General features: G+C 40.2%; 2 protein-coding genes across 2 annotated transcripts; one reads left to right on the top strand and one right to left on the bottom strand.

Annotated features, from left to right (window-relative positions):
• Positions 1 to 25,432: 25,432 nt before the first annotated feature.
• HS2ST1 (heparan sulfate 2-O-sulfotransferase 1) lies at positions 25,433 to 113,727 on the bottom strand. The gene is made up of 7 exons (XM_064147952.1): positions 113,393 to 113,727; positions 46,028 to 46,266; positions 38,914 to 38,999; positions 34,910 to 35,048; positions 29,982 to 30,079; positions 28,629 to 28,786; positions 25,433 to 26,266 (listed from the first exon to the last, which is right to left on the bottom strand). Exons 1-7 carry the CDS (start codon positions 113,514 to 113,516, stop codon positions 26,040 to 26,042), a joined length of 1,071 nt encoding a protein of 356 aa, XP_064004022.1. The 5' UTR covers positions 113,517 to 113,727; the 3' UTR covers positions 25,433 to 26,039.
• A 501-nt stretch (positions 113,728 to 114,228) lies between these two features.
• SELENOF (selenoprotein F) lies at positions 114,229 to 139,836 on the top strand. The gene is made up of 5 exons (XM_064147951.1): positions 114,229 to 114,525; positions 117,838 to 118,005; positions 127,477 to 127,540; positions 137,167 to 137,216; positions 139,489 to 139,836. The coding sequence occupies exons 1-5, from the start codon at positions 114,457 to 114,459 to the stop codon at positions 139,618 to 139,620; spliced, it is 483 nt and encodes a 160-aa protein (XP_064004021.1). The 5' UTR covers positions 114,229 to 114,456; the 3' UTR covers positions 139,621 to 139,836.
• Positions 139,837 to 144,179: the final 4,343 nt, after the last annotated feature.

The raw sequence follows: 144,179 nt of genomic DNA, 5'->3' as shown, positions 1-144,179 counted from the left end.
GGAGACTCAGACCCAAGACATGCAGAGAGTGAGCTAGCTCAAGCTCAAGTCTTTGGTTCAGCCACTGAACCCAGACCACTAGACAATTTAAAAACAAAAAAAAGTCCAATCAAACAAAAAAAAAAAAAAAGAAGTTATCTTTGCTATCAAAGACTTATTTGTTTCTCTGTATGTAAAGCTGTTAAATGCAGGTAATGCTGACGCTGTCTCCTGGGATCTCAGCACAGTGCTGCAGGAGAGCAGAGGGCCCTGTGCTCCTCCTGGCAGCTGTAGCACCCAGCACTGGCCTCCATCTGGCACCCGGCACCCACAGATCCTCACCACAGCCAATCTCCTAGCGTCAAACCCCAATTTTCTGCTGTTGTAGTTCAGGATTCAAAAAGATAACATAACATAGTGTTACTACTTCTCAATGAAAACAGAATTAAGCTTGTTAAATCATGGTGAGGAAACAGCAAAGGGAAAGACAGGCAGAGTAAGTGGGACAGAAAACAAGCGCTGCCCCTTTCTCATGCACCTCAGAAAATGGCATTTCTGTAGCTGCTGCAATCTTGACATGTCACAGGGCCACAGCCTTCCCTAACATGATACCCCATGGGCAGCAGCTTCACAAGATTTCTTGGCCTGATCTCAATTTTAACCAAGGAGTTAAGCTTAAAACACACACAGTGCTCATATTTAGAGCTTGTGGATGCTAGGGTATTTCTGTCAGGTGAAACCAGTGAGTTTCCCACATTTCCAGCCTGCCAGGACTTCTTTTTGAGAATAATCTCAGTATTTGACTTCCAAATTGACAGTTCATTGTCTCACACGGGGTATTTCTAGCACCTCCTTCAGCCCCACCTCAGCTCAGGCTCTCACCTGAATCACCACAATCAGAAGAGTGTTCAAGGCTTTGCTGGGCAGCATGACATGAACTGACAAGTCAGCTCAGTTTTCGCTTTTATAGGCTATGCAGGCCAGCCTGCCTGTTCGAGCTGTTTCATTTTGTCTACAGACGAAAATCAAATAACCTGAAATAAAGCCTTGACAGTGAGCTGCTGTGGTACAAGAGAGCACACTTGGCCCTGAGAGCAGAGCACGTGCTTCAATGGGGCTGAGGTCCAAATGGGGCTCCACCTGGGAACGAGGTCCAAATCTTCCTTCTGGAGGTAACTGCTTCCTGCAAAGCATCAGAAGGGACATCTTTGGCAGTTCACAATCTCCTGACATTGCCACTTTATTCCCTTAGGGCACTGAGCCATGCATGGGGCTGCACTTGCTCTACTGAATGCCCTGCAGCCCCACAGAGCCCCACACCTCCAGGACCGTCCATGAGGGACAGACTGTTCTGCCACAGTACTGCTGCCATGGCCAGGGTCTTTGGGAATGAATGTGTTGCTCCTTGCCACTGCTAGAATAAGAGAGGGATAGGAAAAAGCAGGTATTGAATTATAGTTATCTTCCATTTAAAAAATGTTTATCTTTGAAAATACATATCTGTTACTGACGAGCTCTGAAAGCCACTGCTCCAAGCCTGTCAGTAAAACCAAATGTTAAATGGAAAATATTTGCCAGGATTTAAAATTAGACCTACACATTACTTACAGATGTTTCAATGAAAAACACTTGAAACTCAACCACACAGAGTAATAAACCCCACAATAGTGTATTTTTTTATGCTTCAAGTTAATTTTTATTATATAAGTAGCCATATGAAGAAGCCATTGCATACTGCTTAAATTAAATGTGGAGGAATGAAATCAGCAGTATCCCTTTACAGCATATGGTCCAGCAAATCAAATTATAAAGCTTTCCACATCTCATTAACTGCAATGAGTACAGTGAGATTTCTAATAAGTCACTTCTTTTTCATGTGAGAGGTGAGCAGTGACTTATTGTAAGTATTCTCACAGGATGACCCTTGCGCTGAAATTAAGAACTAATCTAAAATGGGAAAGGTCATCTGGTCAAGTCTGATCATAACATTTCCTCGTTATTGTTTTAGTTGGCATTGAAGCACATGCTTTCCCGGTGCACCAGCTGAAAAATGCCTTTGATAATTTCACTGACAGCGAGTAACCCACACAGTGCCATTTAATGAGTTTGGGCTGGATTAGCTGACAATAAAGAATACAATATAAATGCTTTTATAGAATGAATTTTTCAGCAGGAAAATTTCATACGGGCGTACTTAACTAATTTATTTGCATTTACCATTAAGATGTCAGTCCAAGTACTGCTCGGGTGAAAACTCCTGGTCTCCAATTAGACTGCAGTCTGCTGAATCTCAGCCTCCTCTTGGAGGGAACCTGCTCCCTGTGCCCTGCTCGCAGACCACCTGTAGCCGTGGCTTCGGTTGCAGTGGGCACACCAGGGAAAGAACTGCACTCAAACACTCACTTCCTCCTCTGCACAGAAAAACCGAATCATTGTACAATTGCTCATCATGTGGCTTTGCTTTATGTGGATTCCTGATTTAGTGGCAGATCTGATTCAGGAACTGAGGCATTCCTGGCTCCCTGTCTTGGGCTCAGATCTCTAACCTGAATCCAATCTCCCTTCCGCCATCGGTCTGAAATTGTTTGGTATAGGATATGTTGACCATAAAAATAGAGCACAGTGCACAATGAGAGAATCATCTCAAGACGGTGGAAAAGAGAAAGCTCAGCCAGGCCAGCTGAAACACTTAGGAGGAAAATCAACAGGCTGTTTTTAGCAATTACAAAGTTGTTGGCTGATCTGATGTAGCTGGGCAGGAAATTCCATAGTTTTTGGAAACCATTGACAAAAATGTTCTGGCACTTGTGATCTCCCTTTTGTACTTTGAGAAGAGTTAACGCGCTGTGCCCAAGAAGTTCAGCGTGCAAAAGAAAATGGCAGTCTACTTTTCAAACGAAACGTGGAGACGGCTCGTCTTCCACAGTAGAAGAAAAACATTGCAACTTACTCCAAACCTCCTGATGTACCACTCTATTGACTAGGCAGTAGAGGGAATGTGATCATTCCAGCCAGGACGTTTCACTTGGTTATTAACCTCGTGGAAAATTCTGTAGGACTGTAAACCAATCCTCAAAGGATGGATTTTTTACTTGGACTAAAAACACTGCCTTACTTTTGCACAGCCACTACTAAGAAGTCTGAAATCAAGCTACTGTTTAGATTAATTTAATTCCTCCTTAATGTTCATTAAACTGTTATTTTAGGGCACTCCAAGATGAGTTGCTAGAGCTAGTTTTTGGAAAACGCAGTGTTTGAGTGCAAACTCCAGACTTATGTTCACGTCATTTCCTTTGAGCTATTTTAAGCATCTAGCATCAATGTGTTCAGGAGCCTTGAGGTCCTCAGGCCCATGAGCGGAGACTAGCACAAACCTATGCCTGCCCTAGGTCCCTGGAAAAGGGGAACATGGGCTGAAAGCATCTCCACCAGATGGCAGATAGCCACGTTCTTGCCCTGTGCAGAGGCTAAGCCCCAGATAGCAGCAACAAAAAGAACAGAAGGAGAGGGAGGATTGGCACCATGGGGCTGTCCAGTCCCACTGCCTCCTGGCCACATCTGCGGTGCACCAGCTTCACTGTCAGCTTGTGCTTCCCACGTCCTCTATACAACAGCCAAGCTCTCTCTTGTTCTGATTTCCAAAACATTTGGTGAGTTGGGTGGTGTTTTTAAGTTGCAACGGAAAACTCAGGGAGTTGGGAAATTTTAAAAACACAAGTTGGAGTGGTGACACTCAGGCTGCAGAATGCCTGAAAAAACACGGGAATTTTTGGCAGACAACTCTTACATCTCACTAGAATTAACTTTTGACCTCCAGACCTCAGAGAGTCAGAGTTTCAAAAACTGCAGCTTTGCACTGTGTGCACCGAATTACTGCAGTTCTCATGTGCATACAATTAGGCGATTATATGTGCCAAAGTTTACATTAATTAATGCCAGTAATTTAAAGCTACCTGAGTTATTTTGCTGCAGCAAATTAAGCTGAATACAACAATTCACCAAATAAAATCTCTGCCTCTTCCTCGGTGCAATGATTACAGTCCTTGGCACCTCCAGTTCCTTATATGCCACTGCCTTTAGCATCTGCTGGAGATTCACTGCAGAAGGACAGTGTACGACAGCACAGTTGCAGAGCTTTCAGTGAAAAAGGAGCTCATTTAAGAAGGCATTTGCCCCTCTCCACTGAATTCATCAGATGCATTTGATTGTGCCTAGTTAGTACATTTATCTAACTACATATTGACATTCTGGGCATACTGGGAAAAAAAATAAAATTGATGACACACTTGAACACAGCACCCTGCAGCTGTTCTGGAGGGGATTAATTTCCAAAACATGGTGAGCTATTAGTTAACTTGTAGCTCCCACTTCGAGAGTTTGGCCATGCTGGTCTGCACGAAGGTTCAGGGAGCGTGGACATGAGGTCACCCTCTCAGGATCACCACATCCGCAACTGAGTAAAGCATGAAGGTTCAGGGAGTGCGGACATGAGGTCACCCTCTCAGGATCATCAGTGCCACAACTGAGTAAAGCTGTTGCTTTCCAAATGTAGGCAATTGCTATTAGCATTTCCATGCATGTTTTACTTTAAATAGTTGCTGGTTGCTCATCCTTCCCGTAGCTGAAAATTACCTACATACCTAAATGCATACACTTGTTATGTGCCTGCATATATTTATTTTAAAATAGCTATGCATATGTAACACAAAAGTTCTCCAAAGCTTGCTCCTGGAGGGGGGTAATAACACAGAAATATTTAAGATGATTCAACAGTGGACGGCTCAGCAGATGTCTCCAGCATGGTGCAAGACATTAACGTCTGCTGACTCATCATCAGAGTTAATTCCTGCCTGGCTCATGTTCCCGTCATCTCAGCAGCAATTTAGTACTTGGTAAATTTTCTCTCATCAGGAGTAAATGTTATCACAGACTTGTGATTATGTGCTATTTGAAACTCATAGAGCTAAAGCCATGTGTGATAATAAAAGGTAATTGTTTACCTTTGAAGTTGATATCTACGGCCTTTGCTGCACTCTGCAGGAAATTGGGCCAGTCCACGACCGCTCAGGCACCCACACTGTGTCTGACACCCCTCACCAAGGCGTGAAAATGAGGTGGGTGCACGTGCAAGAGTTGAAACAATCCAGCGGCACTTTTATAGACTTGTTGTCCTCTACGGAGTAAAACTGAACACATGAATTCGGTAAGGAAAAAGCTCCCCTCCTAGCTAATGTAATGACGTTTCTGGCTGGTGTGGTGTAACCAAACTTAGCTGGTGGAAGGTTGAGCAACGCAATACCATCTACAGACCCATAAGCATACTTAAGCACAGATGTAGATGTCACAGTACAGGAGTGTATCAGCATGGGGGTGCCCAGTGGCTTGAGTCTAGCCCTAAGTCAGCAGTTCTGCCCTGTTCATGGTGTTCTGCTGTGTGGTACTCGAACACCTTAGGCTACAGTTTCCTGCGCATACAGCCACCGTGTACTGGACTCTGCAGTTATCATCACCTCCATGTTTGAGACAGGCCATGTTAGCATGCTTACGGCTGATGGACACCCAGCATGAGACAGCATTTTTGGCACTGCAAGAGCAATTTTTCCTTCATCAGGCAGAAGCGGGGGTGCAATTTCACATCAGCCTTAGGAAGAGGAACCCCCAGTGCCCAAACCTGGCTTTCCAGTGACTGGCCTGGCCACAGGCAGCCATAAGCTCCCAGCTACCACAAATCCCCTGATCTAAGAAATAGGGAAAGGCGTAAATCTGATACCAGTTGAAAGGATTTAGTGTCTGTAACATATGCTATTAACATGCTGTTAGCTTTCATAACTCATTTTTAGCAGATTATAACTATTCCTAACAGAAATGGCCAGGGAAATGAGAGTTCTCAACATTTTTGCCTGCTTTTCCTTACTTTGCCTTATCCTCTTGAACAATCCATGCTGGAATGCATAAATAAAGACATATGCACATTTGGAGCATGTTCAGATAAATTATCCCACATCTTTTTTTTTTTTTTTCTTTTTTTCTTTTTTTTTTTCTGTTGGAGCTGGGAAGAAGGTATATTGCCTAAATGCTAATGCCTATGGATCTTTAATATTAATGTGATGCTCAAGAGATAATTACTTCTCATGAACTAGAAGAAGTCTGGCCAAAAGGCCTAAACACATCCAAAATTCAGCTGATCTCAGTGAGGCTAATTCTGGTTGAGGTTTTTTTCTCCCTCATTGGACACACTGCCAGATGTAATAGAAATAAACCCCATTGAAACTGGCTGAGGATACATATCATGTTCTGATTGGTAACAGATTTGTAGATTATTGGATGGGGGAGTCAGTTAAAATGCCATTATAGTTCAGGCATAACCCCCCCTCACTATGAAATAAGAGTCTTTCCCAAAGAGAATCCTCAGATGGAAAAATATCTCCTGTCCTGGCATGGGATCCCAGAAGGAATCAAGAGGAAACAACTGCAACTCTGCCCATGGCTGAATGCAAGAAAATGCTGGCACCAATGGGACTTCGTGAAAAAGAAGAAAAGATGAGGTTTGGATTGAACTAAAACTCGGGAGCAGCAGACCTGTGACAGTACGCTTTGTGGGTGACCTATAGGGAACACCGAGATTCAAAGACAGTGAATAAAAGCTGCCTCTATCACTTTACAGAGAGAGAAGCATCTCAGCCTCTTGTATTAAGGCATGGGAAGATGACAGCCCTCACATTCTTGTTCAGCAAAGCAACGCTGAGCCCAGCTACCATATGCATGGTGAGTTGATTTCTGCAGCCTGGCGAACGGCTCCTCACTGTGAGAGTGCCTTCCAGAAAGCTGTCCTGAAAGGAGCTTCCGAGCAGCCCCTATCTGCCCTGGCTCCTCTGTCCTGCTGTGGATGAGTCACGTATGGAGCCGGAAAGGAAAAAAATGCAAACACATGGCAGACAAAATGGCTTTCACAGAAGAGAAAACATTGGGCTGGAGCTGCTGTAGGTGTGCAGCAGAGACTTGGTCCCATGCAGGATGGGCACCTCTTAGTATGCTGCTTTAAACAGTGTCTGCCATGGCACAGGAAGTTACAAACATTTCCTGACTTGCTAAAGCTGTTTGCCAAGGTCAGGCTAAATACCTCAATTTCTCATAGCTGGGTTTTAAATTTACATGGTCCTGTTTGACATAAGAAAGGCAGAAAGAACAGGGAAAAGAGCAGCAAGAGAAAATGAAAGAGAGACCAATCCTGGATATAACAGGAGTGGGAGGAGGTCAGAGGAAAACCCCAGGCTGGAAAGAATACATGAACCTACTTCTAGTACTAAATGCAAATCTACACTTACACTTGAAGGTCACAAATTCATGCTGGTACCAAGACTTCCTAAAAAGCTGTAATGTTTTTTCCTCTAAGCATGGTCAACATAATTATTTTTATCAGTGTAGTCTGGACCTTGCTATGCATTCTTTTCCTATTTGTGAAAACTTTCCCATAAACAAGTATGATGCTCTGTTTTATTAACACAATGTGTTTCCAAAGTCAAAGAAAATACTCATAATTAAAGGTACTCCCAGAGTGGGGCAATGAAGTTCTAAACGCCTGAGAAAATATTTCAACCCATTGGTACTAGCACAGAGTATTATTCAAAACAGAGAGGAATTCTGTAGCTCTTCCACAAACACTTTTCCTATATGCAGCAGAGATCTCAGGTACTTATTCTACAACACATGCATAGATATCTTTCAATTATAAAGGTGCAAGAGAACAGCCAGCCATGGGTTGTTTTGTTGGCATGAGGCAAGACACTCTGCTCAGCTTTTGCATAATGATTCAGCCATGATTTTATGTATTCAATTCTACTTGTATGACTCCTTAAAATTCCCTGCAATATAATTATACTGATGGGAATGCAGAAAGATAATTGCTTTTAGAGAAAAGTTTCTCTTTGTTTCACATTCATCTGGCTTCCATAAATAGGAGACCTTGAAAAGCAGCAATATGCATCCATGTGTCTCTGGCTATTTATTTACAAAGCTAGACCTTGACAAATGTAATTTTTCAATAAAATTAAAAAGGATGCACAATAATTCATTTAGACAAAAAGGCTTGAAAAGGAACGTCACCAGGAGCGTGCCTCATCACTGGAAGTGATCAGCTGATTCCTGAAGAACTGGCAGGTGCTCTCCTTTTGGAAAGCAACAGTGAGGTAGTACTGAGGAGAAGAAAAAAGTAAGCTAGGAATCAGAGCAACTCTTTATTCAGGCGATAATTATACAAATTAGATCCATGAAAGCCAGAGAATGACTGTGCCTTGAACCCTATCTGTCTGCATAGAACAATGAAGAAATTAATAATTAAATCTATTACATATGCTCATAACTCAGCACAAAAGATACTTCGCTAGCTCAAACAATTCTGCATTTTCATTTGAATAAAGCTTTCACAGATTTTTTTTTCTCATTATATATGTATTATATTTTCAATTTAACAGCTTACTTTGTTGCCTTTATGTCTTGAATTAATAAGACCACACTGTAATGCACTAATGGTGAATAGCATTAGCATGCTTTACAGTCATAACTTGGGAGGGGGGGAAAATCCCTAGTTTCCCAGTGGTGAAATCAATTTGCCCATAACTTCCTGTCTCTCATAACCTCTGCTAGCATAGCTTGAAACTTTGTGCTGCTTTTCTTACCCCAAGACTTGTTTATAAGTCCTAGCTGTGGATGGGGCAGGATCTGAAGGTAACACTATTCTGTTAAGTTTACACAAACAGTTCAAGCACAGACCAAAACCTTTCCAGCCAGTTAAAGCAATTAACAGGCCAGATATACTGACCTAATGCTATTTCCTGTGCAAGAAATAATTTAGCCTCTGAAACACAGATGGCTCAGTGAGTTTTGACCCAGAACTATTTTCCTTCAGTTGGGTGGGGGGAATGCAGACACCCGCGGGGCTGGCAGGGGTGCAGAGAAGGGCAGGAGCTGGAGGACCTGCCCTCTTTCCCCTTCCCAGCTGGATTGAAGGACCGGCTGCAGCATCCAAATGTCGAGGGTGTTGGGAAGAGGAGGTGGAGGAGAAAAAACACTGAGAGACTTCAGATGTAAAAATTACTGAGAGTTCCTCCCAAGTCCTGCTTCTTAGACGGCGGCTGACTCCAGGCCCTCGCAGCCTGCAGCCCACGCAGGCTCTGCAAAGGCTGCCAAGTCAAATAACGCTAATTGCATTACAGATTGCGAGCAGAATTCGCTGTTCTTTTCAACTAAGCCGAAGACTTTCCACTTCCATTTTGTTTGGGGAATTTAAGTGGTGTGCGTAGTCCTACCACAGGCCAGGATACAGGGTTAGGAAAGGGGTGACAATCACTCACTCACTCAGAGACCAAAAGCAGATCTGTAAACTTGAAAGAGCAGAGAGAGGAACTGAAGGAGCAAGCTACAGAATGACAGCTGTGGAAATGGCTGCCCTGATGGAGGCTCACTGCCCCTCATATGTGCTGAGCTGTGCAGCCTGATGAGGGTGGACTCTGGACCCTGGCCCAGTGTGGGGAGTAGGAACTCCGATGTGGCTTGCCCACATCACAGAATCATAGAATCAACCAGATTGGAAGAGACCTTTGAGATCATCCAGTCCAACCTATCACCCAGCCCTATCCAATTAACTAGACCATGGCACTAAGTGCCTGCAAGCCTCTCACTACCCAATATGGGACACCCACACTGCTTTGCCCACCACAAGAGGCACCAGTGGGGTCAGCCTGTGTGGGGCACTAGAGCCACAGCACAGCCCTCACTCACCCTCCAGTGGGAACCTGGGGCAAGCAGCACTGAGGCAGATTCCTGGGCACAAGTAGAGGAGACATCCATCTCTGGGGGGCACAACCACAGACAGTGGTGCTTTCTTGTAGCAGTATCCAGAGAGTGATTTTCATCTGTCAGCATCATGGCACAAATTTCCTCCCTATTTCCCAATCCCTTCTGGAGAAAATTTTAAAAGGTATAAAAAACTGCAGCAGGAAGAGCAGATGCCCATATTTAACTTAAAAAACTTTACATCATCCTATTTCCTCAGAAATCAGAATACAGGAAGGCATGTGTCTTGTCTCTTTTTGCTTAGTTGCACATGTCACATTCAAAATCCCTAAGACTACCCACTCTTGAAGTACTTTGCAATTATGAGGATGGCTCCCCTTATCTGGCAGCTCCGAGGAGAAATGAACTCCAATTTTTCGAGTGAAGAGAAATCCTGACAAGCCTCCCATCATTCATTTAATACAGGAAGACTCTAGTCCTCTTGAACACCTCTTCAGGATTGCTAACCTCACTCCATCAGCTGCAATGCAATATACATTTTGCACTGCAGCACCTCTTTCATCGGTGTTCCAGCTGAACAGAGATGTTATACTGTCATGCTTATTTAAGCAGAAGGGTTATCACTGTTCCCTCATACAATACTATATAGCTCAAAGGTGCAATAAGAAGCCAAGAAATACGCCAAACAGGCCTGGGAAAATAAACAACGTCACTTTGCTCCTTTAAAGCATCATCATGACAAATTTACCGGGCGGCTGGTGAGATAAAATGCAGCACTTTAAATACCTAAACTAATCAATAGAGAGAACCAAGTGTGCAATCCATTTTCTGAGAAGGGCAAGCTTTTAAGGTTAATTCTTCATTCATATAAATACAATGCAAGGGTCATTATTTAACTTAAAGCAGCCCTTCGTTATAGTATAATAATTAGGCTCAATTTAGCACTAAAATTAGCCTTCTTACTCAAAATACTGGCCAAGACCGGGAAGGAAGAATAACGGCCGTGCTAAGCCCTGCGGGAGCTCGGTGCCTGGCCCTCGCTGCGAGCAGAAGCACCACCACAGCCGAAGGCCGCTGGAAGGCGGGAACCGGGGAGGACGGCGGTAGGTCCCCCGCCACGTCCGGGCGTCACGACGGGTGCCGCCGGGGCCCGGGCGGTGGCGGCCCCACCGCGCCGTTCCTTGTGCGCCACCTAGTGACGGCTCGGCGGATCCGCAGCGGCCTCGCACCCGGCTGCTGCCTCGGGCCCCACAGTCACTAACCCGTGGTGTTTTTATCTCCCCCCCAAGCCCGGGGGTGTGTACAGAAGCCTCTAAAGGAAAAGGCGCGTTTAGGATTAGGTCGTTCGTGTCCTTTAGCGCTTCTGCCTGCCTTCAGAAGCGAACGGTTCAGCAGGAGCCTCGGGTGTGGGGTAAAAGCAGTGAGTTTGGCCCTGTGAGCTCTCGGCGTTCCTGAGCTTGCGGCCTCGAACTGTTCACAGCCTGATAAAGACTGAGTTCAACAGCTAACAGTTTATCTGTCCCCAGATTCAGCTCTGAACACCACCAGATTAAAGGCCAGGCCCTTAGGCAACAGTTAAGAGCGATAAAAAGCACAAGTGATCTTTCTGATTACCAGTCGTGCCACTGTAACTGCACAATTGCCACTGCCTGAAAAGGGGAGCGGGACAGGCAAGCAGGCTGCACACAGACCCAAGAGCAGGCAGCACCCCAGGTGCCCACACCCTCTCCCTCCCCACATCGCCACCAGAACCCTCTGGCAGCTCAGCAGCCACCGAGCTTCGGCCCCTGGAGTTGGGCAGTCAGACGCTTGCAGAGCAGGGTCTGGGTGAAGTGGGTGAGGACGTGTCCCGCTCAGACACCACATTCACAGAGCTCCCCAGCAGCACAGACCTTCAGCTATTTATCGGTCACATCACAGCTATGTTAGCACTAACAGCTAGAACTTCCTGCATGCCACTGGAGAAGCCACTGGGTCTTGCTATGCCTCAGTCTTTGCCTTTGTAAAACAGAGTACTTGTTTTAACCGTGTAATAGCACCCTAAAAATTCAGTGCTCTCTCCAGAATCCTCCTCTATGAACATCCCCCCTTTTAGAATACACTAGAATCAACCAGGTTGGAGGAGACCTCCAAGATCATCCAGGCCAACCTATCCCCCAGCCCTATCCAGTCAACTAGACCATGGCACTAAGTGCCTCAGCCAGGCTTTTCTGGAACACCTCCAGGGACAATGACTCCAACACCTCCCTGGGCAGCCCATTCCAATGGCAAATCACATTCCATGATTTCTGCCCACTGAGAGGCTCACCTGCCATTCCATCACTTTCTAAGTATTAATTAGAGAAAAAAAAACCCAAAAACAAATGTTTGCAATTAAACAAAGGAGCCTTGACCAAACCTTTCCTTGGAACATTCTCTACTGTGTCAAAAGTGACACCGGGGAGTACCAGCATCACCATCTTCTGCCGTACAGCACCCAGATAGGGACAAATACAAACCATCCACACAGTCCTAGGGCAGAGAGAGGTCTCAGCGCTGCTGGTCTGCCACATCAACGCTATCTGTACACTTTCAAATTCACAAGGAAAAGCATTAGCAACATTTCTGGTCAAAGCAAAGGAGATAGCACGAGTTTAAAACGGCTTTCCTGTGGCTGCACAAGAAATCTGCAGCAAGAGGTTACAAACTGGAGACTTGTGACCCATGGCTCATGCTAGAAGCAGCAAGTGGCCACCCCTTCAGCAGCAGTGGAAGGGCATATTGCACACCCACCCATGATACAAACATGTAGCAATCTTAACGCCTTTCCTCAGCATAACCAGCCAGCAGTGTAGTTGAAACTGGTCTAAAGGGTGGATTAGAACTGAAAAAGTAAACTCCCTCTTAGCATTTGGTCTTGACTTTTGATTGAGCATTCCTTATATCTAGTGAACTGAACTTTAAAAATAAAATAAATTCTTAAATCTATATATTTAAAAATAAAGGTAAACATTGCCAAACAGATCTTTTGCCTGCCATGACAGTGAGCTGCCGCATGCAGCTGTGGTGTGCTCAGTATCCTGAGCACTGGCAGCATCCTGCAGCAGTTGCAGGCAGGAACTGATTTCATTGATTTTTCTGAAAGTAAGTGTATTAGCAGAGATTGCTGCCTGAGAAGACTAAGAAGTCAGAGCAAACACAGGAGACACACAATATCTCTCCCACAAGGAGACCAAAGGAGGTGGCAGAACTGTGGGATGCTGCTGGGCTGGTGGGGTGGGGATCGCTGGGAAGCAGCAGCCCAACAGCAACATGCGCCTGGTGAGCACCGCAGATGTCATGTGCCCTGGATGGAAACATCTTTGTATCCTCATAAAAATGGAAAGGCTTGTTTTGAATACGGGGTGTGGGGGGGAAGGGGGCAAAGAGATGTAGAAACATCCAGGTTCAAACAAAGTTTTATGAGGAGAGTTAGAGTGCACTCAGCCTGTAAAACAAGCTAACAGTAGGGGCAGGCCACCACCTGAAGCACTGTCTGGGCAGAGGTATCTCATGGTGCTATATAATCAGAACATGCTGCAAGTTTTATGAGAGGGATACCACTGTCAACAGGTGATTGAATAGCTTTTCACATTAGGTGCAACAGACAGACCTTGCCAGGGATCAGCAAGGGGAAAGACAGAGACAGCTGCTTACCTTGACATGTTTCTTCCACGAGAGCCAAACTAATTGCACACGTCAAAAGGCAAAGCTAACACATGGCTTTTCTCCACTCCCGATAATGATCAGATAGGGCTCTTCCTGTCTTCTCCAGCAGCCCTTCCTCCAGCATAGCATGCAAAGGAGGGAGAAAATACAGCTTTGAAGGTCAGGTAATGGCCTAATTAAAGCAGAATTCCAACTCCAATGCTAGGGCCTTGCCCTTTTAAAGCAGGGTGCTGGGTCAGGCTGTCAGTTGTGGTTTAGTGCGCTGGTGCTGTTAGCACATCCCCAGCCTTTGGTTTAACATGGGTCATTTGACATGCAGGTTTCTATAACTGCAGCAAGTGCAAAGAGATGTGTGTTCATTTTAAAGTAGTTATTGCCCTGTGAAGGCCACCTATGCCCAGCTCTTCTGGAGACAAGGAGAGCTTGAAGAGGTTGTGAGAGCAGGTCTTCCCTTTAAAAACCAAACCACAGAAGGCATGATCAGGGAAATGATCTTTGAAGCAAGTGGTAAGGCAGAGTTTAAATCTCTTGCTTGCTCAGAGAGCCAAAAAGACTGCAGCAATCCTGTGGGCCTGGAGAGCCCTGGGGGGGCATCACTCTCCCCAGCAGATGAGATCTGCAGCACTCAGACTTGCACAGGCACACATTTATGGCACAACAGTATTTCTTTGTACTATTTCTTTTGACAGCATTCCTGCACAGCAAGGGCACGGGTGTTCTTGGGCATGGTTTTAGTTGAACATAAGGTTGAATATATAGCAAAAAACCAAAGGGGTTTTCTGCATGATCTCAGTCTGATATCCTTGTGGTTTCATTCTGTATGGCAAAATACCTTTGGTGGGTAGGGGAAGATGCTTCTGGCTTTTTTGTTTTAATGATGCAAAAATAACTTGTCTTCATCCTGTTAAACATTAGTAGAGCTTGGGTAAGAGGGATGTTGGTCTGCAAACGCAAATGGGCTGGTTCTATGTAATACAGTGTCCTCTACATCTCCCTGTTCTTCCCACCAGATGCATACTTCAGCACAAGGCTGTCTGAAGCACTCACTAGACAAGACTCTGAAACACCACTGTTCCAAACGGCTACAGATGACTGAAAGGAATGTATCATCATCTCTGATCTTTTTCTTCTTGTTCTTTAAAGTGGTTAATACAGCAGGCAAACAACAACAACAAAAAAAAGGTAATAATGGTATTTCTTTAATCACACAAAGCCTTAGAAGAAAGAATCAGACTTAGGGGGGGAGAAAAGCAGGTGCAATTACTGCACTCTAATCGCCTAATGCTGCCAGCACAGACAGCTGTTCCTGTTCTGACTCTTTTCCAAATGAGTCAAAGGAGTTGGTTCCAACTTTCAGAAAGCTGTTGTATGTTGCTTTATTTCCTACATCTTGGGCTTGGATTCATTTTGGAAGCTCAGAGAACAACATCCTGTACCCTGATATGGCTTCAGCCAGCAACACAAGTTCAAGGGGTTCAGAACACATGACCAGGACTGCAAATACAATGTTCCCCAGATGTCCACACCTGTTCTTTGACCCTTCCTCTTGCCTGGAAGACGACAGGCAAGCACAAAAATTAAATTAAATATGAAGACATAAATTATTATTAAAATGCTAGAGGTTAGTACACATTAATTTGCAGCATTATTCATGCCAAGGTAGAAAGTTATATGAGAAAATTATTAGCAAGGAGACACAGGAGGAGCCCTTGCAGGGCTCAAAAGGTCTCAGTGGAATCCCTGTCTCCACAACATTCTTACATAACTGTGGGCAATTCACTTATACCAACAGCCCTGCTATATTTGCAGGCACCATACTCTTGGCTTAAGAGTGCAATGAAAAGCCCAATCTTGTTGTTATCTCAGCATGAATTAGTATCAAAACACCTCAGCAAGCATACCCACCAGGTCAGGGCCCTGTTCCTGTCTGCTGTACCTGATGGCTGAAGCAACATTCTCACTGCTGGCAGAAAGGGGCAATTCTGGGGTTGGGCCATTCACCTTCCCTGACATGGACCATCCCTGCTGAAGCACCTGTGGCCCCACACTGCAGCTAGATGAGAGATGAGCCTGCACACAGGCAGCAGGAAAGGTGAGAAGATGCATTTTCTCAGGACAGATAAATCCCATCTGTGTATCAGTGCTTTATCTCTGATGCAGAACAAAAGTAACAGATTTGCTAACAAAAACATTGCAAAGGTTAAGAGAAGACTATTCAATATTATGTGCTAATAATCAGATATTATGGCAGCCACATGTCAATACTGCTTACCAATACAGGCTTCCTTTTGATGTGCAGCAGTACTGCTTTATGTGCCAATAAAAATGTTTATGTGCAATAATACTAACACAGCTCTTACACCAAGTTATATACAAAGAACAAGCATCTAAATTGCTCCCAAGTAGGAAAAGAAAGCTCTTACCTGAGGGAGGGACTTTTCTCTAGTGGATAGAGGATGATGATGATGATGATGAGATGCCCAGAGATGGCTAGAAAAACAAGAAGTGGAAGATACAGGAATTTACCCTCCATCTATGTTAGTCTGCTTGCTTCACACGTGCAGGGTGAAACATCTGTCTCTGATGAGTAGCTGTGGGGAAGTTACTTAAACTTCTCAGCTATGCTGTAGGTCATCTGACAGACTGGAAAATCATCCTTCCTAAAAACATACACCAATATTCTGCACAACTAACCTTCCATCTGCCTTTCTTGCTTTTCATTAGACAAGTCTTTGCCAAACAGGCAATTTTGCCCATCACTTGCATATTCTTTACCAAAATCTGAGGTATGAAAAAATGTTGCTAATAAATCTTATTAGCTGATGCATTAACAGCTGAAGCCTAGAGAACAGTATGCAGAACACTAAGAAACTATAAACTGAAACAACATTCAGAGAGCAGAATCCTATCAGTTTCTGAAGTGGTGTGGGTGGAGTTTTGCCTCAGCTTTGGGCAGGTGAGATTTTGGCTTTGTTTCTCGGTTATGTTTCTTGAACATTGTTTTTCAAAGATCTTTTAAGTTTTTTGTTGCTGGCCTGGTTTTTATAGTGGCAACATCACATGAAAAACAGCTATTTATTGCTTGAGGGTTCCCCTGCCCCCACCTGATTTGGGAAGAACAGCAATATGGGGATTTTTTGATTTATATGGAAAGAGGAAACCACCCTGGGCAAAAAGTCTACAGTCAGCAGAAGCAGCACTTTGTCTTCAAAGACTTAGACACAAGGCTCCCAAATGATTAATGTTCCTCTCTCACATTTTTCTTGCAGATGTGATTACAGAAGAGAATATGAAGAGGAAATGCTTTTTAAAAGAATGGTTAGAAATGTATTTCCATAACAAGGAACAACAGAAAAAAAAAAAACAAACCAAAAAACCCAATTTTCTAGGTGGTTTTTAAAGAATAAAAGTCAACAATTACAAATTCAGATGCTAAGCTGCTGATGGATGTTAATATCTTGGCGCCAAACTGAAGATATTCAGTTTTCCTAGATAATCATTGGTAACTGCTCAACTTAGAAAACAAAAAACCCCACAACCCCGATGAAACTGCATATTAACACAAATACCTACATTCAGGCTCTACATTTAAACAACCTGGCAAATAGCATTACCACAACATTTAATTTGCATTGGTTTTAGCTATGGAATATCACAGACTACACAAAATTCACTTAGAGCATCCTGTATGGCTGTAATACCCAGGTCCCTATTTCCTGGTCTTCTGCATTTTCTTTGCAAAGAGATGGTTAAGACTTCCAGCTGTCGATCATTATTTGAATTTGGAGAAACAAAATGAGACTGGCACAGGGGAAGCTACCAATCCAGCTACAGAGAAACACACACACTTTTGGACTTTGAACAGACCTTTTCTCATGCATACGAGAAAACACAGGGAAAAAGAATGAGTTTAAATCAACACATAGAAGCAGAACATAAAATGATGTAATAAGTTTGAACAATCATCTCAATGTCTGTATAAATCATTTCATCAGGGTTTTCCCCTCCTCTCTGTCACAAGGTACATGACTGTCTTGGAAATCACTGTTGTTAAAGGAGCCATAAACTTTAGTATAAGGATCCTTCATTGCAGAAAGCTTTTGAATTTGTTTCCTAGGTACCAGAACTGAGTAAAGCCCAAGCTAGACTGCTCAACAGATGCTCAGAGGCCATTTCAGATACACAAAACTGCTTTTTGAAAGAGATTTAAGTGTCTGCCTGGGCATGCTTTGTTCCCTCTGACAGTATAGTCATGAGGTTTTCAAACCTGGCTTCCAAAACTGTCTTTGAATCTTTTTGGCTCTGTAATTCACTCTCCATTTATCTCATTATGATCAAGTGATGAGAACTGTGACTATATATGTGTAGACACACAAACATACAAATGCATTTAAGAGGACGTTCCTGGATGGGTGATGAGGAACCAAAGTTACACGAGCCAGATGCAAAGCTTTAGTTAATAAAACCTGTTGATTGTATCCTGATTCTCATCTTGTCAGGCCCTTGTCCTGCACAAAGATTTAACAACAAAGAAACCCACACGAGTGACACATCCTTGCTAGATGAAGTGACTGTCGGATATATACAGGGTAAATGAATCCAAACTGTTGCACAGTCGCTAGTATGTGCAAGATAATTCAGGACAATACACAAGCCCTACCTTTGACACACAGGACAGGGACCTCTGTTGCCACCACTCTCAAAGGTGGTCCTGAGTAAACACCAAGCGTGATAAACTCCCTATTGGAGCATGATCTCATATCCTACAACAATACCTGCAAGATAAGGCTTGTCTTTTGGAAGGCTTGTGAAGCAGTGAGACCTATTATGCTATCTCACAAAGCCAGCTGAGAAAAGGGAGAGGCTGAACGCAGATGTCATACACCCTCATATGTTTTTCCATACAGTTGGAGAAAAAAAAATAAGGGCACTGACAAAGAATGTTTGCTGTGGTGGTGGGAGAACTGATGTTTTCCTGTTTTGCTCTGTTTTTAAGAGAATTTTTCCCCTCTCTTTTATCTTAAGGAAAAAAAGAAGAAAAATAGTAACAAAAAAACTCAACACACCAAAACCCTTGTTGAAAAGCTTTGTGGAAAGGCAATGTTTACAGCAAGTTTTGCTAAAAGTAAGTCTCAGGTTTCTAACCATCTCTCCAAAGTAACCTTTAGTATTAACAGATGTCTAGCTGGAATCTGCCTGAGTCAGTGAACTCATTCTGAATGGACACAAACTGAAAAACCAATGAGACTTTTGTTCCACGTGGTCTGAGCATAAGCTGCTTTCTCCTAGGCTTCATGGACTTGACAGAGAGAGTGATTTCCCATTGGAATGGGCTGCCCAGGGAGGTGGTGGAGGCACTGTCCCTTGAGGTCTTCAAGAAAAGACTGGATGAAGCACTTGGTGCCACGGTCTAGTTGACTGGCTAGGGCTGGGCGCTAGGTTGGACTGGATGATCTTGGAGGTCTCTTGCAACCTGGTTGATTCTATGATTCTATGACATCCATCTTTCAATTACAGCTTATTTAATCTTCAAGAAGCAAGGACCTCAAATGCAGAGTGAATGAGCCTCCCAGGCAATGTAATGTTTTTCTCTCTCTGTAGCTTAGCTCTAAGTAGTACTGAAGCAGAGTGCTGGGGTTACAAAAAGGAGACATGATATTTGTCAGCGTACAGGCCTTGCTTATTACAGCAGCAGCACTGATGGTTGCAACTTTTAATTCTTAATTCATTCAAGGGAAAGCACTGAAGATCCAAAGCAGATAAGCAGACCAAAGATAGCCATCATAGCTATTAACTTAAGGAATTACTGCAGTCTCAACAGTGGCTTGTATTTCTGCCTGCACTTTGCCTTCTTCACACACTCTCTTCACAGATGCACATGGACCCTTTCTTACAGCATCTGCTGCTTCATGCAACGTTTGCCCATCTATTCACTCATTGTTACGCACTGCAGTGAAGCAGCCTTGACAAAGCCAGCCTGTAACTGCAGAAGGCTCTAGCAGTTAAGCATTCCTTTTCCCCTTGCCAATTCTCTGAGTCACACAACATTTTGAAAGTTATTAAATCCTAATAAAGGAGATTAAGGATGCCAAATTCTATTCTGTGCTAAAAGTGACTATCAATATTTGTCAAGACAATAATGTCTTCAGGGCCAGAAGACCATTACTCTCTAAACTAATTCTTTCTTTCTTTTTTTTTTCCCTTCTTTGTGTGCGTGTAAAGACAATTCATAATAGTATCCAATAATCGTTGCAACAAAACCAGAGTTCTGCTTGAGTTACAGCACTTAAATTATCATACCAAATAAGGCATGGTTGTCTCTCAAAATATGACAGCATTTTTCCTCGCTATTACTGCATTTATTTTTGTGATACATTGATTTTTAGATGAAAAACAGATGAGTTCCTATCAGTAGCAGCCTGAAACAACACATGTGTGAACACAGCAAGGCAGTGAACCATTGCTTAAAGCACCTGAGGAATGTGATACCTGTATACTTGAAGTATAACCCCAATTCCCATGAATCACCATTTTCATCTCTTTTCTTCCAAGATATGTACCTTTTTTTTTTCGCCTCAGTAGAAAGATGGGCAGTTGGTTTTTTTGTGTGATTATTTTGGCAGTCATGTTTATGATGCGAAGTTATGTAGCATATCTGAGAGTGGATTCAGGACCAGTCTTGTAAACATGCAGAAAATGGGCAGAGAATGTTTATCACAGTATTTTCTACTTTTATGAGGATGCAGTTGGTTATTATGACAAGGTGAAAGGTCTCAAAGCCTTCATTTTTAGGCCACAGGTGTTCTTTGTAAAGTTTGGTTGGTTTTTTTTTTTTTTTAATAAAGAGTATTATTAGTCCTCTAAATTAGCTCTTATTGAAAGTTACCACATCTGTGTTATGTGGTAATGAAGCCAGGGGGAGGTCATAGCAGGGGACTTGTGCTTGAAGAAAACATCTGGACATTGCTTTGACATTCACTAGCAACTTCTTGTATTTTAATAAAAAGTAAGGAAATTATACTGAAATCAAATGCAAGATTTTAACAACAAATAAAATGAAAATACAGGACCTAAAAAAAAAAAATCTGCCTTTGAAGAGAAAACTTTTTCCTTCTTTCACTCCCTTCTCACGAATTCCAATTGATTAATTACCTGTGCAAATGGCAGCATCATTTAACAACAACCCAAAACATTTCTACCGGTATTTAAGACATAGATCTCTACACTACAGTTGTTCTATCATAGGAGAAGTGACTGTCATTTTAAATAAAGCAATTGGTTTTGGTGTTGTGAATGTTCTTTGCTGTCATTTTGTTTACTGCATCATTTCAGAAATAGGTGCAGACCGTATAAAGTTCTGTACCTTCATATAAGCAATTTTTTTCCTCCACTTCCCTCTGGCTGATATAAGCAGAGACCTTTTTTTTTCTGTGCACAATTACACCTAGCACTTCCACTGACTGAAGTAAGGAAAAGCCTACTTGCAATGAAAGAGGTGTTGAAAAGCCAGCAAAATCCTCACGTGGAAGTTGCTGAGTAACTGCATGACAGTTCTTCATCATCAAGGCTGAAACCTAAATATTTAGGAACTATCACATTAAGAAACTTGGCTGGACCAGATGCCTGCAGCTCTGTAGTGCACACAGCTCTGAATGTTTATAGGGCAGTGGTTACGATAGGCATAAGAAATCCTAAACAGAGTGGCTTACCCATGCTCACTATATTTTCTTGTTCTAAGTGCTTGCTTACAAATGCAAATGACAAGTCTATTCTGTGCAAGTTCTTACACCGTAGTCATCCCTGCAGTAACTGAGCAGTCAGGTCTTTTTTCCCCCTCAGGCAGAGAAACAGGCATGTAGCAATGCACCGTTTCACTGCCAGTCTTCTATTCTACAAACACCAGGCTTAGTTCTAAGAACTTTTCATTGACACTTTCAACACGGTGTCAATTTTATTTCATTTCTGGCCAGAAAGTCCAATGCAAATTCTAAAGGCCTGTAAATATATTTGGTTATAGCTATATGAAATTGTTACAGATGAACTACACTCCAGCTTAGCCTTCCCCTTCAAAAATCACAATAGCTGCAAACAGAGTTCACACTGCTGCAGAACAACATCTTCTAGGAAAAAAAGAAGGCATTTAATGTGAATGTGACATGCAAATATTAAGACAGGACACAAGGCTTCTTTTCTTTCCCCTTCCCAATGGGTGTTTTATTTTATAGCATTTGCATTAGGTAATCAACTGAAACACTTCAACAACAGAAAGCTGGCAGCACAGTAAGGAAAAATGGAGATTATTTTTCAAACAGCTGTGACAAAATGGTTTCAAGTTGGAATAGTATTGCACAAAGGATTCAATTTATGGGGGGGGGAGGTTGTGAATGGGAGCGAGCATCTTCAACATGGATTGTGAGGAAAAAAGGCACTATTTAGCTGTGTGTTTGTTTAAAAAGAAAAGAAGTCATGAAGCACAATCCATGTTTTTGAAAATTACATTCAGTACTGCTTTAGAAATGCTCACAAACCTGTCTCTTTTTACAGAAGCTACAGAAAGCTGCTGATGTAAATATCAGACAGTACAAGTGTATGAACATTGATCATTATGCTCCAGAAAAGTCTCAGGAAGAGGACTCTTTCTATAAATACTGCTGCAAAGGTTACATAGTTGCATAGGCTCACAGTAAAGGAGGCACCCATGCAACTAGGCAGCCTTACAGTTTCCTTAATTTCTAGTAGTCATAAAATATGCTCTAATTTTGAAGAGCTAAATTGGCAGTGCACTTGAATCAGGCTTTTCCACTGACTGCTCAAGCAGCACAGTTCAGAGTGTCATACATACACTTTTTTTGTCATATGCAAGTTTAGTAATGCCAGGTAAGCTTAATGGAAAAAAATGTAACAGAAAAACCCCTGAATTTTCCCTGGTATAAAACAGAACTGCTCTGATACCATAAATAAGCAAACCTTATTCCTGGAAAGTAAAAATAGCTAAGGATCTCAGAAAAACTAAGTACCCAGAAAAAGGCATTTCAAACAACCAGGATGGGCTGCTTCTTCCTCTCCTATATTGTGTAGCTACACATTTTCATGGCTGTTTGAAAAGAGAGCCATGATCAGTGTACCATTAATAGAGAGCGCTTGATAGTCAGCTGAGAGCAAGCAGGAATGCATACAGGGTATCGTGCACCAGACTTGTATCTGTAGGTGCACTAACAAAATTTGAGTGAAATGGCTGCAGAATTATTATGGGAAGGAGCTAAAAACACTGTTGCTCTCCTGCTAAAGACTGCCCAGTGTATCACAGGTGCTCCAGGCATGCTGTGCTTATGGCTATACAGTTGCCAGCGCAGCTGGACCTACCATGATGCTGATGTGAAGAGTTTCAACAGGGCTACAGTTTTGCACAAAATCTATGCTTTCGTTTTGTACAAAAAATGTACAGAACAAAACCTACTCTCCACTATATATATACACATACGTATGCCTCATATATATATAGATAGATATATATGAGAGCATTTCAGCACCTTTCAGATGAACTTAGCCCTGCAAAAAGCCTATCCAATTCCTGTGCACACTACAGCGACTTCAGTGAAAAGATCCATGTTCAGGAGGCTGCATAAGTTAACTCATCACACAGCCTGCAGCAAAAAAACCAAAAAAAAGGCAAAATACACAAGATTCATTCTGCTTATATACTGTATAATGATTTTCATCTTGACAATTTGGATCGCTTCCATTTCTGAAGAGAAGATGAAAAAGAGCAGGTTATTAAAAATCCATAAAGCTCCTTTTCCTAAACTGTCGCTTAGGAAATCCAGGTTTGATAGTTCAGAATGCAAAGTAGTTTAAAAAGTTCACAGTTGACTTACTGGTTGCACTAGATACAAAAGTAGACAGTCTCGGTGCCGTCCGTGTTCCACAGACAGCGAGCTCTTCAGAGGATGCCTGGAATGAATATTTCTGCAACTGTAGCTAGCATTTTCAAAAAATATATCCCTAGAATTCTTGTTTGTCTCAAACCTGTCAGTTCACAGCAAAGAACAGAAAGTGATACTGGATTGAATAAAATGTTTTCTTGTATGAACTATGAAAAAATATATTGCTCTTCTAAAAGTAACCCAAAACATTGCATTGTTCTCTTATTTCTGTTACCGAAGACTCAAAAGAAATTCTAAATCCTGGAAGGAAGAAGAAAGGAAATACAACTTTTAAATTGGCTTACAGAATACAAGAGGTTTCTGTATTCTATTAAAAATCAGTAGATTTGCTTCTGTTTTTCTTCTCTCCACATCCATTTCGTTACCTAGATGAGTATCTTGTTTCACTTAGTAAACTCTTCTGCTCTCATAGAGGTGCTCTTCTTAAAATTCTGAAGGGGGAGTCAAGAAGCTAAACTGATCAAAAATATTCTGAAGGAAAACAACAGTGTCAAAAATAATATCCAACATAAAACTATCACTGAATGAATAGGATTTCCTGGGATTATAAATATTGATTGTACCTCCAAAAATTACTGCTTTGTTATGGAAATGTTTAGATATCCATTAGCTACTTCTTGTGTATGACTCCTCAGTTCTTTTCTTTAGCCACGAAACATGTCTTTGTGTATGACCTAACACATTCTATTCCCAAACACGTTGCCATTATTAATGACATCGACAGACAAGAACTAGAACAGGAAATCTTATGCATGGTTCATGCTATATAAATGGTAAGCTATCAGAAGGAACTTCCCTGATTATTTGGGAAGAACAAAGAGAGATCTATTTTTACAATTCAAAGGGGAAAAAATCCAAGAAAACAAGAAAATGCAGTTATGTATTTGATAGTCTCTCATTATCCTCTCTGTAATTGGGCTGTTGCTTTTGGCTGCAGACATCCAGTTCACAGACCATTTTCCATTTCCTTTGTTTTCATTACAAGAACAAGCTGGTTAAAGAAACCCCACTTGGCAATTTTAAACTAAGCTTTCAGCATCATCCCTTAGGAATTTAAAGCTTTACCACCATTCCTTACTTTGTCTCCTCAGTGCCTTCCCCCATTAAACTCCGTGAAAAGCACATTAAGAAAGGCAGGTGTAAGATGTGTAAATACTCAGATCTTTAAGAAAATTCAATAGGAAATAAATTCTTGTAGTTTTCCACTGCCATTTGCTATATTGCAGTGGCCCCAGTCCTCTGTTCTCAGATTTCAATTTACTTCATCCACCAGGTGTTTCACATTGTTAATAATGGCAACTCACACATTTACAATAGTCACATAAGGCAGTTACATAAATACAGTTATGTCAATCAAGGTCACTGCATCTTTCTCAAGCAGACTACACATGACATCCTTCTTCTTTTCCTCTTACCAAAACAAAAGGATGGAGACTACATCTCTATAAAGAGAATCCCTGGACAACATTCTGGTATTGAAGTCAGAGAGGTTACTGAAGTGCATTTCAGCAATGTCCGACAGTTAACCAGGAAGTAGAGGTGCCGTTTTTCACTTCACATATAACAGAACTGGTGCAAAAACCCCACTTTAAACTACTTACTTTAAACCTTTTTGGTCCAAATACATAAAATAAGCAGTATTTACAGCGTTTTGCTCCTTTTGTAAATGCAATGCTTTAAAACACGTTATAAAGCACCTTAGTAAAAATATTCTACAGATAAAAGTATCGAAGTAGTAGGAAAACCCTAACCATACCACAGCTCACTAATGGAGTCATAATATGGATTCACCAATACCTCAGTTTACAATTATTACAAAGAAACCATGGAGAAACTGAATACTGAATTTTTATACCACTGGGTAAGGATCAACCAGAACTGCAGACAATACCAACTTCCTTTGTAGTTTTCCCAATCTGTCAGTGGTGGTGGGGATAAAAAAGACAAAACAGACTCCCCCGCCCCCCACTGCTCTGATTCTGTAACTTTTTTACAGTATTAATGTGGAAATGATGTTTTAACACTAAAGATTAGTTGCAAGTTTTTAATAAAACCACATATATATATAAATATGGGGAATTTCAGCAGCAGCATTTTTCAGCAGAACGTGATTAACCATCCCAATTAATATCATGTGACTCACTGAAACAAAGCACAGATGTCAACCAGTTATTAACACTACTCATACTGCATACAACCAAAATGTTAATGTTGAAAGCTGGGGGAAAAAAAAACAAACAACAAACAAAAACCAAACCTCTTTTGTCTTCACAGAAGTATAAATGAAAATAAATTGCTCTGAAAATTAAGAAGAGCATCAACAAAAGCATTTTTTGTTTGTTTACATTTCCAGCTAGAACTGCTGTGTATTAATTGCTCCCAATTAAAGTGTAGATTTCTTCAGGTAAAGGATATTAACTCCCAATATTAGATAAAAGAAATGAAGACTTTGCTTCTGGATTACCAACATAGTTAGCCACTATCCAACGCCCTGGAGGTGATCCAAAGCCCACTTTTCTCAGATCTAGAAAGAAACGTTTTGGAGGTCTACAACCAATCTAGTTTCCATGGCTGAGGACTAAGATGATGACGTGACCAAAGATTTACGTCCACAAATCTAACAGTATAGTTAGAATCTTAGTTTGATTTAGGGTAAATCTTTTCATAGAAAAAGTTTTGAGCCAGAATATATAATTCTCCATCTTTTTCCCGAACTGCATGTGCTCTGACAAACTGAAATTGCTCCAGTGCAAATTCATAGAACTCATTCTCCATTTTCCAGATTTCAGACTGTTGCAGCTTGGCAATAGTTTCTTTTGTGGGAAGTTTTTTCTCAGTTGTTTTCCTAAGATGAGACTTCTTTCCTAAATGCAAAATGAAAGCAATAACTTCACTGTTAACGTTCAAGTGATTAAAAAATGTTCACAGTCCTTTCATTTACAGAGTTTTATACTCTCAGCTTGTTGATAAACTGCATTAAAAGTGACAGAATTTAGTCCAGAATTTATTAACATAACATGTAGGCTTGGAAAACTGCCGTCTTTCTCACTAAATGTTAATGAATTTTGCATCAGTTCTTTCAACTCTTCCCTCTTACTCTAATAAACCCAGCGAATGAACACTTCATTTAAGGAACAAGATCACTGCACATAATATACTTGGAGCAAGACTGGTCTTTCAAAAATAGTTATTTAGATATTAATCTAGTGTCAAATATGAAGAATTTCTAAAACTGCAGAGTAAGAGACCAAAATGGAATCCTGACATACTTGAGAGGTGGGCCTGTAAAAATCACATGAAGTTCAATGGCCTAGTGCAAGTCCTACATATGGGTTGAGGCAATCCAAAGCACAAAGCCAGGCTGGGTGGCAAGTGGATTGAGAGCAGCTCTGTGGAAAAGGACCTGGGGTGCTGATTGATGAGAAGCTCAGTATGGCCTGCAGACCAAAGGCCAACTCTGTCCTGGGCTGTGTCAAACAAAGCGTGACCTGCAGGTTGAGGGAGGCAGCTTGCACCTTTTATTCTGCTCTTATGAAACCCCACCTGGAATAAAGTCTTCAGCTCTGGGGCCGCTGACATAAAGAAGGGTATGGATCTGCTGGAGCAAGTCCAGAGAAGGCCCATGAAGACAATCATAGGTCTGGAGCACTGCTCCTGTGAAGACAGGCTGAGAAAGCTGAGGTTGTCCAGCCTGGAGAAGAGTCCAGGGAGACTTACAGTATCTCTCCAGTATGTAATGGGGGCCTACCAGAAAGCTGAAGAGGGATATTTAAAAAGTCAGGTAAGATATGATGGCTTTAAACTGAAAGAGGGTAGATTAAATCAGATGTAAGGAAGAAGGTCTTCACTGTGAGGGTGGTGAGGTACTGGCATAGGTTGCCCAAAGACATTGTGGATACCCCATCTCTGGAAGATGTCCATGGCAAGGAGGTTTGGAACTACATGATCTTTACAGTCCCATCCAGCCCAAATCATTCTATGAGTCTATGAAAATGATGACAGCATTTTCCCTAAGAAGTGCTGTCTGATGCTTTTTTACAAACGTGTTAATACTGTACATATCTACATATCAGACCCTTTTCTCCCTCTATTTGCAGACAGAAGCCCTGCTAAGATGGACATTTTCTCCATCCTAAGTTGCATGGCCAGATCCTAGAAACTGAGCCACTAGCTTAATAAATATAATATTGATACATATATTGTATACATAATACTACTATATAGATATAAAACAAATATCTTCTTATAATACTAGGAAGATAAAGATGTACATGGACCTTTACATCCCTTGGGCCTTTTTGCACAGCTAAATGGGTTTCATCAAGGATCGATAATTTCAGCAGGACTTCTGAGGAAATGGGAAGCTATCTCTACCAGTCATTCTAGAATACTGAAGTACCTGCAAGATCTTTCAGAAAGGCTCTGATGAAAATTTGTCACAACGTTTAAAGTGTGATATAGCTACACAACTGCCTTTACCTCAATCTTAAATAGTTACAGTTTGTGTAAGGCAGGAAGAGACTTGGGCTACCTTCAAAAATTTGTACTCAGAGGCTTTTTAATAAAGGAAGCTCAGCCAACTGAGGGACAAGACTGGCAAAGACTCAAAACTATTCATCTAGAATTCATATTAAAAAAAGAATGATAAGAGGATGAAAAAAATCCATGGAAGCCTGTGCTAGTTTGAAGCTAGCTAGAAAGTTTGGGTGAGAAGGATTAGATCACAGGATGTGAAAGGGAAACAGGATGATGTCTACTTCACTCATAGGCTTGCTGAGAGGTACAACAACAAGAATCCAAACACAGATAAAGCATTTCTGCTGGGAGGCTCAGAGGTGCATTTTTTTCTCTCTCTAGCCTCTGTGCCATTTCTCTGATTAGTCCACTTTGCTTCCTACCCCCGTGGACGAACCTCCATTCTTCCTTGGGACTGGGGTAAGGTTGAGAGGGGTAGGGGGAAGGTGAAGGGGTGGTTGGAAGCCCCTCCTGGGGGACTCAGGTTTCTGGGAGGGGAGTTGTGTTTCTGTATTACCTGTTACCTTGTATATTTCTGTATGTAACTGTCTATACTGTAAATATCTGCTTGTATATTCTGCTAAGCTGTAAATATAAGCTTCATTCAAATTTCCAGAGCCAGCTGAGTCTAGTCTGGGTGATTTCCAAAGTGTGTGTGTGTGGGGAACACCCAAACCACTACAAAGCCATAGAAATCAACCATTTCAATACCTGTCCGGTACAGTTCTGTGGCACCCCTGAAGAACCGGGGCAAAGCTGCCTCCAATAACATGATAAAGTCTTCAAGCTCTTCAGTAACTCCCACTAGGAAGTATTCATTAATCAGATTGTATTTGGCTTGTTCCAAAGCCCATCTGCTTCCCACATTCCTAAAATGACAGAGAATAATTACAACAAGTTCTGATGTCATCCAACAATCCTTGGACTCAGGATATTTGTATAGGAAAGGCAAGACTCATTTAAAATCACAACCACTTCTGACTTAAGTTCTCTTTTCAGTTTCTTTAATCTATGCAGTTACCCAAAATTTTACCTTCCTTGAGTTGTTTTGTTTAACAGCACATCCACAAAACCCCCGTGCATATATATATATATATATATATACACATATATGTTTACTCTCTCTATTAACCTAATTTTTGGAGGATTTACATCTTCTCAGTGTCAATACTTGGTCTCCACTTTCACAACAGATACCAGAAATAGTTCTGGTAGGAACACACCTTCCCTTTTTCATCTTACAAACATAACTGGACTAAAAACTCACTGCGCTTAATGGGAGGACTTCCCTACTGAATGACAGGCAGAAATTAAACCAGCATTCTTTCCCTCTTTATATACTACTAGACAGAGATTTAGAGTTCTTAACTTCTCTGCTTCTCCACCTGGCCCAGGTCTAAATAGGTCTGACCAAAGGACACTGAAAGAGGAGTTCCCAAATCTACATTCACTTTGTTTGGATGAAGACTACATTTGACAAAAAATTGCTCTTGTTTTAACTCAGAATCTGGAAAAAACACTTCTGTCTCTTGTTTATTTTTCAAGTTTGCTAAAGAGATTTTTAAGCCTGAGCTGCTGTTATAAAACATGTTCTACTGACAGATGGACACTGTTTGCTTTTGGTTTAGTTTCTAATAAGTTGCATCAACTACTGGATGTCTGGTAAAGGTTTAAGAAGATAAATTTATCCTAATCTTAATTATTTTCTTCTCCCCAGAAACTCTAAGAGCTTGAAGAAAATACCTCCATTCAGAAAGATGGATACTGTAGCCTGATAGAAGAGAAAAATGTCAAGACTCCAAATGCACAAGAACTATATTTAAAATTGAAAACATCTGTTTCCCCTTAAATTACTGCTGATAAAGTATCCTAACATATTGCTTGCTTGAAGAACTGCAAGTCTGTTTCACTAGAGTGCATCTTCAAAAGAAAATACATTACTACAGCTTCACTCTGTCCAGCCCTGCACACTTTCCCCAACTGTGCTAGACACTCAAATTTCCTCATGTTGGTTTTCTGCACAGACATATTTGACTAACAACTTGAACTACATTTATCCCCTACCAGCATTCGGAGCTGTGGCCACAGAAGAATGGAATTTGAAGCCAAAGTTTCTCTGGAGCACAGTCTGAACCTCCAGCTGCCACACATTCGTCAAAGGTCTGAAACAAAGGCAAAATTGAACTAAGCTTTAAAACCCAGTATATCTATCAAACATCTCAACCTACTTAGCTGCTAAATTTAGTAGGGACAGGAAAACACATGATATACTGTGAAAGAAAAAAAAATGTACCTTTTTCAAGTCTTGATTTCACAGTAGTTGGACAGTCATTTATGATTAGAACTAATGAGCAATTTGATCTTACCTGATGCATTTGATATACTTTCAATGTAACCTTGACAAAGGCTACATGTCAAAACAAGCAAAACCAGTCAGTAACTGTTGGTATCACAAAAGAGGTCACTAAAGATATAGCATCAAATGCCACCAGGATATGGAGAAAAGCAGGCTTCCAGGTGACCATCTTGTGGCCTTCCAGTATCTGAAGGGGGCGTACAAAAAAGCTGGGGAGGGGCTTTTTAGGCTATCAGGGAATGACAGGACTAGGGGGAATGGAACAAAGCTGGACATGCGTAGGTTCAGACTGGACGTGAGGAGGAAGTTGTTCAGCATGAGAGTGGTGAGAGCCTGGAATGAGTTGCCCAGGGAGGTGGTTGAGGCCCCATCCTTGGAGGTGTTTTAGGCCAGGCTCGATGAGGCTGTGGGCAGCCTGATCTAGGGTAGGGTGTCCCTGCCCATGGCAGGGGGGTTGGAACTAGATGATCCTTGTAGTCCCTTCTAACCCTGACTAATTCTATGATTCTATGATTCGCGAGATACTGCAGCAGGTAGATCTTCATATGATAGAACAGGGTGCACTTTGTGTTTTAGATCAAATGATGTTCTACTACATTTTAAACATTATGACAAATAATTGCTATTTCAGAAGCTAGTTTGGTTTTTGCAATTAGAAGAAATGAAAGGAAGTTGTTTACTGCATAACTGAATATTCCATGCAGCACCACTCTAAGTGGGTAGACAGCTGTAGCAACACAGTTCCAACTGCAGTTACACAGTTACAATAAGAATTCTATTGGCATTGGAAAAAAATTGTAAGTATTTTATCCAGTCACCATAAAGGAAGTCTTTATATCTGTAATCAAGATGTAAGGTCTGCTTCTATGACAGATGAAACACAAATAACTGCTCAGACAACTTTACAGACTGTTTCTTCTGCATAACTACAAGTTTCTGTTAAAAACAACTATGTAAAAATATGTTTGCTTAATTATTCAGTATTGGAACAAGGACAATGTCCTTTTCTTCTATTTTGAGATGAAGTTCTTGAGCTAATCTGAAAAAATTAGTCATACCAGGCCAAAGCAGCAATTAATCTGTGGTTTCTTGGTCCACGCTCCACTTTGAGTTTAGAATGGCTCATACATGTTACATATCACATACAAATGCAGCTTAACTAGCAAAACAAGACATTTGTATGCTTTCTTCAGCATAGTTCTCTAGAGAAATTCAGCAGTGACGAGTACATAGGTAAATAGGTAGGTAGATAGATAATAGAGAGCATGTAAGTATTTTGCAACATCAACTCACTTAGGAATTAAATTGTTTAAATGCACCTATTAACTTGAGAATGTAGATACTAAACATGAGGCAGCATCTGCCAAAAGAAAGACTTCTTTCCTTATACTTGCAGGTTAATTTTTAGTTAATATACAAAAGCAAGCAAGGAATTTCCTAAGTAAAATGAAATAAGACAGGTCTCCTTCCCCACTTCCTCTTATATACCTACCTTGACTACTCCATCCAGAGTTTTTATTAAAAGAAACAATTGTCTTTACAGACTCTGTTCTTGGAGCCAAGTTACCTGCAACTTTGAAAGCACAGGGACATAGAAAGAAAATTATGAACTTCTCCATATAAATGCTATGGACTGGGAAGGGGTGAGTGTAAAGTAAGTTGAAATTCCTTTCCACTTGATAAAGGAAGAATTGACTTTCATTAGAAAGATTGTATTTTTTTATCTCCCTCTACTTTTCACTTGAAGATCTCTTAGTGGACATACTATAACACGAATTAGAAGAGATCTCACTGTTATGGAAATAACTGACACCATCTATGTAAGTATAGTTTGCTTGGAAACATGATGGAAAAATACTATTACCTGATTTAAATGAAAGAAACCCCAAAACTTAGCATAGAAAACCAATTTCACTTCAAGGGAACTCAAGATGCTTATAGGACAAGTTAGATCTGTATGGCAACAACTACATCTCAGATCTAAAACAAGTGGTGTGACAGTGACAAAATGAAAAAAAAAGGAACAAAAGACAAATAACAAAAATATCCTCAATAGACAAATGTAAAATTATTGATGCAATGCACTGCAAACATAAATAGGAAAGCATTTCAACTTCTTCCAGCAAATCAGAGATTGCACAGTACGGTCTAGCAAGCAGTAACATTAGGGATTTTGACTTAATGTTCCCAATGACTACCTAACAAGGTTGTTCAGGTTTTAATTAAAAAACTAAACCAACACTTTTAAATTTTACTTTTAAAAATAATTATTAAGTCCTACAAACAGCTTGGACTTGGTAGTATGTTCAGCTTCCCGAGTCACTGACCTCCAACAGGAAGGAATTCCACTAGCCAAATCATGCTCCTCAAGAAAAGGAACAGAGTAGATTACAAAAGATGAGATCCTATCTGTTTTTTTAAATCTATCTTTATGATACCACAGCACCAAATCATCTCTGTAGCCACTTCTATGAAGATATATTTTTCAAGCTTAATTTCAATCTGTTCTGCTTGAAGCCTTCCTCTGTCTATGCTGTAGAGGATGCCTGAACAAATTGAAATGCAGCAGCTGAAGATGGCGCCAAAACCTAAGTAATAGAGGAGCAGTTTGTGAAGAAGGGGAAAGAAAAGACCAAAACACAGCGTCTGGATGGTGAGGAGCACACACAACTATTAGACACACTTATTAGTTGTTACTGTGTTTGTAGACTAGGCTGAATTCAGTGTTATTTTTGGTATTTGCACAGTGCTGCACTCCTATTGTCAATGTTACAGAAAAAAATTCATCAGCTTAAGACAATATTGCTGCTGAAAGTTTGAAGTGTTTGGCTTTGTAAATGACAACCCACCCTATTAAAGCGTCCACGTTGATCTAACTATAGTTTTACAAACTATATTTACATACTTAATACCCTACTTTTCTTTCTGATTTAAGAGTAGTCCAAAGAAGCTTGTTCCAACAGATGTCTGATTGCAAACTATGACAGCAGATGTGTGCATTCTTTCTGGAATAAATATATTTGGAGCATAAGTAATGCTCTCATTCTGAAATTGTGTTAGTCATCAAGGCTTGGATATGCTAACCTGAACCACTCTTAAATGGGCTCTGTCAATGGGTCCATGTCCAAGTGGAGGCCAGTGGCAAGCAGAGTCCCTCAGGGATCAGTCGTGGGACCAGTCTTGTTCAACATCTTTGTCGGTGCCATGGACAGAGGCAATTGAGTGCACCCTCAGCAAGTTTGCTGATGACACCAAGATATGTGGTGCAGCAGACAGGCTGGAGGGAAGGGATGCCATCCAGAGGGACCTGGACAGGCTGGAGAGGTGGGCACAAGCCAGCCTCATGCCGTTCAACAAGACCAAGTGCAAGGTCCTGCATCTGGGTCGAGGCAATCCCAAGCACAAATAGAGGCTGGGCAGTGACTGTCTGGAGAGCAGCTCTGAGGAGAGGGACTTGGGGGTGCTGGTGGATGAGAAGCTCAACATGAGCCAGCAGTGTGCACTTGCAGCCCGGAGGGCCAACCAGATCCTGGGCTGCATTAGGAGAAGTGTGGCCAGCAGGGCCAGGGAGGTGATTCTCCCCCTCTACTCTGCTCTGGTGAGACCCCATCTGGAGTACTGCATCCAGTTCTGGAGATCCTATTCCAAGAAGTATGTGGAGATGCTGGAGCATGTCCAGGGAAGGGCCCGAGGATGCTCAGAGGACTGGAGCATCTCTGCTATGAGGACAGACTGAAAGAGTTGGGGCTGTTCAGTCAGGAGGAGGCTCCGAGGTAACCTTCTTGTGGCCTTCCAGTATCTGAAGGGGGCCTACAAAAAAGCTGAGAAGGGACTTTTTAGGCTATCAGGTAGTGACAGGACTAGAGGGAATGGAGCAAATCTGCAGGTGGGGAGATTCAGACTGGACGTGAGGAGGAAGTTGTTCAGCATGAGAGTGGTGAAAGCCAGGGATGGGTTGCCCAGGGAGGTGGTTGAGGCCCCATCCCTGGAGGTGTTTAAGGCCAGGCTGGATGAGACTGCGGCCAGCCTGATCTAGGGTAGGGTGTCCCTGCCCATGGCAGGGGAGTTGGAACTGGATGATGCTTGTGGTCCCTTCCAACCTTGACTGATTCTATGATTCTGAAGCCACCTAAGACAGGTGGAGGAAGCATAGAAACATACGATTTGTGCTCCGTAGTTTTCAAGCAGACACTACACAATTGCAAAGGAACATTTAGATTATTAGAAAGAAAAAAGTGCTGCTAATTATGAAAAAATAAACATTAAAGCCAATGCATCAGCAGTCCTACAGCTTTTGGTGAAAAATGTATTTTTCAGTCTTCAACAAGAAGAGATGTAGATTTTTTTTTACACAGGTTAAGCTTAAATTGACACAACTACAGATACCTTAAAATGTATTTATATTTCCTTTTTTGTTTAATTGCAACACGAAATGAATTTATAAGGTTACAAAGAACATGCTTAGTGTTTCAATCTGCTCCAGGACAGACACAAAGCAGAGAATACAACTTACAAAGCCACTGTCATCACCAAAGCTGGTAAGAGAACTACTCAGCTTTCATGAGGACATACTGTAAAAACTGTGTTCACTCTGACTTCAGTAAGAGCAACAGGCACAAAAAAAAGAGTACTTTACCTTTTTATCCCCCTGCTTTCGCCTCCGTAGCCCTGGTCTGTAATCATCTCCAAAGCGCAGGAAGTAATAATAAGAAACTAGTCGTTCTATAGGATCTCTTATGACATTTATGTAAATTGGTTTCTTTTTAACACCAAATCTAAAGCAAAAGAGGAGAAAATGTATTTTAAAAGCGAAGTCAAAGCTTCTCATACAATATTTAAAAGCCTGTCTGCATTTGTACGACTGAAATCTACACACAAAGATGATGATGGCGAGGGGAAGTTTAATGATCGCTTCCTCTTCTCCTCGTATCCAGTGTGTTACATGGATGTGCAAGTCAGCTACCTTTCAGCTTTCTAGGACTGTGATTTTACTCTTAATTAGAGAAACAATCAAAGCTGAAATATTCTCATGATAGATACCAAAAATGATTATACAACCTTCCTGAGTCTAGAAACACCTTAATTAGCCTAGCAGCCACGTATGTGTTTTTAATAAGCATACGGAAGTTTGATACTGAGTTCCTGCCCTTCTCAACTGTGCTATGCAGTGCTGCAAGTAGCACTCCTGGCAGGTCTCCAGTTGTCAGGAGACATGAACTCTAACAGAAGGAAGACAGAGCTCAGAGCCCACCCATTATTTAGGTTGAATCCATAATGCTATGCTTATTAAATATAAGACTAAGATAGTGTCTATAACCATACCAACTTTTCTATCTAAAGATGTACCATTATTCCTTAGACATTTACCTTAAGTAAACTTTGAATTACTGCAGTACAAAGAAGACACCTGATGAAATGAGTTGGTAAGCTCATAGGGCATGAGATTTCAGCCATGAAAACAGTACTGTGCAAATGCTACTTTTCAATGATCTACATTCAAGCCAGCTTTTACTATACATTTCTCAGTTTTATTGTCTTTTCCATTTGAGACATTACTGTGGCAAATAAATATGGTATCCAAACATTAAAGAGGTTGTACCACAATGGAAATTGCAAGTGTCAAGTGCCTTGAAGCGAAGCTAGGAGCCAGAAAAAATTCTCTTCTGTTCCCATGCAAACTGGGAAAATTCTCTGCACTGCCAGAGGGTCACTCAAAACCTCCTAGCTTGGCTAAAAGAGAGAGCACTCATAGTTCTAAGAAGCAGCACCATTACTGTTCCAGTGGAATTCCATAAATTACAATACTAGATACTGCTCACGAGATCTCTTAAGTTGGAAAGCTGAAGAACAAAAACTCAGAATAATAAGCAGCAGAAAAGTGGAAGTTAGAAGGGCCCCAAACATTAAAAGGCATCACTTGGACAAAGCCTGGCACTACAGACACAGAAATCATTAAAAGCTACAAAAAGACCAACAGATGTCACCAGCAGAGTACCAGTGAAACAGACTGTAGCAGTTAAAGGTGGCATTGCTGACATCTGTCTGTATCCCAGCTCTTACTCCCCAAAATTCACAAAATAAGAGCAAGCTAAACTTTCAACCATTCCAATCCAATGTCTAGACTTTGGACTGCACCCTCTTTTGGTTCTGCTGAAGTGTTTGAGTTATGCATATGTGCTCCCTTCTAAAGGCTCTACTGCAACCACTGTTAGAAAGCAGTTCTGATACAGCAGTTTCAACCAATAACATGTATCTATGAGTTACACTAAGGTGTCGAAGTCCTTGAGAATATTTGTGTTGGATGTGAACAAAAATAGCTTCAGTTAAAGCAACATAAGCCACTTACTACTGTAACTTTAATAATAATAATAATAATAATAATAATAATAATAATAACTATTTGCAATTGCATTGACAAAGAAAAAAGAGGGAATAAAGGTGGATCAGAAATGAAAGACCAATAAACCTCCAAACTTTTATTACTTTAATTTCTGCATAGATAGGTTATGATAACCTGTCCTCAATCCTCTACATCACCAGTTGAATCCAATACTTCAAGCTTCAGCAAATTTAAGAGGTACTGCTGGTACCTGACAGTGGACTTAAGTCTGATGTCTGCATATAAGCAAGCATTGACCTACTAACTACAAGAATGTTGACTACAAGAGTATACCTCACAGTTTGTCTGAGCACAACCAGAGTATTCAAGGTAATAATTTAATAAAGATAATACAACATATGAGAAAAAAAAGCTGCTACAGGGAAAAAATATTTTTCAGGTGAAAAGATAACAAGCACCAAACCACAATGATAACAAGGTCCTGGAGGGAAGACACAGATTAAATTAATATGTAAAATTGCTGAGATGTTTTCTAGATGTAAAATAATTATTTTAATTAAAAAAAAAAAATCCAGTATCCAAATGATTTTCACCTTTATGAAGGTGTAATGTACAAAATGATATTCACCTTTGCTGTTCCAGAAAACTGTTATTCAGTTCAAAGTTTTATTAATGTTGCAGCATTTTAACTTTAAAATGGCACAAAGGAAGCTAATGAAACTTGCTACATTTTGTTCATTGATTTGCAATTAAGACCTCATGTCTGTTACTTTTTGTAAACTTCAAGCATTTACTTGGTGCAATTGGCAATTTTCAGCTACTGATGGAGCTTTTAACATTTTCTATTTTGTAATATATTGTACTGGGAGTCTACGAAAGAGCTGAGGCTGTTCAGTCTGGAGGAGTCTCCAAGGTGACCTTATTATGGCTTTCCAGTATCTGAAGGTGGCCTACAAAAATGCTGGGGAGGGACACATTAGGCCATCAGGGAGTGACAGGGGGTATGGAGCAAAGCTGGAGATGGGTAAGTTCAGACTGGACGTGAGGAGGAAGTTGTTCAGCATGAGAGTGGTGAGAGCCTGGAATGGGTTGCCCAGGGAGGTGGTTGAGGCCTCATCCCTGGAGGTGTTTAAAGCCAGGCTGGATGAGGCTCTGGCCAGGCTGATCTAGGGTAGGCTGTCCCTGCCCATGGCAGGGGAGTTGGAATTAGATGATCCCTGTGGTCCCTTCCAACCCTGACTGATTCTATGATTCTACGAAGCTCTAATATCCCTTTCTTATTCTTCATCATAAAAGGCCAGAATTAAAAATGAATACTTAAAAGCAATGACTAAACAAAGAAGTATTCTTAAATACTTAACCCTCACTTTCATTAAATAAATGTTTTCATGCAGAGGGATGTAACATCACTGAGGACCAGCACAGGAATATAACATTACTGACCACCAGGCAAAGGTAATAGTAGTAGCTACAATTGTTTGTGCAGTTGCATGTGCTGAAAATTCACTTCTAATTTCAAACCATTTTCTGCATGCTCCTAGTGCAAGATGAAGCACTGCCTAGCAAGCTCCTTAAGCAAAACTGACTTTCCAGTTCAAGGAGAGGTTTCATAAGACTGAACTACTGAGGATCACTGCTTTAGATGCAGAAGCAACAATAAGACAAGAAAAGAAACTCATGAAAGTGAGAAAACAGACATGATCTGAATCTTCAGAGTCACTGTGAGGATTTTAACAACATTTTGATAAAAAATAATTTTAGAATTTAACTGTAATAATGAAATAAAATTATTTTAGAATTTAACTCTACAAGGAATTATTTCAATGCTTTTTACAGTGGCTACTACTGGCTTAAATCTCTAAATTTGTAGCATTTTGATAAAATGTGAAGGGATAGTCTGATAGAGAAGAATGATAGAACTTGAGAAGCAAGAGATATTATTGTTAGGTGAAACATATCTGAGAATGGGCATCTTAAACATCCCTGAAAGGGTAGCCAATCCAGTATCTCTAGAACTGCCAGTGTTCAAGAGAAAAGCCAGGATTGCCAGTAAACCGCCAGCTTGTAATTCAGAAAAGGCACACGAAACCTAGAATGCAAGCAGTTTTGAAACGAGAGTCAGCTGCGTCCTATCATACAGAATGACAAAGAGAAAATGGCAAAGCAAACCCAGATACTGATCAGCACCGGCACTTCGGTGTGCTTCAGGCTTCCACCACCAGAGGGCACTAACATTCCAGCTGAGTCCAAGCAACTCCCACTACCAGGGTACTCAACAGATAAATCCAAGGGTAACATACTTTGCAAAGTCCAAATAAGATATATGTCCATGGTAAAATCCTGGTTTCATTTCCTTCCAGGAAGTCACATTCTTCACAAATCGGACCTGCAAAAGTACACAGCAGAAAGTGTTTCTGTACAGTTGGAACATACTAAAGTTTCTCCACACATGGCGATTCCTGCTTTGTAAGTAAAAATTTACAATGCATTAGGAAAAAAAAAAAAAAAGTCTATTTTCAATATTACCAAAGATTTTGTGCCAGCTAAAACAGACTTTTCTGCAAGCATACAAATGACTCACTTTAGATCACCACAATTCAATGATCAGAAAGTAAACCAAAGCAGAGTATAGCAATCAGAAGGGCAAGTCAAGGAAAGCTACCACAAAAACATTAGCAAGACAAACGTTTTAGTTTTGTCAGTCTGTTTTATTTGCAATTTGAAAGGAATGCTGAATTCCCTCGGCAGAAAAGCAGGAATACAAGTACACTTTTCATGGAATTGTTTAAGCTGTATTTAGTCCCTCCAATAAAAGCATACCAGGATTGCGAGCGTGGTCCTAGACCTGTTTTACTGAGATGTAAGAAAGAAATCCAATGTTTCAGCTTGTTCCCCTATCCCAAATTGCAATGCTACAGGATCACAGGGTATTAGAGGTTGGAAAGGACCTCTGGAGATCATCAAGTCCAACACCCCATGCATGAGCAATCCAGAAATTTTACAAATGTGTACCACCTAAATCAGACCTACAGTTTACCATCTGGAATAGTTACATTAAGACTAACCTATCAGTGAAATTCCCACATTAAAATATGAAGTGGCCCTTATACAAGGGCTGATAAAGCAGCTATCAGGAAATTTCACAGAAAAACAGGAAGAGCTTTACATTTCAAAGAAGAAAATAAGATACATGCCCCAAACCAGAAAGTATGATGAAATTAAGTGGGACATGCAAATCCTGATACAGCTTGGCTTTGTGAGATGGACAGGATATTTTAACATCAAAGCATTTAATTCTGAAAGTTATTTCAAAACCAGTGAATTGGATAACAAAGATGATAAATTTGTACTGCCTGAGCTGTCTGACAACGATATGCCATTTCTGAAGCTGAGAACTAGAAGATAGCATCCCCTGCACATCTACAGTATCTTTTCTGTTATATAGTGACATAGATAACCATGGAGATACCAATGCAAGACAAGAGAGGCAAAAAAAGAGGAAAGTTTAAGAGCTCATGACAACACACTTACATTCTGTAAGGTCTAATTGATTGAGAGTGTCCTGAAACTTGGTGTTTGTTATTTATTATAGCAAATCAATTGAGGATTTTAAGAGGCAAGACTGGACTGTTGTCAGTTCTGCGAATGTGCAATACCCACAGTTCAGCATTCAAGAGCTGATAACATTTACTTTACTTTCAAACACTGTCTCTTAGTCTCTTTGGTAAAATAAATGTATATAACTTTTTTGTAATGGCCAGCATTCCTTTTTTCAGTGTACAAGTTACATGACCTGTGGCATTTCACAATTTAAACCATGTACTGCACATGAAAATTGTGGCCAGCATTCCTTTTTTCAGCGTACAAGTTACATGACCTGTGGCATTTCACAATTTAAACCATGTACTGCACATGAAAATTGTGGCCAGCATTCCTTTTTTCAGTGTACAAGTTACATGACCTGTGGCATTTCACAATTTAAACCATGTACTGCACATGAAAATTGCAGCCAGTCGAGCTGGAAAGTACTGCACAACGTTATACAATGGTATTTGATAAATCACACCAGCTTCATCTGGTTTTGTCCACAGCACAAACTGATAATAGATCTGTGAGATGTTGAATCCAGCTGAACTATCTTTGCTGCTGCTGAGGAAAATTACACATTGATGGTACCTTTCAAATATTAATGATGAGGAGAGGCTGAGGGAGCTGGGAGTGTTTAGCCTGGAGAAGAGGAGGTTCAGGGGTGACCTCATTGCTGTCTACAACTACCTGAAGGGAGGCTGTAACCAGGTGGGGGTTGGACTCTTCTCCCAGACAACCAGCAACAGAACAAGGAGACACAGACTCCTTGTTAGGATGGAAGGATGTTAGGAGGATGTTAGATGGATGTTAGTTCTTGACAGAGAGAGTGATTTGCTCTTGGAATAGGCTGCCCAAGGAGGTGGTGGAGTCGCTGTCCCTGAAGGTGTTCAAGAAAAGCCTGGATGAGGCACTTAGTGCCATGATCTATTTGATTGGCTAAGTCTGGATGATGTTGGAGGTCTCTTCCAACTTGGTTGATTCTATGATTCTAAGATATTTTGAGTGGAGAGCCTCAGCTATGAATATATCTCTACCTGGGAAAGCAGTTTCCTAAATGCTTATTACATATTATCTTCTACTCCCTCACTTCCAACCCCCAAAATGTCAGTTGATACAACTCTGCAAACAGACTGGTTATGATGCCCAATGTGTGTAGTGTAGCACGCATTTTAAAGCATACTGATTTCAGTTACCTTTCCATGAACAAGCTTACTGAAATTTAGCAACAGCTAGATTTCATTTTCTAACAGACTAGGACTAGACACAGGGAAACGGTTAAGTGCAAAATCCTAAGGACCAGTTCTGTCTTAGATCTCCATGCCACCATCTAGCATGAAACCTTAGATGTCTGTAATAGTTAAAAAAAAATCCTTTGTTGTCTTTATCTTACAACATTGCCTGCTGAGGAGATATTTTTTATGAACATAGGATGGATGTTCTAGCCTTTTGTTAACTTTAACTCCAGGCAAGCAAAGATAAAGCCAGGAAGGTTTTATAAGAGCTGTGACATTTACATCAACCTTAAGATGGACCAGCATCATGCTTTGCCCCTGAGAACTTCAGCTTTTACACCTAAAGCTAGCCTGCAGGCAAGTGATTTTCTCTTTTTTTTTTTTTCCTCCCCCACAGTTTGCAGCATTCCAAAAACCAGAATTGTTCCAGGTCACTGACAGCCTAATGAGTCTGGATTCACACATTTTACGGCAGAGATGAATATTTCTTGCTGCTTCATACTGTTAAATATGATCAATTTTTACCTTTCTTTTCATGGCTTAGCAGATAACTGCGGCTTTCAAGAGACTGAGCAAACTTCTCCATCTGAAGCCAACTGAAAAAAGTTTGAGGTTACTTTAGAAGTTCGGATAAATGTGAATGGAATTCCTGTGAAGTTGTTTCGCTGGGCTTTTATATAATCGGATACAAAGTTCCTTCACAGCTTTTAGTAACTGAGAAATCAGCTGAGCCTCACTGAATTCAAAAGCCAGATCAAACAGACTTTGGGGGCGTATGATGTCCTGAAAGGTAAGTTAAATGCATCCAATTTCTAGGACAGTAAGAGTTTAAATCAAGTACCAGTGAACCAGAAGGTAAAACAACCCACCAAAACAAAAAAAATAGCCCCAAAATCAAACCAGCACACTTGGGCTCATCAAAAAGCTATGGGAAATCTGTGTGTGCAAAACAAAGTGATGTTGTAAGCTGATTCTATCAATCACTAACTGATTCCATCAATCAGTGTTCTTCTCTACAGTCTGAACACACAGACACACACACACACACGAGCCCAGCCTGGTGTGGACACTTGAGGATTTTCTATCTGTACTATTAAAAAAGGTGTCTCAAGTGTGTCTCCATTAAAGGAAATCTCCAATTCAGGTTTAAAGACCAAGGATGATGGGATGACTTAATCAGAATCTCTGCAGGATGGCACTGGTAGCTTATCTATCCAAACTGTCATACAAGTTAATACATAGTCAAGCTCTTAATCAGAGGGTCAGAAATGCTGGAAACAGGCTAGTGGCACATCTTCACCTGTGTGCCAGAAGAAGCCACAAGAACGTTCAAGACAAGGGCAGCTGAGAAGCTGGTGAAAAACAGAGTTCATCAGTTCAGCCACCATACAGCCAGGACAGGCACACAGGTGAAGATGTGCCAATGGACAGTTCTTTCTCAGAAGGAAAAATGCAATTAGCACAAGTACAGCAGTGGACACTAGTGCTCACTATGCCATCTAACTCCAACAAATTAATTCTTAAACGTTCAGGGCTATGACAGTATTTCCACTTCTAACCAAAGTTGTTGCAGCCTTTTTACTTGGTCTGCTTCTGACAGCCAGTGAAACTTCCACAAGCAGAGGAACAAGTACTACTGAAGTCAACAGAGTGTGCTAACCCCCAAGAGGCCACTGTTTTAAAACATATAAGGAGCAAGATTACTCTTTTGAGAGAAACTGTGGGAGAAAAAAGAACAAGGAACAGTAAGCAAGCAGCTGAGGGAATGAAATGCTGGATAACTGTACCATGGCTTTTCTATGTTCACAGCAGCACAGAGAACATGTTCTCATACCCCTATTCCTAAGAATATCTCAAGAACACATGCTGCAAGACAGAACAGTAATTTCATTTTAGATGGTTTAGATGACAATTTCACCATGTAACAAAAAAGCTAAGGTTTGTGTGGCTGGTATGCCATCCAGCTAGCCATAACAAAGGCATACATTTGTATGGACTAAAAGCATGTATGGGCTCGTATAGACTGGCATGGATTAAAAGCACCAGCACTGAAACATGCAAGCAATAGATAAAATCCAACCAAACAACTACTCTGATTTAACGGAAGCAAGTGGTTTTGTTACAGACCACCAGGTCAGAAGGCAACATGGGCAACACAGCACTCAGCCTGCTGCAAAGAAAGCATCCAACCTGTGGAAAGAGGGGCAGCTCCCAGGATCCTGCTGTCAGAGAAGCTGTAAAAGAAAGGAGGGCTGCTGGGAAAAGTTTCATCTGAAACTAAAATGGATGTGTCAGGGAGCCTTAGTGGATTATTTCAGATCAGATACAGATTATACTTGGAGCGGATTTAAAACAGCGTGGGTTTTGTTTAGTTGGGGTGGCTTTGGTTTGTTTACTTGTTTTCAGATTGCATTCAAGAAGTAAAGGTTTCACATGTGGCAGAGAACTTAATAGTTAGAGATTTACAGTACTCTGGAAAACAAACAACAGAAGTAGTGCACAATAGCTCACTATTTTACAAATTTGCACCAGAGCCAAGACAATCTTTACCTTGCTTAGGGAGATTTGTTTTAACAAACAGTATCACTGATAAAAACATTTTGTCTCTATGATGTGTTAATGTATCTTATTACTGCTGCAAGTACACCTAAGACTATAGTGAGTCTTATACTCTCAGTGAGCTATACTGATGAAGATGGTATGTGAATACTTCATGCAAATCCAAGCCCATAAAAAGAAAGTGTCATTAGCCTCTACTGAGTGTCCCTGCCATTTCCAGCATTGTGTTATGACTCTACGAGGTCTCTTCCAACCTTGGTGATACTGTGATACTGTGACTCAAACCAGCAAGTTGCTATATAGATACACTAAAGACAAATAATTATTTGTACTTCTTTGATGAGCTAGACAATACATGGAGTTACTTGTCAGCATCTCCCAATTAACGGCCACTGAATGGAGAGAAGCATCAATTGTCTAAGTAACATAATTTACCACCTTGGAAAATAGCATAGTACCAAATGAAGGCAGGACTGCCAATATTGTAAACATGCCCAGCAATGATGGATTTTAATTTTTCAGTAGGTAATTAGAAGATGAGGAGGAGTTTCTTTTAGACAAAACCAAACCAGTTAAAAAACAAAATTTGATTTTATTTAAATACAAATATTTAAGTAGAAATCTAATGCAAGGCTTACCATTAACAAGTCTTGTACCTTTTATACCACCAATGACTAACTGTCCTATCCTTGAGAACTGACTGGTACAATTCAGAGACACCTTGACAGAAGCAGAATTTGTAGCTGGAAGTGCAGCACTAAGCATGAGTGACTTGAGCATGGTTTTTAATTAAGATAGGAGCTTGTTAAACCTATTTAAAAGTCACTCTGCTGTTTGTGCACAGGTCTTTAGTACAGAACTATAGGGCTGGCTACCAGACTTAGTAATCCCAGTACAGTACTCATATATGACAGTATCACCTTCATATTTAAGAGAAGATTTTGCAATACCAAAAACCCAACACAAACAAAACTCTGCCACCACAGAACAGGTTCTCAGTCTCACTCGAAGTATTCTCTGTATTCCCTGCACTGAGATCCCAGGTTCAATCTTTCTCCCACACACAGAACTGAAATTGGAGGGCCTGTTACCATCTGAGTCCCCTCACCCCACTCCAGCAGCTGTGCTGAGCTTCAGCCTGTAGGCATGCACTTAAAGGTGCGGGAAGCCTCAGTACTGACATGCTGCAATGCAGAACAGCTCCTGCCTCTGCTGCACATCAACTTAACATGATCAGCATACAATCAGTAGTACATACCCAGGAGTTTGGAAACATTTGTTTTACAGACAGGGATGACGACATAGTGATGTTTCACACCTCTGACCTGGGTTCTCTGCATGTGTACTCAAAACAAGCAGAGAAATACTAGTAAAAAAAACAAACACCTACTCCCTTACCACACCACACAAACCCAGAGCACACTGATCCTTACTCAGCATCTGATGCAACGGTACCCATGACCATTCCCAGCCTGGGACTACAATGACTTTAGTGAGAGCTTTATGTAGATGCAATGTGACCTACCCTTTAGAGTGCAAAATATTTATAGCCAGTTCCTTCTATCTGTTTTGTATCACTTGTAACACCTCACCAGACCTAGTACCAAAGCATAGCCCTGACAGCACAGCACAGTGCCTGCTCTACCCACAGAGGTAATCACAGGAGACTGCATTCACTGCAGATGGAGATGACAGGCAAATACTATCACACAGTCACAAGGTAGACAGCTGACAATACAATATACTTTAATAGTTTTAACAACAAAAGTCCTTTCTGCCCTTGCTGTGACCCTTCTCAGCTTTGTTTTTTGACTCGAACCAGATACTTACCACCTCCCGTAGTCTAGGAAAACCTAAACATATTATTTTATAAATAATATTAATTCTCTACAGAAATAAACACATTAGAATTAATTTATAATGGAAAATCTGACATAAAAGCCAATTCTATCAGAATTGTAAGCTTATCACAGCAAAAATAATTTCTATACTTCCCCCTTGTTTAATAGAGACATGTCAAATGCAGCAGCATTACCTGATCTTGCAGAGACATAACAGGATTATTTTTGGTTGTATTGATATGTAGAACATGGTATTTGTTCTTCGCACAAAGATCATAGGCAATGTTTGTGAAGGATGTGCTGGCAGTCTTAGGTACTCTGTTGTAAATAATCACCACATCATCTTCTTCATCCAGTGTCCTATCTTGCCGTGGGCCATCTACTGTATGACGTTGTTCTATTTCTCTGACTTCATGTCTTGCAATAGCCCTTTCTGTTAAGGATGACAAATACAAAACGCTGGTGTCAGCACTACCAGTTCTGAAGTACAAGCCACAGAATGCAAATAAGCTGGTGAAAAGCAGTAACTCCTCAGCAATAACCACTTGCTGTCATATATACTTCTGATGCATCTGAAGCAAAACTTAATCTCTAAAATGTATGGCTGATAAAAGGTGAGTCAGTCTGACACAACACTAAGACTAGAAAACTGCTTAAGGAACACGTACCATATTCTGTGACTCACTAATGCTACTGAAACATCATCTCTAAAGGAAAATATCTATATTGGACTATCAAAATGGTGACAATCCCCAAATGTTCCAAATAATTTCTATAAAACAGCTATTTAAGAATTATAATAGAAAGAGTAATTCAACAATTTGGAGAATATGAATTTTCTGAAAACAGTAGAAACACTATCACTAGATGTGCTTACTTGCATGGAGCAGAGAGAGGCACTGGATTCCAAATTACACCAGTGTTTTATTTCAACTGACCCAAGCCTCAAGTGCAAAGTATTACAATAAAAAGGTTTGCAAACATTCAATTAGATGTATTACTTTAAAGTTTGACAAGAACAGAAGGAAGAAGTGCTTACAAAACAGTTAACATTAAGGTGAAGAGTGTTCTCTGAGTACTGAAATACATCAAATACATCAAAAAGAAAGAAACATGGAAAATCAGGCTATGCACAAGACATTTTGGCAAGGTGAGTCCATTACAAATAAACTGTTTTTCCTTTTATACAAAGGGCAATACTCTGAGCAATGGAACTCTGCTTCAAGTGCTAAAGCCTGTTTGGAAAACAAACTCCACAGTATCACAGCATTTTTAATTGCATTTTCACTGCTGCTAAGTATCAACTTGTCCTGGAGTCCTGTATACCCCAAAATTCCTCTCCCTCTGTGGTTTGAATGGGAGAGGAAAAGGCAGGAACAGACCTGTCTCCCCTCCCTTTGCACTGCAAGTGTGATGGGGGGGTGCAAGGGACCCTTCCAGCACTAGGGGTGCCCGTGCAGTGCCCGCGCTGGAATCGGGCTGGGGATTGGCTGTGGTCTTCACACCTAGGCAGTGGTAACTCTGCTCTTTGTCTAGGGAGGGTATAAATACTGGGGGACTTCCAGCTTTTGGGGTTCCCACCTTAGAGTTCTCCCCCGCCTGGATAGATCCTGCAGCAGGAGCCCCTGGAGCTCTGCTCCAAAGGAGGCTTCCCACCTTAAGCACCCTTTATGCAGGCTCAGGACAGCCTCTGAAAGAGAGAGGGGACAAGCAGCTGGACCCCCCTTCTTCTCAGCCATCCTGACTCACCTGTGAGTAACTTTGGCTCAGCGTGATTATTAGTGGGGAATGCTATCATTTAATAGCTCAGCCTTTTCCAACTTCTGACCTCCAAAATAGTCAAATTACCTATGGTATCCTTGTAGATCTTCTCAACCTGAATCTGCTAATTAAAACTAAATTAATTTCTGCACACAGTTTTGGGGGCAGATTTTTGGGGAAACAAAATAACTCTATTTTTCTATGAAATTCCTGACTGGGCTGCATTAATTCCCTGCCTCCACAACACCAATCTTTTGTGCTGATTCAGCCACCGCTTTCTGCTGTTCTCGATAAATACAAACCTCAACACGATTTGTAATACAGATGTCGAAGCGTCTGTTCTGATTAATTCATTATGATATTAAATAAGGTATTCAAAGAAACCTGTGCTGGCCAACAGTGCAAGCTGAAGTTGGTAACACAAGTGTTAACGTGCAATTCTCTGTGTGTTCTTACACAGGGTGTATAGCTCCTTCTGGATGACACACACCTAACAGCAGCAGCTCTTGGCCTTTACCTCCCTTGCTTCCTGTATCCCAGCTCCTTCTATTCTCCTTCACCACATCTCTTTAATTATAACATAAAATCACTTTTAAAGCAGAATCATTAAGCTGTGAACACCACTAGCCTGTAATTCCACATAAATTGTCTTCAACCACGAGCTTCCATCTGTCTGAAACGCTGCAAAGCTTAAACGCACTCACTCTGCTCATATGCTCGTATCTCACACCCCATCACTAAGTTACATCAGTATGAAAATGTTTGTAGCAAATGCTTATTGAGTATATCTCAATTTTCCACATGACATCTGTTGCTCCCCACTACATCAGTCACAGTTTTTGCTCCTTTCTTTCTCATTTGCTACTTCTCTCATCACTGCTGGCAACCATCCAGCTTTGGAAAGAGATGAAGCAACAGACTTAAGTTTCATCTATGTGAAGATGGCTGCAACAAAAAAGGACTGGCAACTCACCCCTTCCTGCCATTAACACACTAAAGGAAGCATTTCATAGGGGACGTAGTTAACCACATGGCTGACCAAGGTTACTGAATACCACCTAGAGAGGCTAAAATTAAACAAATGTAATTAATATTTCTACACCAGAGTGAGAAGTGTCTGCTGCTGGGATGGTGTAACCAAAAATATAATTTCCTTTGCTAATCTGAGCCTCAGGTCTGGTGAGCAGTTGAAGAAATTGGGATTACTTAGTCTGGAGAAGAGAAGGCTGAAGGGAGACCTCTCTCTCAACAGTTCCCTGAAAGGAGGTTGAAGTCAGGGGGGTGTTGGTATCATCTCTAGAGTCAAGTGACTGGACAAGAGGAAATAGCCTCAAATTGCACCAGAAGAGGTTCAGTATGGGCATTAGGAAAATATTGTTTACTGAAGGAATGGTGAGGTATTGGAAGAGGGTGCCCAGGGAGACACTGAAAAGTCATGTAGACATGGCCCTTTGGAACATGGTTTGTGTTGTTTTTTGGAGTTGATGATCTCAGAGGTCTATTCCAACCAAAACAGTTGCAAGAACAAGTTATGAGAAGTGATCCTCTAACGAGGTATTTGAAACATGATGATTTAAGAATCAGTGTGATAAATGCACTTTAGTGGCTATGCACAAGATATAAAAGATGTATGATTAGATGCAATTAACAGAAAGGCTATTGCATACAATCACCTTCAACTTTATATGGTGAGGGGAAAGCAAGAACTCATGCAAAGAGGAAAGCCTTCACAAGTGTAAAGCTCTATGATCAAAGAATGAGAAGGCTTTAAATGTCAAATTAAAATGAAAGGTAATCTTTATGACGCAGAACTAAAAACCACTTCTTTGAAGCAACTGCAAGAGTTAAAACCCAAAAGCTGAGATGAAGCACAGGACAAACTGCTGAAGTACAAGGAATGCTAACACTAGTGAAAAACAGATGAAACACCTGAAACTAACCTGGTCAGCCACCTTAGTGGCCTATTTCATTGAATTCTATTAATAAAACAACAAAGAAAATGGCAAGTTTTGCAAAGGGGCACATTTTATCCCAGTCATGAAGAGTTTGCAGTTTTTCCTGTGAAGTCAGGGAGCATTTTGTTATTTTTTGGTAAGACAGTTTAAGTGGCACATGACTATTTAAATAGCATGTCCATCTGAAGGATGTGGAGGTGCTGGAGTGAGTGCAGAGGAGGGCAACAAAGACAACCAGCAATAGAACAAGGGGACACAGTCTCAAGTTGAGCCAGAGGAGGTCTAGCCTGGATGTTAGGAGGAAGTTGTTGCCAGAGAGAGTGATTGGCATTGGAATGGGCTGCCCAGGGAGGTGTTTGGTCACCAGCTCTGGGTGTGTTTAAAAGTAATTTGGATATGGTGCTTGAGGATGTGTTTTAAGGGTGAACTTTACAGAGTAGGGATAACAGTTGGACTTGATGATCCTGAGGGTCTTTTCCAATCAGATTGTTTCTGTGATTCACTTATCTGGGCAGGGGAATGAGATCTGAAAGCAGTAACAGGCCACTGCCAATCACTTCATGTCTTCAGAAATTTTGGTTAACAAAATTCAGGGAACCACACTTGAGGAAATCACTGCTAATTCCACATGCAGTACCCATAATTTATTCTATTTAAAAAGAATAACTCAGACATTTTGCTTTCTTCTTTTCTTAGATATTTATCTGTGCAGCTCAGAATAGCTCATGTAATTAAAAATGTCCTTACTCCTAAGATATTGTAGCTATTTGCATCTTCCCTTGGCTATTTTTTTTTGGGGGCCATTCGCTTACAGCAATAAATTAGGAAATACCATGACTAGCAACAAGTTGGGTTGCCAGTCAGATGCTACCAGAAAATCATAGAACCATAGAATTAACCAAGTTGGAAGAGATCTCCAAGATCATCCAGTCCAACCTATCACCCAGCCCTAGCCATTCAACTAGACCATGGCACTAAGTGCCTCATCCAGGCTTTTCTTCAACATCTCTGGGGATGGTGACTCCACCACCTCCCTGGGCAGCCCATTCCAATGCCAATCACTCTCTCTGCCAACAACTTCCTCCTAACATCCAGCTTAGACCTCCTCCACCACAACGTGAGACTGTGTCCCCTTTTTGCCTGGCAGAAGAGACCAACTCCCACCTGGCCACAACCTCCCTTCAGGTAGTTGTAGACAGCAATGAGGTCACCCCTGAGCCTCCTCTGCACTTTGGTCACAACAACCCTAAGGAACGCTACAGGCTGGGGACAGTGGCTGGAGGGCAGCCAGGAAGAAAGGGACCGGGGGGGTACTGGTAGATAGTAGCTGAACATGAGCCAGCAGTGTGGCCAGGAGAGCCAATGGCATCCTGGCCTGCATCAGGAACAGTGTGGCTCATAGGAGGGAGGTTAAAATAACATATATTGAGCAAATGAAGTCTTCTCCTTGAGCAGAAGGCTGTATATTACCATGTACTATGACAAAATTCAACATTATTTAGCTTCAAGATATCTGCCCTTTGAAGTCAAAGCAGTTTCCATCAAGTTTTAAAGTTATTAACAGAAGTTACACTTGGAGAGAAATGGACAGATGAAGTTTCATTGCTGAGCTCTGTTTTGTTAGTACTTCATTAAATAAACCAACCTGTGAAAATGCATCAGACCTCTATGCAGTCAGAAAAATATTGCAAAATTCATCTAAACAATATCCAAGTAATAATAGAAACAAATCATAAACTGTTATTTGTCTTCATTCCTTGCACCTTTAAATAGATTAATGTCTTGGATAAAACAAGTTTATTAGCATTTACTTCAAATATAATTGCTACCTGCATACAAAATGTTACCCTCCCAAATAAGATAGGGTGACACAGATTTTAACCACTCTACAGGTTAACAAAACCAAACATTTTGAATTCCTCACATTTTTCACAAAAGCACAAGAACCTCTTGGGATTTCTTAACAAGAAAATCTATTAAAACCAGAAACTCTTTTATCCTCTGTAGCTTAACATATTTGATGTAAGACACATTTTGAGTCTCCTTGGATGTCAAAGTCAAGTTATCTGAGTATCTGGAAGAATAATTCAGATCATACCATGCTAGTGCCCCAAACTATGTTCTTTGTACTCTATGCCTATTTTCCTTCCATATGCATCTATGGATATTATTTAGGCTCTCTCTTCAATGTGTCTTATGTGCCTGCCACACTTCCTTGTGAAACCTCCCACTCAGAAAAGGAAAGACTAAGTCTTAAGATAATTTTTAGCTCAGCAGCCTTCAAGTGTTGCCCAACAGAAGCAAAAGATGTGGACTCAAACTTCACTTACAGTGACTTGGCGCAGAAGAACTGGACAGCTAGTATTGGTAACACCATCACTGAGCAGACAGTTGCTGTGCACCTGTGACACTAGATGCCACTTCAAACCAATAAACAGGTTTCTTCCAGTTGGGAACAATATTGAAGCCAGCTGACTTGGTGTCTCAGCTTTCTTTCCACTGTGCTCTCAGGCCAATTAGGCAAGCAGCTGGTAGCCTGAGGCACTGAGCATCTCACAAGCTGTTTCCCTGCCCAAAAGCTGCATTAAACACATGATTGGCCTAAATACTGAATCCGAACAAGACCAACAATCTACTCACTACTGACTCCATTCTCCTCTGATGAAGAATGAAAACTGAACAGCAGCTTAAAAATGAACTATAATTATGTAGCAAAGTTAATGTCCTGATTCATTTTCATATTATATACACCCACCATATAAACAAAGCCTTCATCCTTCACTGAAATGCAGCATCCTCGGGGAGCTGGCTAACAGCATATTACTTACAAACCAGGGCAGTGCTGTTGTATGTGGATATCAATAATTTGGGGATGGAGAAAAGGAGAGAAAGAGTCAGTGGTGCTATGACAATTTATGGCCATGGAGGATTTGTGTCATTATACCAAATTAAAACTGCAGGAAAAAATAAGGCTGGCCTAAGAAAAAACACCTAGCATTAAATTTGTCAAGGTATCACTATTAACATACCAACTCTTTCATAGACCTTTCAGAATAACAACTCTATCCTGCTTCACTTTTAACTCTTCATTTTAACTCGTCATTATGTTTTTTCATTAGCATATATAAATGCATTTTCAGAAAGAAAAAGAACAGCCCAGGCAGAAGACAATTGTTTTCAAACCCCAAACTTTAAACTCCCAGAAATACACTCTAGAACCAAATGAATGCAAAAATAACTCCCTAAAAAAAACTAACACAGACTAGAAAGGAGGAAACTCCACCTAGGTACTGAAATCCTTAAGTAAATTCTAATGCTGAAGCTGTCTGGAAATAAGCAGTCATGCTGAAAAACCTGCTGCAGTTTCATTACCATGTGATACTCATCTTTTATTTTCAGGAGAGAATTTTTGCTAGGGCATTATTTTGAACAGACACACACACACACAAGAATATTGCTTGGCATGCAATATTGTTCAGGGTTTGATACTTAGCTAAAAAGGCAAAATGCAAAACTGTTCACCCAACAAGGAAACCACTATCCCACAAATATGCCCAAATATGTTTTAGTATCATAGAATCGTAGAAGCAACCAGGTTGGAAGAGACCTCCAAGATCATCCAGTCCAATCAACTAGACGATGGCACTAAGTGCCTCATCCAGACTTTGCTTGAACACCTCCAGAGATGGTGACTCCACCACCTGCCTGGGCAGCCCCGAGAGGATGTGTGGTCTCCTTCTATGGAGACTTTGGAGATGTGATGGTTTGGGTGTTACCCACCCCCCCACACTTTGGAAATCACCCAGACTAGACTCAGTCAGCTCTGGAAATTTGAATGAAGCTTTATATTTACTGCTTAGCACAATATACAAGCAGAGGTTTACAGTATAGACAGAAATATACAAGTTAAAAGGTAATACAGAAACACAACAGCCCTCCCAGAAACCTGAGTCCCCAGGAGGGGCTCCCAACCACCCTTCCACCTTCTCCCGCTCCTCTCTACCTTACCCCAGACATTGCCTTGTGCCCAAGGAAGAATGCAGGGTCAGCCAGGGGCTTAGTGTGATGGTTTGGGCTCTTACCCGCCCCCCCACACTTTGTCTTTGCCCCAGCTAACTCAGACGGACCCTGGGAATATAGATGAAGCAATTTATTTACAGCTAGCAGAATTTACAAGCAGCTATTTACAATATATACAGTTATATACAATTATATACAGAAATGTACAAAGGATAAACAATACAAAAGCACAACTCCCCTCCCAGAAACCTGAGTCCCCAGGAGGGGCTTTCAAACCACCCCAACACCTCAGGAAGAAGAGAGGTGCAGCAGCCAAGAGGTTAGGGAGCAAGGTTAGTAGGAGCAAGGTTAATGAGATGTGACTAGGTCTGAAGGCAAAGGCAGAAGAAAAAGACAAAATGGAGAAAAAGTCTTTCTTCTTCCCAGAGCTCTCAGCATGACTGTGAGAGAAGGAGACACCATGTTTTCATTCCACTGCCTGTTATCAAGTTCTTTTACCAAAACATTCCAGCTTGCTTCTAACTAGCACACTTAGGAAGTAGGTGGATTAACCAGGTTAGGTTAGAGAGAGAAATGCAGCTCAAAGCCTAGACAGAGAGTGACTCCCTTATCTATGTTTGGATTCTTGCTCTTATACATCTCAGCAAGCCTATGACTGAATGAGACATCACCATTGTTTCCCTTTCACAGCCTGTAATCTAGTTCTTCTCATTCTAGCTAGCTTCAGAATAGCACACAAGGCCTGTCTGGATGTGTTCCTCTGTGATCTGTGTTAGATAGTATTGTCCTGCTCTGGCAGGGGGGTTGGACTCAATGATCTCCTTTGATCCCTTCCAACCCCTAACACCCTGTGAGCCTGTGATCTCATTCCAATGGCAAATCCAATGGCAATCAGATCCTGCATTGCTTATTTAATCTGCTTTTTTTTTTTTAATTATCAACTACAATCATAAGGAAGGGAATATTTAAAGATTAATTTTTGACTAAGTATTTTCTATCTTTTTGTTTGTTTTACTACAATTAACTTACAGACCCATACATTCTTCTAACATTCTATTTTCACAAAAGACTATATTGTGACCCTTTTTGATGCAAGGCCAGGCATTCCATGCATAAACTAGAAAATCAATGCAATACATAGGACAAGTAAGGGCCTACCATCTCAAGCTATCCCAGGAAGAGCAAAACTGAACAAAAACCCATGAAAAGTCACTGATCAGACAAACTGCATTTATAGATCAAAGCTTGGCTACTCCAACAAGCTTGGTTACTCTCAGAAAAGGCATGGCATATAGCACACATTTTCCTGTAATAACAGCCAGTAATACAAATAAAACACACACACACACAAAGGAGGTTTCATTTGAAATAGGAAATTTCATATAGCTTTTAAATGTTTGATAATAATAGGTGTGTACTAAAACCACACCTTCAACTGTAACTATGTTTTGGACAGATTCACTCTGATATGGGTCAAGAACTGGCTGGAAGGCTGGACCCAGAGAGTGGTGGTGAATGGTGCCACATCCAGTTGGCAGCTGTCACTAGTGGTGTTCCCCAAGGATCAGTGCTGGGCCCAGTCCTGTTCAATATCTTTATTGATGATCTGGACGAGGGGATTGAGTCCAGCATCAGTAAGTTTGCAGATGACACCAAGCTAGGAGCAGGTGTTGATCTGCTGGAAGGTAGGAGAGCCCTGCAGAGGGACCTTGACAGGCTGGATGGGTGGGCAGAGGCCAATGGGATGAGATTTAACAAGGCCAAGTGCAGGGTTCTGCACTTCGGCCACAACAACCCCAAGCAGCACTACAGGCTGGGGACAGAGTGGCTGGAGAGCAGCCAGGAAGAAAGGGACCTGGGGGTACTGATAGAGAGTAGCTGAACATGAGCCAGCAGTGTGCCCAGGTGGCCAAGACAGCAAATTGCATCCTGGCCTGGATCAGGAACAGTGTGGCCTGTAGGATGAGGGAGGTTATTCTGCCCCTGTACTCAGCACTGCTCAGGCCACACCTTGAGTACTGTGTCCAGTTCTGGGCCCCTCAATTCAAGAGAGATGTTGAGGTGCTGGAACATGTCCAGAGAAGGGTGACAAAGCTGGTGAAGGGCCTGGAACACAAACCCCATGAAGAGAGGCTGAGGGAGCTGGGCCTGTTTACCCTGGAGAAGAGGAGGCTCAGGGCTGACCTCATTGCTGTCTACAACTACCTGAAGGGAGGCTGGAGCCAGGTGGGGGTTTGGTCTCTTCTGCCAGGCAACGAGCAACAGAACAAGGGGACACAGTCTCAAGTTGTGCCAGGGAAAGTACAGGCTGGATGTTAGGAGGAAGTTGTTGGCAGAGAGAGTGATTGGCATTGGAATGGGCTGCCCAGGGAGGTGGTGGAGGCACCGTCCCTGGAGGTGTTCAAGAAAAGCCTGGCTGAGGCACTTAGTGCCATGGTCTGGTTGATTGGCTAGGGCTGGGTGCTAGGTTGGCCTGGATGATCTTGGAGGTCTCTTCCAACCTGGTTGATCCTATGAGCCTATGATTCTGTGACTGTGCCTTCCAAGTATTTCAAATAATAGTAATTACAAAGCTACATAGAATCATGCAGAAACATTTTAAGCAACATGGTGTAGTATTGAGATTTTTAAATTAGCATACGTCAGCTCCATAAACTCTTTGACTGCAGACTGAACCATTTTGCTTGACACAAGTGTTGAATACAAGTTAAAGAATTAGCATGAGAGCTAAAACAACAGACACCATTCAACTTTTTTTTCATTCCAATCAATTGCAATTTTAGTTTTTTTAGGACAAGAAAATTTGAATAATACCTGTAAAGAGAATGATGCCACCACACAAGAAAAAAGTTTGTGTCTTTTCTGAACCCCAGAACTGTCAGTAACTTCAATGAAGCACCAGGACTGTGATAACAGCAGTGAAAAATACTTGCAGATCAGGAATTTATTCTCAATATAATAAATCATATTTGAGTGGGCTTGCTCTTACTTACACTGCCTTAGTGTCATAATGCAGTTCTCCAGTGTTAGCAAGAAAAATTAATGGAACTGTTGTATACATGGATACAGTTGTCACAAGTGTTCCACTATACAAATGTGCATCTTGCTCCTTGAAGTAAAATCCAATTCAAATAATGGAAGAAAGCAAGATCAATATAGATGATCTGACTCCATCTAGTAAGGCAGACTGAAGACTATTCTGTTATTTCATACAAGCTTTCTCCAGACACACAATCATTTACCTTTTCTAAAAGGGTACTGGCAAGCATAGAAGCAAAAAGGATCAGAAAACTGTTAACATCCCTGAAAGACTTACATGTATGGATAATGCTGGGTTACAGTAAGCTGTCACCACGTTTAATACAACTAATTGGTAAGAGACACTGTTATTTCTAACACCATACACTTATACCTCTGATTGTCTTCACATTTCTTGGCTAAAGTAACCTAATTTGGAAAACAAACTACTGCCAGCTGGTCTGGCAACCAAAAAAGAAGTCAGCAAACAGTACTGCCTCACCATCAGAATGGCAACTGAGACAGTTAAGGCAGAAGATCAAGCACAAACAGATAGAGTGTTAGTTATTAATTAACAATGGCTGTGTACAGACTAAGCATTTACACTGATGAACATGACTCCTAATGTTAATGTAGTTATAGGAGTTTGTGTAAAGCCCTTTGGAAAAAAAAGGAATGAGTCTGCATGCTGAATGGGCTCTACTGTAGTTAAGTCATAACAGAATTAATTTAAACTACAGCTTCAAAGTACTGACTAAATAATCTCTTGATTTTTTCTTTTCTTTGTGAAAACCATTTATCTTGCTCTTAAAGTCATGTTTTGGTTTAATTATATACCCTGGTTGCATACAAATCAGAAGTATGTCTTATTTTTTCACCCAAACTGCAAACTGTTAATTGTGAGATGTGCTAGCACAGGCAGCTTAAATGCCAACATGTATTTAGCAAAAAAAAAAAAAAATCACTTTTAGGTATTATTCCAACCTTAGTCTTGCAGCCTAAACACCTCATCTGAGATCACAGGATGCTAGGGGTCCGAAGGGACCTCTAGAGAGCTTGAGTCCAACCCCTCTGCCAGAGCAGGACCATATAACCTAGCACAGGTCACACAGGAATACATCCAGATGGCTCTTGAAAGTCTCCAGAAAAGGAGCCCCCACAACCTCTTTGTGGAGCCTGCTTCAGTGCTCTGTGACCCTCACAGTAAAGAAATTCTTCCTCAGGTTGAGGTGGAACTTCCTGGGCTGTAGTTTACATCCACTGCCCCTTGTCCTATCACAGGGAGCAAGTGAGCAGAGGCTGTCCCTTCCTTCTTGACATCCAGCCCTCAGATTTCTATGCTTTTATTAAACCCACTCTCATTCTTCTCCTCTCCAGATTATAAAGCCCCAGGTCTCTCAGCCTAGATAGAGGTAAAATGATAACCATAATAAAGATCAATTCTAGCAGCACACAGGTCATAAAAAAGTTACATTTGAGAAACCTCAAAGACATTTTAAGTAAATTAAAGTACAAGAATAGCTGTCCTTTAATTAAATGCCAGAACTACAATAGGCATTGAATTAAACACTTCTTAAACTACCTCTGGAAAACTCTTCTTGCTATATCCTACACCTCTTCAAACCTGGAATCCCAGCTATACTCAGGAAGAACTAGGAAAACCCAATTCCTTTTTGAATAAAATAGCCACCTGTTTTGAAGGTAGACCTTCCCAGCTGCTTTATCCAGCTTCACATCAGTGTGATACGGCGTTCCTTATCCTTGGTAGAAACAGAAACGGTCCAGGACTGCTGAGTCTGTGCAGTAAGGCTGTTTTGTACAAAAAACTTCTCACTGGTAGGAGAACCAGCTGCTCATTGAGATTCTCTGGGTGTTAATCCTGATTTAGGTTGGATTAAGCTTTTTAATTAAAAAGAATTATTTTTCTACATGCATGAGAAGTATTTTGGTCTTCCCCCAGATCAGTTCTGATCAAGCAGCACTGCTCAATGAAAATATGACTAGAACAAAAGGGTAAGCAGTTCCCTCAGTGCATCTTAGGTAGTTGTTGCAAAAAGGCAAAACCAGCTCTAGCCCCTTGCTCAGACATTTGGTACCACAGCAGTAAGAGATAAAATAGATTCGTATTCATCGATCTCTAACAATGTTTCCTGACTAAAATACACACTAAGTGTTCATTTAACAGAAAGTATATCACCACCAAACTTACTAAGGGCAGGAATGTTATGTGCTAGTTTGAGCTGAGCTAGAATGTTTTGGTGAGAAGAATGAGATTTCAGGCTGTGAAAAGGAAACAATGGTGATGTCTACTTCACTCATAGGCTTGCTGAGATGTGCAAGAACAAGAACATAAATAGAGATAACAGAGTTGCTCTCTGAGCTTTGTGGGCTTCACTTCTCTCTCCAACCTAACCTGCTGTCTGTGTGACTTATCCATCTGCTTCCTAATCCCCTGGCTGACCCTCCAAACTTACCTTGAATACAAGGCAAGATCTTGGGTAAGGTAGAGGGGTAGGAGGAAGGTGGAAGGGTGGTTGAAGAGCCCCTCCCGGGACTCAGGTTTCTGGGAGGGCTGCTGTGTTTCTGTACTACCTTTTTAACTTGTATATTTCTGTATATATTGTAACTATCTGCCTGTATATTGTGCTAAGCTGTAAATATAAAGCTTCATTCAATTTCCAGAGCCTCTGAGTCTAGTTTGGGTGACTTTCCAAAGTGTGGGGGGGTGGGTAACACCCAAACTGTCACATGTTGGATAATTCAATGCCACTGAAATAAAAGTCAAAGTAAGTCCCAGTAAGACTAGAGAAAAAAAAAAACACAACCACAAACCAAAGCAATATAGAGTCACTTTTCAGTATTTCTAGTTTATCAAAATATTCATTTTATGATGGTCCCTGGGACAATGAGAAAGTTAATTTAGCTTTATGTATCATTTTGTTAGCAGTTGCTGTAGAATTGCACAGTACATAAAGAGCTGACTAGCCTTGTAAAAACAAAGCCCAAATCAAACACCAGAAACATCCATGCATTTGGTCAGATTATCTTTTACAGACATTAAGACTTTAAATTGTCAGATTTTATTTTATACAAGCAAAGTAATCTGCTTCCAACAATAGTCAATAGCTTAAAATCTAGCATTAACCCATTTCTAATATGGCTGAAACCTGTAGAGCTCTGTAAGGTAATAATCCTTTTGCTGTCATTCAGGCAGAAAGCATTTTGAACTGTCAATACCAAGGCACTTACAGTATTTGAAGTTGATTTTAAGGACTGTATCACATGGCCAGCACAGATATAAGTAGCAATCTTAAAACTATGTTTTGAAGCAAAGATTTGTTGAAACTTCATGACCCATGTTCCCAAAGAAAGGTGTGTGACATTGAGTATTATGCACTCTTGCCAGAGATGCAGGCATTGGTCTTACCTCAGCTGTCCCCAGAGAAGCTGTGCAGCTGTACCTTTCTGCCTCAGTATTAAAGCTGCTGGAGTAATCTAACACAAGCTTTTACTCTCTTTTCTTTGCATCTCCATACATAAAACCTGAATTTCCCAAGCTGTTCCTTCAAGTCACCATCCTCAAACTCCGCTAGTCTCAAGAACTATTTCTGTGTGTGTGAGCAGTAAGGTTGAAAAAGTTCATTCTTATGTGAACAAGCTGTAACCATGTAAGGAATATCTATAAATATCTGTTGATAATTCAAATAAAACATGTATGGAAAAACAGCCAAGCCTTCATTTTTGCTACATGAAGTGGAAGTTAATTCAGTGTTAAATCACAAAGGTATTTTTATCCAAGCTATTATTCTGGGGTGGGGTAAGTTAGGACTATAACCAACTTCTCTGGGAGTATATACCAATGGATACATTATTTTGTAAGAAATAGCTTATTTATCTGGGATACTTCAACACAAAAAATACAACTGGTGAATTCTGTTTCCAAGGAGATGACATATTACCTTCTAGAAACGTGTCACACACTGAAGATTTCCTTCACACGGAGTGAGCAGAGGAAAATATGAACTAGACTTGTCATGACACACTCTCTGGAAACATTCTTACATAAGGAAAAAGTAAAGTAAAAATAAAATCAAATCTTTGACTCATGATCCTCAGCAAATCAGCTATAGTGGTTAAAGAGAGATGCTGGAGCGTGTTCAGAGAAGGGCAACAAGGCTGGTGAAGGGCCTGGAACACAAACCCTATGAGGAGAGGCTGAGGGAGCTGGGGGTGTGCAGCCTGGAGAAGAGGAGGCTCAGGGTAGACCTCACTGCTGTCTACAACTACCTGAAGGGAGGCTGTAGCCAGGTGGGGGTTGGTCTCTTCTCCCAGACAACCAGCAATAGAACAAGGGGACACAGTCTCAAGTTGTGCCAGGGGAGGTCTAGGCTGGATGTTAGGAGGAAGTTCTTCCTGGAGAGAGTGATTGGTATTGGAATGGGCTGCCCAGGGAGGTGGTGGAGGCACCGTCCCTGGAGGTGTTGAAGCAAAGCTTGGATGAGGCACTTAGTGCTGTGGTCTAGTTGACTGGACAGGGCTGGGTGCTAGGTTGGCCTGGCTGATCTTGGAGGTCTCTTCCAACCTGGTTGATTCTATGAAATTCTAAAGAACAAATTACCCATGTATAACATATCTTTAAAAACATATCATGGTAGGAACAATTCAGACACAAGTTTGGGCAGAAAAGATGTAAGAAAAGACGAGAGGCAGTAGTCCTTTACAGTACCACATGATTCAAGGGAAGTTCCAGGATTAGCACACAATAATGAGTGCATATTACCACCCTTCATCTCCTCAGCTACCACTCTAGATTCAGCCCATCAACAATTCATCACATAAAGTTTTAAGGTTATCCTCATCTCCTAATGCCTTTTTTCTTCACTGGACTATTCTCAAAGTAAGGAACACCATCATCCCTTCTAAAAATGCAATATGAAGGAACCAAGCAGCTGTGTAGGGGAAAAAGACTAAAAGCTCCCACACAAGAAGTTCAGTAAAATGGTACACAGAAATAAATTATAGACAAACTTACACTATTTGGTCACAAATTATTCAGCAGTACAGTATGTCCATTACTGAATAACATGTGCATACCAGTCTCCTTCAATTACATCATTAGGTCTTTTCTTACTTCCCCTCCCCCCACTCCATCTTCTTTCTCTGAACCTTTGAAATAGCTGTAGCCTCTCCTAACACTCCTGGCATCCTGCTAATAACCATGTACTCCTGCTCATGATTTCTCATGAATCATTTACACTTGTAACAGCTTCTCAGGATACATCAAGAATCACATTCCTACTGTCTCCTTGGCAGATCAGTGTTAATGCACTTCTCTCAAACCCTGACACCTACAAACACCTTTTAAAGACATACACAAAAGCCACATTGCTACTGCACATTTTTCAAGTGCAAAGTCACTTGGTCCTTCAATTCAAACCCCTTCTGGTTTGGTTTGGGTTTTTTGGCAATGGACAATTTATCTTTCAAATGGAGGAAACAGTTTGCTTGCATGTAAGTTTTAAACACAAACCTCCCTTGCTTTTGCAAAATAAATTCTGAAGTTTTATTGCCTTTATATTCCCAGATAAAAGTAACTTCTCTTTCTGAATAGCCTCCTCAAAATATTTTCACATCTAGTTCTGGAAGGAGAGGATACCATGGGCTGACAGCATTCAAGAGAGATGTTGAGATAACTGGAATGTGTCCAGAGAAGGGCAATGAAGCTGGTGAGAGGCCTGGAACACAGCCCTGTGAGGAGAGGCTGAAGGAGTTGAGGTGGTTTAGCCTAGAGAAGAGGAGGCTCAGGGGTGACCTCATTGCTGTCTACAACTACCTGAAGGGAGGCTGTAGCCAGGTGGGGGTTGGTCTCTTCTCCCAGGCAACCAACAATAGAACAAAGGGACACAGTCTCAAGTTGTGCCAGGGGAGGTCTAGGCTGGATGTTAGGAGGAAGTTCTTCCCAAAGAGAGTGATTGGCATTGGAATGGGCTGCCCAGGGAGGTGGTGGAGTTGCTGTCCCTGGAGGTGTTCAAGCAAAACCTGGATGAGGCACTTAGTGCCATGGTCTAGTTGATTGGACAGGGCTGGGTGATAGGTTGGTCTGGCTGATGTTGGAGGTCTCTTCCAATCTGCTTGATTCTATAATTCTATAAGATAAAAATTCTCACTATGTTTCAAGCATCATCATATCAATGAGAAAATGGGTCACTTCTCATAAAAACCAAAACTGTTATAGATCAGGGCTTCACATCTCTGTGTGCTATAAGCCTGTGGCCATTTGATAAGAGAACCACCAAGAAAGATTTGTACTTCAGTACATAAGTATATATCCGGATTTTTCAGCAAAATTATGTTCAATTTACAAGTGGTTATTCTATCCAAGTGGCCTCCTCTCTACGTTCCAAAATGTGAGCAAATTATCCCAATGGTAATTTGGTTAAAGCAGTAGCCACTTCTTGCAGACACTATAGAAAAGGCCACCCTATGTAGTCATTGTTACCAACCTGCAAATTCTACAGGTAGCAGAAATTTCAGTTGACTTCACATGCACCACTTAAATATCTGAAACGTCAGTAACTTTTGCATGCTCCATAAACCATTTTTAACCTGTTCTTCAGCCAAGCTACACTTTCTGCAACACATTAACTTCTACAAAGGATATAAATGTTCATAGTAAAGTCTATTTCAAAATATAATATGGTTCTAAGTGGCAGGTTCCCGTTGAACAAATAAAAGCTGAGCTGCCACAGATCTGTTCTGCTTTTCTGTCTTCCAACTGCTCAGATGGGGAAAATAGTTGTTGTTAAGTGTTGTGGGGGATTTTTGTTTGGTTTTGTGGGCTGTTTTTTTTTTTTTTGTAAATCACAGCTCTCAACATCTTTGAAGCAAAAGAGCTTCATGCTGCTTTCTTGCAAGAAGGAAAACATGACTCTGCATCAGAACACAACAGATGTCTCTCCTGACATCAGAGAAAGGCTGTTGCAAGCCGCTGTGATGTGACTGGCAATGGGATAATTGACAGAAGTTTAATGGCACTGTCTAGCCCAACAGAGCTGTGGGAGTCAGACTAGCTGTCTCTGCACATCTGTTGTGGATATGAGCAGTTGAGAACAATTCCTGCTTTCATCCCAGACACTAACTCATTCAGTATATTCAGAAAAAAAACAGCTGAATCCAATGGCTTTCATTTTACAAAATGATGGATCCATACTCCCTCATGACTACATATAGGAATAGTTCCAACTTTTGAACTTCAGATAAATTATTACCTCCTCCTCTGCAGAGGGTCACCCTGTGTAAAGCATACAACCACAGGAAACAAATCACAGGAAATTAGCTTATCTATAGAGAACGGTTTTGAATTGACAGCAACTGAGCCGCAAACCCCACAAATTCGTGTTCCTGTCGCTAAAACATCTGCAGCAAACGGCCACAATGAAAGGAAATCCAACACAGATACAAAACACATTTCTTTGTAGGAAGTGAAAGATCTGTACAATAATTATTTAAGCTATGGTAAAGCTAGTCCACAGCAGTGGAAGCACACCTCTCCCCTTCAGAGGCACTTTCAGACCAATCTGGGAGTTACAGTTGTGTGTTTAGTTAGTCCTAGACTGATAAACATTACAGCTATTATTTCCACGTTCATTTTATTATTCAGATTATCATTAAGTGTTAAAGATGGAAATTCCCAGGCAGTTGAGATATGGAAAGGCAACCTGATTGCAAAGTTTATAAAGAAAATCAACAGTAATTTACCAGAATTGGAGAAGAGTTTGGCTTAGAAGGAAACTTTCACTTTAAAACATATGCTGACATACACCTTTAAAGAGTTGGTGTTTCATTAGTCACACTTAATAACTGGGGAAATTATCCATGTTGTCAAAATTAAAATCATAGCTGTTACTGCAAATCTTTATTACTCTAGTCCTCACTAGCTGGGAAGCACCACAGAGATCACAAAAGTTGGCTGAGAAACACTTCAGCAACAGTTCTGTTTCCACTGCCTACTTTTCCCTTCCCTCTGCATCTTCTTGTTTTACCATGGTAATGCAATTATTCAAACCTTTATTTAAATGAGGAACTACCTTATTTAGTGGAAAGCTGTCTTTAAAATTAGTCACTTGTCTTCAAAATTAACTGATGCAGTCATTAATGAAATAATTAGTATGTGCAGCAATCACTAGGAAGCCTATCTCCTGCTATAGGACATTTCTACTGGGCAGCAATCTGGACTGCATTATAAAACACTATTACACATGAACAGATGGAAATCAGAAAATGATATTTAGCTACAGATTTCCTGTCAGAAACTTATAGGGGGGGGGGGAGGCATAAAATATGCTTAACATTTTCCATTTGCCAACATTAAATCACTGTAAAAAATAAATCAGAGGAATCCATGTAATGTCTATGACACAGCAACCTCTTTTTAATGCCTATTTTTTAAAGGCCTTTGTATATAAAACAGGCATAAATAAGAGGGTGGCTTTAGTTTTAGGAACACAATATAGAATCAAACACAATAAATGACCCAAAGAACACACAAGAAATGCATTTCAGTTACAGTTCAAAATTAGTATTCCTCAGGTTTGGAACCTTGCTTTTGGATGAGCTTCACAGATTTGTCAGAAGAGCCGATTATAGGATCATGGCCCAGAAAGGCATTAAAATTTCCCATTACAAGCTGTAATGAAATCTCTTTGCTAGAACTCCAAATGCATTGTTTACTTCAGATATGAAAGTTACTGTTGCAAGGATCAAGATGAATAATAATAACTTAGTCATCAAAGAAACTGTTCCCTCAGTTTAAGGGCAAAGTATTACCAGCTGATGCAAACAATACAGCTATTTGGAACTGAAGTCTTACCTTGGACTACACTTACTCAGAACCTTTTGCTTCATTGCCAGAACTTAAAAAAAATAATTAAAATTAATCCTGTTAAAGCACGAGAGAGATCATTTTAGAAAGGTTATTGTAAAAATCCAATGTCAGAATAACAGTTGCTCAACACACTATCCAAGAGGGGTAAGAGGTAAGATACAGGTGTGAAGAGCAAGGCACTCCTTGAAATACTTAGCATCCCTTATTAAATAGGTGGTGTTCAGTGTAAATCATGGTTGTATTTCACTGCAGATAAAATGATAAAGCTACTTGAAAACTAGTAAAACTCTGAAATGTTATTTCATCAAGAGTTCAGGACAGAGTAATATGCAAATATTTTCTTCAACAAATAAGTCAAAAGGGAGCATAATTTTTTATGTACAGCGACTGAATCTGCTTTGTCTAAGATTGCTAATAAATATATTCTAATACTATTAAATAGAATCTTCCAACACAAACCCTATGAGGAGAGGCTGAGGGAGCTGGGGTTATCTAGCCTGGAGAAGAGGAGGCTCAGGGGAGACCTCACTGCTGTCTACAACTACCTGAAGGGAGGCTGTAGCCAGGTGGGGGTTGGTCTCTTCTCCCAGGCAACCAGTAATAGAACAAGGGGACACAGTCTGAAGTTGCGCTGGGGGAAGTATAGGCTGGATGTTAGGGGGAAGTTCTTTCCAGAGAGAGTGATTGGCATTGGAATGGGCTGCCCAGGGAGGTGGTGGAGTCACCGTCCCTGGAGGTGTCGAAGAAAAGCCTGGCTGAGGCACTTAGTGCCATGGTCTAGTTGACTGGCTAGGGCTGAGTGATAGGTTGGCCTGGATGATGTTGGAGGTCTCTTCCAACCTGGTTGATTCTACAATTCTATGATTTTCTTCCCAGTCTCACTAATGAAAGCTTTCAATGTTATTTTTCCATGCATTCAGATTCCTTCATGACTTTCACTTTTCCTTCTGCACCAAAGCAATACAGGTAAAGTTTCAGTGGTCTTAAAGACAAATCTCAGAAAGATTTGAACAACAGAGGGCCCTATCACTTGAAGCTAACAACACTTAGAACTTCAAGAACATCCAGGACACCATTTTTTATTCCCTGGTGAATTCAGGCAGTCAAAATACATTAAATATCAGGAGGAATGAAAGGAATTGTAAAGCAAAAAATGATGTACACATTATCTATCCACTGGAATATGCTGCATTGTGCCATGCTCCCTTAAGCAACAAACTTTGTATTCAGAATTTCTTATAGGTATGAACAGACAGATACAGATGCATAGAAGTTAAAAAACTCTGAGGTTGGGAACAGGGTCTATACAGAAAGTAAACCTGACAGCTCACAGCTATCTCAAGCTTAGCCTTGGGAAGGGCATCAGAATTCTGCAATATATGTCTGGACAGAGCTAAGGCTACTTATTTATAGTTAACAATATTCTCCTTTTTTTGGTTGTTTTTTTTTTTTGGTATTATGCAGCTGAATAACAACTCTCCTCTTAGCCCAAAGCAGAGAGGATGCTTTGGCTTTACTGAAAACCACCATTAAAACACAGTCACAGCCCTGTCAAGTGAAGTTAAAGAAAAAAACAGCAAAAAAAAACAAACCACTAGAAAAGAGTGGGAAATAATCTCAAAGAGCAGAAAAAGATATACAGCACAGTAAAAAAAAAACAACTAGACACCCTTAAGGTCTAACTAGGTGCACTGGAGGTAAACAAATATTGCTAGTTCCATATTAAAAAAAAAATCCCAGCAATTTCAGAAGCTTTTAAAAGTTTTTTTTTTCAGTAGCTTTTAAGAATGTTGAATGAGAACAAGCTGAGGCCAGGAAGCAGTGAGAGGCCTGAGGATCCCATCTTCCAACCATCAGGCTTATGCAATCCACTACCTCAGCCTTTTTCTGTGCTTGCTTTATCAAAGAATAAACATAAATGCTTGCTTATAAAGCCTCAGGATTTTGAGTGGGAATGGACATTTGGCTTTCTCTCTACAGAAGAATGATAGTCTTGATCTATTTTTTTATATATAAGGCAGTTCAGTTAACATTAGGTCTTGTCTTAATGGATTTTGTTTTAGTATCTCCCAACTCAGAAGTAATATAACATGACATACTTGTAAAGCAGGCTGAAAGCACAGGGGACATGACTTTAGCTTCCCTTTAAACTCCCTCTTAAGCACAAACTTCTGCTCTAGAGAATGTAACTATTTCTATAAAAATAATGAAGACATTGCTTAGCCCATTTATTAGAGACTGAAGAAAGAACCACTTATACAGAGCCACTGATCTGTGCAGAGGAAGTATAACTAGTATTTAGCAATATATCAAAGCGAGGAACCAGAGGATCTTTCAGTGCATTTGCTACTTGTGCTGGCAGACCAAATGAAACAAGGCTTTCTGACTGCAGACCCATAAACTAAAAGGAAGGAATGTATCATCTAAGTCCCTCCTTTTCAAACCTCTGCCATTGGGAAAACACAGTATTTATTTCTTTTTGGGGAAAAGAGATCTAGTACTCAATTACAGCACCTCATTCAGAAAAAATCACAAACAAACAACAAACCAACAACAAAGCAAAACAAAAAAACAACCAAACCATAACTACCTAGGGAGGTGGTGGAGTCACCATCCCTGGAGGTGTTCAAGAAAAGCCTGGCTGAGGCACTTAGTGCCATGGCCTAGTTGACTGGATAGGGCTGGGTGCTAGGCTAGACTGAATGATTTGGAGGTCTCTTCCAACCTGGCTGATTCTATGATTCCAGTCCCCAGTTGCAAGACAGTTCCCCCAGCACAACACACCTACAGAAAAGAAATAAAACCCATGCTTTCTTTTTTTGCAGTTAAAAGAATAGTTTTGTTCTATTTCACAACTTTTATCCCACAGCCAACAAATGCTACTGCATCTTTAACTTTTAAAGATTTCATTAGATATTTGTCTTGGCAGTAAATGGATAGTCCCTGGAAAAAATTTCACCTTCATTCTGAAGAAGCTGTGAACACTTAGAAATGTTTATTCTTAAGCTCTCACATGTGTCAAGATATGGACAATCATTGTACTGTGACAAAGGGAACTCTCTGGAGGTTTTATTTCAAGTCATTTTTGTTTTCTGCTCCATGCTATGTTTTCAGAGATTTATCTCACAATTTTTTTGATGAAAAAAAAAGGGAATGTAAGTTTTTTATACAGAATTAAACACTGATGTAGCAAGCACACTGATGAGTAATATATAGATGAGATGCTTGAAACTGGTATTTCAATCATAATTTCTCTATTCAACTCTTCCAGAAAATGAAACTAACCCTTAAGTGACAAGAAAAATACAGAACCATTGAATTAAAATAATTTTTCAAGTTTCAGACATGCAATACTCTGCTGCTTATGCTGGTGGTCTATAATTATGCAGCACAGATATAGCCTAGTTATGCAAATGAAATTTATGCTAAGGGATCAATTTCTCCATCCTGCACTTCAGCAGAGAACCAGTGGAATATCTAATGATGGCAAAATCAAAACTTCCTCTGAGTGGAAAAAAAAAATTGCCAGTATAAAAATTAAATAGTGCTCATATATATTTGAAAGAATGAGTTAAAGACACTAGAGTTCTGATTTCAAAGTGAAAATACTCAATCACTCTTCCTTCTCTCACAAGGAAGATCCATTGTCAATACCTATTTTGGAAGCAGCTATTATACATCAGCATGCAATGTTCTTCCCAGTACTGAATGAATCTAAAGACTACTCAGACCTTTCCAAAGTTCACAACAGTGAATCACTAATTCTTTTCCTTTCAGTAGGAACCTGGGATAGCAAAACATTGCAGTTCCTCTTCAAAACAAAATCTTCATGTTACACACAATCATTTTCTCATTCTACAGCTTCAGCTGCCGTAGATGTTGTAAACCTGTCTATCTGTAAAATCAAACCTAGTAACTGTCTTTACAAGGCTGGTCATGAAACTTCTACTTTACTAGCAGAGTGCCTGCTTCCATCCCAGTGTGGGTAGTAAAGGTGATGGCAGACATCACATGCTTTTGTTCAACTTGCCTATAATTCCAGATGTTAGCTCCTTCGGACTCTCAGTTATTGTGCAGAAGAACTCAGGTAGATGCAGTAGAGGCTAAGAAGTGCTACTCCGTATCAGGAATGAGCCATGTGCACCTCCTGCTCAGCCCTACATCCCATCATAGACTCTAACCACAAACTTACATCCACCAATGGCTTAAGTCAGTATTGGAAACCACAAACAACTGGCCTAACTTTCATTGAAGACACAGCACAGAGCTGAGGAAAATTGAGGACTGATGCACTTTTTCCTATCACTGCAGCAAAATACAGCTACGTTCACCCACCACTACCAAAGAATTATTCTCAGTTTGATCCGCTTATGATTTTTGCTTCATCTGGGAAACAACACCAGAGGTAAAGTGGAAATTGTGAGAAAAGGCTTTTGTCAAAACTGCCTGGCACGAAGGAAATGTCATAGCCATTCAGACTAAAACTCAAAGTTTTGGATGGCAAATTCCACATTACTAATTCTATTGCATAGAGGTAATAAGAGAAAAATTGAAGTTCTCAGTAAATCCATGGGCCCTAATCAAACAATTCACAAGGATAAAGTAAATTGTCTTTGTTTTGCTCTTACCAATATTAGCTCCTCTTTTCCCCCACTGCTGTCCTACAGCCGTACACACAGACAGGCTCCAAAAGAGTACACGTTGTGTGAGCTTACCGTGAGAAAGAGTTGTAGCTTGAAGCCCTGTGTTGTAACAAGGACACTGAGGGGCTGCAGCGTGTCCAGCAAAGGACAGCGAAGCTGGTGAATGGTCTAGAGAACAGGCCTGGTGAGGAGTAGCTGAGGGAACTGTGGTTGTCTAGCCTCGAGAAAATGAGGCTAAGTGGAGACCGTCTGACTCTCTACAGCTCTCTGACAGGTTGGAGTCAGGTGGGGATTGCTCTTTTCTCCCCAGTACCAGGTGACAGAACAAGAGGGAATGGCCTGAAATTGTGGCAAGGAAGGTTTAGGTTGGACATAAGGAACAATTTCTTTCAAGCAGGACGGGTCAGTTGTCGGAACAGGCTGCCCAGGGAGGTGGAGTCCCTATCTCTGGAAGTGCTTAAGAAATGTGTGGCATTCTGGGACATGGTTTAATGGCAGTGATGGTGTTGGGTTGATGGTTGGACTCAATGATCTTAGAGGTCTTTTCCAACCCAAATGATTCTATGATTTAACATTGACAATGGATGACTTACGTCAGTGAGAATCTGATCGACTACAGTGGTTTCTACCTGTGAGAACCAAGATCAGGGGCAGAACTGCTTCATAAAGTGTGCGTATAATTTTTATGACAATTAAACACCAGCAGCCAGTTGAACTACTCCATTGACTGCTACCTGATTCTAATCATATTAGCATTGCAGTGACATTTCAAAGCAGGTCCAAAAGAACCATTAATATTAACAAATAGCATTAACAGATGGAAGATGCTGTCACAGAAGAACTAATAACAAAAGCCTGTGCTTCAAATGACTTGCTAAACACCATGCAGGAATACAACAGATCACACATTGCATCTGTACTGCTGATCATTTCTTGCATAATCCAATTCTCACAATGTGCCTGCAAGTATACAAGTGTCTACAGTCTTGCTCTGTTTGCCACTGAAGAATGAGAAAAAAACAATTTTAGCTGTTTCTGAAAAATGATGGTGGAGGAAGAGAGAGACATCTTTTTTTAAGTAAACAGTACTGAGGAGAGCAAAGTAGTAATGTAGTGAAGGTGGGTCTCAGTTCTTTTTCCTATATCCTCAGCCTTTGCATTTTTTTCTCCTTTCTATTCTACTTCCCTGTGCACTGCCACATCATCTTTTGGCCCAAAGATTCCATTTTCACAATGTACATTTCTCTTACCTTGTAATCTCCCCCTGGCAGCTTATTTTGCCCCGGACATCAGAAAGGTGAATGTTAACTTTTGAGTTGTCAACTAATAAACCAGTGAAATACATAGCACACTGGGAATAAGAAGCAAAGAATCTCCAAATGACCCAAAACAAAAACCAAAAGGAGGCAACAACACCCCCCGGAAAAAAAAATTACATAATCAAAGCAGGTTTCCTGTGATTGATGGTGTTTTTAAGTACAGTGTCATACATTGTTTTCCTTGTGTTTACTCTCAGTTTTTACAGAAAAATACTGTTATCAGGAACAGAAGATGAGAACAAGTGAGAATAGAGAAAAAAATATTACTTCCTTCAAGCTCCAAGACAAAAAATCTGTTTATAACCACTTGCATTTCTCTGCTTTTAAAGACTAGCAGAACCAGTACCAGACCAGCAGAAAAGAATTACCACTTCATGAATAGGTAAAAATAGATCATCAAGTGATCATCTAAATTTAAAAGGTTGAGAACTATTAGAGAAAGTTCAGATAATGTTTATGTCTAGACAGTAAGCAACGGGAATGAGTTCTAAAGCATCAATCCATAAAACATCTTAAAACAACATTTAATACAGAGCTCATAGAAGGGTTAGTTAGTATCAGTTTTCACTGTTGTTAGACTTGTGTTAGAGGCAGGCACACACTAAAAACTAAATTTAAGTCCTGCCCTTTTTTCAAATGCTAAGAACAAGTGCTTGATTAACATTATGTAAATGTATTCCCATTCTGATCATGACCAAGCAGAAAATATTCATTAAGATGCAAACACAATATGCTGAGAAAGTGCCAGTCCACTTCTATTGCAAATTATTCATTAGGAGTCAAGCACTACATTAACACAATTAAATTTCTACAACAATAAATACATATAGAGCTGAAGCTTAGCAAGGGATGAATGATGGAACACTCACATTTTGAGACCAACTTCATAACATTGCTACACAAAGTTTCAGGACTAGTCATGGTCTGATGTACAATTTGTGAATCAGTGTATTAGGTAGAATTTGGAGACTCTTCCCATAGAGTACTGCTAATGTACTCAAACGTTTGCAAAAATGTGTTTTGGTAAAGGTTCTGCATATGTACAACTTCTATACAATTCTTTGGGTGTAAGAGTCTGCTACACCTTGCAAGCCTCATCCCTAAAGATCAGGAGGGAAAATTACACAAAACATCTGGGTTGAGATAAAGAGTTTAATGAAATAATACTGTGTCCAGTTCTGGGCTCCTCAAGTCAAGAGAGATGTTGAGATACTGGAACATGTCCAGAGAACAGCAACAAAGCTGCTGAGGGGCCTGGAACACAGCTCTATGAGGAGAGGCTGAAGGGAGCTGGGGTTGTTTAGCCTGGAGAAGAGGAGGCTCAGGGCTGACCTCACTGCTGTCTACAGCTACCTGAAGGGAGGTTGTAGCCAGGTGGGGGTTGGTCTCTTCTACCAGGCAACCAGCAACAGAACAAGGGGACACAGTCTCAAGTTGTGCCGGGGGAGGTCTAGGCTGGATGTTAGGAGGAAGTTCTTCCTGGAGAGAGTGATTGGCATTGGAATGGGCTGCCCAGGGAGGTGGTGGAGTTGCTGTCCCTGGAGGTGTTGGAGAAAAGCCTGGATGAGGCACTTAGTGCCACGGTCTAGTTGACTGAATAGGGCTGGGGGATAGGATGGACTGGATGATTTGGACGTGTCTTCCAACCTGGTTGATTCTATGATTCTATGAAATTACTACAATGCACCTTAGCATATTTCTCAGAAAAGCACAGCAGCAGCAGCCAGGGATAAAACATGTACCCATACCCCCTCAAGGCTGCAGCCAGCCCAGCAGAAAAGACCAAGTTCCTAATAACCCAAACTGGAAGCAGCAACCAGAAACAGGAAGCCTCTCATGTTACAATCTAAACTAGAAGCATCAGCTCTTGCCAGCACTTCCATTTTAAAGCTGTTACAACATCAGAGTAGTATTGGACACTCATCAGTAGATTCAATTGGTTAAGCCCATGACAAGAACAAAACAATAAAAATACTACTGCTACAGTTAGAGTGTTACTCTCTTTACGCTGCAGTGGAAGACAGAAATCAAAATTAGTGAATAAGCTTACATAAAATAGGCTAACACTAAATAGGCAATGTGCTTTTTTATGGTTTTAAATAAACATTAAAAGAAGAGAACGAATGCCACTCACTAAACAGATATTTCAAAGCAACACAAAAATTAATACTGTTTCTGTTTTGAAGTTTTTCCTTGCAACTTCATAGGTATGATCAGAGAATCCATTTACCACATCAAATGAATCCACACACATGCTTTCAAAAGCAGCTCCACAAGGATGGCACTACAATTTTATATTTAGCTGAGGCTCCTACCAACCCAGTGTACCAAAGTGATTCCTTCCCTGCTCCTTCCTCCAGCTACCCTCCCAGATTCCACGTCTGGGAGAGTGTCAGAGGGAATGTACCTGGCAAGGACTTTATTCCTTTTAAAACTAATTCCCATATGAGTTTCTGGTACCTCACAGTACTTGATTGCCCCACTCTGCTTCTAAAAATATCTCTCCAAATCTAGTGATTTTGCCCCCGCTCACCTTTAGAATATCACAAAGGGCTGGAATGTTGCTACAGAGATGTTTTGTCCTCCTTGGAACCTGCTCTTGTTTCTTCTGTTTTCAATTCTGCTGCATGGGAAACAACCTACCAATTGTAATTGCCAAATTCAGAAATGAGTCTTACTAATGAATACTGGCTTCAAAGCTTAAACAGTAATGTTTGTAATGTTTAACAGGGATCGTTTCACAGAAGCGGTGTGACAGAGTAACACAGCTGATGCAAACTGAAATGATCTGATTCCTAACTGGAATGCTAAAATAAAGGATCTTCTGTATAAAAGATCTTAAAGGTAGAGATAAAAAGGAAATATTTCTAAAAATAACCTAACTAGTATACAATGGCCCTTAAGTCAAACAGTGTGTTTAGAGTGTTTTAGTGCAGGACAGTGCTTTCGTCTATCTCAGGAGTGCATAGCGCAGAGAAGCTATTTGCACACACACATATGTACATATGAGTGCATTTAAAGCCACACTGCTATATCCACTGCTCAGACTTTAATCACAGTATCAGTTTGGCTTGTACTAGTTCTCTGCAGGCCTGCCAAATCTTAAAGAGCAGCTTATATTTCAAGAAGGGCATCTTAAAATCTTATTGGAGTTTGTTTCTCAGAAGGAAAATTCAGCCGCACGCAACAACGTGCACTGCATTTTTGACTTCTTCACCAGATTGTTTGGGTGATAGCTAGACAGGATTTACTTTGTTGTAGCATCAACTTATGCCCAATTTTGCTACCAATGCAGTTCTCCATTATGCATTAAATGATAGCAATGAAACTGACTCTCAGTGCAGCTACTTCAGTCATACTATTACATGAAGTGTAATATCAAAATCAGTTCAGTCACTGGTGTCCTTTGAGGATGACAACAGACATCATACAAGCACCAGGAAAAAAAATTACACAAAATTACATACCTGAGGGAAAAAAAAACAATAGGTGAGCAAGAGTTCAGCCCACAAATCACAGAATGTCAGGGGCTGGAAGGGACCTCGAGACATCATCCAGTCCAACCCCCCTGCCAAGACAGGATCACCTATACCAGATCACACAGGAATGCGTGTAGGCGGGTTTTGAATATCTCCAGAGGGAGACTCTACTATTCCCCTAGGCAGCCTGTTCCAGGGTTTTGTCACCCTCAGGTCTGACAAGAAGTGACAATTTCCAGACTCATTACAGCTTTAAAGCATTGTGCTTAGTTAAACTTTACTATACTAATTAGGCCCCTTGAGACAAAAAGGATAGCTGGCTTTCAGAGAGTTTATTAGCATGGGACTGAGTTGCTGTACAAAGAGACAGGATTGCTGCATACCTGCTAGTGAAGGGTTAGCAGAGGGGAAAAGGAGATAAAATTCAGTGTCACTATCAAGTGCAAGGTTTGTTCAACCAAATTCTAAGTTTTATTTATCAGATTTACCTTACTCAGGTATCTTCTGATTTTCCCTGACAACACCACCCGAGATACCACCGATGCAGTACTGCACAGCAATTAAATATTTATTCATCAATTATTTGAGATTTTATCTTTGTATTTTAGTTCTCCCAACAGGGTTTCCACATGGACAGGGTATCAGAAAACAAAACAAAACACACAAAAAAACCCAACCCCACAGCTGTGACTGTACACACTAAAATCATGTACTTTGATGTATTTTTCTGAGTAAAGTCTGAGACTCAGAAGCTTTACAGTTACTGCTCAAGCAAGATGTGGTACCATGTGGTGTGATGTCTGCTGCTCTTCATCAGTAATAATTCAGTAGAGGGGTCAAAGAATTTCTGGCAGGAATCTCCCAGATATGTTTTCAAGATATGTGTTCCCTCTTCCTCTCAATACAAACAGTAATTGTGTAATGACCTCTACAAGAAATTCTTAATTAGGGAATATGTGGCTATTAGGGATGAGTACTTGAGAAAAGGGCATCTTTTTCTTTGACAGTAAATTTGTGCTAATACTTATTTACAGCTTTGACATTCACTTCAATGCCTGAAGAACTGTGCAACCTCTTGTAGCTCACTTAACTACTGCTTTAAGAACTTCAAAAAAATAATTCAGATTACAAACTAAATGCCCCCAAAGAGAATTTTCTTCCTAATATCCTAATATTTAGGGGAATGTAGAAACTTATGACAGGTTTCCCTATTTTAATTTTTTCCTACAATCCTGGTAAGGAACTTTCACAAATAGGTATCAACAGTCCCACAGCATACCTAGCCAATGAGATCAAGAACTATTAATTTATCTACCCAAGAATTACCTTCTGTATTTGGTAGTCTGCACATCATTACTCACTTCTTGTTTAAGACAAATGCAGCCTTACTATAATGGATGACATCAATCAGCACATTGCCTCTGTCTATGCAAATCAGCCTCAGTTGAACTCTAAATACTGCAGACACATTATTTACCTTTAAAATTTTATATTATTATTATTTTATTAAGGATGTAACACTATAATGTACTACACTAACAAACCAGCACAACTAATATAGTTGAAAATAATGCTATTAACTGTACTGATTTTTTTTTTCTGGCATGAAAAGGAAGCTGAGCTGATAATGCCAATGGGAAACCCAGGCCTTAATCTGCCACGGGCTTCAATGCCATGAGCATCAGAAGAGATGGGAAGAAGGCCTGACACAAGCCAATCCAATCCAGTCCAATCTGTTTACTGCATTCCAAACATGTGTTTTCATACCTTTCATCAGAAGGCTACAAATTGTATTAAACTGCAATTGGTTACATGTACTTGCATCAGAAATGACGTACTAATTAGCATAGACATTCATCATATTCTCTCAGCAACATGTACATTACATCTAAGCAATCTAAGTCAGCAGAGATAGGTGAAAACCACAGACTCCAGCCCTACATTTGCTTATCTTTGTTACAACATTCTCTAAGGTCATTCCAACCTTCTATCTGTACTTCTGAGCTCGTGCACTCTCGCCTGTCCATGGCTTATGTTTCAGTGTACCATATTCAAACAATTCTATGGAATCACTACATTTAATATTACTATTCCCAACATTAATCCACCACTATTCTCACAAGAAAATACTGTTATGACTAATTTGCCGTAGATTTTAAAGTAACAGAAGATATCCCAAAGAAAACAACAAGCATTTCAGTGCAGCCCTACTGAAGCACTGAAGAGCCTATCAATGTATTCTAAAATTTCATTAAAATTTATAGTAAAACAGAAGGTCTCTGTTCTCATCTCATTTTGTACAAGATAGATAGCCATCTAATTTAACTTTATAGTCCTGTGGTGGTTTCGGTGTTACCTGTCCCCCCACACTTTGGAAATCACCCAGACTAGACTCAGCTGGCTCTGGAAATTTGAATAATGCTTTATATTTACAGCTTAGCACGATATACAAGCAGATATTTACAGTATATGAACGTATGTACAGAAATATACAAGGTAAAATGTAATACAGAGACACAATAGCCCTCCCAGAAACCTGAATCCCCAGGAGGGGCTCCCAACTGCCCTTCCACCTTCTTTCCCCCCTCTCTCAACCTTACCCCAGTCCCAAGGAAGAATGGGGGTTTGGCCAGGGGGTTAGGATGCAAAGTGGATTAATCAGAGAGACAGCAGAGAGGCTAGAGAGAAGTGCAGCTCAGGCAATGCCAAGAAGAAGAAGTGCCTTATCTATGTTTGGATTCTTGTCTATACCTCTCAGCAAGCCTATGAGTGAAGTAGACATCACCATTGTTTTCCTTTCACAGCCTGTAATCTAGCTCTTCTCGCCAAAACATTCTAGCTAGCTTCAAACTAGCACCAGTCCAAACTCTATTAAGAATTTAAGTGTTACTCTGCATCCCATAGATTCTTATTCACCTCTTCTTCCCGTACCTGAATAGAAATAAGGGTAAATATTTCCATGTATATTCTATAATGCATTTTTAAAAGAACTTTATTACTTTGCACTTTTCCTGGGAAAATTCACTGTGAATATGCCAGCAGGAAAAACTGACATTCTAAAGGAAAAGCTGGTATATTAACTTTCAAAAAAATAAACAACACCCCAGAGTTACTTTTAATTTATGTCACAGAAAACAAAGTTGTAGTAGAAGTCAGAGGTAACAGGCTACTCATCTATTTGCAGCAAACAGTCTGAGCATCTGTTTCATAAATACATTCAAAACCAAGCACTTAATCACTGACCAAGCCGTTCCCTACCAGGGATTTCCTACTCACCACTGCAGGAAAATGGTAGTTATAGCCACAAATTGGAGTTGCTCTCTCTTCTGTAGTTTTGTTGGGTTGGTTTGTTTGTGGTTTTGCTTATTTTGTTTGAGTCTTGTTTGTTTTCTCAGAGACAACATCAATGCTTTCTTTCAAGGGCTGTTTTCTTTCCCTTGTGTCATATTGGTTTTTACTCATAGACACATCAGAGGTGCTCCTGTGTTATGAAATGGGATGGAGCACTTTATTCAAAATAATTTCCCTGGAGACTGAGGCAATCAGTTAATATGATACTAAAAGTAATAGTCAGTAATATGATATCTAAAGAAAATGCAGAGAAATAATTACAAGAAAATATACCAAGCTTCTTCCAAGGGAGATGGTGTCCCAAGGTCAGGGACATTCCCATTATTAGCATATTAAAGGTGATGATTGAAACAAAAATGCTGTCCTACAAATGCAGACACTACTTGCACCAAGCTGTTTCCAGAATTTTTGTATCTTTATTCTTGTAACCAGATGTTTAGGGCTATTCTTTGCTATCATTAGACTAAGTTGGATGAAAACAGAGTAACATTTGAGTACAGAAGAAAACCTGAGTTAAATGCATTAGAACATCTCCAGGATCACTAGTGTCAGTAATGAATAACAAAATACATTTACTATCCAGATGAACATACAGCACTCAGCAGCATACTTTTACAGGTCAATGGATTTTCTATAGAGTAAGTGCTGAGAAATATTTCTAAAGTACCTTCTCAAATACGCTTGTCTAAGCCTTTATGTCCAACTGCACAAGTAAGCTGTCATGCCACAAAGCAAGCAGACTATTTGGCAAGCTATTTATTTATTTCCTCAGACACTGTTTATGCTGTTGCATTTCCTTTTAAAGTACTGTCTGTAAAGGTATTTCAGGTTATGTTTGTAAGGAAGCACTATTAACATTTCAATCAGCTGTTCTCTTCTAATGGCAATCACAGTACTCCCAGACCTTACAAAGTTTTAAAGTCTGAAATAAAGAATGATTGCTTTAAGGGTCTTGGGAGTGTGATATCAAGTATCTACCTGGACCTGAGTAAGGCATTTGACTGTCCCACATGACATCCTGGTCACCAAAATGGAAAAACACAGACTTGATGGGTGGACCACGCACTGGATGAGGAATTGGCTGGATGGCTGCATGCAGAGAGTGGTGATCGAGCACACAATGTCCACCTGGAGACCAGTGACAAACTGCGTCCCTCAGGGGTCAGTGCTGGCACAAGTGCCATTTAACATCTTTGTCAGTGATATGGGCAGAGGAATCAGTGCACCCTCAGCACGTTTACAGATGACACCAAGCTGTGTGGCACAGTCGACTTGCTAGAGGACAGGGATGCCATCCAGAGGGATCTGGACAGGATGGAGAGGTGGGTCCAGGCCAGCCCCATGACATGTAACAAGGCCAAGTGTGAGGTCCTGCACCTGGGTCAGCACAATCCCAAACTCAACTCCAGGATGGGTGGCAAATGGCTGGAGAGCAGTCCTGAGGAAAAGGACCTGGGGGTCTGGGTTGATGAAAAGCCTAACACGAGCCAGCAGTGTGCACCTGCAGCCCAGACAGCAAACATGTCCTGGGCTGCATAAAGAGCAGCATGGCCAACAGGGCAGGGGAGAGGATTCTTCCCCTTTACTCTGCTCTCCTCAGACCCCACCTGGAGTACTGTGTGCAGTTCCAGAGCCCCCAGCACAGGAAGGACATGGAACTGTTAGAGTCCAGAGGAGGGCCATGGCACAGCTCTGCTATGAGGACAGGCTATGAGAGTTGGGGCTCTTCAGCCTGGAGAAGAGAAGGCTTTGAGGAGACCTCACAGTCACCTTCCAGTATCTGAAGGGGGCCTACAGGAAGGCTGGCGAGGGACTATTTAAAAGGTCTTGTAATGACAGGACAAGGGGTAATGGGTTTGAACTGGAAGAGGGGAGATTTAAACTAGATGTTAGGAAGAAGTTCTTTACAGTGAAGGTGGTGAAACACTGGAACAGGTTGCCCAGGGAGGTTGTGGCTGCTCCCACCCTGGATGTGTTCAAGGTCAGATTAAATGAGGCCTTGAGCGACCTGTTCTAGTGGGAGGTGTCCCTGCCTATGGCAGGGAGTTGGAACTGGATGATCCTAAACCATTCTATGATTCTATGCTAAGTATGTATAAAGAATCCGTTAATACTATTTTCAGCTGCTGCTGCGAATTCCAGATACAATCCAAATATTCTTCTAATTTTACTGCTGTAAAACTGAGGCCTTATTTATTAACACAATTTCCAATGTTTTCAGAGACTTAAAAACAGAACGAGTCTCATAAGTAAATGCAAGAGACACTACCAGTTGCACAATGCAAAAAACCCAAGAACCAAGGAAAACCTGTTCAAGCCAGAAAAATGGAAGGGATCTCAGCAAGCAAGGAAGCTAAAAGAGTTACTAATGCACATGGACAGCTCAGATTAATGTATCAAGACCTGGAACAGTAAGATTCAGGCTCTTACGGAAACCAGAATGGTCTTAATTGAGCAGACTGCTAATGTATCCAGAGAGATTTCAATATCTGCCCTGCAAAGTCAGTCTTTGGGTACATACAATGTCAGATAATCAAATACTAAGCAATTTCAAGAGTAAACTTGTAAATAATGCAAAATACAGAGCATGTTAGACTAGCAAGCCCAATTACAAGCCCTTTCACTTGGAACTGCTGATTAGTGCAAAATGTCAGGCATAAAGTACATAAAGAGAATGTGTGTTACAGTAATCAAGTCCAAAGACGGCAAAGATGGATGCCTGCAGTTTTGCTCAAATCCTCCAAGAAAAGCTGCAATCACTTGGCCAGCTGGAGACAAATATATTTTCCTGACTACCCAGGCTATCCAAAGGAACAAGCAGTAAATCTCTCCCAGCTCAGACTGCAGTTCACCTTCACAACTGAAGGCCTTATGCCTTCAATTCAGGTACCAATGCAGTTAATTGCCAAAACCACTGCACCTTCTGCCCCAAATTGTCTTTAACAAAATTGAACTGCACAAAGTTCCCTATCATTTTGAGATATTAGATATCGTGGTGACAATGAATTTTAAGCAAATAGATAGAGAATAAAGTATTAGTAGAGCATCTCTACTGACTTCTCAAGCAACAGTTACCATGGGAGATATGTCTGTGATAAGACAGAGAAATGTATTAAACCATTCCATAAACAGTGAAATGGGGACTATGGAATATTGTACATCTAATGCTGAAGAGAAAATGTAAAAGAACAATTAGGACTCTTTCCTGAGTCCTGAACTGCCACCTTCCATCTTTAATGAAGCTGACTTAAGACAAAGAAAAACCAGAAACAAACATTAATTTCCTGTCCTCTCCACCCACTCTTCTATACTCTTGATTAAAGCTCCTATACAATGGGATAAAATACACCTTCAACCATGCTTTCATTAATATTTTAATTGTACACAGTGGTTCAATCTTATAGAACATACACACTTAAACTACATTTAATGTCAGGGTATATTTTTCTGTCATCTCTCTGCTAATCTCATGGTGAGATCAACTTCATAATTTCCTGTCCACCAGGAATACTTCAAAAGGCAGCTTCTCTCTAAGTTTGTTTTCAGAGACACAAAGAAGATAAACCAGAAAAAAAATCCCAAACATCAATATACAGATATTTAAGCAATATCCATATTCTGCACTGCTCTTTATTTCCTTTTGCCTCCCAGTACCACCTTTTGCTACATGATAAACCTCTCTCCAATGCAGTTTACTTCTGTCTCCCACAAAGATTATATAGAATTTAGAACAAGCAGCACAGGAAGCAGGAGTGGGATATGCCTAAGTCAGCACTGCTGCCAGAAATAATGTATGTCAGACTATACCCCTAAGACATCTAGAACACTGAGGAATGAATAAATAATGTATTCGGATTCTAGACTGCCTTTCAGAGGCAACATTCTTCTCAAAACCTCATCAGTCTTGGTATAACATTAAATACAAGTTCCTTATATCTGCAACAATCCTAATATGCAAGTATTTATTTCCATAGAAATTTCTTAGGGTTGTTTTCCTCAGGACACAGACTAATGCTGTCCTAAAGCAAACAAAAAAAACTGTACTTTACTATTCTTGACTGCTAACCTCTATCTTTACCCACTTCTATCCTTCTGGAAAAATCAAGAGTAAGGATTACTTAAGCTTTTCTAAAACAACCTCAACCAAGGGCAGGTGAGTTAGCTCATATCATCCTTTATCCTCTGTTTAAAGCACACAAGGAATCATGGAAACAATCCCTTTTTTATCAGCAAGACAGTGAAGGCAGCAACAACATCTTTGTCCCAGACCTCAGGCATCTTCTCCATTAGCTACAAGACTCTTAAAGTTTTACAGCGTAAAGAGTCCTGTCTGGGAGTCTCAGTACTGACAAAAAGTTTGGAAGGCTGTCAAAGTGCATGAAGAAAATCAATGAGTGTCCTTGTTTAAAGAAGAGCATATCTTTTCAGCACTCACCCATTCCTTCCAAGTATCACTATTGATCCTATGTGTTTAGCCACTATCTTGCTCTGGACAGAGCATACATTCCCCCTTTTCTAAATCAGAGCTACAGAGTTATGACTTTCTTGTGATTTACTCCATATTCCATCAGATTTTGTATTCTGATTTTAATGGTGGAGCTTCTTGGTGACACAAATCCCTGACTCTTGCCATGTGTGAAAACACTAAGCATCTAAAATAGCAATACAGTTTAAACAGCATCCCGTTAATTTATGTGCACAAAGCACTTACAAGAACCACGTGCCTCTGCCTCTCACTGCTTCCATGTCATTACATCTCAGTGAAGTAACAAAACCCCTTTGATGATAGGGTTTTTCCCACTTTTGACTAGTTTCCCATGTAACATGCTTGAGCATGTCCAGAGAAGGGCAATGAGGCTGGTGAGAGGCCTTGAGCACAGCCCTACGAGGAGAGGCTGAGGGAGCTGGGATTGTTTAGCCTGCAGAAGAGGAGGCTCAGGGGTGACCTTATTGCTGTCTACAACTACCTGAAGGGAGGCTGTAGCCAGGTGGGGGTTGGTCTCTTCTGCCAGGCAACCAGCAACAGAACAAGGGGACACAGTCTCAAGTTGTGCCGGGGGAAATTTAGGCTGGAGGTGAGGAGAAAGTTCTTCACTGAGAGAGTCATTGGACACTGGAATGGGCTGCCCAGGGAGGTGGTGGAGTCGCCGTCCCTGGAGTTGTTCAAGGCAGGATTGGACGTGGCACTTGGTGCCATGGTCTAGCCTTGAGCTCTGTGGTAAAGGGTTGGACTTGATGATCTATGAGGTCTCTTCCAACCTTGGTGATACTGTGATACTGTGATCTATCCCTGTTTCAGTGACTCCAATTAGAACATGAAATATACAAAGGCATCACAAACTCTTAAACACAGTACAGTGTGTTTGAACCAACATTATAGTCAGTGATACCCCACACGTTGCTTACCACCATGTCATCATGCACAATTAAGAAAATGACACCAAGCTTTAAACTAGACTTATAAAATCTACCTGACAAGTGCCTTGATGTTAGACCAACACTCCCAATATTTAAGCTGTTATCTTGTATTTATTTTGTATTAAACATAAACTCTTTTATCCTATGTAGACTAAAATTAAGTTCCAGATCCCAAAATATTTTTCTTTTTTTGTCCCATTTTTGGCTAACAAAAACTTGCTATCTCTCTGGCTACTATAGAGGAATGTTACAAATGTTGAACAATCAAACTAAGGGGAAAAACAACCAGGAATTATTTCCCATGTTATTCTAGTTTAAAACTACACAAAAGAGAGACATTTAAGCCATGAGAAACAGATTTAACCTCTGTGAAATCACTTGCACAAAAATCATCAGCAGGAAAATACATCATGAACTAAGTTTAAAAGCTACTCCTTAGTGTTTCTAAAGCAAAAAAGCCACCTGAAACTACCTGAACAAATCACAGCAAGAAACTCTGTTTGATATTCACCCAAACTCCTATTTACTAAATTGCATCGAGGGAGAAAATATAATCACAGCGAATTGATTATGCAATTATGATATGATTATGTTGCGTTTTCCCTCTTGGTACAATTTGGTAAATGTATGTTTATGCAAATGCTAAGCAAAATATTTCACAGGTAATGCAAGTTACACTTTTAAAAAATATCTTTAGTGGAACTATCACCAAAAAAAACAGGAGTCACAAGTGCACATTTAATGCATTACTATGGCAGATCATTTCAAATCTATATGACTGTGGAAGGGATAAACCGTCTAGATCATTACTATCACGTCTGACTAAATTCATGCTTGTAATTTATGTGCATGGTGCATATTTTAAAAAGCTGAAATTCACAAGTCTGCTGTAGTTTTACTCAAACTAGTGTCTTGAATCTTTGCCTAGACAGTTGTAAGCTTCATTCAATGTCTTCTGCAAGCATACAGGCTCAGATGGGCCAAGGGTACGATCAAGTTAGCACATTATTTAGAAGCATAAAGTTGATCTTGATTGACCCAGACCATTATTAGAAACCTCACAACTTGTCACTGCATCAAGTATTTAATTATTCAAGCTTAGCTAGAGGAAGGCACAGGCTGAACTTGCCAAAATGAAATTGCTATTTAAAACCACCATTAGATCAATGCAAATATTCTAAGATATTTCAAACTATCTGTCCCATGCAGACTTCCAAATTCCAAATACACAACTGGCAAGCATACACTGATTATCTCAGACAACAATGAAACAGTTACCCTATGTCTATACATTTAGCAAGAAGCCAAAAATTACATCCCTTTATTTTTTAACACAAAATTGCCTGAACATGCAGCACTGACTATGTGGTAATAATTTGGTTTTCAGTGACTCACCTGAACTTTATTTGCTTGAAAAGTAACAAATCACAAACCACCACATTTCTGCTCAGGACTGAAGCGTGATGGACTTTACTGAAAGAACTCTTGGCAGTATATAGTCCTACACTGCACAAAACATTGCTGTTCCTAGCAGTAAACCATCATGCACCGTGATGCCACTGTGCAATGTACTGGTCAGTACACGTCAATACCAGCACCTTGCTGTGTAAATATCGGTTCTAAATAGAATTTTAAGTTGTGACTACTTAGCTAAGAGATACATTTGTACTACAATTCAAAACTAGGGAAAAGAAAGCTTTTGTATCTTTCAGTTTCAAACAAGTTTGGAATCATAGAATGATAGAATGTCAGGGGCTGGAATGGATCTCAAAAGATCATCTAGTCCAGTGTCCCTGCCAGAGCACGATCACCTATAGCACATCACAGAGAGAGAGAGACTCCACAACTACCCTGGGCAGCCTGTTCCAGTGCTCTGTCATCCTCATGGGATAAAAATTGCTCCTCGTGTTTAAATGAAACTTCCTATGTCTCAGTTTCCACCCATTGTCTGTTGTCCTGTCATCAGGCATCACCCAGCAGAGCCTGGTTCCATCCTCCTGGCACTCACCCTTTACATATTTAAAAACACTGATGAGGTCACCTCTCAGTCTCCTCTTCCCCAAGCTAAAGAGCCCCAGCCTCCTCAGTCTCTCCTTGTAAGAGAGACGTTCCATTCCCTTAATCATCTTTGTGTCTCTGAGCTGGCCTCTCTCAAGCAATTCTATGTCCCTCTTGAACTTGGGGGCCCAGAACTGGACACAGTACTCCAGATGTGGCCTCACCAGGGCAGAGTAGAGGAGCAGGAGAACCTCTCTCGACCTACTAGCCACAACCCTTCTAATACACCCCAGAATGGCATTGGCCTTCCTGGTCATGAGTGCACATTGCTGGCTCATGGTCAACCTCCCATCAACTAGGACCCCCCAAATCCTTTTCCCCTTCACTGCCTTCTAACAGATCAATCCCCAACCTATACTGGTACCTGGGGTTGTTCTTTCCCAGGTGCAAGACTCTACATTTGTCCTTGTTGAATTTCATTAAATTTCTCCCTGCCCAACCCTCCAACCTGTCCAAGTCTCACTGAATGGCAGCAGAGCCCTCTAGTGTGGCAGTCACTCCATCCAGTTTGATGTCATCAGCAAACTTGCTGACAGTGCACTCTGTGCCCTCAGCCAGGTCATTGATGAATATATTGAACAGAACTGGTCCCAATACTGAGCCCTGTGGGACCCCAGTAGTTACAGCCCTCCAACTAGACTCCATCCCATTGACCATAACTCTCTGGCTTCTTTCCTTCAATCAGTTACCAATCTATATCACTACCTGATCATCCAGACTGCATGTCTGATCATTCAGACATCACACAAAAACCTCTAACAACTGAAACTACAGCTTGGTTTAAAATACTTTGGCCAGACTTCACTAATGCTGATTACAAAGATAGGGATACTGAATTATAAAATGATTTCTCATGTATTTAGTTACACCCTGACTGATCATGGGCAAGGTTTAAGAATCATTCTCATTTACATTCTTATTCTGGCAAAAATCAGTTGTTAGGAAATGCCTGAAAGCAACTGTAATTGAATGCTAGTTTAGTTAAATGTTTGTATTTCCATAATTAACAACAAACAAACAAACAAACAAAACCACACAACCAAAAACACCAAGGAAACCCAAAGCACAAAAAAACCCACAACACCCAGATATAATAGGAGGATATGGAAATTTTAAAAGGTGAAAAGCAGCATGGGATATATAAAGAACAAGTTTCTCGGGGGACAAAATCTGACATGCCAGAGTAGCAGTTTGTTAAGATCTCAGAAAAGGAAAAATGCTACATGGACAGAATATTTGAGTTAGAAGATTCAACGCAACACAGTAACCCAAGGCCATCTATGCTTTCCTAGCAGTCTTGTTAATGGCAACTACATCTTGCTCATCAGCCCTCCTCACTTGTGAGTTATGCTGGGTGAGAGAGGATTTATCTCTTGCTAATCAAATTTCACTAATTTTAGCAGAGACACTTTAATTTTGAGTCAACAATGTGCACTTGCAGCCCAGAAGACCAATGGAATCTTGGGCTGCATCAAAAGAGTGCGGATGTCAGGTCAAAAGAGGTAATTCTGCCACTCTGCTCTGACGAGAACTCACTTATACTACTGTGTCCAGCTACAGGACCCCCAACACAAGAGGGGTGCAGACCTGCTGCAGTGTGTCCAGACGAAAGCCACAGAGATGGTCAAAGGGCTGAAGCACCTCTCCTGTGAAGATAGGCTGAAAGAATTGAGGCTGTTCAGCCTGGAGAAGGCTCCAAGGAGACCTTGTAACTACATTTCAATATCTGAAAGGGACCTACAGGAAGGCTGAGGAAAGACCGTTTAGAAGGGCATACAGCAAAAGGACAAGGGGCAGTGGTTTGAAATTGGAGCAAGGCAGCTTTAGGTTAGATACAAGGAGGACATTCTTTACAGTGGGAGCGGTAAAATACTGGTGGAGGTTGCCCAGGGATGTGGTGGAGGCTCTGTCCATAAACAACTTCAAGATCAGACTCGATGTGGCCCTGTGCAGCCTGATATAGTTGGAGGTGTCCCTGCTAAGGAAAGTTCAACGAGATGACTTTTGAGGGTCCCTTCCAACCTGATGCAATCTGTGAATTCTGTGTTTAAAGATTACATTCAAAGTAATTTTATCAATCACATATCCCTGGCTAAAAGAAAAGATTGTAAGCTACTCTCACAGGACTTCACATCTACAAAATGAAGGCTGGAAAACTAGTCATGAAAAGTCCATTTTGAAAGCTAGCAAAATGAGACTATTTTTTGCCATTAAATAAAAAGAGAGAAAAAAATATGTGCAGAATCATGACAGTTGATGGAACTTGCATCATCGAAAACAATATGCTGCTCAGAAAATCTGCAACTTTGCTCTGATGTGGTCTCAATACACTTGATAGAAATTGAGGAATATCACATGGGCTTGGAAGAAAAGAAAAATTGAAGCAAAAGGTCATACATTTTCCAAGGTTCTAGTTCTGGAAATAGCATTTAAGAATTTTGTTTCAGTGACATCCATGTTCAGCTTGTGATACATTTGCAGCGCTTAAGGAACCAGAAGATAAATGTTTCATTTAGGTAGTACTTTTTCCAAGAATGTCATCTACAAATTCAATTTCAAAACCTGATGCATGAGCCAAGACTTCAATGACTGAAGTTAAAGTATGTTCAATTATTTCAAGTAGCAACAAAAAACTTAACTGTTAAACCATTTGCCAGGAAATACAGCTCCATTTCTAAATATGTCCTCCCAAAATCAATGTCACTCAAAAAGCCACCTTAAAACTTCTACTGCAATCCTCATTTATAATATTAAATCAAGAGGGTGCCCTCAACTGTAATAAAAAGGACTGACTAAAGGAGAATGGGGGTAAGCAGCATTGTTCACAAACATTTTGCTGTGGAAAGCAGGAGGGAATCTGTTGCTGACCATTTCGTAATATTGTAATGCTTTTCCTTGTTACTTATGAAGGGCATTTTAGTCATTAATTCATATTGTATTTGGGAATTTCTGACCATGGGTCTTGTCAGACATTTCAAATGCCCATGCTCTGACCATGACACCTACCCCATCTCCAATCACATCAAATAAACAGTTAGTGATAGGACAGCTTGAGTGTATCCGAGCACCCAATCCAGAGTCCAATGAGTGTGTACTAGGCTGTTCCTTCAGCCAAGAGACTCTGCTTCTGATCTAGCCTGGAATTCTAGTCAAACCTTGAGGGGTTATCAGTGTAAACGGGTCCACAAGCTGGTTCTTCTTCCATTTCTGCCAAGAAGCACCACCTTTGGCAGATGGGAAGGTGAGGTTCATAAGGCAGAGAATCATTTAAACCAAGATAGCAAAATCCATCTGGGAGTATGAATCAGAGCTCGCTTATGAGAAGGGGCATGGATTTCTAAGCACTTAGCTTCTACTGTGCTAACACTGATTGCCAACCACCACCAGCTCAGTTCTCATGTGGATTTATAACAGTACATTTGGAAAGGCTAACTCATGTCACCAGGGGATTAAATTTTCTTGAATTAGCATTCCATAAATATGAAGATCAAACTTGATTACTGCCACTGAGATACATGCCAGAGCAGGAAAAAAAGGGAACAATTCTATTATTACACAGCCTGTCCCAGCAGAAAAGGTTTGAACTCATCAAATCAAAGTAACACCAACCAGTTACAGTAATGGGGTTATTGAAAGTTCAATTACATTTTTAAGAGTTTTTCAGAACTGTTACTCCTTAACTGGGGAAAAAATACATTATTATTATTATTTCATCTCTTTTTAAAGAATATGTCTTTTGTTCAGCAAAATTAAAATATCTAAATTACCCATTTTATAATCTTAGATGCAGTTGGAGACTAGCCAAAAAAATGACTTGAAATATTTGCTTTCACTGAGTAAAATAAAGCTTCTATGCTGGGTAGCCTGGATGAAGGAGAACGACTTGCAGACAGATTTAGTTAATCCACCCTTGATTTATCTCTGTGTCTGGACACTAGAAGGGTAAATAGCAACTAATCTCGTAAAATTTGTGTTCTACTATCAATCTAAAATCCAAATTAAACTGGAGTTAAGCATGATAACTACAGCAATGCAACCCTATGGTTACCAAGAACTAGCAGTACTTACGATATCGATTCATTCATTTCACTGTTGTGACTAACTGTGGCCAAACCTCACTTTTCCTATGTTGTGAAGACGTGGACAATTAGTATCAGAGGAAAGAAAAATTAAATTTCCACCTCAGATGACTGAAATACAGAGCCACTACAGCAGAAAAGTTCAATAGCTTAAATTTTCCTGTAATCCAAATCATGAAGTCTTTGCACAGAAAATCTAGTTAAAGGTATTCATACGAACAACTCAGATAATCAAAAGCTGCCTATCAAAGCCCTCATCACTCTCCTCCCCCTCAAAAAAAAAAAGATAGAAATGCTTCTATTTTCCATTTAAAACTCCTTTTGCCAAGGTGGTATTTACTTGTTAGTTTGCTAGTCCCACATGGAAAACATCAGCTATATCAATTAGACATCATGAAAACACTCCCAAGAGTGTTCTGCAGGCAGTAGATGGGAACAACTGAAACTCTGAGTTACAAGTGGATACAAAAAGAAATAGCACCTCCTTGGAGATCTATATGTGGACCCTAAAGCATCCTAGGAATCAGGTTCCCAGATTCTGAACTTTAGCTGTGCATGGATGCTGTCTTTATGAAAAGAACCCTTTGGCTCAGCCACAGTTGTCATGGAAACAGCAACTTTGATTTTCAGATCTTTAGTGTACGTGATATTTCAGCCATATGTCGCATGCATTTAAGTTCTCTGCACATTCATCCTCTTCAGAACTGAGAGAAGTAAGAGAAACTGAATGATTCAAATACTAAATGCAAAATATGTCCTTCTTAAGGTGGAGATATATGTTTGCAATCCAGAATAATCACAAATTTAAGCTACTATGAGCACACTTGGTCTGTGTTTTTCCTTTACAGGGGAAAAAAAAAAGACAAAAGAAAACAAACAAAAAACTACCAAAACACCCAAACCCCGGAACTATAACTATTATTTCATCATCCAACAAATCTGGATGCTCAACACAGAGTCCCAACCTCAGTCAAAGCAATGCATACTCTTAATATTTCTTCATGAAACAGAGATCATTTTATAACAATGGCAATCATTTTCTCAGCTACACTCAAACTCTTCACTTCAAAGGTCACAAAGAGATACCTGACAAGTGATTCTAAAAGCTTACATCTGAAAACAAAACTCAATAACTCATTTAGGTCAGTATGAGTAAGACCCTTTGCAACAATTAAGTGGAACACTCCTGCAGCAAACTCCCAGCTTCCTGGATTAAACAACAAATCCACTCTCAAAATGTATATAACTGAACCTTAAAGAGATGTTCTTGCTTTATTTTGCACGTTTTCATTAATGAGGTTCAGTTCTAATTAAAAATATAAATAAACCAGACCCAGAGAACCCTGGTCTTTTGAACTCAAATGCTATTATAAAGCATTCAGCACACTCCTAAAGATGCTTTTTCACTCTAGATTTCTTCCTCCCCACTGCTGGGGATAAATAAGCAAATGGATCAATCAATGGTGAAGAAAATGACAAGACAGTAAGTCACTTTGCCATGGGAACAACTCTTAGAATTCAAAATAGATCACTTTCTCCTATTTAAATATAAATGCAGAGTAAAGCAGCTGCTACAACGAATGACATGTTCTCGATGTAGAGCTACTACCAAAAGGGTTTCCAGCCTGTACTGTGTGACAATATCAGCTACAGCTACAAAGCACTTACCTCCAGTTTAAGCGTGTCACAAACAGAAATCAGAACACTCAAGCAAGAAAGTACCTGCTGCTCTCTTCTGAAGCAGAAGAAATTAACTTTCAAATGCTTTAGGTAGTCAACACAAGTATCATCTGCCAATCATGAAATCCAAAAAGACTTACTACGGTGTTCCTTTAGGAAATACAAACAACAAATACCACCCCCACCCCCAAATAATCTGAGATAAAAGTGTGAGCTGTTTTCTTTCTCTAATAAAGAAGCATGTTATCTTAAGATCTGTTATTTATTCCATACACTCAGAATGTAATCCTTTGTCCCTAAACGTGTTCTATCACATCTGATGCTGTTTTAACACTGAAAGTTATGCACTGTTTTAAATAAATTCATAAACATTTAAACACGACTTCTTAGAACCTTATATTTAAGATCTGAGGTTTTCTTCCTGATTTGCTTTCTGTAAAGAAAGCCTGTTTAATCCTTCACTGCCACATGGACAAACCTGAAACTCACTCAGAAATGGGCACAATGCACAAATAAGACTGCAAGCAAAGGCAATTATACTGCTTTTGGACTGGAACTAGAAATTTCACATTACATCTAGCCACAGTATTTGATAGATGGTAGACAACAAGTTTTCTTATCAGTAAACAGAATCATAGACTCATAGAGTCAATCAGGTTGGAAGAGACCTCCAACATCATCGAGGCCAACCTATCACCCAGCCCTGTCCAATCAACTAGACCATGGCACTAAGTGCCTCAGACAGGCTTTGCTTGAACACCTCCAGGGACAGCAACTCCACCACCTCCCTGGGCAGCCCATTCCAGTGGCAAATCACTCTCTTTGGGAAGAACTTCCTCCTAACATCCAGCCTAGACCTCCCCTGGCACAACTTGAGACTGTGTCCCCTTATTCTGTTGCTGGTTGTCTGGCAGAACAGACCAACCCTACCTGGCTACAGCCTTCTTTCAGGTAGGTGTAGACAACAATGAGATACGGCAAGTTCCAATTCTCCAGAGGAGTTTGGGGAAGTTTTAGCCAGACTTTCATCTTCATACTACTAAAGCTCTTTATTTTGATTCACAAATAAAGTTACTAGCACCTAGCAAATAAACTGAAATTAAGTATTTGTTGACAACCTTATTTTGGAGAGAGTATGATAAATTCCCTGCTTTCAATCTCATGTAATGCTACTGTTATCCAAGCTCTATCTACTATCTGATTACAGCAAAAATTAAGAATGGTTGAGCATGGCATCTGGTTAACATAACCAGTTACTTCAGCCCTATCTGCAGCTGTGTAATGCTGGCCATTAACCACAGAGACAAACGAGATCCACAGATAAGTCAGGAGGGCAGAGTGCATGGCAGGAAGAAGGCTATCACCGAAATGTTTCATAGTGGTTTTGTTCACATTTTTAAGTGTTTGGTGGTGCAGAAGCATTATCAAAATGATTCAAGAATCAGAAAGCTACCTTGCAATGAATCTTAGGAATTCATTGTGTTTAGTTCTTCAGAGAGACTGAGAAGTGAGATGATTACAGGACAGAGTACTTTCACAGGGAAAAAAAGGCAAGGTGGTGGGGAAGCAAGAGCACAAAACATAACAGCAAAATCCAGTAGCTGTAACACAAGACCAACCATGTCTGAATTTTAAGAAATGGAGAGGTTATTTCAGAATATTGAAAGGTTCCAAAGGTTGTTCTTAAATAACCAAAGGAACTGCTTAATGATGTTGTTTTCAAAGCAGATTGGATCCCCTCCTGGAAGAAACAGATTTGGAAAACTTCTGCTAGGTATCATCTGAAATTTTAAACGATGCGTGACAAACAAAAGGTCAGCCTAAGTCTGTCATTTCCTTCTGAAGAGGCAAAAACTAGGAATCTATGCAATGCTGAAGAACCGTCAGGCAAGGCCTTGCATGAAAAGAATAAATAGGACCCATTAACAGACACATTGCACTTAAAAGAAATGGCCTGATGTATACATAACCTAATGGGTTTTAAAAGTCAGGCCAAAACTCTAACAGCCTGTTTGTGACAAAGGTCAATAGATGTCCGGAGAAGATCTAAAAACAGGTCAAGCATATGGTCACATCTTCTTGATATATTTACCATTGTCCACCTTCCTGCAGCTTAGTAGATTAATGATTTTTCAGATCAATGATTTTTTCCCTACCTAGTTTGTCTAAACATTTCAAAAATCATTATGCTGTGGCATTTTGTTCTATGTTGTTTCGGTATTTTTTAAGCCATTAACCTATAGTTTATTTTTATTCACTTCCTATACTTGTGCACTAAGTATTTCTTGCTCAGTTTTTACATATTCCTCATGATTTTACAGGCTCCTGCTTTTGATTTCCTGACATGTTCTACACAAGCCTGATGAGATTTGGTCTACTTAATCACTCCCTGTGTGGGAGATGTGTTGCTCCTTTGATTATCCTCACCAGTCACGTATCTTTTCCAACACTGCTATAATCTCTTCCAACACAACACAGCAGAATTGCTGTATCCAATGGGAAACAATTCTTACATGGTTTTTCATCTGCTTGTAATGGCTTCCAGCATAGTACATGCATTTTGGACCACTTTTAGGAACTGATCTGAAGGTTTCATAGAGCTAACTTTTGTAATGCCAAGAGCTCCTTCCTCAGTACAGACAGGCAATTCAGAATCCAACACGTACATTTGGGACTGATTTTATCCAAATCAATTTTGATATGACAAAATTGAGTTTCACAGTCACTTAGTATTAAGAGATTTTTTTCCCTGAATAGCTCACTATCACTAAACCTTCATCTGATAATGCAGAATAATCTCTAAAACACGTAGAGAAGTGCATATCACAACTTCAAACCATGAATTAACACTCAGTAAAAATGTGAACAACAGTTCTAATCACAATCCTCAAAAGATTCAGATTTTTTTCCCCCAGCTAATTAACAGGACAAAAAGGCATTTGAAAAACGTTGTAAATCTCATTTAACTACCATTCAGTCCTCTCCCCAAGGCATTAGAAGAAGCAAGAACCAGATTTAACTGAGGAGATGCCAGCAGAGGCCACATCATGTGGTTCTTTTTGAAAAGGCTACACAGGCCCTCCACTCAGTGACTTAAACCCCACTATTTCAAAATAGATTAGAGCAGTTTCCAAGCAACAGTAGTTTATTTTTTGTTCCAAAAAAATTCTTCTTCATTATGCAAGTTGAAATATGCATATACAAAAATGAAATACAAAAGTATTAGTTGGGTACCACTGTAACCAGTGTGGTTATATGAGAAACTTAAAGGACACTGCAGAATAATCAACTTTACTAGGGACAACTGTCTATTCACAAGACATCAAACTCCCCCAGATTTAAACCAACATTACTATGTGGCTTTATTAAAGATTTTTAACTGTTGAAACTTCACCTTCAAAAAAATTTACTATTTAACATGCAAAAGTAATGTTCCAGTTTCAGTTAGGGTCCAGGTAACACTGTTATCCCACAGTGAAAGTGCTGTGAAACCATACAATAACAATTTCTCATGGGATGAGCATGAAAACAGTGTAATGGCAATAGGGAAAGAGAGGAGTATGAAATTTACTGTCTGGCTTCTATCTCATTTCATGTGTCTAACAGGCCTTTATAATTTTTGTGCATCAGCACATCTGCTTAGTGTTTTTTGCTCTCTTGATAGCAGCACTTTCTGCAAGAGTATATACTACACAAGAGTGCTGAATTCATTTTGTTTCCAACCATTTGTGACATTATCAACAAACTGGTTTTCCAGTGCATTGGATAAGAACAGGCATTTTGGATATTGTGCTAGTTTGAGCCTAGCTGGGATATTTTGGCGAGAAGAATTAGATTACAGGCTGTGAAAAGGAAACAGTGGTGATGTCTACTTCACTCATGGGCTTGCTGAGATGTGTAAGAACAAAAACACAAATATAGATAACACAGTTGAGTCTCTCTCTGGCTTTTGGGCTGCACTTCTCTCTCTAACCTAATTTGCTCTCTGACTAATCCCTTGGATTCCTAACCTCCCTTGGCCGACCCTTCAAGCTCACCTTGTATGTGAGGCAAAGTCTGGGCTAAGGTAGAGGGATAAGAAAAAAGTGGTTGGGACGCCTTCCTGGGGACTCTGGTTTCTGGGAGGGCTGTTGTGTTTCTGCATTGCTTTTTAAACTTGTATATTTCTGTCCATAGCTGTAGATATTGTAAATATCTGCTTGTATATTGTGCTAAGCTGTAAGTAGCAAGTTTCATTCAATTTCCAGCTGGGCTGAGTCTAGTCTGGGTGATTTTCTTAAGTGGGGGGGTGGGGGCAGGTAACACCCAAACTATCACAGACATCTAAAGTTTTCAAAACTCTAAACTGTGTGTTTTGTAATGTTTTTGTTTAGTTAGTCTGTTTCATTAGAGGCCTGTTTTCCTGGCATAAATTTCACTACAGTAGTATTTAAAAGCTGGGTTCATGCAAACATGTCTTCAGTTAAATTACTCACTGATTTGATTTATATTGTGTGGTTTCTAAAACAGAAAACAAAATTTCAGAGACTGCAAACCTAAACAGGCTCACTAAGTTATTTAGACCTACTGGGCTCGCTTCCATAAAGCAGAACTAAGGAATCATGCCTGCAGAGGTCTCCTATCCATTCACACAGATGTCAGTGAAGTATTCCATTTGCAGTACCTCATAGGGGATTTTTTTAGAGAAGTCTCTCACTGACTGTTCTACAAATTCCAGGAATGGAAATATTGCAGCAAGTTTTCCACTTACACAGTAGAGCCATAGAGTGTCATTAGAGAAGGAACACCGTTACAATATGACTGATTTCAGCTCTGTGGTTTCAGATCAATATAGCAAGTCTTTAAGGAAAGGATAAGACTCCTTGAAAGACTACATTTTATCTTTGCAGATGGGACAAGGGGGATTAACATAAAAAAAAAAAAAATCAATACATGAGAGGTTGTTTCCCAAAATGTTATGAAATTTTATCATCTTACAAGCAGTTTTACATGTCTTTTCTGTTACCATCACTTACAGTATGCTATTCTCCTCTGCTGATTTTAACTTACTGCTTAGTAAGCATTATTTGAGCTGCTCACAGGAAAAAGCCATGGAACTGTCAAAGCATGTTAAACTCTTGAAACAGAATCATAGAATCAGTAGCCAGTAAGCTCCCAAGATTGACAGGTTACTGTTTATTTAGGGAACAGAATAATAACAGATTTCTCCATATACACATTAAATACAAAAAAAGTCTTTAATAATAAGATTTTATTATGAGGCATTGAATGGAAATTATATATACTCTCCCTGATACAATCATCAGTCTTTTAAATATACACTCTCTCCTTCAAAAAGCTAGTATAATGATATTAACTCCAATTCAGCTAAAAAGAAGCTAACTCTATAAGGTTTTATTTCACAGAATCAACCAGGTTGGAAGAGACCTCCAAGATCAGCCAGGCCAACCATCACCCAGCCCTATCCAGTCAACTAGACCATGGCACTAAGTGCCTCAGCCAGTCTCTTCTTGAAGACCTCCAGGGACGGTGACTCCACCACCTCCCTGGGCAGCCCATTCCAATGCCAATCACTCTCTCTGGCAACAACTTCCTCCTAACATCCAGCCTAGACCTCCCCCGGCATAACTTGAGACTGTGTCCCCTTGTTCTGTTGCTGGTTGCCTGGCAGAAGAGACCAACCCCCACCTGGCTACAGCCTCCCTTCAGGTAGTTGTAGACAGCAATGAGGTCAGCCCTGAGCCTTCTCTTCTCCAGGCTAAACAACCCCAGCTCCCTCAGCCTCTCCTCACAGGGCTGTGTTCCAGGCCTCTCACCAGCTTCATTACCCTTCTCTGGACACGTTCCAGCACCTCAACACCTCTCTTGAAGCAAGGAGCTCAGAACTGGACACAGGACTCAAGGTGTGGCCTGACCAGTGCTGAGTACAGGGGAAGAATAACCTCCCTTGTCCTACTGGCCACACTGTTCCTGAGCCAGGCCAGGATGCCATTGGCTCTCTTGGCTACTTGGGCACACTGCTGCCTCGTGTTCAGCTACTATCTACCAGTATCCCCAGGTCCCTTTCTTCCTGGCTGCTCTCCAGCCACTCTGTCCCCAGCCTGGAGTGCTGCTTGGGGTTGTTGTGGCCAAAGTATAGAACTCTGCACTTGGCCTTGTTAAATCTCATCCCATTGGCCTCTGCCCACCCATCCAGCCTGTCAAGGTTCCTCTGCAGGGCTTTCCTCCTACCCTCCAACAGATCAACACCTGCTCCTAGCTTGGTGTCATTTCAGTACCTACTGAACATAGTTCTGTGAAGAATTAACAATGCAGATAGACTAACAATTAACAGTTCAAAGGATTTCAGGAAATCCTTCAAGCCCAACTATAAAGATTCTGTCAGCCCTAAGATGGGTGCAGGACTCCAACTGCTCTATACTCTGTGAGATGTATCAACTAGCATTGAGAAGACTCATAAATCTGTTTTATAGTAACTTTAGGGCAACAAACATCATGAAAAGAGAGCTGCTTAAGTGCATATGATAAATGCAGCACTTCAGATAGATGCCAGTGAGCTGTGGAACAAGTATATGAGCAGAAGCATGCTTAGTCAAGTTCATATCACCAAGAGAGGCTGCAGTAGCCTGCAGTACTCTTGGAAACCTAAGACATGTAGCTTTAAACAGGGTAAGGGAGATCAAAGTGACACAAAGATACCAATATGATCTTCTATCCATTGCACTATTTCTCAATTTGCATCAAGAAATGCCAAGTTTAAAATGAAGTATAAATACAAACAGTGGATTCTTGTCCATATACAAGTCTATGATGTCACATACCTGCATTTTACCTGTGGAGGACATAGATCAAACAAATGGTTTCATTTCTATCTTAGAGCAGTCCCCAAGGACATTTTTAAAATCACTTTCCATCTGAAACAAAATCTTTAAAATGTACTTTTTTTCCTCATATAAGCCACACAGCTATATCCTTGCAAATCTGCAGACAGGGAGAGAAAAGGCAGAAGTGTTACTATCATTTTCATGCTTGATGGCTTACAGTGGCCCACAGCATCAGCACTAACCTTCTCCCATCCTGTCATCTCCTGTATTGCTGTGAACCACCACAAGACCCTACAGACTTAGCCTTCCCACTGCTTCAGGTACAGACTCTTTAAAGGATGTGGCAAAACTGCTTTCCCCAACAGACTGTTTTATATGATTGTTACTCCATGTTACAAGGCTGCACTTTATAGTCTGTAAAAGTTGTGCTCTTCAGTCAGTGGTTCACAAATTAACCTGCTAAGTGGCAAAAAAGCTCAATAAAAAGAAGTGTTCTTCATTCTAACATCACAGCCAAGGCTCATAAAGCATAAAAGGGAAAATTTCCACAAAACATACAAACAATGAAAGCCACATGCATTTTCTTGATCCAGTGGTTGCCAGAGCACTCCAGGCAAGAGACCTTAAACTGTCATTAAACAAATGACATTACAGCAGATGTCATTAGTAAGCACTCTTCTTAGATGTTTATTTTAATAGAACCCCAAGCAACTTGCCCACCACCAAAGCAAAGTTTAGCTTTTATCAGCCCATCATGAAAAAGTGTCACTGTATAGATTTGCTCAAACTATTATACAACCAAAACACTAGTCACAAGAATTCACCAGAATTCTTAGCAAGTCTGCCACACAAAGGTCTCAAGTACAAGTGACACTGAAATCTTCTGCTCAAAGCAATTTCTTTATTCAAAAGGTAAAATTAAATCCAAGGCATACCTGTGCTAGTTTGATGCTAGCTGGAATATTTTGGTGAGAAGAATTAGGTTATAGGCTGTGAAAAGGGAACAATGGTGATGTCTACTTCACTCATAGGCTTGCTGAGATGTATAAAACAAGGAACATAAATACAGATAACACAGCCAGTTGCTCTCTGGCTCTGGCTGCCTGCCCTTCTCTCCCTAACCTGCTAACTAATCTGTCTGCTTCCTAACCCCCTTGGCCAATTCTCCAAACTCACCTTGAATGTAAGGCAAAGTCTGGGATAAGAAGGTAGAGGGGTGGAAAGGAGGTGGAAGGGTGGTTGGGAGCCCATCCTGGGTACTCTGGTTTCTGGGAGGGGTGATGTGTTTTTGTATTATTTATTTAACTTGTATATTTCTGTCTATAGCTGTATATCTTGTAAATACCTGCTTGTATATTGTGCTAAGCTGTAAATATAGCTTCATTCTTTAATTTCCAGCACTTGAATCAAGTCTGGGTGATTTTCTTAAGCGTGGAGGGGGCAGGTAACACACAAACCATCACAACTCCAAATTCATCTGAAATAAGGCTGCATTTAAAACAAGCAAACAAAACAAAAGTCAAATTTAGAACACTAAGCATCAAGCTAATGCTTTAACGACTACACAAAGTTGTGTCTGGTTCTAGTTTGGAAACAACTATTTCAATTAACAAGCATTCTGGGATGCCCACTGAAGGTTACAGACACAGAATGATTAATATGTAGCACAGTGTAATTTAGGAAGCTTGTTTTAGATCAGATCATCTTTTATTTGGAAAAAGAAAAAAGTATAACTAATTTTTATATTTGTAAAATCAGAACTGCTGTTATGGTAGCAGAGTACAATAAAATAATAGCACTAAAATCTTTAAGTATTATGGTAAGCTCAGTGATAGTTTCAAGAAGTGCCAATTGTTCTTTGCTTTCCAAATTAATTATAAAAGCAAAGTGGCCACCATTACCCAAGAACACTTCAGACAACTAATCCATATGCTCTCTGACACAGGGTTCACAGTTTTTTTAAAGATACATCTCCTAAAAAATTTGCATTTGGCAGTAATTTAAACTCATGCTCTTCAAGGAATGTTGGGATATTTTTAGCCCCTTTTGACCTTGCATTCAGATCAAACAGGAAGCAGCAATAAACCTAAGAAAATAAATGTCCTCAAATAATTAGTTTTTTCTTTCTACAAGCTGCCTACACCACGGATTATTTGCTCTGAAACCAAACCAAACACTCAAAATCTATGTAAGAGTCTCCATGGGACAAGACAAGGACAGTACACAACACATTAGCATACACTACATTCCCATATTCCATCTTGTGTAGTATGCAGTTGCTTAAAATCTTGTTACCACAAAATGTTGTATATTAAATACCACAGGAGAATTATGACAGGTGCTACTAAAATTACATAAGTAGTCAAGTTTGAAATCAACACATTCCTGATCCCTAAATAGCACAGTTTTTTTAGGTCCTCAAATTCCTTGTAACAAAAGTTGTGAACAAAAAAAAAATCCCTTTTTGGTTTTGTATCTGTATGTGGTTAACACTTATCAGTTGCTAAAGCTTTAAGCTATCTGCCTGATATCTATTTGCGAAGCCTAGACGTTTTGCTACAGAGAAGTTAAACATTCTTGCCAATTTAGGTCACTATTTAATTGTGGAACCTGATTCAGCAAATGTTGAAGGGCTAACAGAGTTTGTAGATGTGCAATTCCATCAAGGGCAGAAAACTCAGCCAAATCAATTCCTGAATATCAAAGACAATTTTCATCTAAGTTTCTCTTGCATACTAGATATCTCTAGACTGCCTTGGAATGTAGGAACAAACACTACTTCACATTGCTGCTGCTATATGAATGCTTGTCAGATTTTGCTGCTTAAGTGTCACGTTGTCAGACATTTAGTAGCTTTGCTCATACTTAAAAAGCACATGACATAAGTGTGATTTTTATTGCCATGTTGTTTTAAGATGGTGCAACAATGAAAAGCCTGAAAGAACTTTACCATTTTCCTACATTCATTCCTGGAAAACAGCATTTCCATCTCAGTTAACATTTTTCTCATTATAAAACCAAATATTTTGTATGCAAATTTTATAGCATCAATTTAAGAAATTTAAGTTTATTACATCTCATTACTTTTAACTGCAACCTTAACACAAGCTTCCACAAGTCAAAAAGTGTACATATTTAAAACTTACACCACTAACAATCCTGGAGAACACAAAAATCATAGAATCAGTCAGGTTGGAAGTGAAGATCATCCAGTTCCAACCCTCCTGCCATGGGCAGGGACACCCTACCCTAGATCAGGCTGCCCACAGCCTCATCCAGCCTGGCTTTAAACACCTCCAGGGATGGGGCCTCAACCACCTCCCTGGGCAACCCATTCCAGGCTCTCACCACTCTCATGCTGAACAACTTCCTCCTCATGTCCAGTCTGAATCTACCCATCTCCAGCTTCGCTCCACTCCCCTTACTCCTGTCACTCCCTGGTGTCCCAAAAAGTCCCTGCCCAGCTTTTTTGTAGGCCCCCTTCAGATACTGGAAGGCCACAATAAGATCACCTCAGAGCCTCCTCTTCTTCAGACTGAGCAGCCCCAACTCCTTCAGTCTGTCCTCACAGCAGAGCTGCTGCAGCCCTCTCATCATCCCCATGGCCCTTCTCTGGACACGCTCCAGCATGTTCGCATCATTCTTGTAATGGGGGCTCCAGAACTGGATGCAGTACTCCAGGTAGAGCCTCAGGAGAACAGAATAGAGAGGGAGAATCACTTCCCAAGACCTGCTGGCCACACTTCTCCTGACGCAGCCCAGGATCTGGTTGCTCCCCCAGGGTGCAAGTGCACAATGCAGGCTCATGTTGAGCTTCTCATCCACCAGCACCCCCACGTCCCTCTCCTCAGGGCTGCTCTCCAGCCACTCACTGCCCAGCCCCAAACCAGATGCAGGACCTTGCACTTGGATCATTTAAGTCCTAAGAGGTTTTTCTTTTTTTTTTTTCTAAGTCTTTGAATAATAATAACAAAAAAGTCAGTATCTTAATTTCTCTTTCACACTTCTTTTTTCTTTAAACATGATATGGGAATAATGTATCATCTATTTTTCTGTCCTAATTCTCATAATATGACTGCCTTGCCATCTGAACTAGGCAATTACACATAAGCAGGCAGTAAAAATCACTAGAAACAATGCTTTGGGTTGCTCCAGTGACCACAAATGTTTAGAAAAATGCTCCCACAAACATGTTTGCAAGACCATGTTTTTCAGAGTATGGTTTGGAAAGCTCAGACAGGAAAACCAGAAGAGGATACACATATAAATGTTTTGCTATTTATCATTTGTTTCTGCAAAACCACTACCTCAGTTTTATGTTGCTTTATTCACATCAGAAAGCAGAGGAGGTTTGAACAGTATCATAGAAGGTAAATGACAAAGAAACCAGAAGTAGGTACATTTTCAGACTGTAAAGCTCGAGCAAAGCCAGTCTTGAAAATAAGCATATTCCCCAATACTCTCCTCACTTCTATTAGTACCAAACCCACTGGTACTGGCTCACAAAAGTTGCACTGATCCTTACATACAAATCCATTATACTCCTCATTTCCCCTCTTCAAAACTTCATCTTTGATATTCTCATCTAAGGTTGAACATGTTCTTACAAGATAAATTTGCCTTTAGGCCAAATGCATTTAATGTGCCTCATGAATAGAAGTCTGACTAATATCCTCTACTGATTTTTTCTGGGTTGGATGAAGGGGTGGCTGTCCTTTCCTGTCCAGAAGCAAACATGCTATCTCTGCAGCTCAGTTCCCAAAGCATTAAGCCAAATTACAATACACAGTGCTTTAACTTCATGCTCCATGCTCTGATCTCTGCAGGTGGAGGAGCTGAGCACACCTCTGGTTACCACCCTGGCTAGCAATGGAGAAATACTCTCCCACAAGTGTACTGGGCACAGTGTTGGGGAAACAAAATTTTATGTGCTCAAGGCCAACTCTAACAGCCCATCTGTTGGGTCTTGCTACTCCTCAAGTCCTTATGTACATTCATAACTGACAGCAATTTTACCTCATTAATCAGTGTGAAATCTCTCCTCAAAACTTGAAACTTTGGAATAAAAGTTGCTCCAACTGAATTCCATGGAAAAACTTTTACATAAGCATAGTTGCTTTGGCCATTGAATAATTTCAGAGACAAATTTCAATTCAAGTTTGTGCTAGGCATGACAGATGATGAACACTGCTATATTTAAATGTAAGCTTAAACAGGTATTTCTAGTCATTTCAGCCTTTGCTTTTGACTCACAAAACACATGTGAGGCAGTTCACAGTCTAGACTAAATACTACCAACCTACTAGAAAGTAAGGTGTTCTGGTAGCAGAAAACACATAGTCTACTCCATATACATTAAACACAGTCTGCAACCCTAATTTGAAAGTTAAGCAATAGGACAGAAATGTATTTTTTTAACCACATGATAAAAAAGGAAAACATGAACACTCCTGCTGAAGACAGTGCTATGCCTTAAACTCACCCAGCTAAAACAGTGGTGCTATTACAAGTTAGTTTGCCTAAAAATCAGTTTAAACAGACTGACTCATTCTCAAAACAGGTGGGCTTTGCAAGCTTCTTTTGGTTGGCTTTGTTTGTTTTGGTTTGGTTTTAATAAGTAAAAAAACAAGGGGGTCAAACTATAGACATTCAATATTCCCAAAGGCACTAAGTTGATTAACAGAAAGCATTTCAGTGCTATGGTCACCTGAGCACAGCTCATAGGATAATGTATCTAGAATAGAATGCAGTTAAAGATATTTTGCCAGGATATTTTGTCACGTTGAAGAGTACAAAATCCTGAAAGCTTTCTGGCAAATGAAATGCTTTACCCAAAGTTGTCAGTGGGAGTGCAGCTCAAAGAGGATTTTATGAGACAATTCAGCACCAGAATACAAAAATTCTGACATTATGACTTTGTTTCCAAAAGCATAGATCCACACACAATGTATTTTGCGTACCAGGTACAAAACTACACCTTCAGAAAGTGATCATATAGTTGTGTTCAAGAGTGGTTTGGTCAATACACAAGGTGTAGTCTTGTCATCCAGCATGAGAGTAAAAAATACTATTTTACTACAGATAATAGAAGGACATGGACTCAGCTTCTGTAAAAATTAATCCTTAGGTTTTGAAGGAATCAAAATTTGGAATTGGATCTCCCATCAAGCTATTTTATCTTCATTTTACATCTGTCAAACAGTAAAGCAGACAATCTTAGACCACTATGGTTAGCTCTAGAGACACTTTTTAGTCTATTTAATGTGTTAGAAAAAGATTCATTGATTTTTCACATACTACTTTCAGGCTTAATTCCCTTTTAGTCTAAGTTTGCAAATCCTTCTCAGAAATGCAGAAACCCTTTCTTCAGAATGAATAATCAAAGTTCACTCTGATATGCAATCAATCATTGATCGGTGTTTTGTATATTAAAATCCACTGCAAGTGCCCCATTTTGCAAAAAGAGCCTTCCACTACTGCAAAACCTCCACCAAAGCCCACCAATCAATATAAAGAAATGCAATATTCCAAAGATACAATTATGCTGTTTATGCAATCTTTCTGGATACATCCAACAATAACATGTCCAGAAAAGAAGGCAATACAAATGTTCAAAATGAAAAGATATGCAGGGAAAACATTCGGGAGGGGGAGGGAGGGGAAAATTAAGTTAGCTGGATTTACCTCTCCATTTTGTAGAATGTGACAGGAGCAAACAATCTCTGTTCAGTTTCTCCTTCATGTTCTCAACAGCCTCTTAGCACCTTTTTCAAAGTGAAATTAAATGCTACTGCCTTTCAATCTGTTGTCTAAAAAATATCAGTTCTATAATGCAACACTGGAAAATACAGACAATGAGGATGAGGAACATATAGACCTGGTGAGACCTCATCTTGAATATTGCATTCAGTTTTGGGCTTCCCAGTTTAAAAGGGACAGGGATCTGCTGGAGAGGGTCCAGCAGAGAGCTACAAGGATGATTAGGGTACTGACGGGCATGCCCTATGAGGAGAGGCTGAGGGACCTGGGGCTTTTTAGTCTGGAGAAGACTGAGAAGGGATTTAAGAAATGTTTATAAACATATAAGAGCTGGTCAGGAGTGGGGGGACAGGCTCTTCTCACTTGCTCCCTGTCATAGGACAAGAAGCAATGGGTGTAAGTTGCAGCATAAGAGGTTCCACCTCAACACAAGGGGGAACTTCTTTCCTGTAAGAGTCACAGAGCACTGGAATATCCTCCCCAGGGAGGTTGTGGAGTTTCCTTCTCTGGAGACTTTCAAGGCCTGTCTGGATGCCTTCCTCTGTGATCTGTGCTAGATTGTGTGGTCCTGCTCTGACAGAGGGGTTGGACTCTCTGATCTCCTTGGGTCCTTTCCAACCCCTAACATCCTGTGATCATATTTATATTTATCGAGTCATAAACATTATAGATTTATATATTCTTTACTCTTCCCTATTTTTATTCATTTTAAGCATTTTAAAAATAGAATTAAAAATATATTCTGAGAGAGAAATTTCCACAAGAAGTGGGGAAGATCTGCATTTTGATTTAAGGAATTTAGGATCCCATCCCCACACTCTTTACGCTTTTAAAGCAATTATGCGCAACGTTTGCATAAACACTTCAAAATCATCAAAAGGTGTTTTATCAAAACAGCACTTAAGTTTTACATATGTTTCAACACAAATCAGTATTCAGAATTAAAACAGCAAGTTGATTAAAAGAAAAACAAACACCTATGTCAGCTGTCATTTTAAACTCAGCCATACCGAGAGGATGGACATAAAGGAAAGCAGGCAAAGGCTGGGCTGAAGTGATAGATAGCTCCTTCCCAAATACTTTCTGTAATTTAATTATCTTATTAATTCTCTCACTGCCCTAGATTCCCAGCTACTCGTGATGAATTTTATCACTACCGGAAAGCCTGAATAATAATTACTATAGCAGTGATGTTACTGGAACCATAGTGACACAAAGATATTGCAAAGTGAGGCCAACAATAATACACTGAACACAATAAAGATATGTGAAGGTAGCTGGGCTTCATGCAGACACAACCAATACCTCTATGGTAAAGATATGCTCTTAATTTATAGCCATAAAAAGCTAAACTGCAGCAATGAATGAATTGTTGTGGAACAAACAGACACTCAATATGAAGCCAGACCATGACACTCAAGGGCGCATCCTGTAATAACACTGATGTCCTGATAGTCAGCATATTCCTGACACAAAAATATACACATATGTGACATGAATGCTTTCACAAGTATTGGGAATTTACATCTTTAGTGAAGTGCCTGGGCATGCCAACTGTAATCAGCACTGGCAGCAATTTTAATATAGGCTGATAGGAATGCCAAATGGAGAAACTTAGTTCTCCAAAACCTCCAAGTCAAGTGGAGAAGAGTTGGGGAGTGAATAAAGAACCAACTAACATAATTCCAGGATAGAAGACTACTCTGAATGTCACCTTCTCCAAGCTGCTCAGCTTTGAACACAAGAACTACAAGGGGCCAAAAGTTTTTAGGGAATGGGCAAATCTATTGACAGGCTTGAGCATCACACAAAGACAAGGCTTTGGATAAGATCCTGCCTGTCCCTCATCTAGATAGCAAGTAGGCCAGATTGCAGGTAAGTGTCTGTACATACTTATAAAAGGCTGCAGCCAGTTGGCCAAATTTCAGACGTCACTCTCAACACTGCACTCCTTTCACTCAGCCTTTTACCTTTTATTTCTGGATGAAAAGCAATGCAAATACATGAAGCAGTTCATATGGGTTTCTACAGCTTTCTGGGCTAGTATTTCAGATCTATAAATGGATAAATAGCACCACATTTCAAGTAAAGAACATACCACTGTTCCAGTACTGCTTTGACAAGGGTAAAAGACACCTAAGGTAAGTAACCAGAACAACAAATTTCAGACAATTAAATAAAAAGGCTGTATTTTGACCCAATTAAGTGATAATATGTGGAGGATTCCATGTGCAAAAGACATCTATTTTCTGTAGAGGAGCAAGAATCTGAGGGAATGTATTCATGGCAGGAATAAATGTGAGTGATTCATGGTTGCCAGTCACTAGATATGGAAATAGCTCATTCATGAACTGTTCAAATGTCCCTAACTTCAATACCCAGGGGCAATACAAAGCTGTGCAAAAAAAAAAAAAAGAACCTAGTCACAAATCTATCAGTTTTCTGAAATAAGGAAGTAAAAAAACTCCCATGATTTATTTCACTTCAGGTGTACATAACAAACTGAAAAGTAATGGTTTAACCTGCTATGCTAACTTCAAAGTTTAAGTAGTCTAGCAAGAACTGGTTTGGGCTCTTTCAAAAAAATTAACAATACAAATTTTCTATGTGTTTATACAGACACATATACATCTGTAAAATGTACAACCAGACAATTTTAATTTAATGGAGCATTTGGAGGTCTCTACTTTTGTTACTCTTTTGCTGTGTTTCAAACCAGTTCCTTTGATAATAAACTTCAGTGATAACTAAAAATAAAGATGTTGCAATTTCCAGTCATTCAGTTCCAAAGGCATACTGCAGACATGCAGAGTCTAGATATTTCATCATGACCAGAAGTAGAAAATAGACAAGAAAAACAAAAGTAGTACTGGAATGGCACTATGCCATGCCGTTGTTTTAGTTGCTTTATCACAGAGTAAATAAAGGCATTAAAAGCAGCTGTTTCTAATTTTCAGTAGTGCTACCACTTTTCCTTTCACAGTGCCAAGCACATTACTGAAACCTGCCAGGTATTTCATTATTGAAACAACCCAATCTCCTTTCCTACGCAGAAAAAACCTACATGGGTGAACAGAACCTAGAACTCCTTTAGACATTCTCAGTCTGGAACTAATTCCCTAAACATAGCTACCATTACCAAATCTCTACTAGTGCATTAGTACACACACACACACACAAAAGAACAACAAACAAACGAAAAACACCCACATTATAACACTTGTATTTTTGGATACTCAATAGGCCTTAACTATCTTAAACTGCTGACTGTAATTGTGGCTCTTTTCCAGGATTTCCTTGGAGTATGATATTCTGAATCTTTGTGCCCTTCAACTTAAATATGTATGTTAAAAAGTGATATATAGATATGTACTGGCCCAAACCTCACCTTTTCCAATGGAGAATCTAGAAAGATGCAGTACCTTACCAGATGATTACCTCATCCACTCTCCTCCAGGGCTGGCAGGACTGAAGGCATATGCTTTATCTCATTTCCAAAGTCCATTTAATCTTTCAGAACTACTCTCCAAACATCTCTAACAAAAATATCCCCACACTAGATAACTCTTCAGAACACTATCTGCTGTTAGAAGTGAAGGCACAGCTCTCACCATATCACTAATTCTCAAATCTATTTCCCCAAAAGCATGAGACCTGCAAACTGGGTTACAACAACACCAAAGTTTCCCACGTGCGTCCTTACAAAAAAGGAAAGACATTTTAAACACTTGTGTCTCATATTTCCACTGTCAGAAATAGTGTTGGAGTGCCAACAAAAAAGGGATGAGTGAGATCAAGCCTTAGAGCCCACAAGCAAGTCTGAACTGCTTTCGTATGCGCTTGGGAATGTGAAAATTCAGACGTTAACCATTTCACAGAAAAGGCAACAACAGCAGCTGCAATATTTATTCCCAACAGGTCATAAAAATCACAAACAATAACACTATAAATAAAGAAAAATTAATGCAATTGCTCTACATCATACTTCAATGGGAAGTACAAGCATAGTATGGGAGGAGTATTGACAAAGTGTCTGGAACAACTGCAAATGGGGTGAAGGGGAATGGCAAAGCAAGGGGGAACTAAATAAAAAAGTATGATAGATCAGCAAGGCGAAGTGGAAGAATGTTTAACTAGCTGGAGATATACAGAGAAAGTAGCACTAAAACTCTTATTTCAGGAGACCTGGTACATAAGAAAATAGCTTCTGAAAGAATGCCTCAGGCTACTCAGTGGAAAATAATAACTACTGGGCAACAGCACTGTATTTAAAAGAAATGCTAGTAAATTATTTGCATAGCTGCCTGCAGCCTAAACTGCCAACAATCACATGTTATTATTTTAAAATGGAGTTCAGGTATAAATAATATACTAGGGATCCAAGCATGCTAAATTACGACGACAATTTAGGAAGTTCTCTGAGAGATTTTCCAAATGAAGAAAACTAAGGAAGCATAAGATGCCTATTATTTGAAGATCCAGAGGGGGATAAAACAACTTCTATTTCTAGAAAGTATAAGATTTAACCACTGGGAAGTCAAATCATTTATCTTTAAAGGAAAAGTGCTTTGGTAGGTACTTGCACTGTGCTTTGAAAGATACCTCTCCAGCAAGGACCAGAGATGCTAGGAAACTACCTGGATGAGGCACTTAGTGCCATGGTCTAGTTGACTGGCTAGGGCTGGGGAATAGGTTGGACTGGATGATTTTGGAGGTCTCTTCCAACCTGGTTGATTCTGTGATTAAAAAAATGATCTGCCAACCAATTAATCATCAATTAACTTTTTCTCCCTGGTATTAGGAAAAGAACTTTAGTCTTCCAAACTATTCATATATTAAAAAAAAAAAAAATATATATATATATAAAAGATTCTGCTGAATTTAAGGTGCTGAATTAACAGATGGAAGCAGCAAGTTTGTTTATCACTAAGCAGAAGAAATACTCCCACAGTACAGCTAAATCAGTGTGTTTCAACATGATCTGGAGTAATCATCTGAAATGGTAATAAAGTTCTTCAGTCCTTGCTCTCCCTGTTACAGTATATTATGTCACCCAGACATGAACTATATGCAAAATCCAAGATATGGGTATCACTAATCAGCCAGAAAGTAGCAGTTACTACTTCACTTCTACTCCACCAAAGAGTAATTCTTCCCCATGTACTATCTTGATCTTCTCAAATCAATCCTACAATCTCTTTCTTGAATGAGATACTGTCTTCACTCAACCTTGAAGTGTTTCTAGTACTTGCTATTCTAAAATAAACTAACAGAAGGAGCAGAACTCAAACAAACTTTCCTCTTGCCTTCCTGCTCTTCACCAACACATTCCCAAATTCTGAAGAGGGAAGAGATGGATGGATTACTTTCAGCTGAATCAATTGTTTCATCCAATGCACCATGAACACTAATGACAACGCAAGAGGTAGCACAGTACGCGTGTAATGTTAGGTCAGTTTAAACCGGGTGCAGAGCTGCAATCATCTGACTTCCAAAAAGCAAAGAGGGTGATCAGGTATTATTTCTGTTCCAAGAACGATATTGCAGCCTCAGTATTTGTCTTTGTTTGTTCTTTTGTTGTTGTTGTTTTTAATTAAGGAGTTATTTTTCATATGATGAAGAAACCCACTAGTTTACAAATGTCTTTTAAAATTACATTAGGCCCATAATAATCCTATCACATGAGGAAAAAAACAGAACAAAACTAAAGTGCATCAGCCTTTCTGATGGTCGTTTACTCTGCTTCCTGTACTTCTCAACTTAGAAGAGTGACTGAGTTTTACACAAAGAAAGAGGTTTTCATTCCTTCTTTTTCCCAGTACTGTGATCCAGCTTCATGTCATAAGCAAGGTAACATAAGATGTTGAACTAAAATTAACATTCTCATCTAACTGTTCAGCAAAGAATCAGGAGTTGATCATATGTGAAGAAATTGGATTAAAGCCTTTCTATCAGAAAGTATGGCTGAGTATTATTAGAACTGCTGGTAAGAATGCAAAATTATTTTACTTTCTATCAAATCTGAAGTCATTTGGTTTCCCTGGTCAGAGCCCAATTCTCGCAACCACATTCCAAAATGACAGTTTAAGATACATATCAAAGTAAAATAACTACTTTGTTGTTATCATCAAATCGTCGTCTCTTCACACACACTCTCTCACACACCTCACATATTTAGGGGGCAAGAATTAAGACTGCATTTCGAGTGCATTAGGCCAATTAATTACTTTGATTTGGAGAAAAAAACACTCTCCATATCATAGCTCAGTAGACATATCACCAAATATGATGGTAAAAAAAAACATTCTGTCATGAAACCTTAACATTTGCTAGTCATAAAATACGTACCAAATACACAAAAAGGGAGACATTCAGATACCTAGCAGCTTTTTAACAAAGCTACTCTCACATTAAAAAAACACAGGGCACATGTTCAAAGCTGTTGCAGAAAGCCCTTTTTCCCCTTCTTACACAGGTTTTAGAGAATCACTACTAAATTCCCCACAAAGCAAATCTTTCTATCACACTTTTAATAAACTTAGCAATAGTTTTCCCTTCTCCTTAAGAAATACAGTCATCAAAAGATAATAATTATATTTGTGCCCCAAAGCAGTATCAGTTGTGTATTTTAATCCTATAAATATACAGCTTGATAACATCTACTGCATATACATTAAGTATAAGTTTTACCAGCAAAACTCTTTATTCTCACATGCATTATATTAATCTTTTCATGACAGGAGGTGGATTTCCCTGAAGTAACATACACTGTTGGCAACAGAGGCACTGAAGCCATGAATATCAACCAGTTTAGAACAGATGGATACAAAATTCCATTGAACCTTGCATGCTCTGTTAACATCTGCTTGAATTATATTCCAATAATTCCTTTTCTTCATTTTTTTGCTTAGTTATTGAGACCCTGCAAAAATTATTCCTCTGTTACAATTAGCACAAAGTTTCAGTTGAAAAATATGCAGAAGAGCATTCTGTAACTCAAGCTATCAGCCACTACCATTTTCAGGGTTCTAATCTCTAATATCCAGCTCAGAATGCACAAAATGGAAAAGAAATGCTGAGAAGTAAAACCCCAATGGCACTCACACAGCCCAACATTAAGTTTATGCTGACTAGCTCTGTTAGAAGCTCACTGTTCAACTTCCAGTGTCACTGAAAGTCCATTTTAAGTTTTAACACCAGTAGGAACATGATATGTGCACTTTCATTCCTACAAACTTGAAGTGTTCACAGTCTGTGTATCTAGGCACAGCCAAAGAAGGAAACAAATCAACAATATTTGTAAACTAGCTCCTGCATTTGTATACACCAGAAGTCCCAGTGCTGTTTTCAGACTTCTATTCACTACAAATTATGTTCAGAATGGTTATTTTTTCACATCCCTGGAGCTCTTAAGTCAGTAATGTAGAATCTATACAACTTCTGCATCCTTACATACCACAGAAGGTGCTGCCTACCAGGCAGCTCTTACTTCAAGGAAGGTCATTTAAGGCAGGAGAAGCAAAAGAAATCTTACAGTTTTCAACTTCCTAATTTTTCTAACTGCAGCTCTGTAACGGTCCAGGAGATAACTACACTCACTAAACTGCAGAAAATAACATCTCACATTCAATGACAGTAAACCATTGCCCATTTATCACTAAGAACAGTGTCTTTAGCTTTTTCTTTTCTTTGTTACGTTGTGCTCTCCTTTACAATGCCAAGCGTTAGTGAAACACCTGAAGTCGCAAGGAAATGTGAAGATGATAGATAACTCGTTGCAGCAGCAGGCAGCTGAACTAGACTCGCATTCGGCACCGCTGCTGTTTCTCTTCTTCCCTCCTTGGTACCCGTCAAAAGGCACACGCAGGCCAGCCACTGCTTCTGAGAGCTTAGAACACCGTTGCTCTTTTCAGAAAACCCATTCATACACACTACAGGAATACTGATCTTTCCGACTCCGATCTCGAGTAGGTCTCATGGTCTCGCTAAACATACACACAAACGAACTCAAAGGCCAGGGCTGCTGCCCCTGTTGCTAGCAGTCCCTGCTGCTGGCCCCAAACCGTCTTGATCGAGTCCTTTATCACTTCGGGCATGTAAACACCGTACGCGGAAAGCAGCCAGCCCCGGCGGGGCGGCACGCCGAGGCGCCTGAGCCAGGCTGCAGACCCCCCGCGCTCCCGCCACCGCTCCACCCGCCCGCGCCGCCGCCTCCCCTGCCTCCTAGCGCCCTGCTCCGGCCCACTTCCCACTAGCCCCTCACCCGGCCCGTTCCGCCCGAGGCCCCCGGCCGCGCCCCGCCGCCGCTCACCCAGCTTGCCGCGGGACTCCTCCAGCTTCTGAATCTGGCTCTCCAAGAAGAGCACGGCCACCCCGAAGACCAGCACCGCCAGCAGCTGCAACTTGGGCGGCAGCATAATCCTGAGCAGCCCCATGAGCAGCAGCAGCAGCGCCGCCCGCCCTGGATCACGACATAACGCGGGGCCCGGCCGCGGAGGCCGGCGGGAGCCGCCGCCGCCGCCGCCGCCGAAGGGACGGCGCGAGCGAGGGCAGGCGAAGGAAGCGCGGCTGAGGCACGCGGCAGGGGTCGCCGTCGCTTTCACATCGCCTCGCAGACTGCCCGCCCGGCCCGCCGCCCCCTGCACCCGTCACCAACCGCCGAGCGGCGGCCACCAGCGCGCCCCTCCCCCACCTGCGTGCGGTGCTCAGCAACCGAACGCCCAACCTCGCACCCGCCCCGCGCCGCCACCGATTCCCGGCGGCGGGACCCACCCCCGCGCCTTCCGCCATTGGGTAGTGATGCCGCCATCCCGCCTCCCTCGCAATTTCATTGGTCCTGCCGAGGTAACGTCCCGCCCGCAGTCCGCTGACTCCTCCTTTTCTGTCAGCGCTGAGTTGCCGAACCGAGACGATGTCCCGCCTACATGCGACCCCTCGCGATTGGCAGGCCGTGTCTGAAGTCCCGCCCAGCCCGCTCACTCTCGTTGGGCACAGGCACCTCGCTCTGGAGAAAGGCGCGATCCTATTGCTCAAACCGGCTGTCAATTGCTGGGGCTGGGAGCCTGCGTACGGGTTGGCAGCCACTCGCCGGAAACAGGACAGGTCCTTGCCTTAGGGTGGGTTCCGTAATGCCTGAGTAAGGTTGGGGAACAACATCTCCTCTCATCTCTCTCTGAAGAGCTGCTCTCCATAGTGCAAAATAGCTTAGCTCCAGTCCTCCTCCAGAGGCTTTAGGCTACCTATTTTTGCTTGTGGTGCCGAGAACTGGGGACAAGTCTACGCTCTCCCTTATCAGGCAGTATGTTCGACAGCCATAGTGGGTGAGGTCCATCTGCAACCCCCCGGCAACGCTGGCAGCAGCGTCGCGGCACCAAGATGGAGGCGGCCGTGGAGCTAGGGGCCTTGGGGCGCTGCTGGCTGTGGTTGCTGGTGGGGCTGCAGGCGGTGAGAGGCTTTTCTGCTTTGTTCGCTCTCGGGTCTGAACGCGGCCGGATTTCCTAGGAGAAAGGGCGTCAGGAGGAATGGGGCGGAAGTGAGACGTGTCTTAGTAGCGAGAGGCGGAGGCAGCGAGCCTGGCCCGGCCCTGCCCATTCCTATCCCCGAATTGTCGTTCAGGGCCTCGTCCCGCTCCTGCTTGGATCACTGCCTCTTTCGCTCCTTGTCAGAGGCTGATTTCTGTCTCTGCTCTCTTTCCCTTAGCTGTCGCTGCATCTGTTGCTTCAAACTGCTAGAGTCGCGCTTTGAAGCTGTCTTAAATACCAGGCACAAACTTGCGTTCATTCAAGTTAAGGCTTCAATAGAGTTGCAGGAATCAAGCAATGTACAGGCCTGGGTGCGCGGGGAGGCTCCGCTCTACCCTAACGCACAAGCTTTGTCTTCAGTTTTCTCTTTTTATGCCCTATTCTATTACATATTCATTACTAATTCCAAGAAAAGGTTGGGTTTTCCTTATCAGTTTTAGGAATTAGGGGTGTCTCTTCCACGCATGTCTCTTTTTATCCGGTGGTCCCTCTGGTGGTCTTCAGTGATGAAGTAAGGGGTCTTCCTCAAGTGTCCTTCCCATGAACTCCAAACTAGTAGTGTCCTTTGTATTCCTCTCTTTGCTCATGCAAAAAGGTGGTGCAAGGAGGAATGCAGCTCTATTCAAAATCCCCCCTTCCTCCCTTTGCTCATGCAAAAAGGCTGTCTCTTCCACATGCCTCCCTGTCTGTGACCTCTTGCCACGAATTGATCGGGTCAAACATATATTTCTCACGAAGCTTTAAAGATCTTGTCTCTCGCCTCGGCTCCTGTTTGCCCCGTTAGCTGCGAAAATGCGGCAATCGCTGTGGGTATTGCAGTGACTCCTGAAATAAATCTACGAGTTTTGTCACTACATTTTTAATAGAACTTGTGTGTTATTATAAATCTCAACCTCAACCTGGGTTGTCTTGTTTGCTAAACAGGTATGTGTTTGGAAAGTGAAGATGGATGGCTTTGTATTTCGAACTGAAGTTGTCCCAAGAAGGCAGCCCTCCGAAGTTTTCCAGACAGATCAGCTTTCTCTGTTTTAGTGCACCTCATGCCTTTAAGGTTCTGACGCACCTGAGCTCCAGAGTCATAACACTGTACAAAAGGCCTGCTAAAATGTTACACTCTTAACTATTCAGTACTTCCTAAAGCCATTTTTATCAATGGTGGATTTGCTTTAGTATGTGAAATTATTTAATGTAAAAAGCGAAACAGTCCTAACCTGTACTTGTAGCAAATGCTTTAAAGGAGAGCACACTGCTGAAATGAAATGCATCACTGAAGTAGCTGAAACTTTCAGCTCCTGGTGGGAAATTAGTGTTTGGAATGTGAGGGTTCTGGACAATGACATTAACTAGTATACTTAATATTTCAGGATAGTGCACTGCATACGGTACTAAAGCTGTTTTTACCTTGCTGTGCAACCAGAACTACTTCAGTGTAGAATTCTCTTGTGACGGAGATTTTACTTGCTATCATACACTTACTTTTGTTGATCCCCTCCCCTGGACTAAGACACTACTGGCCTTATACATGCAGATGCAGATGCTCTAAAGATCTGATGGTGAAAAGCGTTGCTAGTGGAGGCGAAATGACAATGCCAGCAATACGTTTGTTTGTGCACAGATACACAAGTAAGGAAATGATGACAGTAAAGCAACACGCAGGAAAACTGTTCTAGCTACTGTCATAATTAGTAAGTGAACAGTAATTAAAATGTAGCTTTGGCAGCATTTGGCATCCTTCTTGGATTTTCTGTACTACCGTGGTGGTGGTGTGTTTCTCAATATCCCTTAGAAAGACTAAATAATAGATTATTCCAGTAGAATAGGGTTCCATTTTTTTGCTTGCCAGCTGTAATATACAAAAATTACTTCAGCAGTGTCCTGTAGGAAGAGCAGAAGTATTGTTCTGCCTGACAATAATTTCAAAATAGTTTTCTGTATATTAACTATTTTAGCAGATACAGAGAGACTAATAAAGCACCTAATAATTTTCTACCAATTCCTACTGCATAGCATTTCTTATCTGGCACATCAATGATGTGGTTTTTCCTTTAGTTGGCCAATTCAGGAGTGGAAATCTGCTTTATCTCTATCTTATTTGTGTCTGATTTGCTGAAGTACCACCTTAGTTTTTTTCTGTATTTTTCTGTTTGATCCAGCATAGTTTTTATGACTCTTGTCTGTTGTTGTGCAGTTTAGTTTGCTGGTATCATCTTACTCTTCTCATGATGCCTTTTGTGTGAGTCGCCCTCCCTTGGGCTGTTCAAGGCAAGGTTGGACGTGGCACTTGGTGCCATGGTCTAGCCTTGAGCTCTGTGGTAAAGGGCTGGACTTCATGATCTGTGAGGTCTCTTCCAGCCCTGATGATACTGTGATACTGTGTGTGTGTGTGCTAGCTGCTTTTATCCCAAGGTCTTTCACTAAGGCTTAGAAACACTTGGGAAAACTTCTCTCCTTTCATAATTTCCTCTCTTGCTACCCTTACTCCCTTCTACCCCAGCATACTGCTAGGAGGAAAGGTTTTAATCTAGAATGTAAGAAACGCCTGCATAGGGAAGTGAGAATGTGAAAACAAACCCAAATACCATTTAAGTGCTGGGATAATTGGTTAAATTGTTTGGCTGCTCATTAAAAATGGAACTGGTGTTATACATAGGAGTCATGTAGTTGAATAGCCTGGTTTAACACATTGCTAGTAAATCAGAATCACAGGTGTGTTTTTACACTTCCACTTTTAGTTTGCGATTTTCATGTGACATCAATGCAAACATGAAATTAAATCCTGCTTTTATGTCTTCTTCACTCTCCGATTGTGCCTTTCCCAAGCTCATCTGTTGTGCTTATTTTCCAAATGTGGTATTGGTGACACGGGTTTTACTGAAATCGGGTAGAATGAGCAGGCTTTAGAGCCTGTAGCCACGTGCATTTCAGCTGATCCATCATCTTTAAGTTTTTCCCTAATTCGGAGCTAACAGTAGGAAAACAGCAGAGTTGTTAGATGTGTATGGAAAAGTGACTTTTGGCAGATCTGATACCTTGAAATATGCATATTGTGAGTGTCTAGAGTTCACTATTAGTTTTATGCCATTCCCAGCTGCACTTAACAGGCAAACCATTAAGAGTTACTGTAAATGATCACAAGAAACTTGTTGGTTTTTTTTCTAATCATTAAAGCATTTTAAACCTTCTTTTTAAAAACAACTAGTATAATACTAAAGTATAACATTGTATTGCTTTTCAGATAAGTGTATATGGAGCACAGTTGTCATCAGAAGCGTGCAGAGAGCTGGGCTTCTCCAGTAACTTGTTATGCAGTTCTTGCAATCTTCTTGGACAGTTCAGTCTGAATCAGTTGGATCCATTCTGCAGGCAGTGCTGCCAAGAAGAAGCTCAATTGGAAACCAGAAAGGTGAGTTTTGGACCAAATTGTTTGTAGAATAATTTAACATATTGTGGTATGCTTATGAAACTTTTCAAAACATAGGAGCATCTGTATTATAATCTCAAGAGGAAAATGCAACGTTGCTTGAGGGTCTGTATATCCAGACTGCTCTATATATTGCAGGGTCTGTATATCCAGACTTGCCGTACTGCTCTAAAATAATGTCTCTGAATAAGCTTTTTTTGTTGTGACATGTTTTCTGGCTTGAAGTCACTAATGGGGGAGTTATGTCCAGATTCCTTTAGTTGAAGGAAGTACAGGATTTGTGGGGAGAGGGGAGAAAGGATGAGGAGAGTGATGTTCTTGATTGTAGCTATAGTATAATTGTACGGTTTCGTATCAGTGTGCATAAGATGCAGCAGAAGAACTTGCAGATCGGGGTAATTTGTGTTGTCATTGGGAAAATAAACTAGAGGAGTTATATTGCATTTGTGTCAGTGTGACTTCTGAGGAAAATATGTCTTTATGTGTGACTTCTGAGGAAAAAAAGTCTTTATGTGATTTTCTGGCAACCATATGTGTTGCTGAGTTCTAGAGTGGTGCTCTGGGTTCTGCTAATACTGTGACTATAAGCCTCGACATCCTGAAATCTTGATTTCCTCAACAGTATTCCTTTCCATGATGTGCCCTAGCTTGTTCATTATGTGAGCAGGTAATTGTTCCCATCATGTGACACAGCATCTTGGTAGTCTGTGCTAACTTGGAATTTCTGTAATTCAGGATTTTCAGTTAATTCTTCTTAGAAGTTTGTTTCAAATACTAGAAATGGAGAAAGCAAGAATTCATTCTATTACTTGTGCCTGAGTTCTAAATTAGTTTAAAATGAGTTTGAAGTAAAATGCGTATCTGAGAATTTCTGTCTCATTGCTGCTTTTCACAAATGATCTGTGAAATATGCCCAGTTCTAAAAGTACTTCCTGCTGAATACCATCGGTGCAACCTCAGATGAGATGTTTACAGATTTCAAGTGTTTCATGGCCTTGAAAGATGTTTATTAATCCTGGTCTTGTTACTGGTACAGTGTTCTGTGAATTGACATGCCGGAAAATGGCCATGAGGTGCTTCTGTTGCCCAGTATTTGTCTTGTTCTTAACTTCCACTGACACCTGTCCAGTGGAATAGTTTAATTACTTCATAATTGTACTGTGGATTAAAATGAAAAAAAAAATTAGTATTCAAGTTCAGACTAATTCAGAAGCTAGATTAAACAATATTGCTTTAGACAGCTGCAAGTTTTAAGCCTCAGTCTGTCAGATGAGTGCTGCTGGTGTGTAAAACGGAGAAGGATGAAATGGAGGTGAAGCTAACTGTGCGTGAAATTGTAGTAGCAGGAGAGATTGTCCATATTTTGCAGTAGCTGAAAATAGCTGCACTCCATCTGCAGATTCACTTATGCTGTGTGACCATTTCAGACACAGCTATAAGCATATTCCATTAATTGCATATTATAATCTTAGAGTTAGCAATATATTTGTGTCAAAATCCAAATTGATTGTAAGAATCAACTCTGCAGTACATTAAATTTCACAGTTGCACTATGCAGAACCACAGCAACCCTTAAAAGTCATCAATGTTTATAAACACAGTTTTGAAGTTTCTCATGCACCAGGATGTGTTGAACTTTAGCATTTTGGATTTCTCATGACAAGTATTTGTCATGTTGTAATGTGATGAAGTTTGATGAATTAGAAAACATGGCATCAGGTATAAGCAAAAGTTGGTGAGGAAATTTGTGACATGGAAATGGATGGCTTAGATAGTGCACTTAGCAATGATGTTCTGCTATCTCTAAATAGTTATTCTATTTCTAAATAGTTTATTATTCTACTGTAAAATCAGGCAAACATAATGATACAGAAGTCTACATATACTTTTATGTGGAGATGAGTGATTATTGCTCCTCTGGACAGTTGTGAGCAAACCCATCTAAAATCCTGAGATTTTTTTTTTTGTAACTTCCCTATGCAGGTGTTCAGGTTTGTCAAAATATGATGAGCTGTCAAAGCATGGCTTTATAATTCATGGTTTAATAATTTATTTGGCTTCTGCATTGCTAAGACAATAAAGACTTCAGGGTTCTTTTCCACCAAACTTACACTAGATGTAGCAATAACTAAAATATTTTAGAAACTTGTACTGTATTATTTTATATGAACAGGTCACAACATTAACAGATGAGGGCCAAGCTACTGATGTCATTTGCCTGGACTTGAGCAAGGCCTTTGTCACTGTCCTGCACCACATCCTGGTCTCCAGTGTGGTGAAACATGGGTTTGATGGGTGGACCACTAGATGGTTAAAGAACTGGCTTGATGGCTGCACACAAAGAGTGGCTGTCAATGGGTCCATGTCCTAGTGGAGGCCAGTGACAAGCGGAGTCCCTCAGGGATCAGTCCTAGGACCATCTTGTTCAGCATCTTTGGACAGTGGCATTGAGTGCACCCTCAGCAAGTTTGCTGATGACGCCGAGATGTTTGGTGCAAGACACACTGGAGGGAAGGGATGCCATCCAGAGGGACCTGGACAGGCTGGAGAGGTGGGCACAAGCCAACCTCATGAGGTTCAGCAAGACCAAATGCAGAGTCCTGCATCTGGGTTGAGGCAATTCCAAGCACAAATACAGGCTGGGCAGTGACTGTCTGGAGAGCAACCCTGAGGAGAGTGACTTAGGGGTGCTGGTGGATGAGAAGCTCAACATGAGCCAGCAGTGTGTACTTGCATCCCGGAGGGCCAACTAGATCCTGGGCTGCATCAGGAAAGTGTGGCCAGCAGGTCTTGGGATGTGATTCTTCCCCTCTACTCTGCTCTGGTGAGACCCCACCTGGAGTACTGCATCCAGTTCTGAAGCCCCCATTACAAGAGGGATGTGGAGATGCTGGAGCATGTCTAGAGAAGGGCCATGAGTATGATCAGAGGGCTGGAGCAGCTCTGCTATGAGGACAGACTGAAGGAGTTGGGGCTGTTCAGTCTGAAGAAGAGGAGGCTCTGAGGTGATCTTATTGTGGCCTTCCCGTATCTGAAGGGGGCCTACAAAAGAGCTGGGGAGGGACTTTTTAGGATATCAGGTAATGACAGGACTAGGGGGTATGGAGCAAAGCTGGACGTGAGGAGGAAGTTGTTCATCATGAGAGTGGTGAGAGCCTGGAATGGGTTGCCCCAACCCTGGAGGTGTTTAAAGCCAGGCTGGATGAGGCTGTGGGCAGCCTGATCTAAAGTAGGGTGTCCCTGCCCATGGCAGGGGGGTTGGAACTAGATGATCCTTGTGGTCCCTTCCAACCCTGACTGATTCTATGATTATACTGTAAGAGGATGCTTTTCCAACTTGATGTTTTTCCTGTCCCAGTAAATAATTTGTTTTTATTTTGACACAAGAGTATCAAGAAACATTACTGTGGAGTAAATGTAGGCAGACTAAATTTTGAACATTAATTTTTCTAAAAAATATCTTAAATCTGGTCTTAAGGTTGCTTTACATTCAGCTCCCCACTCTACATCCTACCTGAACCTTGTATGATTTTTCAGTATTTCTGACTGCTGTTTGAAAGTGACTGCAGGTCTGTGGACATAATCTGTAGACAAACAGAATGAATGAGATTTAGAAAATAGTGGTATTTAGTGACCTTTAAGTATTGAGTTTTCTCAACGTTTTGAAAAATGCTGAAAACAAAGGACCAAGTGGAGAGAAAAACCTAGGAATGCATACTAGAAAATGCTGGAAAATGGGAAGAAAAGTCAAAGCATAGTAGAGGAACCTGTTGTAGTTTTATTACAAATTTTCACTGGCTGGTAAAATAAGCCAGTCTTTCTTGCAGCTAGGTTGGTCGAAATACGAGGCAGCTAGGCATGATGCAAAGCTGTTCCCTAGTTGCAGTGCAGCATTTTGTGCTTAATTGAATATTCAACATTTCTAGAGGAAGATCCTACCATGTTTTTATTCTTGTACCACAACTCTTGTTCACATGGCCTTACACCAGATCTTTTCAGAGAGCAAAGTTGTTAAAGTGTGTTAAAGAAGAAGTTGTTTTGAAGCTTTTTGGTAGTTGCTCTAAAGAGCAAAAATGTTTACATGATACTGCAAGGAGAAGATTGTTTTTAAAATAAAATTAAAATGGACAAATGCCAACACTTTCTGTCTGGAAGATTCATAATAGTAGTGCACAATGAATTAAAAAGTTGACTCTAACTCAAAGCGGATCTCAAAGTTCTGCTAATCTCCAAGGACACAGATTGTACAACTGTTCTTAGTAAATTCAATGCTTAAACACCCTCATTGTGAATGTTTTTTTCACCCTTATATTCATTTGGTATTCCCTCTATGTGAGTAAATGAGAACTCAGATTCTGCTTCAGAGGAATTTGCCTGTAATACACATCACTAATCACAGGAAGACCACTAATTCAGATAACTGGTTTTTGACTGTTTGACTCATTGTCTCCAAGCTCTTCACAGGATAATGAGTTGTGAATGGAAGCAGTTTTTTTGTTGCTAAATTTACTGATTACATCAGTTCTGAATGATGTGAATGTGTATCAGTGGTTTTACGGGCTTTCTGCATTACAGAACAGTAATTCATAATATTTCTGGCAGCGAGATCTTCTGACAGCTCTGTTAACCCACAGATTCTTGCTCATTTTCTATATCCAGGAAAGGGCAACACTAAAGTGATTTTGAAAATTTTTCACAATACAAATATCTTGAATTCTCTTCCCCACAGAAGAAAATATACTTTAGAGTTTACCTATCAATGTATATTCTTTTATTTTAAGCTAGTTCTCCAGTAAAAGTAAGAAATTAATTGGTACTTAGAAAGTTTAGGAAAGATGTGCTAGTTTGAGCCTAGCTAGAATGTTTTGGTGAGAAGAACTAGATTACAGGCCGTGAAAGGAAAACAAGGCTGATGTCTACCTCACTCATGGGCTTCCTGAGATGTATAAAAACAAAAATCAAAACATAGGTAACACACTTCTGCTGCTGGTGAGCTCCGAGATGCATCTCTCTCTTTCTAACTGCACCCTCCATTTCTTTGATTAATCCACTTTGCTCCTAACCCCTTGGCTGAACTTCCATTCTTCCTTGGGACTGGGGTAAGGTTGAGAGGGGTAGGGGGAAGGTGAAGGGGCGGTTGGAAGCCCCTCCTGGGGACTTAGGTTTCTGGGAGGGTTGTTATGTTTCTGTATTACCTGTTACTTTGTATATATTCTGCTAAGCTGTAAATAATAAGCTTCATTCAATTTCCAGAGCCGTCTGAGCCTAGTCTGGGTGATTTCCAAAGTGGGGGGGGGGGGGCAGGTAACACCCAAACCATCACAGAAAGAGCATAGGAAACTTGCACCAAAATCTCTTTTGTGACTTCACTTCTCAGAAGAGTAAATATCAATTGCTAACTTGCTATTTTGCTTCAGTGAGTGGGACACTAAAACTTACTTTGCATACCTTTGAACAAAGACATTGTGTCCCTATTTTAAAACAATGTCAGTTTGCATATACCAAGCAACCTTGTCCAATAATAATACCTATATTTCTCATGACCTTGAAGTAAAACAGTAGTATGGGTTGACATGGGATAGAATTCATAGAATCCTAGAATTGTTTCTCATTTGGAAAAGACCTCTAAGATCCTTGAATCAAACTGTTGACCTAACACCACTATGACCATGAAACTATTGCCCATAGTGCCACATCTTCACATTTTTTAACACCTCCAGGGATAGTGACTCCACCATCTCCCTGGGCAACCTGTTCCAATACCTGACCACTCCTTCAGGAAACAATTTTTTCCTAACATCCAATCTAAACCTCTCTTGGCACACTTTGAGGCCATTTCCTCTCGTTCTACCAATAGTTACTATGGAAGAGAGACCAACACTCACCTCATTGCAACCTCCTTTTAGGTAGTTGTAGAGGGCAGTAAGATCTCCTCTCAGCCTCCACTTCTCCAGACTAAACAATCCCAATTCCTTCAGCTGCTCCTCGTAAGACTTGTCCTCTCTACCCTTCACCAGCTTTGTTGCCCTACTCAATGGGATGATGAGGTTTCTTTGGCAGATCTGCTTACAGAGTTAAATAAAAATTGCATTAAATTTCATTAGAAAAAAATGCTTGCATTAGAAGGAGGTTAGTCTTAGATAGTTATTCAGTGGAAGACTCTTTTATCTGAAGCAAGTGAAAAACTCAGGTTTTTAACTTGCTTTACTGCTTGTTCTCAGAGCTACTTTATTTTTAAACTCTTTCATGTTAGGAGAGGAAAATATGCAAATATTGGATGGAATCCAGATACTGTAAGGTAGCCATTTATCATGTGGCTTTATTTTAACAGCCTGTTTCATTGCATGTTTTAAGACATTATGGTACATTTTTAGCTGATTGCAAACAGCTGTACAAATCCAGTTTGAGTGACACTGTAACCTGTGCAGGGTCAGTCTTAATCAGCAGTCAGAAGAAAGTAGTGTGCAAAGTAGAGGTGTTATCAAAGTGAAAAAAAATGTATTTTACAAAACCTTTTTGGAACCTTTTATTGTGATCAGGGAGCAATATTTATGTACTGTTTGTTTCAGTTCCATTTGATCTGAGTTCCCATTTGGTCACAAACACTAAGCAGTTACATAGCAGCCCCTTAGTAGGAGTGAAAGTTTTCTTCAGGAGTTTTGCTGTGGTAATTGTGATAAGAATGCTGTATCTATTTATAAGTTAAGCACCACTGGAACTTTGTCTTGCAGAAATTGCTCAGATTCCCTCCTAATAACAGGGGAAACATTTTCCTTCAGCTAAGTCAAGGTTCCTTATTTTTAATTGTTGGAATACTTTACTTTTACAACATGTATCCTTATCTAATGCTGCTCTTATATAAATGGTTTACTTGCTTGTGATTAACACTTTAATCACTAAAGCAGACATGTCTGATAGTCTGGTTTTCTTCCTCTTGGTTGTGAAAAGCCATCTTCACTGCATCAGCATGAACTATTAGAAGGTAGGGAGGTACTTGTAAAATCTCTTAAATTAAATGTAACCCAACTCAGTGGTTTGTAAAAGATGAGGGAAAAGTTCATTTTTTGTCACAACAGCCTTAGAAATCCTACTGGTAGAATATTTAGAAACATTCTAGGTTATTTTTATAGATACAGACATGAATCATCCTGGAAGTCATAACAGCACTTGTTGTGGATGTTAAAATGGACACTAGTAATAGTTAAGAGAGTCTTTATTTCCTTACTTGCGTACTAATCTCACTTTGTGCACTATGACAAGTGAAGCATTGTTGTCAAATAAACTAATTCATGAGTATTGTATAATGAACTGACTTGTCATGTTTGTATGCCTCCACACTGAGTGTAATACATTTCATTCTTGGTAATACTTGATCAACACAGTAAATGCCTTCACAAGGAAGTTTGGGGGGCATCTGCTCTGGACATGATGAGATGGTAACAGCAGTAGATATTAACAAGTATACTTCTGTTGTGGGCTAAGCGATGCAAATAAACCTGGGTTTCTTGCAAAAGACACCTTTGTTTAGAGTTATAAATGAAGTCAGTGGATGTTTTTTCTCCCTTGTCTAGCCATTTAGAGAGCAGCTGTTTGTCCCAGCATGAATATGAACTTTTTTGTACCAGCACAGTTGGGTTTCAATTGCAGCAGTTGTAAATTCAAAATATAGACATCAGTGACTGAGTCATTTTCTTTGTTAAACTTTTTTTCTATCAGATATTGGCATGGGGTTGCAAACTGGGAGTAGTTTGTAATGTCAAGATATCTTACATAGTTGAGATTCCTACAGTGATCTTGTGCCATAGAAATCGTTGTTTGAAAGGAAGACATAATCTGTAAGAATTATTTGCAGTAATAAAAGTTGAAGAATGCTCATTTTACCATTGCCCTAATTTTTTGTATACTTAGTTCTTTGTGCATTTTAACAGAAAAAATGCAGGTGCATGTCAGTACCAGAAAAACAGTCTGGATGTCCAATGGGTTAGTGAGTGTATAAGCTAATATCTAAATCTAGGATTCCTGATACAGTTGTTTTTTAAAGAACAGTGAATAAGGACAAAGTGAGGTTTGTAATCTCACTATTCTGCGTTTCCTCCATCTTTGTAATTATCTCATGTTTTAATGTTCTGAGAAACTTGTTATGCAAGCTAGTATCTGTGCTGTTTATCAGTGCCTTTTAAAATTAGAAGTTCTATTTGGGTAGTAAAAAGAACTTAAAAAAGTCTTTTGATAGTCATGCTCTCTCAAGTATTGTTTCTGGGCAGATTGAATTAACAGTCAAATTTTAGTGCTTAAATCTATTTGTCTGGTTGAAAATGTGAATGTAGTTTAAGCAGATTTCTGTGATGCTCTTTGGAAGAGGTAATGCACTGTAACATTTTTTGTTCTATTTCCTGTGGAAGTAATGACTAAATAGTTCACCTTAAATAAGTTGTAATTTCTCTAAGAATTAGATTTGAGTCTTTCTTATGTTCTAATTCATAGTATTTAGGCAAATATTGAGTTGGAACTGAATTAAGAAGATTTATATTCTGAAACAAAGATGTATTCATAGCTGTACAGAATGTCTACATAGATGGAAGACAAAGTGTTAATAAAATTGATATTTCTGTTGTGTGGATTCCTTTTATGACTTCTCAGCCCCTTTTCAGAGGGGTTAGTACTCATTAAAGCTCATAGTCAAAGCTTATTTTTAATTATATAGATCCAGACTAAGTGAAATGAGAATTTACTTCATTTCAGCAAGGTAATATTTTTCAGTGTCTTGACTTGAACATACTATGAAAGCACTGTCTAAAAGAAAATGAATGCAGAACTCTTGTTTATAGAAGGCAATGAATTGAATTAAAAATATGTAACTGAGGTTTATTGTGTCTGCTTCTCTGTATACAGTGAGGTTTTAGGGCTAGAAGGATATAATTTGATACACAGTGTTGATAGCTATGCATAAGATTAAAATGCTGGAATTTCAAGTTGTATTTTAGTAGCCATAAAAATCTATTGTATGTTTAAGGTTCAGCAAACTATAGAATCAATTGTGCGTCATCAAAAACCCTCAAAGTTTAAAAACAGGTGACAATATACAAGAACAATATACTTTATTTAAATACTGCCAAAAAAAAATGAACTTAGGCTTTGCTTTAGAGAACAATAAACCTGAGTATCTTTCATAGCTGATAGAGCGGTGGACATCTAAAGTATAAGCATCAAAGTTAACCCAGTCTGCATAAATTACTTCAGCTAGGGCCTGTTAATGTGGACTGCACTGTTTTCTGCAATCACAGTTAGATACAATAGACTACTAATTGTCTAAATTCACTGCCTTATATTTAGTATGAACTCTCAATGCTATCTTTAAAGTGGAGACTAAAATTTCATTTAATGAGGCTTTCCCATAAGTAAACTCACAATTTAGATGTTTATGTCATTAACAGCTTATTTTTATTATTCTAGCTTTATGCAGGAGCTGTCCTAGAGGTATGTGGATGAAAATTGGGAAGGTTCCCTCAAGTCCAGGGTAAGTAAAGCCACTGCTGTTCTTTCACATCTGAAATACTGTCACAGATGAATGACAAAATGTGCTTTTAAGTACTACTATAAGTAGTCATAAATTTTGTATATTATATCAGGAAAGTCGAATTGACCCGAGACTCGTGGAACTGGTCTCCAATAATTGATAGATGAAATTATATCCTGCACTTACAGAACTACTTCCCTTTAACAGACCCTGCATATAATTGTTTTATCAGTAGATAATGACAGTCAACTACAGTGAATAGAACATACTAGTGTAAAAAGGAAATTGGCACCATCAGTGTGTGGTGGGTGGAAGCTGCAGGAAAAACATCTGTTAGCAATTTCAAACCGGAATTTTCTTATACACTGGGGAAGAGCTTAGGAGATAGCAGTACTTTTATTTGATATTCCCCCCTGCCCCCATCATGAAGATCCTAATGCTGTAGTTTGGAAAAAAAACAAATCTAGCTTTAGAAATACAGCTGCACAAAGAGCATGTCTCCATCTACCTTGGCTCCTATTAATAGGTGTTAATTTGAAGGCTGACTGACAAGTAAAAGAAAAACCTAAACTGATTTGAAACCAGGTTACCGTTAACATGTTATGCAGCTTTAGACCCTTTTCTGCAACTTCTGCCCACACACAGTTCAGTTAATTGACTGCAAGAGCAGAATAATGCTATTTTCTCTTTTCCACTATTTAAAATGCCAAAAGTTCTTTAAATGACCTGTCCTACTTCATGGGGTGAGGAGATTAACTTTGTTAGCACAGGAGTCCGTGTTATGGCCTTCGCTATTCAAATTTAGCAAATGTTAAAACATTCACAACTGATGTTGCCCATTCACTCAGCTTGTTTTTTGAGTTGTAACAGTTAAGTGCTCTTTTGAGCTATAGGCTTTAAAGACAAAGGTCTACCTGTTAGCGTGGCTCAAGCTTGCAGTTAGCTTGACGTGTGAAAAGGAATGGCTCTCCATTTCTACTGTGTGTGCATCATAAAGCAAAAGCTGACAGTACAAACAGAAAACCTGAACATTAATTTTCAGTTCTTGGTTATCTAAACCTGTTCAAATATTAACATTCCATTAATCGTATAGCTTGACAAATGTCAGTGGGTTTTTCCAGTAGGTTCTGTTTTGACTACCAGTTCTTCTATGGTACAGTAAGAATCAAAAAAGGGCTGACTAAGACTACACTTGATCTTTTGCCTTTTTATCACCAATGTCTGCAGTTACCCAATCTAAAATTTATCTTTATTTGAACAAGTTTGGAAGATGGGATAAATTTTAAGAGCATATTTAGTGGTCTTTAAAAAGCAGTGGAATTCATTCTTCCAGCTGGCATTTGTCCTTGTGTTAGTATTAATGTTAGAATACTTTTACATAGAAGTTAAAATCAAGGGGAAAATCTACCAGATACAATGTTTAATGTCTCCATTTTATGAGTGTTTTTAAGTTTTCACTTGAATGTTCACTGTGGAAGTTAGGTCGCCTGAAGGTCATGCTGCTGCTTTTGAAGCACTGTCTTTGGAGGCTTCATTGAACTGTGTAGCCTGTCATTGACAGTGCCTCACTGCAAATAACTCCTGATTCCTTTCCTATAGCTTTTGCTAGGATTTTAGAATATTAGAATGCATTGGGTTTGGAGTGGCATTGAAAATCCATGTAGTCCAGCACTGCTGCAGTAAGCAGGGACATCCCCAACTAGATGGGTTGCTCGGACACCTGTCAAGCTTGACCTTGAATGTCTCCAGGAATGGGGCCTCCACCACTTACCTGAGCAACCTGATAGTAAAGAACTTCCTTCTAATGTTCAATATAAATCTGTCCTTCTCTAGAGTAAAACCATTGCCACTTGTTCTATTGCTACAAGCCATCATAAACTGTCCCTCTCCAACTTTTTTGTAGGCACTCCTTCATCCTTGTGCTAATTTGAGGCTAGCTGTAATATTTTAGTGAGAGAAATTACATTATAGGCTGTGAAAAGGAAACAATGGTGATGTCTACTTCATTCGTAGGCTTGCTAAGATGTATAAAAACAAGAACATAAACATAGATAAGACAGTCTGTGTGGGTCTCTGGGAGCCTGTGCTGCTTCTCCTTGGACTGTTTCTGTGTAACTAATCCTTCTGCATTCTAAACACCCCTGTCTGATCCTCCAAACTCACCTTGCACATAAGGCAAACTCTGGGATAAGGTAGAGGGGTGGAAAGAAGGTGGAGGTGTGGTTGGGAGCCCCTCCTGGGGAATCTGTTTTTTGAGAGAGCTGTTGTGTTTCTGTATTACTTTTAACTTGTATATTTCTGTCTACAGCTGTATATATTGTAAATATCTGCTTGTATATTGTGCTAAGCTGTAAATATAAAGCTTCATTCTTATTTTCCAGCTGGCTGAGTCTAGTCTGGGTGATTTCATAAGAGTAGGGTGACGGGTAACACCCAAACCATCACAATCCTCTATAAGGTCTCCCCAGAGCCCTCTCTTCTTCAGACGGGACAACTCCAGCTCTCTCAGCCTGTCAGCACAGGAGAGATGTTGTGGTTCTTTTGCAAAGTTATATTCTGCAGGCCTGTGTGTGGATCAGTCTGTTTTACCTCTGTATCTAACTGAAGTCTTTACTGTAAATACCACTGTAAATTGTTCTGTCACTTCACTTGCTCCCATAGATTACTTGGCCAAAGAATGGACAGTGTTGCTTTTATGACAAGATTCACATCTTAAAATAGTTAAGGTTTAAAATTTGCTGAGTTAATAAAACTTTGTAAATGTAACAGACTAAGAACTATAGACAGTTAGAAAAACCTGTGTTACGAGTGGTTACTGGATGCAGTATTTCATGGGCTTGTATCAAAATTGCTGGTTGTGTTTTAGCTACTAATAGGTGCTGAATACACCTGTGTAGACAATGGGAAAGCAAAGAAGTGACAAGTGGTAAAAAAGTGTAATCTTCAGCAAGATTATCTTCTATATTACATTTCAAAGTATCATAACAGATTACTAAATCTTTTGTAAAACAAGGATGTCTAATAGATTTTTTTCAGATATGGTTTCTGGTGATAAGTCAGATAACAGCTCACATTTCTCCAAGTCTTTATAAGTTTGGTACTGAAATATTTTTCCAGCTAAATTTCTCTTAGAAATAAATTGCTGCACTACAAATGCTGTGCTGAAAAATGGATATATTTTGAAATCATTCTGTGTAAAACTATTCTTAAATATTTATAATGTAGAAACAATCCAAAGTAGAACATTGAAAACATAAGTGTCAAGATTGATAGATGAAGCCATATCTTATTATACCAGGTACCACAGAAAATCTGACAGGTTTTGGTTGACATCTATAAAACAAAGCCTTTAAAATACAATAAGGTAGTTGGGTCAGTGATTGGCACATTACTTTTAAGTTGATTTTTCAGTGGCAGTCATGTTCTGTTTAAGCAGAAGATCACAATGCCTAGACTCCTATGCTCTTTCCAGTTTAACAAAAAATGAATTGGGCTGGGTTTTTTTCACTGAACGTTTCTTTCATGTTTCTCTGCATTCATTTCACTCATCAATAAAGCAACTCTCACCTCTCACGGTGTGACATTTAGTTAAGAAGTGGACCTGCTCCCAGAAAATCTGTTACAGAAACAAGGTCCTTAATCCTTGAACTTGTGCAGTATGCAACTATGTTAGATCTCTGACTTCAGAGTCAGTTAGCACTCTGTTGCCCAGGCTGTGAAAGTGTCAGGGGGATTCTTTTAGCTACTAAAATGTAATTTGTTGTAGGATTGTAGGAGTTCATTTCAGATACAAAATGGTCAAGTCCTTTGTGCCTTTTTTTATGTACAGATCTGTGACATTGTGCATAAACTTTTGTTTCTAGTAATTGTTTGAACTTTCAAAGCCGCTTCTGTCTAATAATTCAGCGCCAAGTGAAGCAAACTGTTCTTTATTCATTGCCTTTATACTAAGCAGTACTACAATTGCTTTCTATTTATTGAAATTAATTCAGGCCAACTATTTATAGATAATTTTAGATGTACTTTAATCATGGTCTTGTATATTAGTATTAGATCACTTCTTGTAACACGTGTAGTTTTTCCTGTTTCTGAGCTGTGAAAATCAGTTGTATATTCTGCACTTGAGTGGCATGAAGTAGCGTGCTAGAGTTTGGTAAAACATATTTTGAAACATAATAATAACTCATGTGCTTCCAATTGCTAATTTAATGTATGAAAAATGAAAATGTATCACATTTTCTCCAAAAATAGATCATCATCTATAGCAACTGAATGATGATGGAGGTATTTCTTTCAGATGTTGCTCTTAGACCACTAATAATTCTTTACCCTGATTGCATAGCAGACTCTTTTGGTGTAATATCAAGACACAGGAGCAATAGTTACCTTCATCACAGAAGTGTGCTGCTGCTTTTCATTGCATAATCAGCATTTGTAATAACAGTTACTTGTAATAGGAAGCAGTATGTCTGTGCACAACTTCCAAGACTTAAGAAGGATTCTCTTCACTAGTGTAAACTGAGAAGGGTATATCCAATTGAAAAAGTTGGATGAATCTATATGGGCATAAATGTTACATGTCCTACTTAGTGCTACAACAGGAAGCAATGGAATAAACCTAAACTAAAAGCACAGCTATCTAAAAATAAAAATGAACTCTACTGGCAGATACTTAATCATTTTAATGGGAGCATCTTGCTAGAAGACATGCTGTATCTTACCAGGAGGAAAAAATGAGCAGTAAAAAATTATTGCTGACCTTATGCTGAAGATTGACTCGTTCTGACATATGTTTTTTTCTGTCATTAAAATCTGAAACCTATAATGGAGACAGTAAGGTTTTTAATCTTCCAGGCCTTTCCCATTTGAGGCTATTATAATCAGTCTGAAGCAGCCCAGGTTAAAAATGCTTGTCTGTATGCATAATTGTTTCAAAACTAGTGTGAGATTTTATTGCCATTGTATAGTGACTCTCATTCAGATCAGAGATTAGGTTAATTTTTTTTTCAATGTTTTGTATTTTTTGAGTTACAGATCAAGCAGAGGATCCTTACTTCTAAAGAGTAGAAATAACATGAATATTGCTAAATTCTCTACAGAACTATACACTAATGTTATATATTGTAAGCTGTACTTCTGTAGTAACTTTACAGAGCACTAAATAATCATCACCTGCTCGCATACTGCAGTTCAGTTCTTCCTTAAACTCACAGGCATAATTTTCAGCTTCAGTGGTTCTCGTGTCCTTGCGACCTGCTGTCACAAGCCTCGTTGTCATGGCTCTCAGCAACAGTAAAGATATTTCATATTCTTTAAGTTGAACTCATAAGATTTTTTTTCACATATTTTTTTCCAATTTAAATCCAACACTAAAATGAATCTGTAGGGTTTTATATGAAAAGGAGGCTTTAAGAAGCACTCAGTCAGTGGGTAACTTTAATTGCAAAAGAAAAACAGTAAGAGAGCATAGTAAAATGGATAAAGTTTCAGAAGCAAATCTGGACTGTGGAACTCAGTTGTATTAAAGAACAGCCTTTGGGGGTTAACTCAGGTTACAGCACTTTAAGCTTGTAACAGGTGTGAAGATTGTTACTTGAGTGGCAGATGAAAGCTCATTTGGATGTGAGTGGCTGTTCTCTGGCTTCAGTGTTAACACTGCACAAGCTTGCATAAAATGGGAACAGAATTAGATGGAAGAAAAACCTATTCTGCAGGCAGTATTATATTTTGTCACTTTAAAAGTAGCTATTACACACTTGTATCAATGTCAAATGTCTAAATCTTCTGAAAGCTGAAGCACTACAGAACATTTTTCCTGAAATTTAAGACAGCTGGAACAAAATTGGTTTCTGTTAATGGGACATTTATTTCTAATGCTGATCATAGTGACTTTCTGCATTAGTCACATCTGCAATGCAACAAAGAAAAACACTCACTGTACAAATATCTTATTCTCAGTTTTGGAAGCTAAAGTGAGGAACTAATATACTAACATGCATTAAAACGGGTTTGATGGAATAATCTATATTTCTTTCTTTCCACAAAATCATGCCCAAAGTTGAATAAACAGAATGAAGTTCACAGGGTTAGAAAGTCTGATACTGTTACAGTGCACTTCTTTGGGACATGTGGCTACTTGCTTATGATGTGACGTGGTGCACATGCTTTGCCTTCAGTTTTCCTTCCATACCCTGACATCAACATTTTTGCTTCCTATGCTGCTATGTCTGAAAGCTGCTTGCACATTTTTACATTATTTAACAGTTGGATGTTTAATACTAAAAACTATCTCCCCATTTTCTCCTCCCTGTAGCAGCTTTAGCAATTACACATTGCAGAGAAGCAAGCATTTATGTAATCCACCCGTGGGTGACCAGGGAAGACATTTTGCACTTTGACTTCCATTAGGTGAACTGTGAACTTGGTGCCATGAAACTATGTTCTGGTGAATTAAACCTCAGACTAGAAGTCAGAGCCATTCTTACTACCAGCTTTGCAACTGTCCTTTCACACAATGTTAATAAACTTGCTTCACCTTATGCCCTTATAAAACAAGTACAATGCCAAAGCATATGCCTTCTGTTTGAAGGCAGTCCTGAGGTGAGCCTACAGAGCAAGACTTCACTGCTATGCAACCAACTATAACTAAAAGGTCAGAGAAAAGGATCAGGTGCCTATGGGCATTTTAAATCCTGCCCAGCAACAAACTGTTTGACAAAAACAGATAATACTGAACAGAGCTGTCCTGGGTTAACACAGCCTGAACTCACAGAAGCCCCCTGCCCCCAACACAGACAGAAGGGAAAGTAGCACACCAAAAAATGGATTGAGGTGACAGATTTTACTGGGATAATACAATGCACAAGTACCTTAGCCTATTTGCAGGAAACACAGCAAAATGGAAAAGTAGCAAACAGAAACCTGCGATAAAAACAGTTCCCTCCTCACCCCCAGCACACAGTAACCAGCCCAGCAGAAAAAAACAACATCCTAAAACCCAGAAACTGAAGCGGCAACCAAACAGGAAGCCTCTCACGTTACAATCTGAACTTCAAGCTCCAGCCAGCACTTTCATTTTGAACCTGTGACGATGGGAGCATGGTATTGAATATCATCAGCAGACTAAACTCAACCCATGGCAAGTGCTTTTGAAGAGCCAAGAGCAGCCTTTGCCTCTGCACACAGCAGAGGGGAGAAATTCACTGATACTGTTATAATGTATCTTTGACTATAGAACACCTCTTTCTTTTGAAAAAGCCTGTTGGAGTCCTGAATGGAGATTACTAAGGAATGTGAGAATTACTCAGGCCTAAATGTCAAGCCAAGTGTTTATGCGTGCACACATCTGATCTGTTCTCTGAGGTATGATAGGATATATTGTATGAAAACTTCCTGACGCAAAATAGATGTGGTGTCACATATCTCCATGCAGAGGTGCCTATATTCTAGGCATAACCTCTTGGTAATGCTGACCACCTGCTGTTATATGTTAAGGGCACAAAGGAGGGTAGATTTCGACTAGGCATTAGGAAGAAATTCTTTACAGCGAGGGTGATGAGACACTGGAGCAGTTGCTGGGGGACACTGTGAACGCCCACTCCTTGGAGGAGTCAGGTAGGATGAAACCTTGAGGAACTTAGTCTAGTGGAAAGTGGCCCACCCATGGCAGGGGGGGGTGGAACTAGATGATCTTTAAAGTCCCTTCCAACCTAAACCATTCCATGAATCTATGAATGAAAACAAGTTGTTGGAGTTTTTTTTCAGGACTTCAATATAGCTGGCAACTCACTGGGCTGTTGGTGGTTTGTAACTTGTTTATATTATGGTTTGGTGCAGCAGGCAAGGTGTGCAATCTTGTTCTGTACAAGCAGCACAGTGGAAGAGGGAAGAACATAAATGCCACTCAGTATATGCATACTGAGAAGTGTTCACATAGTTATCTGCAGTAATATAAAGATAGGCATAAAGATGCCAGGGGACATCTCTCCAGTTATTGTGGAGAACCCTGCACTTTGTGAGGCAGAATGAAACATCAATCCTGAGTTTGCAGTCATCTCCAGGCACCAGCTGAATGCACTGCAATTTGTGAGAGATACATTCTTGTCTAACCTTGGAAAAGCAGCTTTAACGTGCAGCTAGCACATTTGTAAGAGTCAATCCCTACTGACAGGGTTCATCTTTGGGGAAATGCCACCCTGCAGGAGTGCAGACTATGCTGTTTTCTAAATAAAAATTAAATGCTTCCAGAGTTCAGTCTAGTTCTGTTTAGACTAGAACATTTGAGAGTAGGGCATTATGCTCACATTTTTCCCTGAAATAATTCATATTGGTTCTTCTTTTTAAAGTTAATGTAAACACAAGGCATGTGTTATGCTGTGGGGTGCAGGGACTGACCTGCTCTTAATACTTGCTGTTTGCTGACCGGTGGTTCAAGCAAAGGCTTGTTCAGCAGCAGCCCACCTCAGATTTAAAACTTATCCCCATGTAGCTACAGGGCAGGCCATACAAGTGAAACTTAAACATGATTGCCTTTAGGAATGTCAAGAGAAAAGGAGACACCAACTTGTCTTCTTGATTTTTGTTCTTGTTTTGCTGGTTTTCAGCTTGTAATCTCTGAGATCTCTGCAAGAAGAGATTGCCCATCTTGTTTGCAAGAATAATGCCTCTATCTGCAGTGTGCTCTATGCCCTTTCACCTGCACTGCTGCAGCTTGTGTGCAGGGTATTGGTGGGATCTGTGTTGTATTTAGTCTCACCAAGTTTGTCTTCACCCAATCACTCTACTGCATTTCTTCATGTTTACATGTTGCAGTGGGCTATGGACCATTCTGCTAGAAACTGTGTGATGGTTTGGGTGTTACCTACCCCCCCACACTTAAGAAAATCACCCAGGCTAGACTCAGCCACTGCAAATTAAAGAACGAAGCTACGTTTACAGCTTAGCACAATAGACAAGCAAGTATTTACAATATATACAACTATATACAGAAATACACAGGTTAAAAAGTAATACAGAATCACAACAGCCCTCCCAGAAACCAGAGTCCCCAGGAAGAACTCTCAACCACCCTTCCACCTTCTTCCCACTTCTCTACCTTACTGCAGACTTTGCCTTACATTCGAGGTGATTTTGGAGGGTCAGCCGGGGGGGTTAGGAAGCAGACAGATTAGTTAGGCAGCAAGTTAGAGAAGTGCATGCAGCCCTAGCCAGAGAGAGAGCAATCTATGTTTGTGTTCTTGTTCTTACACATCTCAGCAAGCCTAGAAGTGAAGTAGACAACACTATTGTTTCATTTCCCAGCCTATAATCTAATTCTTTTCACTAAAATACTCTAGCTAAGCTCAAACTAGCACAGACTGTCAGCTGTACATGCAGATAAACTAATTTAGACAGTTACATTAGTGTTTAAGGAAGAAGAGAGCAGATGTGAAGCTTGTTTGCAATGCTAGCCATTGTAGTGCTCCTTATGAATAATAGGTATACAATTAGTAATTTTATGAGGATATTAAGAATTTTTAAGTATTAAGATATCTTTTAAATCATTACTTCAAAGTAAATGATTCAGGAAATACTAGTTGGAATGGAGAAGAGTTTGATTATCTTCCTTTCTTTTGTCCAAAACATAGCTTTTGTCAGGAGTGATAAGCCAAAGCTCTTCAGGGGACTGCAAATCAAGGTGAGTAGTAACCTAACTCTTTTTTTAATGTAAGGAAGAATTAAGCTTGATGGAGACATTCCTTCTCTGCATTGTTCCTTACTTGCTGATCAAATAGTCCTTTAGCAGAGAACATGTGCTCACATTGCCAATTGTCATCAGTTCCTGCTGCTAATATCACTTGGTTTATTGCTCAGTAACTGGTACCAATTCTTTGCTGTCTTTGGGGTTTGGGGTTCTTTTTTTGTTTTAATCCAAGATAAAATACACTGGAACCCATAAGTGAATGCAAATGGCAAAAGAATGTAAGGAATGCCTGCATTCTGTCCTTACTCTGTGGGTATCTTGGACTTATTTGAGTTTATTCTGCCATAGTTTCCCTTTCTCCCATTCTTTCCTTGCTTTCTGGTGGAGCTGCCATTTCCATACATTCAGTGACTCTTAGGTTTTTCTCCTCAGAAGTGCCTCACTGTGTTCTGTGATTATGTTTTTTCTACAAACACCCAGCTTTATTGAAGAGCAGATAGTGACTGGCATTTCTTACGATGTGCATGTATGCAAAGCCACAGTGCCTTAAGCTCAAACAAGTTTTGGTTTCGTGCTCTAATGTAGGACTTCACCTTCCTCTTAAAATCCTGTGTAAACTTCTAGTGTATCTCACAGATACACATCTTGATTCTATCACCCTGTGGTCTCCCATCTCTGTTTACCAAATGGCACCATCTGGAACGACTTCATAGCCATGCATGGCCAGAATAGGTGATTCGCCTGCTCAGCAGTAGATTCAGTCTAAAACTGATTTCCTCCGCTTCGTGCATTTATGTTTCTCTGCCCTCCAGTTTCTTTCACAAGCTTTCCCTCTTTCTGCATGCCTTTTTTATTTTCAACTTTGTAGCTGCATTGAACATCAAAGTGCTGTAGCCTACAATTGTTACACAGCACTGCCAGAAAAAAACTACTGCAAATGGATCTGTATTTTACAAGGCTTTTGGAAAACAGGGTAGAGATGCCACTAGCTTCATTAAGTAAAACCAGCTTGGTTAGCTCAGTAGGGTAAAGTAAAATACTCCCGGGGAGATCTTTCCATAAACTTAAGTTGTTAGAACCTTCTAATACTGTTAAAAGCTTTTATTTGCCTTACATATTTTGTGATTTAGAGAATCTTCAGAAGCATTAAAGTCTCATGTTACTAGCAAAGCCCAGTAGGCACAGATACAACACAGCAGGAAAGAATGGGATTACATTAGAAATTGATAGTAGAATTTTGAGCTGTTAAAGTGACCAGAAATTTCTAACATGGTAAAAAGGCTTTTGATTATATGAGAAAAATCATTCAGCTGCTTGATTTCAGAAATCCAGCCTCAGTAACTTAAAAATTGAAGTAGAATACCATCTTTCAAAGCCAGGCTTATGGCATTGCTCCTCTGACACCCACCACAACCTCCCTTTTCTTGACTTGTTCTTCCACACAGAAGCATGAACTGAAGTTGTTGCCTACCAAGTAACTCTGTTCTAGATCTCAATATAAATATATACTGCTCTTAAATGACTGTGTTTAATTTCATATGAAGTGGAGCCTCATTGTCCCTTATACTTCTTCCTTCTCTTCCACCCTCACCCCTCGGGACTAGGCAAGAAAACATCTAATCCAGAGCTACAAATACTGGCCAGCTGCCACTAGTAGTGTGAAACCTACAGCATTGTTGTGTCTTTAAAGCCTCAGTATGGTCTCCCCTGTTACTGGTTCTTCCTTTGCATATACACATGCACACAACTCTAGCTTTGAACTTCTACCTCTCCTATTAATCTGCACAGTGGGAGAAAACATAAGTGGGGGAGTGGAGGTATCAGCCTAGGAGAAAACAAGCTCAAAGACTGAGCTTATAAGATTAATTTGATAGTTATAGATCTATTTTCTTCAAGACAAGCAGAATACATTGTTGTTAAAGACACTGGTAATGAAATCCATAAACCCAAAATAAAATGCACGTCACTGGAATATCTGTAGCACTGTCAGGAGCAACCAAGATTCTCTCTTCTGTTTATAAGCACTCTAAGTTTTAAAAAGCTAAAATTAGATTGATTTCCTAGCACAGATTGTATTGCCAAAGTTTGCCCAGAAGACTGATGTAATTTAGTGCTTTAAGCATTCTTTATGGTGCCACTCTTTGGACTTCTTACTGTTCTTGCTTTCACATCTTTTAAACCAATTTAAATGGGGTGGGGGGGGAGAATTAGTATGGAGAGTGCATTTCCAGCCCAAGGTAACTGACTTGTTTTGTTTTTCCTGCAGTATGTGCGTGGTTCTGACCCTGTACTAAAGCTGCTGGATGACAGTGGGAACATCGCAGAAGAATTGAGCATCCTCAAGTGGAATACAGATAGTGTGGAAGAATTCCTAAGTGAAAAATTAGAACGCCTATAAATCACTGCTTTCACTCCTCTTTCCTTTTCATGTTTTGTCATGGTAATCTTCTTAGACTTGTGCTACAATCAAAAAAAACCCATTCCAGCTTCTGTATTCATTTTAAAATATCTGTTATGCTGTAGTAAACATCTTGTAATTGGAAGGGAAAGCTTCAGGCATATAGGCCAAGTTAGCAAACAGCATAGCTTGTCTTAACATATTCAGCTCTTAAACGCATTAATCACTAACAAAATGCTTTGATCCAAAGTTAAGTTTGCAAATATCAGTTTGCTGTAATGGAACTTGTTCATACAGACACTCTAAAACCGAAGAGCTGCAAATAATTGAAGTGATTAGCATGCTTTTTGTCCGCCTCTGTTTGTAAGAAAGTCGAACCAAACATGATGTACTGTCTCCGAAAAAAAACCTGCTAATGCCTCTCCTGTTTTATATTGGAACTGTTATTTTTTACAGAAGCATTGTTTACAAGCTGGTGAAGGAACTCATGCTCTGGAACTGCAAAACGTTTAGCAAGTGCACTTTAGTGAAGACTACATAGAAAACCTCCAAGGTGTATGGAAGTCAGATGTCAGGTGTGCTTTATGTTAAGTGTTTTGCTTCAGAAAACATGAGTTGTAAGTCTTGAAAAAGCTTTCCTTATAACTTTGACAAGTTTAGTGGAAGTCTGTTTATCAAATGAATTTATAAACTTCTTCTAAAACATGCATCTTTCTTTCTCAGTTGAAATTTATGTAAACAGGGATTATACACAGTATGTATACTAACGAGTCAAATCCATCATGACTTGTCAGGTTTTTTCCACTTGGAGTAAATAAATACAGCAGGCAAGAACAATGTGGGTTTTTTTCCTGGAGTCTAATTAGCAAATGCTTCTTCCCTCTAACTACTTCATATGCACCAGTTTTTAGATGGGTGGGTGTTAATTAATGGTCTGAATTTTATATCTCAAGAATTTTCCCTCTAACTACTTCATATGCACCAGTTTTTAGATGGGTGGGTGTTAATTAATGGCCTTGAATTTTATATCTCAAGAATTTTCTCTACATTTCAGAAATTTTAATCCCAACTTTTGAGAAGAAATTATCAACTTCATAGCAGAATAATAAACTTGGAACTCTGACCACACTAAAAATTATCAGAATACACTGAAGTGAATTCTTTAGGCACGGTCTTCTAAGTTTCATTCCTGAAATGTTCTTATAAACTCTTACAGAGTTTATAAGTGTCTTACAAGAGTCTTATTAACTCTTACAGAGTTTATAAGAAGAATGTTTATATAAGAACATATAGATAGGTCACATGAGGACATCCTCATTGTTCTCAGGCGTACTTGATGCCTTTCACTCCTATTCTTACCCATGCTGCTCATCTTCCAGATAACTCAATGTGGATCACTACAATACTGATCTTCAGTGACACAGAGAAATATGGACCGTACACAAAAAGTATAGATCTTTACAGCTTGTGCTGACTTGTCAGACACAGATTTGTTCTCGGGACATGATGTTTAGTCAAATTGTGAGCTACAGCCCAAACATGACATAACAACTCATTGTGTTGGTAGTAAAAACATGCTGCAATCCACTGGCCTTCTGCTATAGTGACTGTACCACGTTTCCCATTCCTGTTGGCTAACATGGGATTTCGGTTTCTGTGTGAATGATTTATCTATTGCTAGAGCAGAATATTTTAACCTTGTCCTTCTCTCCAACTAAGGACCTCTTTACCACTCAAAGGAAAGATGGTTTCCTTCATTTGTTATTTACCAAATGTTCCTGTCAATATTTCCTTCTTCCTTAACATGATGGCCCATGGATTTCTGACTTTCAATTCCCTTTTCGTTACACACCTTCCTATTGCCACCCCACTGCTACCCTGCACAAACTTCCAGTGCCAACGCCAGACCCTTCACTCCTGCTTTGGCTTGTTCTTCACTTGAAGCCAAGACCTTACTCTTCTGTCAGGAGGCAACTATACCCACAGGAATGTAGAAGGATGACAAGCTGAGGAATTTTTTCTTTAACATAATGGGTTTATGGCTGCAGTCCCAGTACTGTTTCTGCAGTCTCTTCCTTTTCCCACTGCTGGTTCTCACATATTTTCATCAAGGAGACTGGAAAATACATTTTCTCCCAGTTTTCCTCTAGGTTCCTGATTTGCTGATTCCTATTCCATATATTAATCTTGCCTTATAATACATATATGTATTCCCTTAGCTTAAAAACATCCACAAGGTGTATCTCTTATTTCCCTACAGACAGAAATACAGTCTCCTCTGATTTGCTTGCTGAGCCCTGAACCTAGTCAATCTGTTAGCCTTTAGCCAAAGCTTAGTTACCTAGTAATTGTCTGTGCTTCTTGACATACTGACTCTTCTCCATGCTGTTCTTTCAGTGTCAAATTCTTACTGTCCTTGCTTTATTCTTTCTGTCTTTTAGCTGAAAACTGGGGTACTTGGCTCTACAGGCATGTGCTAGGAACATTTAACATTACAGCAAAAAAGAACTGGGCTTTATGCTAAGAGGCAGTTGGAGTGGGAAATAATGTCTTTTGGAAATTCTTAAGTTTCTATTTATCAGTATGTTTGCTGTTTGGTATTTTTTCTTCTTCTCCAGCTTGCAGCTGTGAAAATTCATAGACCTCAAAAGGTTATTTTGGCTTGTGGCAATTAACCACACAAAATGCAAGGTTTAAAGTGCCCATTTAAAAAGGAAGTGATTCATTTTTACTTATAGCCATGATAAGCACCCAGTGCTTCATGAAAGGCATTCACTCAGATTTATGTAAGAATTATTTAGTCTTATATAATGCTGCTCTTGTGCCAAATCTTGAGAGAGTTAATGAAAGGAAGAATAAAAGCAGCAAGCATGCATGACTAAGTTGAAACATGAAGTGTCCATCTACCCTTCCCTCTTTAGAAGGCAAAAAAAGGCAATTCAGCTTGCAGGAGAGAGCATCAGTTTGTACCTTCCATTTGGTACATAGATGGAAGTTGAAGCATAGTGTATAAGCTACATGGAAGGGGTTCCTGGACACCTTCTTTGTCATAGATACCTGCAGCGTGAACCAGAACAAGATTTCTGGTTCACAGAAACTGCGAACTGGCACTTCAGAATTCTTGTCAGTAATTGTGGCTGGCAAGAATCTTTTTCAGAGCTAAGGAAAACCTTCCAGCACACAGTAAAGTCTTAGAAAGAGAGTATTTGACTCAGTCTTTGTTTTATCACATAGAACACGAGCAGGTTGCCAAAGGAAGAGTATAGACAAAAAAAAGGAATCCAGTTCAGAAACCTGAGCTCCTCTTGAGAGTGTCATTTATCTTTTAGAAGAACCTGGTCTTCTGAGAAGTGAAGTAAATCTTCTGATGTTCCTTTTCAGCCAGGAAGATTAGACCCTCATTCTAATTTAATGGCATGGAAATTAGATTTCATGAGAAGCATTAGATCTTCTCTACATTCTACCCATAAGGCAAACAGGCTTAAAACTAACTTGAGCTAGTTTCAAGAGTGCATTGGCAGCAATATCTTTTGCTGGTTCTTGCAGTGCATAGACTAAGCACATTTTCTTTGTTAGGGGGTGCTTTTGATTGCTTGAAGTGAATGGTCTTTACAGCTTGTCAAGTGTGCCTGAGAAGAGTCCATCAAATGCTTGAATGCAGAATGTTTCTTTAGCTACCTTTGATATAAAACACCATCTTCTGACTCTCTGTTTCTCCTTAAGTTGTTAACTCTTAAGGCCTAACCCAATTATGTTGGAACAAATTTGCTGTCATGTCTGAGGAAGAGCCCAAGGGACAAGATAGCCAAGGAGACAAAGAGCAGGCAACCCAGCAAGACACTGAACAGCTTCCCTCCCAAATGCACTCTCATAAAAAGCAGAAGGGAACTAGCAATTATTTTCAGTGATTTTTATTTTTCTTATAACTTGTCATAGAGGATGGACAGTAGGAAATCCATTATGAAATTATTTGTCTCCTGTCTGAGCTCACTAACTACAGAGGCAGGCAGAGTATTCTAGCATTTATTCATTTCAGTAGGAGCCATGGCAACAGGCGAACACAGACCATCCCAAAGAGTGCCTCATTATCTGTTAGGCTTTGAAATGGATTCCTGACGCTGAATAAGGCCTATCAGCTTTGTTGCTGTCCAGGAATCGAGGTATCCAACTACATGTTTCTGCTGCAACTTTGTACACTGAAAGCCTCACATAGAGCAGCATTTGTGTCCACTGACATACAAGTTAAAGTTTCTGAAACAGAGAAAATGATTCCCTCAGCACTTCCCACTACTAAGCTGACCAAGACCAAAAGAGTTGAGAATGATTCAAATGATTCATCCTTGTGTTGAGTAAGCACTTCTTTTGAGATATAGTTCATGTTGGCTGCTGTAGCTGCATTGTCAAGCATTCATTTCCAAGCCTTTGCAGCAGTGCAGTGGTCTCAGACAACCTAGACAGCCTAATTCATAATCTTCAAGTAGACAGTGGTGGTGTACACACCTTCATACTGGTAATAGTCTTCCTTGAAATCAGTATTCTACTGATTAAGCTCTGTTAAT

Source organism: Pogoniulus pusillus, chromosome 8 (genome assembly GCF_015220805.1).
Source record: "Pogoniulus pusillus isolate bPogPus1 chromosome 8, bPogPus1.pri, whole genome shotgun sequence".
Lineage (NCBI taxonomy): Eukaryota > Metazoa > Chordata > Aves > Piciformes > Lybiidae > Pogoniulus > Pogoniulus pusillus.
Note: the sequence above shows the minus strand (reverse complement) of the source record. Positions and strands in the feature narration are given on the sequence as shown.

Coding starts and splice junctions, on each gene's coding strand:
- HS2ST1 (XM_064147952.1), bottom strand. CDS start 113,516: ATGGGGCTGCTCAGGATTATGCTGCCGCCCAAGTTGCAGCTGCTGGCG. Junction 30,080..34,909: donor GAAAGCAGGGGGATAAAAAG/GTAAAGTACTCT, acceptor CCTTTGTTTCAG/ACCTTTGACGAATGTGTGGC. Junction 26,267..28,628: donor CACAGAACTGTACCGGACAG/GTATTGAAATGG, acceptor TTTTGCATTTAG/GAAAGAAGTCTCATCTTAGG.